The 123,626-nt window shown below is 48.3% G+C and overlaps 2 protein-coding genes across 2 annotated transcripts; both read right to left on the bottom strand.

Moving 5' to 3' along the window:
• Window positions 1-17,898: 17,898 nt before the first annotated feature.
• On the bottom strand, window positions 17,899-23,153 carry LOC142199988 (fucolectin-4-like). The gene is made up of 3 exons (XM_075269932.1): window positions 23,078-23,153; window positions 22,611-22,893; window positions 17,899-18,076 (listed from the first exon to the last, which is right to left on the bottom strand). The coding sequence occupies exons 1-3, from the start codon at window positions 23,151-23,153 to the stop codon at window positions 17,899-17,901; spliced, it is 537 nt and encodes a 178-aa protein (XP_075126033.1).
• A 12,853-nt stretch (window positions 23,154-36,006) lies between these two features.
• Window positions 36,007-81,971, bottom strand: LOC142201104 (uncharacterized). Its single transcript, XM_075271932.1, has 6 exons — window positions 81,896-81,971; window positions 58,586-58,871; window positions 57,231-57,395; window positions 39,075-39,151; window positions 38,664-38,946; window positions 36,007-36,178 (listed from the first exon to the last, which is right to left on the bottom strand). Exons 1-6 carry the CDS (start codon window positions 81,969-81,971, stop codon window positions 36,010-36,012), a joined length of 1,056 nt encoding a protein of 351 aa, XP_075128033.1. The 3' UTR covers window positions 36,007-36,009.
• Between the last annotated feature and the right edge of the window lie 41,655 nt (window positions 81,972-123,626).

The following is a 123,626-nucleotide window of genomic DNA, read 5'->3' as shown; positions in this document are numbered from 1 at the left end:
AGCTGCGCCCTCTCGCCCCACACACAGCTGCGCCCCCTCACCCCACACACAGCTGCGCCCTCTCACCCCACACATAGCTGCGCTCCCTCGCCCCACACATAGCTGCACCCCCTCGCCCCACACACAGCTGCGCCCCCTCACCCCACACACAGCTGCGCCCCCTCACCCCACACACAGCTGCAATCCCTCACCCCACACACAGCTGCAATCCCTCACCCCACACACAGCTGCGCTCCCTCGCCCCACACACAGCTGCGCCCCCTCGCCCCACACATAGCTGCGCTCCCTCGCCCCACACACAGCTGCGCCCCCTCACCCCACACACAGCTGCACCCCCTCGCCCCACACACAGCTGCGCCCCCTCACCCCACACACAGCTGCACCCCCTCACCCCACACACAGCTGCAATCCCTCACCCCACACATAGCTGCGCTCCCTCACCCCACACATAGCTGCGCTCCCTCGCCCCACACACAGCTGCGCCCCCTCACCCCACACATAGCTGCACCCCCTCGCCCCACACACAGCTGCGCCGCCTCGCCCCACACACAGCTGCACCCCCTCACCCCACACACAGCTGCGCCCCCTCACCCCACACATAGCTGCGCTCCCTCGCCCCACACACAGCTGCGCTCCCTCGCCCCACACACAGCTGCGCCCCCTCACCCCACACACAGCTGCGCCCCCTCACCCCACACACAGCTGCACCCCCTCACCCCACACATAGCTGCGCTCCCTCGCCCCACACACAGCTGCGCCCCCTCACCCCACACATAGCTGCACCCCCTCGCCCCACACACAGCTGCGCTCCCTCACCCCACACATAGCTGCGCCCCCTCGCCCCACACACAGCTGCACCCCCTCGCCCCACACACAGCTGCGCCCTCTCGCCCCAAACACAGCTGTGCCCCCTCGCCCCACACACAGCTGCGCCCCCTCACCCCACACACAGCTGCGCCCCCTCACCCCACACATAGCTACGCTCCCTCGCCCCACACACAGCTGCGCCCTCTCGCCCCACACACAGCTGCGCCCTCTCACCCCACACACAGCTGCGCCCCCTCACCCCACACATAGCTACGCTCCCTCGCCCCACACACAGCTGCGCCCCCTCACCCCACACACAGCTGCGCCCCCTCACCCCACACACAGCTGCGCTCCCTCACCCCACACACAGCTGCGCCCCCTCACCCCACACATAGCTGCACTCCCTCGCCCCACACACAGCTGCGCCCCCTCACCCCACACACAGCTGCGCCCCCTCGCCCCACACACAGCTGCGCCCCCTCACCCCACACACAGCTGCGCTCCCTCGCCCCACACATAGCTGCGCCCCCTCGCCCCACACACAGCTGCGCCCTCTCGCCCCACACACAGCTGCGCCCCCTCGCCCCACACATAGCTGCGCCCCCTCGCCCCACACACAGCTGCGCCCCCTCACCCCACACATAGCTGCGCTCCCTCGCCCCACACACAGCTGCGCCTTCTCGCCCCACACACAGCTGCGCCCCCTCACCCCACACACAGCTGCGCTCCCTCGCCCCACACACAGCTGCGCCCCCTCGCCCCACACACAGCTGCGCCCCCTCGCCCCACACATAGCTGCGCCCCCTCGCCCCACACACAGCTGCGCCCCCTCGCCCCACACACAGCTGCGCCCCCTCACCCCACACACAGCTGCGCTCCCTCGCCCCACACACAGCTGCGCCCCCTCACCCCACACACAGCTGCGCCCCCTCGCCCCACACACAGCTGCGCCCCCTCGCCCCACACACAGCTGCGCCCCCTCACCCCACACACAGCTGCGCCCCCTCACCCCACACACAGCTGCACCCCCTCACCCCACACATAGCTGCAATCCCTCACCCCGCACACAGCTGCGCCCCCTCACCCCACACATAGCTGCGCCCCCTCGCCCCACACACAGCTGCACCCCCTCACCCCACACATAGCTGCAATCCCTCACCCCACACACAGCTGCGCCCCCTCACCCCACACACAGCTGCACCCCCTCACCCCACACATAGCTGCAATCCCTCACCCCACACACAGCTGCACCCCCTCACCCCACACACAGCTGCGCCCCCTCACCCCACACATAGCTGCGCCCCCTCGCCCCACACACAGCTGCGCCCCCTCACCCCACACATAGCTGCGCTCCCTCGCCCCACACACAGCTGCGCCCTCTCGCCCCACACACAGCTGCACCCCCTCGCCCCACACACAGCTGCGCCCCCTCACCCCACACATAGCTGCGCTCCCTCGCCCCACACACAGCTGCGCCCCCTCACCCCACACATAGCTGCGCCCCCTCGCCCCACACACAGCTGCGCCCCCTCACCCCACACATAGCTGCGCTCCCTCGCCCCACACACAGCTGCGCCCCCTCACCCCACACACAGCTGCACCCCCTCACCCCACACACAGCTGCGCCCCCTCACCCCACACACAGCTGCGCCCCCTCACCCCACACACAGATGCACCCCCTCACCCCACACACAGCTGCGCTCCCTCGCCCCACACACAGCTGCGCCCCCTCACCCCACACACAGCTGCACCCCCTCACCCCACACACAGCTGCGCCCCCTCACCCCACACATAGCTGCGCCCCCTCACCCCACACACAGCTGCGCTTTCTCGCCCCACACACAGCTGCGCCCCCTCACCCCACACACAGCTGCACCCCCTCACCCCACACACAGCTGCGCCCCCTCACCCCACACATAGCTGCGCTCCCTCGCCCCACACACAGCTGCGCCCCCTCACCCCACACATAGCTGCGCTCCCTCGCCCCACACACAGCTGCGCCCCCTCACCCCACACATAGCTGCACCCCTTCGCCCCACACACAGCTGCGCCCCCTCACCCCACACATAGCTGCGCCCCCTCACCCCACACACAGCTGCGCTTTCTCGCCCCACACACAGCTGCGCCCCCTCACCCCACACACAGCTGCACCCCCTCACCCCACACACAGCTGCGCCCCCTCACCCCACACATAGCTGCGCTCCCTCACCCCACACACAGCTGCGCCCCCTCGCCCCACACACAGCTGCGCCCCCTCACCCCACACACAGCTGCGCCCCCTCACCCCACACACAGCTGCGCCCCCTCGCCCCACACACAGCTGCGCTCCCTCACCCCACACACAGCTGCAATCCCTCACCCCGCACATAGCTGCGCTCCCTCGCCCCACACACAGCTGCGCCCCCTCACCCCACACATAGCTGCACCCCCTCACCCCACACACAGCTGCGCCCCCTCACCCCACACACAGCTGCGCCCTCTCGCCCCACACACAGCTGCGCCCCCTCGCCCCACACACAGCTGCGCCCCCTCACCCCACACACAGCTGCGCCCCCTCACCCCACATATAGCTGCGCTCCCTCGCCCCACACACAGCTGCGCCCCCTCACCCCACACACAGCTGCAATCCCTCACCCCACACACAGCTGCGCCCCCTCACCCCACACACAGCTGCGCTCCCTCGCCCCACACACAGCTGCGCCCCCTCACCCCACACACAGCTGCGCCCCCTCGCCCCACACACAGCTGCGCCCCCTCACCCCACACATAGCTGCGCTCCCTCGCCCCACACACAGCTGCGCCCCCTCACCCCACACACAGCTGCGCCCCCTCGCCCCACACACAGCTGCGCCCCCTCACCCCACACACAGCTGCGCCCCCTCGCCCCACACACAGCTGCACCCCCTCGCCCCACACACAGCTTCGCCCTCTCGCCCCACACACAGCTGCGCCCCCTCGCCCCACACACAGCTGCGCCCCCTCACCCCACACACAGCTGCGCCCCCTCACCCCACACATAGCTGCGCTCCCTCGCCCCACACACAGCTGCGCCCTCTCGCCCCACACACAGCTGCGCCCCCTCACCCCACACACAGCTGTGCCCCCTCACCCCACACACAGCTGCGCCCCCTCGCCCCACACACAGCTGCGCCCCCTCACCCCACACACAGCTGCGCCCCCTCACCCCACACACAGCTGCGCCCCCTCGCCCCACACACAGCTGCGCTCCCTCACCCCACACACAGCTGCAATCCCTCACCCCGCACATAGCTGCGCTCCCTCGCCCCACACACAGCTGCGCCCCCTCACCCCACACATAGCTGCACCCCCTCACCCCACACACAGCTGCGCCCCCTCACCCCACACACAGCTGCGCCCTCTCGCCCCACACACAGCTGCGCCCCCTCGCCCCACACACAGCTGCGCCCCCTCACCCCACACACAGCTGCGCCCCCTCACCCCACACATAGCTGCGCTCCCTCGCCCCACACACAGCTGCGCCCTCTCGCCCCACACACAGCTGCGCCCCCTCGCCCCACACACAGCTGCGCCCCCTCGCCCCACACACAGCTGCGCCCCCTCACCCCACACATAGCTGTGCTCCCTCGCCCCACACACAGCTGCGCCCTCTCGCCCCACACACAGCTGCGTCCCCTCACCCCACACACAGCTGCGCCCCCTCACCCCACACACAGCTGCGCTCCCTCGCCCCACACACAGCTGCGCCCCCTCACCCCACACACAGCTGCAATCCCTCACCCCACACACAGCTGCGCCCCCTCACCCCACACACAGCTGCGCTCCCTCGCCCCACACACAGCTGCGCCCCCTCACCCCACACACAGCTGCGCCCCCTCGCCCCACACACAGCTGCGCCCCCTCACCCCACACATAGCTGCGCTCCCTCGCCCCACACACAGCTGCGCCCCCTCACCCCACACACAGCTGCGCCCCCTCGCCCCACACACAGCTGCGCCCCCTCACCCCACACACAGCTGCGCCCCCTCGCCCCACACACAGCTGCACCCCCTCGCCCCACACACAGCTTCGCCCTCTCGCCCCACACACAGCTGCGCCCCCTCGCCCCACACACAGCTGCGCCCCCTCACCCCACACACAGCTGCGCCCCCTCACCCCACACATAGCTGCGCTCCCTCGCCCCACACACAGCTGCGCCCTCTCGCCCCACACACAGCTGCGCCCCCTCACCCCACACACAGCTGCGCCCCCTCACCCCACACACAGCTGCGCCCCCTCGCCCCACACACAGCTGCGCCCCCTCACCCCACACACAGCTGCGCCCCCTCACCCCACACACAGCTGCGCCCCCTCGCCCCACACACAGCTGCGCTCCCTCACCCCACACACAGCTGCAATCCCTCACCCCGCACATAGCTGCGCTCCCTCGCCCCACACACAGCTGCGCCCCCTCACCCCACACATAGCTGCACCCCCTCACCCCACACACAGCTGCGCCCCCTCACCCCACGCACAGCTGCGCCCTCTCGCCCCACACACAGCTGCGCCCCCTCGCCCCACACACAGCTGCGCCCCCTCACCCCACACACAGCTGCGCCCCCTCACCCCACACATAGCTGCGCTCCCTCGCCCCACACACAGCTGCGCCCTCTCGCCCCACACACAGCTGCGCCCCCTCGCCCCACACACAGTTGCGCCCCCTCGCCCCACACACAGCTGCGCCCCCTCACCCCACACATAGCTGCGCTCCCTCGCCCCACACACAGCTGCGCCCTCTCGCCCCACACACAGCTGCGTCCCCTCACCCCACACACAGCTGCGCCCCCTCACCCCACACACAGCTGCGCTCCCTCGCCCCACACACAGCTGCGCCCCCTCGCCCCACACACAGCTGCGCCCCCTCGCCCCACACATAGCTGCGCCTCCTCGCCCCACACACAGCTGCGCCCCCTCGCCCCACACACAGCTGCGCCCCCTCACCCCACACACAGCTGCGCTCCCTCGCCCCACACACAGCTGCGCCCCCTCACCCCACACACAGCTGCGCCCCCTCACCCCACACCTAGCTGCGCTCCCTCGCCCCACACACAGCTGCGCCCCCTCACCCCACACACAGCTGCACCCCCTCACCCCACACATAGCTGCGCTCCCTCGCCCAACACACAGCTGCGCCCCCTCACCCCACACATAGCTGCACCCCCTCGCCCCACACACAGCTGCACCCCCTCGCCCCACACACAGCTGCGCCCTCTCGCCCCAAACACAGCTGCGCCCCCTCACCCCACACATAGCTGCGCTCCCTCGCCGCACACACAGCTGCGCCCCCTCACCCCACACACAGCTGCGCCCCCTCGCCCCACACACAGCTGCGCCCCCTCACCCCACACACAGCTGCGCCCCCTCACCCCACACACAGCTGCGCTCCCTCACCCCGCACATAGCTGCGCTCCCTCGCCCCACACACAGCTGCGCCCTCTCGCCCCACACACAGCTGCGCTCCCTCGCCCCACACATAGCTGTGCCCCCTCACCCCACACACAGCTGCGCCCCCTCACCCCACACACAGCTGCGCTCCCTCGCCCCACACACAGCTGCGCCCCCTCACCCCACACACAGCTGCGCCCTCTCGCCCCACACACAGCTGCGCCCCCTCACCCCACACACAGCTGTGCCCCCTCACCCCACACACAGCTGCGCCCCCTCGCCCCACACACAGCTGCGCCCCCTCACCCCACACACAGCTGCGCCCTCTCGCCCCACACACAGCTGCGCCCCCTCACCCCACACACAGCTGCGCCCCCTCACCCCACACATAGCTGCGCTCCCTCGCCCCACACACAGCTGCGCCCTCTCGCCCCACACACAGCTGCGCCCCCTCACCCCACACACAGCTGCGCCCCCTCACCCCACACATAGCTGCGCTCCCTCGCCCCACACACAGCTGCGCCCTCTCGCCCCACACACAGCTGCGCCCCCTCACCCCACACATAGCTGCGCTCCCTCGCCCCACACACAGCTGCGCCCCCTCGCCCCACACACAGCTGCGCCCCCTCGCCCCACACATAGCTGCGCCCCCTCGCCCCACACACAGCTGCGCCCCCTCGCCCCACACACAGCTGCGCCCCCTCACCCCACACACAGCTGCGCCCCCTCGCCCCACACACAGCTGCGCCCCCTCGCCCCACACACAGCTGCGCTCCCTCGCCCCACACACAGCTGCGCCCCCTCACCCCGCACATAGCTGCGCTCCCTCGCCCCACACACAGCTGCGCCCCCTCACCCCACACACAGCTGTGCCCCCTCGCCCCACACACAGCTGCGCCCCCTCACCCCACACACAGCTGCGCCCCCTCGCCCCACACACAGCTGCGCCCCCTCACCCCACACATAGCTGCGCTCCCTCGCCCCACACACAGCTGCGCCCCCTCACCCCACACATAGCTGTGCCCCCTCGCCCCACACACAGCTGCGCCCCCTCACCCCACACACAGCTACGCTCCCTCGCCCCACACACAGCTGCGCCCCCTCACCCCACACATAGCTGCGCTCCCTCGCCCCACACACAGCTGCGCCCCCTCGCCCCACACATAGCTGCACCCCCTCGCCCCACACACAGCTGCGTCCCCTCGCCCCACACACAGCTGCGCCCCCTCGCCCCACACACAGCTGCGCCCTCTCGCCCCAAACACAGCTGCGCCCCCTCGCCCCACACACAGCTGCGCCCTCTCGCCCCAAACACAGCTGCTCCCCCCACCCCACACACAGCTGCGCCCCCTCGCCCCACACACAGCTGCGCCCCCTCACCCCACACACAGCTGCAATCCCTCACCCCACACACAGCTGCGCCCCCTCACCCCACACACAGCTGCGCCCCCTCGCCCCACACACAGCTGCAATCCCTCACCCCACACATAGCTGCGCCCCCTCGCCCCACACACAGCTGCGCCCCCTCACCCCACACACAGCTGCGCTCCCTCACCCCACACACAGCTGCGCCCCCTCGCCCCACACATAGCTGCGCTCCCTCGCCCCACACACAGCTGCGCCCCCTCACCCCACACACAGCTGCGCCCCCTCGCCCCACACACAGCTGCGCTCCCTCGCCCCACACACAGCTGCGCCCTCTCGCCCCACACACAGCTGCACCCCCTCGCCCCACACACAGCTGCGCCCCCTCGCCCCACACACAGCTGCGCCCCCTCACCCCACACACAGCTGCGCCCCCTCACCCCACACACAGCTGCGCTCCCTCGCCCCACACATAGCTGCACCCCCTCGCCCCACACACAGCTGCGCCCCCTCACCCCACACACAGCTGCACCCCCTCGCCCCACACACAGCTGCGCCCCCTCGCCCCACACACAGCTGCGCCCCCTCACCCCACACACAGCTGCGCCCCCTCACCCCACACACAGCTGCGCTCCCTCGCCCCACACACAGCTGCGCCCTCTCGCCCCACACACAGCTGCGCCCCCTCGCCCCACACACAGCTGCACCCCCTCACCCCACACACAGCTGCGCCCCCTCACCCCACACATAGCTGCGCTCCCTCGCCCCACACATAGCTGCACCCCCTCACCCCACACACAGCTGCGCCCCCTCACCCCACACATAGCTGCGCTCCCTCGCCCCACACATAGCTGCACCCCCTCGCCCCACACACAGCTGCGCCCCCTCACCCCACACACAGCTGCACCCCCTCACCCCACACACAGCTGCGCCCTCTCGCCCCAAACACAGCTGCGCCCCCTCGCCCCACACACAGCTGCGCCCCCTCACCCCACACACAGCTGCGCCCCCTCACCCCACACACAGCTGCGCCCCCTCGCCCCACACACAGCTGCGCCCCCTCACCCCACACATAGCTGCGCCCCCTCGCCCCACACACAGCTGCGCCCCCTCGCCCCACACACAGCTGCGCCCCCTCACCCCACACATAGCTGCGCCCCCTCGCCCCACACATAGCTGCGCCCCCTCGCTCCACACACAGCTGCGCCCCCTCACCCCACACATAGCTGCGCTCCCTCGCCCCACACACAGCTGCGCCCCCTCACCCCACACACAGCTGCGCCCCCTCGCCCCACACACAGCTGCTCCCCCCCACCCCACACACAGCTGCGCCCCCTCGCCCCACACACAGCTGCGCCCCCTCACCCCACACACAGCTGCAATCCCTCACCCCACACACAGCTGCGCCCCCTCACCCCACACACAGCTGCGCCCCCTCACCCCACACATAGCTGCGCCCCCTCGCCCCACACACAGCTGCAATCCCTCACCCCACACATAGCTGCGCCCCCTCACCCCACACACAGCTGCGCTCCCTCACCCCACACACAGCTGCGCCCCCTCGCCCCACACATAGCTGCGCCCCCTCACCCCACACATAGCTGCGCCCCCTCGCCCCACACACAGCTGCGCCCCCTCACCCCACACACAGCTGCGCCCCCTCACCCCACACACAGCTGCGCCCCCTCACCCCACACACAGCTGCGCCCCCTCGCCCCACACACAGCTGCACCCCCTCACCCCACACACAGCTGCGCTCCCTCACCCCACACACAGCTGCAATCCCTCACCCCACACACAGCTGCGCCCCCTCACCCCACACACAGCTGCGCCCCCTCACCCCACACACAGCTGCGCCCCCTCGCCCCACACACAGCTGCGCCCCCTCACCCCACACACAGCTGCAATCCCTCACCCCACACACAGCTGCTCTCCCTCGCCCCACACACAGCTGCGCCCCCTCGCCCCACACACAGCTGCGCCCCCTCACCCCACACACAGCTGCAATCCCTCACCCCACACACAGCTGCGCCCCCTCACCCCACACACAGCTGCGCCCCCTCACCCCACACACAGCTGCGCCCCCTCACCCCACACACAGCTGCACCCCCTCACCCCACACACAGCTGCGCTCCCTCGCCCCACACACAGCTGCGCCCCCTCACCCCACACACAGCTGCACCCCCTCACCCCACACACAGCTGCGCTCCCTCACCCCACACACAGCTGCAATCCCTCACCCCACACACAGCTGCGCCCCCTCACCCCACACACAGCTGCGCCCCCTCACCCCACACACAGCTGCGCCCCCTCGCCCCACACACAGCTGCGCCCCCTCACCCCACACACAGCTGCAATCCCTCACCCCACACACAGCTGCTCTCCCTCGCCCCACACACAGCTGCGCCCCCTCGCCCCACACACAGCTGCGCCCCCTCACCCCACACACAGCTGCAATCCCTCACCCCACACACAGCTGCGCCCCCTCACCCCACACACAGCTGCGCCCCCTCACCCCACACACAGCTGCGCCCCCTCGCCCCACACACAGCTGCGCCCCCTCACCCCACACACAGCTGCAATCCCTCACCCCACACACAGCTGCGCCCCCTCGCCCCACACACAGCTGCTCTCCCTCGCCCCACACACAGCTGCGCCCCCTCGCCCCACACACAGCTGCGCCCCCTCACCCCACACACAGCTGCGCCCCCTCACCCCACACACAGCTGCGCCCCCTCGCCCCACACATAGCTGCGCTCCCTCACCCCACACATAGCTGCGCTCCCTCGCCCCACACACAGCTGCGCCCCCTCACCCCACGCACAGCTGCACCCCCTCACCCCACACACAGCTGCGCTCCCTCGCCCCACACACAGCTGCGCCCCCTCACCCCACACACAGCTGCGCCCCCTCGCCCCACACATAGCTGCGCTCCCTCACCCCACACACAGCTGCGCCCCCTCACCCCACACACAGCTGCAATCCCTCACCCCACACACAGCTGCACCCCCTCGCCCCACACATAGCTGCGCCCCCTCGCCCCACACACAGCTGCGCCCCCTCGCCCCACACACAGTCTCATAGTAATCTCCAGTAGATTGTACTCTCTACTATTCCTACACAGTCAGAAATGACAACCAATGCCATACATTAGGTAAACATTCAGAATACACACATACAGACACATACACATCTCAACAGAGAAGACAGAAATACTGAGTAAAAAGATCAAATCCGTCTCCTGATCACACAACAGAATTATACACAGCGGACATTACACAGCAGATACGGAGGTGACGTCTAATTCACTTAGTACAGAAACAAAGGAATATATTTCTCTCTCTTTTTATCCCAACCACATACACACAGACATGTTCACAAGATTCTGAAATTGATGACGCCTTATTCAGTTTCTAAGCTTCCATAACAGTTTTATATAATGGGAGACAATCCTAATTTATAGGGGCATGGTTCATCACAAAATAACACAAAGTGTAACAGATTTCACCGTCTAACACAGGCTCAGCATTGATATTAAAGATGGCGCCGGAGCGCTGGGGCTGTGCTGTCCTTCTACGTCCCATTACTGCCTTGTCTACTCTCTTGGACAATCTATCACTCTCTGGGGCACGCTGCTTCGACTGTCTATAACCTTTTGACTATCCATCCTTTATCTACATATTCACATTACTTCATATTTCAACATTCAAAATTCCATCTTTTCATCACCCTACACTTAGGCCACATACTTCACCATCCTGTTTCATGCTTACAGCTACTTTCTGGCACCTCAACAAATGTATATACACAATCTCACAGTATATTCCGGATTATTGGATGGAGGTCTCAAGATTCTGGATTATTGGAATTTGGCTAAAATTTGACTTCTAAGGTCAAGATGTTGCTAAAAACACAGTCTTAACAAGAAAAAAAACTTCTACCGTACCCTACTGCTGGTGCTATATATATATATATATTTGCCAACTACCTTAAGGGGTCGGGTGTGGCTTTAAAGAAGGAAACAACAAATGCTTTAGTAAAATATTCTATGTAGGATCAGTGATTACATAAGAAGATAGTCTGATATTGTACACACTTTCATATGACACCAACATTACATATTAATATTTTTGTGCAATTTTTGAATATTTTCATGGCAACCCTCACCTTCCCAATTACCACAGGTTTAGAACCTCTTAAACTACTGTATATTTGAGGTTGCCTTAAGGACCAACTGCCAGACGTTAAAGTTTTCTTTACCAGATTCCAATCAAAGTTTTACCGCTGTAACACATCACAATATTCTTACACAAGGCATAAAAGTCAAATACTGGCATTGCTACAAACAGCTTACACTATACAATTACAGATTGAACTATATATTCGTAATTTTCCATACATTATACCAGTGATGTTACAATCAATCACTTATAGCTGAAATCTTAGTTCCCCGCCTTGTCTCCTCCTCCACCTTCTTGCTAAGTTCTACCAAAGCATGTACTGTATACTTCTGCTGTAATCCTTTTCTCAAATGAACCTTCCATTTTCTTGTCTAAACTCTACCAAAAGGGTCCATTCAAATAGACGCCATTAGGAATCTATCCTGGTCCGGTTTCTGCTCTGTTTGGCCACATCTGTTCCTTCAGATCTTCTAATAAACTCATATGGGGGCAACCACACATTGGATCCAAAAGCCCCCTTCTTTGGTGGATAGCTAGTCAGCCAAACGATAGTCTGGGTAGTGGCTCGCACTGTGGCCTATTACTCTAAGCCAGACTATCGTATTCCTGGGCAGTGAAAGCACAGTGTCCATTACTCTACGCCAGGAATCCGACTATACTGAATCCCCGATCCTAGGATATCTGGGCAGTGGAAAGCACAGTGTCCATTACTCTACCCAGAAATCTAGGGAGCCAGAATAGCCCAAGGATCGAAACCTATCACAGTTCTCTTAGAAATCTTATAACAGATGTAAAGCGCAAACAGAAGCAGACAAAGGCCTACTATGCAGAAATGCAATACTTTGGAGATCAATACCAGACAGCATCTCCCTTTTTAGGTTCTTCCGACTATATAACAGTCTCGAGAGACATATAAAGCATGCAGCAGACTGACCTTGATCAATGCAGGGACCCAACACAGGAACTCGGATACTAGTTTATGGCAAGTCAAGGGCTTACCTACAGCGCTGTTTTATGTATCCGGGGTCCTGGGTGAATCTCCCAATCGATTGATCCTGGTCAGCCCTTCTATTGGCTACAAGCAATGTCTTTCCTCGAGCCCCACGTTTTAAGGGCGCCATGTTTTTGTAAAAACAAAGCCCGTAAGAAAGTCGCAGAAATGCAGTTTTTCTCCAATTCCACCTCATTCTGAATTGTTTTCCAGCTTCCCAGGACATTGTACAGAATAAGTAATGGCGGCATCAGGAAGAACAATTTGTCCCGCAAATATTAAGACCTCACAGGGCTCTGAGAGCGGAGAAATAAATATGTTATGGGGTTTGGAAGGGAGGGGGGGAGTCAAAAATGAAACGAAAAAAAATGAAACGAAAATTGAAATATGCTGTCAGCGGGAAGGGGTTAACAGCGGGAGGTGTGACAGCGCAGATGTCATGGTCATGGTGGTGAGAAACTCTACTGACTCCTTCAGCTTTCCTAGACTTTTGCAGAGCTGAGGTGGCACCTGATGGTCAGGGGGTATAGGGGGGCTGAGATAGCAACTAACACATGAGTATTATAGACAGTAAGTGGGGCCCAAGAGCCCTAAGTTATGCCTCTGCTGAGGGTGCAGATCACATTCCCCTGGGGTATCACTCCGCCTGGATCACCAAACCTCATCATATACAGGTAAGTAAGGATGGAGATTAGCAGCGAACATGTCAGGTCAGAGGTAAATAACATCCTGAGATAAAGATGGAGAAGATCTCCGATCCCAAGCAGATCACTAAGAGCGGACAAATATCAGTACCGGAAATGGAAGGGTTAAACACGTCACTATACAGGAGTCAGGGGGTGATGGTATATGGCGCCGCTCGGTGGTGGGTGTGTGGAAGTGTTTGTTCTTTGCAGATTATTGACACTTTGATCATTTCTATGTGACCATGATCTATAGGGATCTCCTGGGATCGGCCTCCAGTGATTGAGCAGATTTGGGGTGGTCACCTCTAGTGACCCCTGCACTGTATAGTGCCCCCTCAGTAGCCCCTCACTGTATAATGTATGAGACTATGTAGGTGGTATGTATTTCCACCGATCTCCTATTGTTTAACCAAAATTAATAACAGAAATAGCAGTCATCGATCTCCGTATGTGCCCCCTTATAATACCCCTGTATGTGCCCCCTTATAATGCCCCTGTATGTGCACCCTTATAATACCCCTGTATGTGCCCCCTTATAATGCCCCTGTATGTGCCCCCTTATAATGCCCCTGTATGTGCCCCCTTATAATGCCCCTGTATGTGCCCCCTTATAATGCCCCTGTATGTGCCCCCTTATAATACCCCTGTATGTGCCCCCTTATAATGCCCCTGTATGTTCCCCCTTATAATGCCCCTGTATGTGCCCCCTTATAATGCCCCTGTATGTGCCCCCTTATAATACCCCTGTATGTGCCCCCTTATAATGCCCCTGTATGTGCCCCCTTATAATGCCCCTGTATGTGCCCCCTTATAATGCCCCCTGTATGTGCCCCCTTATAATGCCCCCTGTATGTGCCCCCTTATAATGCCCCTGTATGTGCCCCCTTATAATGCCCCTGTATGTGCATCCCTTATAATGCCCCTGTATGTGCCCCCTTATAATGCCCCCTGTATGTGCCCCCTTATAATGCCCCCTGTATGTGCCCCCTTATAATGCCCCTGTATGTGCCCCCTTATAATTCGCCTGTATGTGCCCCCTTATAATGCCCCTGTATGTGCCCCCTTATAATTCGCCTGTATGTGCCCCCTTATAATGCCCCCTGTATGTGCCCCCTTATAATGCCCCTGTATGTGCCCCCTTATAATGCCCCTGTATGTGCCCCCTTATAATGCCCCTGTATGTGCCCCCTTATAATACCCCTGTATGTGCCCCCTTATAATGCCCCTGTATGTGCCCCCTTATAATGCCCCTGTATGTGCCCCCTTATAATGCCCCCTGTATGTGCCCCCTTATAATGCCCCCTGTATGTGCCCCCTTATAATGCCCCTGTATGTGCCCCCTTATAATGCCCCTGTATGTGCATCCCTTATAATGCCCCTGTATGTGCCCCCTTATAATGCCCCTGTATGTGCCCCCTTATAATGCCCCCTGTATGTGCCCCCTTATAATGCCCCCTGTATGTGCCCCCTTATAATGCCCCTGTATGTGCCCCCTTATAATGCCCCTGTATGTGCATCCCTTATAATGCCCCTGTATGTGCCCCCTTATAATGCCCCCTGTATGTGCCCCCTTATAATGCCCCCTGTATGTGCCCCCTTATAATGCCCCTGTATGTGCCCCCTTATAATTCGCCTGTATGTGCCCCCTTATAATGCCCCTGTATGTGCCCCCTTATAATTCGCCTGTATGTGCCCCCTTATAATGCCCCCTGTATGTGCCCCCTTATAATGCCCCTGTATGTGCCCCCTTATAATGCCCCTGTATGTGCCCCCTTATAATGCCCCCTGTATGTACCCCCTTATAATGCCCCCTGTATGTGCCCCTTATAATGCCCCTGTATGTGCCCCCTTATAATGCCCCTGTATGTGCCCCCTTATAATGCCCCCTGTATGTGCCCCCTTATAATTCCCCCGTATGTGCCCCCTTATAATGCCCTTGTATGTGCCCCCTTATAATACCCCTGTATGTGCCCCCTTATATTGCCCCTGTATGTGCCCCCTTATAATGCCCCTGTATGTGCCCCCTTATAATGCCCCTGTATGTACCCCCTTATAATGCCCCTGTATGTGCCCCCTTATAATGCCCCTGTATGTGCACCCTTATAATGCCCCCTGTATGTACCCCCTTATAATGCCCCCTGTATGTACCCCCTTATAACACTCCCTGTATGTGCCCCCTTATAATGCCCCCTGTATGTACCCCCTTATAATGCCCCTGTATGTGCCCCCTTATAATGCCCCTGTATGTGCCCCCTTATAATGCCCCTGTATGTGCCCCCTTATAATGCCCCTGTATGTGCCCCCTTATAATGCCCCCTGTATGTGCCCCCTTATAATGCCCCTGTATGTGCCCCCTTATAATGCCCCCTGTATGTACCACCTTATAATGCCCCCTGTATGTGCCCCCTTATAATGCCCCTGTATGTGCCCCCTTATAATGCCCCCTGTATGTACCACCTTATAATGCCCCCTGTATGTGCCCCCTTATAATGCCCCTGTATGTGCCCCCTTATAACACTCCCTGTATGTGCCCCCTTATAATGCCCCCCTTAGTGGCCCCTCGCAGTATATACTCCCTTAGTGGCCCCTCGCAGTATATACTCCCTTAGTGGCCCCTCGCAGTATATACTCCCTTAGTGGCCCCTCACAGTATATACTCCCTTAGTGGCCTCTTGCAGTATATACTCCCTTAGTGGCCTCTCACAGTATATACTCCCTTAGTGGCCTCTTGCAGTATATACTCCCTTAGTGGCCTCTTGCAGTATATACTCCCTTAGTGGCCTCTTGCAGTATATACTCCCTTAGCGGCCTCTTGCAGTATATACTCCCTTAGTGGCCTCTTGCAGTATATACTCCCTTAGTGGCCTCTTGCAGTATATACTCCCTTAGCGGCCTCTTGCAGTATATACTACCTTAGCGGCCTCTTGCAGTACATACTCCCTTAGCGGCCTCTTGCAGTATATACTCCCTTAGTGGCCCCTCACAGTATATACTCCCTTAGTGGTCCCTCACAGTATATACTCCCTTAGTGGCCCCTCACAGTATATACTCCCTTAGCGGCCTCTTGCAGTATATACTCCCTTAGTGGCCCCTCACAGTATATACTCCCTTAGCGGCCTCTTGCAGTATATACTCCCTTAGCGGCCTCTTGCAGTATATACTCCCTTAGTGGCCCCTCACAGTATATACTCCCTTAGTGGCCCCTCACAGTATATACTCCCTTAGTGGCCCCTCACAGTATATACTCCCTTAGTGGCCTCTTTCAGTATATACTCCCTTTGTGGCCCCTCACAGTATATATTCCCTTAGTGGCCCCTCACAGTATATACTCCCTTAGTGGCCTCTTGCAGTATATACTCCCTTAGTGGCCCTTCACAGTATATACTCCCTTAGTGGCCCCTCACAGTATATACTCCCTTAGTGGCCCCTCGCAGTATATACTCCCTTAGTGGCCTCTTGCAGTATATACTCCCTTAGTGGCCCTTCACAGTATATACTCCCTTAGTGGCCCCTCACAGTATATATTCCCTTAGTGGCCCCTCACAGTATATACTCCCTTAGTGGCCTCTTGCAGTATATACTCCCTTAGTGGCCCTTCACAGTATATACTCCCTTAGTGGCCCCTCACAGTATATACTACCTTAGTGGCCTCTTGCAGTATATACTCCCTTAGTGGCCTCTTGCAGTATATACTCCCTTAGTGGCCTCTTGCAGTATATTGCCCCCTTAGTGGCCCCTCACAGTATATACTACCTTAGTGGCCTCTTGCAGTATATACTCCCTTAGTGGCCTCTTGCAGTATATACTCCCCCTTAGTGGCCTCTCACAGTATATACTCCCTTAGTGGCCCCTCACAGTATATACTCCCCCTTAGTGGCCTCTTGCAGTATATACTCCCTTAGTGGCCTCTTGCAGTATATACTCCCTTAGTGGCCTCTTGCAGTATGTACTCCCTTAGTGGCCCCTCACAGTATATACTCCTCCCTTAGCGGCCTCTTGCAGTATATACTGCCTTAGTGGCCTCTTGCTGTATATACTCCTCCCTTAGTGGCCTCTTACAGTATATTGCCCCCTCACTGTATGGCGCCTCCGTAGTGATCCCCACACCTAATAATTCCCCTTTTAGTGCCCCATCATCCATAAGATCATTGTGAAGGCCGCCTTAGTTCATCCATTGGGTGTTGGATGGGGTTGAGGTCCGGGCGGGTTACCATACTCCCCCATCCATGTCTTCATGGCCCTGGAGCACTGGAGCACCGCCATACTGGACACAACAGAAGCCCCACACTCTTTATTTCTCATTTATTAGTAGTATTAGATACGTCCAGGTCTGGTGGAGAACAAACCTCAGCCAAGTCTATAGACAATGGAGACCTCCCTATAGGATACAGAGCTGGAGACGCTGAAGAACCGGACATAGGTGAAGGAACATCTCATATCTTCAATTTCTTCTGGAACCCGGCAGCTACCAGCAGACTTTATACTCCTTGGTGTCACCTTCTACCGGATCTCCATAAACCTCGACCTCACACAGCGACAATGGCTCGGCGCGTCCTGGGATGACCACACTGACGTACTGACCCTCCATCCCGTTACAGCAGAATGACAAGGTGAGAGACGAAACATCGGTGACCGCGCCGCACCTGGAGGAGAAATCCAGGAGAACCTTGTAATGGCTGACGGCTCGTTCCTCCATAGATAACGTCATGTAAACAATGTAGAATGTTTGTGTTCGGCTGTTTCCAAAGTCCCATGACTAGCTGAGGAGGGAGGACCCCTTTAAGGCCTAGAGGACAGGTCAGACTTAAAGGGATTGTCCAGGAGAATTCCTTGTTTTCATAGTAGGATGGATGGGGTGCAAGAGGTATAACACAAACCTACCTGACCCTGATGCTGCAATGTCTACAAGGGAGGTCCGGCTGTCCCGCTGTCTTGTTTTTAAAAAATTATCCTGGACAACCCCTTTAAGATGGCCGGCTGCTCCTATCAAAACCATCCAGAGCATCGTAGGCCTAAAACTAACTGTTTTTGCAAATATAAGTAATTAAACATTCTGCAGACCTTTAAAGATTTTCTCTAAATATCTTGTGGTCATGGTCTTGTTGTCAGAAAATCCACCATGATGTCCTTATCGTGTCCAGGATATCTTCTGATACATGTAGTGTCCCTGCCTGATAACCCAGGTACAATAAGAAAATCATGGCTGGGTTCCTGACAAGTCCCAGACCATAGAAAGTATCTGCATTTGTGGTCGGAACCACTGGCAACCGATCAAGATAAAAGACTGTCACTACTAAGAAAGGGAGAGAAAAATCTTTAAAACTTTGCAGAATTGTTAATTACTTATATTTGCAAAAATGTTTAACTTTTAATTATCTACAAAATATAGATACGATTATGTACATGGGAGACCCCTTTAAAGTCCAAGAGAGAACATTAGAGAGAAGCACAAGATGGGACATTGTGGAGGAGGAAGAGAACAAGATGGGACATTGTGGTGAGGAACACAAGATGGGACATTGTGGAGGAACACAAGATGGGACATTGTGGAGGAGGAGCACAAGATGGGACATTGTGGAGGAGCACAAGATGGGACACTGTGGAGGAGGAGCACAAGATGGGACATTGTGGTGAGGAACACAAGATGGGACATTGTGGAGGAACACAAGATGGGACATTGTGGAGGAGGAGCACAAGATGGGACATTGTGGAGGAGCACAAGATGGGACACTGTGGAGGAGGAGCACAAGATGGGACATTGTGGAGGAGGAAGAGAACAAGATGGGACATTGTGGTGAGGAACACAAGATGGGACATTGTGGAGGAACACAAGATGGGACATTGTGGAGGAGGAGCACAAGATGGGACATTGTGGAGGAGCACAAGATGGGACATTGTGGAGGAGGAGCACAAGATGGGACATTGTGGAGGAGCACAACATGGGACATTGTGGAGGAGGAGCACAAGATGGGACATTGTGGAGGAGGAGCACAAGATGGAACATTGTGGAGGAGGAGCACAAGATGGGACATTGTGGAGGAGGAGCACAAGATGGGACATTGTGGAGGAGGAACACAAGATGGGACATTGTGGAGGAGCACAAGATGGGACATTGTGGAGGAGCACAAGATGGGACATTGTGGAGGAGGAGCACAAGATGGGACATTGTGGAGGAGGAGCACAAGATGGGACATTGTGGAGGAGGAGCACAAGATGGGACATTGTGGAGGAGGAGCACGAGATGGGACATTGTGGAGGAGGAGCACGAGATGGGACATTGTGGAGGAGGAGCACAAGATGGGACATTGTGGAGGAGGAGCGCAAGATGGGACATTGTGGAGGAGGAGCGCAAGATGGGACATTGTGGAGGAGCACAAGATGGGACATTGTGGAGGAGCACAAGATGGGACATTGTGGAGGAGCTCAAGATGGGACATTGTGGAGGAGGAACACAAGAAGGAACATTGTGGAGGATGAGCACAAGATGGGACATTGTGGAGGAGGAGCACAAGATGGGACACTGTGGAGGAGGAGCACAAGATGGGACACTGTGGAGGAGGAGCACAAGATGGGACATTGTGGAGGAGGAACACAAGATGGGACATTGTGGAGGAGCACAAGATGGGACATTGTGGAGGAGGAGCACAAGATGGGACATTGTGGAGGAGGAGCGCGAGATGGGACATTGTGGAGGAGGAGCGCGAGATGGGACATTGTGGAGGAGGAGCGCGAGATGGGACATTGTGGAGGAGGAGCGCGAGATGGGACATTGTGGAGGAGGAGCGCGAGATGGGACATTTTGGAGGAGGAGCGCGAGATGGGACATTGTGGAGGAGGAGCGCGAGATGGGACATTGTGGAGGAGGAGCGCAAGATGGGACATTGTGGAGGAGGAGCGCAAGATGGGACATTGTGGAGGAGGAGCGCAAGATGGGACATTGTGGAGGAGCACAAGATGGGACATTGTGGAGGAGCACAAGATGGGACATTGTGGAGGAGGAGCACAAGATGGGACATTGTGGAGGAGGAGCACAAGATGGGACATTGTGGAGGAGGAGCACAAGATGGGACATTGTGGAGGAGGAGCACAAGATGGGACATTGTGGAGGAGGAGCGCAAGATGGGACATTGTAGAGGAGGAGCACAAGATGGGACATTGTGGAGGAGGAGCACGAGATGGGACTTTGTGGAGGAGGAGCACGAGATGGGACATTGTGGAGGAGGAGCGCGAGATGGGACATTGTGGAGGAGGAGCGCAAGATGGGACATTGTGGAGGAGGAGCACAAGATGGGACATTGTGGAGGAGGAGCACAAGATGGGACATTGTGGAGGAGGAGCACAAGATGGGACATTGTGGAGGAGGAGCACAAGATGGGACATTGTGGAGGAGGAGCACAAGATGGGACATTGTGGAGGAGGAGCGCGAGATGGGACATTGTGGAGGAGGAACACGAGATGGGACATTGTGGAGGAGGAGCACGAGATGGGACATTGTGGAGGAGGAGCACGAGATGGGACATTGTGGAGGAGGAGCGCGAGATGGGACATTGTAGAGGAGGAGCGCGAGATGGGACATTATGGAGGAGGAGCGCGAGATGGGACATTGTGGAAGAGGAGCGCGAGATGGGACATTGTGGAGGAGGAGCGCAAGATGGGACATTGTGGAGGAGGAGCGCAAGATGGGACATTGTGGAGGAGGAGCGCAAGATGGGACATTGTGGAGGAGCACAAGATGGGACATTGTGGAGGAGCACAAGATGGGACATTGTGGAGGAGGAGCACAAGATGGGACATTGTGGAGGAGGAGCACAAGATGGGACATTGTGGAGGAGGAGCACAAGATGGGACATTGTGGAGGAGGAGCACAAGATGGGACATTGTGGAGGAGGAGCACAAGATGGGACATTGTGGAGGAGGAGCACAAGATGGGACATTGTGGAGGAGGAGCACAAGATGGGACATTGTGGAGGAGGAGCACGAGATGGGACATTGTGGAGGAGGAACACGAGATGGGACATTGTGGAGGAGGAGCACGAGATGGGACATTGTGGAGGAGGAGCTGCACAAGATGGGACATTGTGGAGGAGGAGCACAAGATGGGACATTGTGGAGGAGGAGCACAAGATGGGACATTGTGGAGGAGGAACACAAGATTGGACATTGTGGAGGAGGAGCACAAGATGGGACATTGTGGAGGAGGAGCTGCACAAGATGGGACATTGTGGAGGAGGAGCACAAGATGGGACATTGTGGAGGAGGAGCACAAGTTGGGACATTGTGGAGGAGCACAAGATGGGACATTGTGGAGGAGCACAAGATGGGACATTGTGGAGGAGGAGCACAAGATGGGACATTGTGGAGGAGGAGCACAAGATGGGACATTGTGGAGGAGGAGCACAAGATGGGACATTGTGGAGGAGGAGCACAAGATGGGACATTGTGGAGGAGGAGCACAAGATGGGACATTGTGGAGGAGGAGCACAAGATGGGACATTGTGGAGGAGGAGCACGAGATGGGACATTGTGGAGGAGGAACACGAGATGGGACATTGTGGAGGAGGAGCACGAGATGGGACATTGTGGAGGAGGAGCTGCACAAGATGGGACATTGTGGAGGAGGAGCACAAGATGGGACATTGTGGAGGAGGAGCACAAGATGGGACATTGTGGAGGAGGAACACAAGATTGGACATTGTGGAGGAGGAGCACAAGATGGGACATTGTGGAGGAGGAGCTGCACAAGATGGGACATTGTGGAGGAGGAGCACAAGATGGGACATTGTGGAGGAGGAGCACAAGTTGGGACATTGTGGAGGAGGAACACAAGATTGGACATTGTGGAGGAGGAGCACAAGATGGGACATTGTGGAGGAGGAGCACAAGATGGGACATTGTGGAGGAGGAGCACAAGATGGGACATTGTGGAGGAGGAGCACAAGATGGGACATTGTGGAGGAGGAGCACAAGATGGAACATTGTGGAGGAGGAGCACAAGATGGGATATTGGGGAGGAAGACAAGATAGTGGAGAAACACAATGAGACAATGTAGAAGAAGTCAGGACATTGTGAAGAAAGAGCAGATGAGGTAGTATGGAGGAACATAATATGGGAGCTTCTAATTGCATTCTAGTGTACAATAAAGAAAAGTGGATTATTGACCTGATAGGAAAACTTACACCGGGTTCTTGTTGTCGGGTGAGTTCCCGATTCGGACCTCGGCTCCCAGCAGTCGCTCCTTACAACAGTCCCCTCGGTTTGTTAGGACAACATTGGATATCTTGTAGATCTGTTTGAGATTCACCTTCCACCAGGGATCTCTTACTGCGGGCGTGTGTGTGCAGTAACCCTTGTGGTAATCTGTGTCTCTGACACCATCTATGGCATTCTTGGCGTATCCCATTACGTAATATTGGAAGTCAGATATCTGGGAGGCTTCTCCATTTCTCGCTATATTTGTAGCTGAGGAGATAAGAAGAGAAGATCCTTCAGTTATAAGAAGCTGAAATGTCCATGGTGGGTTTTTGTCTTACGACAGAACAGATGTAAAGAGGCAGATGTGTTTGTTTAGACTCTGTTCGCACTTGTGTTGGTCACTATTCAGCAGATTTGTAGGAAGAATACTGATACTGAGATCTGATCTCACCTCCAGGTCCAGGAGGACTACACCCCCGAGCCAGGGCCAGAGACCCCAGGAGAGTCAGAGACAACAGAAGATTCATCCTGGAGGAAGAAGAAGATGGAGGAGAAAATGACTGATCCCAAGAAAGTTATAAAATGTCACATACCCCTGATATGAATGATGGAGCCCCCTATAGTCAGTGACTAGTCCCTGCAGTCATATCTGGCCTGTACTCACATGAGGAGTTCCCTGCAGTCTCGGTGACTGGAGCGCTCTCAGAGCTGTCTATTTATATCTTTATGCTCTCCCCTCCCGCTTTGACTCTGGACACACTGTATGGTTTTCCAGGGAATCTACTCCCTGATGTTTACTCTAGACTTATGGAAACAAACAGACGGATCGGACGGCGAGGAGATCAAGAAACAATCAGTAATATCATTTCTTTCTGTGTAAAATGAACAGAATGAAATGAAAAAAAAACCTCAAAAATTTTTTCTGCAAAAATCGCAACATAAGAAAAATCTTCAACCCCCTGTACAAAGCACAACACAAACCACCGCTGACATCACTACTACTAATGCTGTGATGTCACAATATAGGAATAATACACGTATAATGTATACCCTGGTACAAGTCTGTCAGTGGAGAATAAGTTCTACTGCTCAGAGAAGCCAAAAAACTGACCCGACAATCTGGAGCATTACATGTATAGGCCAGAAAAAGAAACTGGCATGAAACTCTACAGTCAATTCTTAGAAATGAAGGCTATTCCATACAAGAAATTGCCAAGAAACTGGCTCCATGGTGCTGTACATTATTATATTAATCCCATGGTGATGTACATTATTATATTAATCCCATGGTGCTCTGTACATTATTATATTAATCCCATGGTGCTCTGTACATTATTATATTAATCCCATGGTGCTCTGTACATTATTATATTAATCCCATGGTGCTCTGTACATTATTATATTAATCCCATGGTGATGTACATTATTATATTAATCCCATGGTGCTCTGTACATTATTATATTAATCCCATGGTGCTCTGTACATTATTATATTAATCCCATGGTGCTCTGTACATTATTATATTAATCCCATGGTGCTCTGTACATTATTATATTAATCCCATGGTGATGTACATTATTATATTAATCCCATGGTGCTCTGCACATTATTATATTAATCCCATGGTGCTCTGCACATTATTATATTAATCCCATGGTGCTGTACATTATTATATTAGTCCCATGGTGCTGTACATTATTATATTAATCCCGTGGTGCTCTGTACATTATTATATTAATCCCGTGGTGCTCTGCACATTATTATATTAATCCCATGGTGCTGTACATTATTATATTAATCCCATGGTGCTCTGTACATTATTATATTAATCCTATGGTGCTGTACATTATTATATTAATCCCATGGTGCTGTACATTATTATATTAATCCCGTGGTGCTCTGTACAATATTATATTAATCCCATGGTGCTGTACATTATTATATTAATCCCATGGTGCTCTGTACATTATTATATTATTCCCATGGTGCTCTGTACGTTATTATATTAATCCCATGGTGCTCTGTACATTATTATATTAATCCCATGGTGCTCTGTACATTATTATATTAATCCCATGGTGCTCTGTACATTATTATATTAATCCCATGGTGCTGTACATTATTATATTAATCCCATGGTGCTGTACATTATTATATTAATCCCATGGTGCTCTGTACATTATCATATTAATCCCATGGTGCTCTGTACATTATTATATTAATCCCATGGTGCTCTGTACATTAATATATTAATCCCATGGTGCTGTACATTATTATATTAATCCCGTGGTGCTCTGCACATTATTATATTAATCCCATGGTGCTGTACATTATTATATTAATTCCATGGTGCTGTACATTATTATATTAATCCCATGGTGCTCTGTACAATATTATATTAATCCCATGGTGCTGTACATTATTATATTAATCCCATGGTGCTGTACATTATTATATTAATCCCATGGTGCTGTACATTATTATATTAATCCCATGGTGCTCTGTACATTATTATATTAATCCCATGGTGCTGTACATTATTATATTAATCCCATGGTGCTCTGTACAATATTATATTAATCCCATGGTGCTCTGTACAATATTATATTAATCCCATGGTGCTGTACATTATTATATTAATCCCATGGTGCTGTATGTTATTATATTAATCCCATGGTGCTCTGTACATTATTATATTAATCCCATGGTGCTCTGTACATTATTATATTAATCCCATGGTGCTGTACATTATTATATTAATCCCATGGTGCTGTACATTATTACAGTGTTGGCCAAAAGTATTGGCCCCCCTGCAATTCTGTCAGATAATACTCGTGTTCTTCCAGATAATAATTACAAACACAAATTATTTGGTATTTTCTTCATTTAATTTGTCTTCAATGGAAAACCACAAAAAGAATTGTCAAAAAGCCAAATTGGATATAATTCCACAGCAAACATAAAAAAGGGGGTGGACAAAAGTATTGGCACTGTTTGAGAAATCATGTCATGCTTCTGTAATTTGTGTAATTACCAGCACCTGTTACTTACCTGAGGCACCTAACAGGTGGTGGCAATAACTAAATCACACTTGCAGCCAGTTGAAATGGATTAAAGTTGACTCCACCTCTGTCCTGTGTCCTTGTGTGACCACATTGAGCATGGAGAAAAGAAAGAAGACCGAAGAACTGTCTGAGGACTTGAGAAGCAAAATTGTGAGGAAGCCTGAGCAATCTCAAGGCTACAAGTCCATCTCCAAAGCCCTGAATGTTCCTGTGTCTACCGTGCGCAGTGTCAGTAAGAAGTGTAAAGCCCATGGCCCTGTGGCTAACCTCCCTAGATGTGGACGGAGAAGAAACATTGACAAGAGATTTCACCGCAAGATTGTGCAGATGGCGGATAAAGAACCGCGACTAACATCCAAACAAGTCCAAGCTGCCCTGCAGTCCGAGGGTACAACAGTGTCACCCCGTACTATCCAGCGTCAGCGTCTGAATGAGAAGGGACTGTATGGTAGGAGACCCAGGAAGACCCCACTTCTTACCCACAGACAGAAGCCAGGCTGGAGTTTGCCAAAACTTACCTGAGAAAGCCAAAACCGTTCTGGAAGAATGTTCTCTGGTCAGAGGAGACAAAAGTAGGAAAAGCATCAACATAGAGATTACAGGAAAAAGAGGCCTTCAAAGAGAAGACGACGCCCCCTACAGTCAGACATGGCGGAGGTGCCTAATGGTTTGGGGTTGCTTTGCTGCCTCTGGCACTGGACTGCTTGACCGTGTGCATGGCATTATGAAGTCTGAAGACGACCAACACATTGTGCAGCATCATGTAGGGCCCAGTGTGAGAAAGCCGGGTCTCCCTCAGAGGTCAGGGCTCTTCCAGCAGGACAAGGACCCAAAACACACTTCAGGTCAGCACTAGAAAATGGTGGTGAGAGAAAGCCCTGGAGACTTGTAAAGTGGCAGCAATGAGTCCAGCCCTGAATCCCATAGAACACCTGTGGGGGAGGGGGAGAGATCTCTTGGTGGCAGTTTGGAGAAGGCCCCCTTCACATCTCAGGGGGGACCGCGAGCAGTTTGCCAAAGAAGAAAGGTCTAAGATTCCAGCAGAGCCTTGTAAGAAACTCATTGCTGGTTAGCGGAAGCGGTTGTGCGCAGTTATTGTGTCTAAAGGTTGTGCGACCAAGTATTAGGCTGAGGGCGCCAATACTTCTGTCCAGACCATGTTTGGAGTTTTCTGTAAAATGATCAATGATGTGACTTTTTTTTCATTCTCTTTTGTGTTTTTTCATTGCAAACAAAATAACTGAAGATATTACCAAAGAGTTTGTGCAGTGTAATCATTATCTGGGGGACAGCGAGGATTATCTGACAGGACTGCAGGGGGCGATACTTATACTGTATATACCCTGTGTCACTTATATACTATAGAAGAGTCTGTGCTGTGTAATCATTATCTGGGAGACACCGAGGATTATCTGACAGGACTGCAGGGGGCGATACTTATACTGTATATACCCTGTGTCACTTATATACTATAGAAGAGTCTGTGCTGTGTAATCATTATCTGGGGACACCGGGGATTATCTGACAGGACTGCAGGGGGCGATACTTATACTGTATATACCCTGTGTCACTTATATACTATAGAAGAGTCTGTGCTGTGTAATCATTATCTGGGAGACACCGAGGATTATCTGACAGGACTGCAGGGGGCGATACTTATACTGTATATACCCTGTGTCACTTATATACTATATAAGAGTCTGTGCTGTGTAATCATTATCTGGGGACAGCGAGGATTATCTGACAGGACTGCAGGGGGCGATACTTATACTGTATATACCCTGTGTCACTTATATACTATATAAGAGTCTGTGCTGTGTAATCATTATCTGGGGACACCGGGGATTATCTGACAGGACTGCAGGGGGCGATACTTATACTGTATATACCCTGTGTCACTTATATACTATATAAGAGTTTGTGCTGTGTAATCATTATCTGGGGGACAGCGAGGATTATCTGACAGGACTGCAGGGGGCGATACTTTTGGCCAACATTGTATGTGGAGAGGACAGGTGAGGATGAGATCAGAGATATATGGAGGGGACAGGTGAGGATGAGGTCAGAGATATATGGAGGGGACAGGTGAGGATGAGGTCAGAGATATATGGAGGTGATAAGTGAGGATGAGGTCAGAGATATATGGAGGGGACAGGTGAGGATGAGGTCAGAGATATATGGAGGGGACAGGTGAGGATGAGGTCAGAGATATATGGAGGGGACAGTTGAGGATGAGGTCAGAGATATATGGAGGGGACAGGTGAGGATGAGGTCAGAGATATATGGAGAGGAAAGGTGAGGATGAGGTCAGAGATATATGGAGGGGACAGGTGAGGATGAGGTCAGAGATATATGGAGGGGACAGGTGAGGTCAGAGATATATGGAGGAGACAGGGGGGATGAGGTCAGAGATATATGGAGGAGACAGGTGAGGATGAGGTCAGAGATATATGGAGAGGATAGGTGAGGATGAGGTCAGAGATATATGGAGGGGACAGGTGAGGATGAGGTCAGAGATATATGGAGGGGACAGGTGAGGTCAGAGATATATGGAGGAGACAGGGGGGATGAGGTCAGAGATATATGGAGGAGACAGGTGAGGATGAGGTCAGAGATATATGGAGAGGATAGGTGAGGATGAGGTCAGAGATATATGGAGAGGACAGGTGAGGATGAGGTCAGAGATATATGGAGGGGACAGGTGAGGATGAGGTCAGAGATATATGGAGAGGACAGGTGAGGAGGTCAGAGATATATGGAGGGGACAGGTGAGGATGAGGTCAGAGATATATGGAGGGGACAGGTGAGGATGAGGTCAGAGATATATGGGGGGGACAGGTGAGGAGGTCAGAGATATATGGAGGGGACAGGTGAGGATGAGGTCAGAGATATGTGGAGAGGACAGGTGAGGAGGTCAGAGATATATGGAGGGGACAGGTGAGGTCAGAGACATATGGAGAGGACAGGTGTGGATGAGGTCAGAGATATATGGAGGGGACAGGTGAGGAGGTCAGAGATATATGGAGGGGAAAGGTGAGGATGAGATCAGAGATATATGGAGGGGACAGGCGTGGATGAGGTCAGAGATATATGGAGGGGACAGGTGAGGTCAGAGATATATGGAGAGGACAGGTGTGGATGAGGTCAGAGATATATGGAGAGGACAGGTGAGGATGAGGTCAGAGATATATGGAAAGGACAGGTGAGGATGAGGTCAGAGATATATGGAGGGGACAGGTGAGGATGAGGTCAGAGATATATGGAGAGGACAGGTGAGGATGAGGTCAGAGATATATGGAGGGGACAGGTGAGGATGAGGTCAGAGATATATGGAGGGGACAGGTGAGGTCAGAGATATATGGAGGGGACAGGTGAGGTCAGAGATATATGGAGAGGACAGGTGAGGATGAGGTCAGAGATATATGGAGGGGACAGGTGAGGTCAGAGATATATGGAGAGGACAGGTGAGGATGAGGTCAGAGATATATGGAGGAGACAGGGGGGATGAGGTCAGAGATATATGGAGGAGACAGGTGAGGATGAGGTCAGAGATATATGGAAAGGATAGGTGAGGATGAGGTCAGAGATATATGGAGAGGACAGGTGAGGATGAGGTCAGAGATATATGGAGGGGACAGGTGAGGATGAGGTCAGAGATATATGGAGAGGACAGGTGAGGATGAGGTCAGAGATATATGGAGGGGACAGGTGAGGAGGTCAGAGATATATGGAGGGGACAGGTGAGGATGAGGTCAGAGATATGTGGAGAGGACAGGTGAGGAGGTCAGAGATATATGGAGGGGACAGTTGAGGTCAGAGACATATGGAGAGGACAGGTGTGGATGAGGTCAGAGATATATGGAGGGGGCAGGTGAGGAGGTCAGAGATATATGGAGGGGACAGGTGAGGATGAGATCAGAGATATATGGAGGGGACAGGTGTGGATGAGGTCAGAGATATATGGAGGGGACAGGTGAGGATGAGATCAGAGATATATGGAGGGGACAGGTGTGGATGAGGTCAGAGATATATGGAGGGGACAGGTGTGGATGAGGTCAGAGATATATGGAGGGGACAGGTGAGGTCAGAGATATATGGAGAGGACAGGTGTGGATGAGGTCAGAGATATATGGAGAGGACAGGTGAGGATGAGGTCAGAGATATATGGAGGGGACAGGTGAGGATGAGATCAGAGATATATGGAGGGGAAAGGTGAGGATGAGGTCAGAGATATATGGAGGGGACAGGTGAGGGTGACGTCAGAGATATATGGAGGGGACAGGTGAGGAGGTCAGAGATATATGGAGGGGACAGGTGAGGATGAGATCAGAGATATATGGAGGGGACAGGTGTGGATGAGGTCAGAGATATATGGAGGGGACAGGTGAGGTCAGAGATATATGGAGAGGACAGGTGAGGATGAGGTCAGAGATATATGGAGGGGACAGGTGAGGTCAGAGATATATGGAGAGGACAGGTGAGGATGAGGTCAGAGATATATGGAGGAGACAGGGGGGATGAGGTCAGAGATATATGGAGGAGACAGGTGAGGATGAGGTCAGAGATATATGGAGAGGATAGGTGAGGATGAGGTCAGAGATATATGGAGAGGACAGGTGAGGATGAGGTCAGAGATATATGGAGGGGACAGGTGAGGATGAGGTCAGAGATATATGGAGAGGACAGGTGAGGATGAGGTCAGAGATATATGGAGGGGACAGGTGAGGAGGTCAGAGATATATGGAGGGGACAGGTGAGGATGAGGTCAGAGATATGTGGAGAGGACAGGTGAGGAGGTCAGAGATATATGGAGGGGACAGTTGAGGTCAGAGACATATGGAGAGGACAGGTGTGGATGAGGTCAGAGATATATGGAGGGGGCAGGTGAGGAGGTCAGAGATATATGGAGGGGACAGGTGAGGATGAGATCAGAGATATATGGAGGGGACAGGTGTGGATGAGGTCAGAGATATATGGAGGGGACAGGTGAGGATGAGATCAGAGATATATGGAGGGGACAGGTGTGGATGAGGTCAGAGATATATGGAGGGGACAGGTGTGGATGAGGTCAGAGATATATGGAGGGGACAGGTGAGGTCAGAGATATATGGAGAGGACAGGTGTGGATGAGGTCAGAGATATATGGAGAGGACAGGTGAGGATGAGGTCAGAGATATATGGAGGGGACAGGTGAGGATGAGATCAGAGATATATGGAGGGGAAAGGTGAGGATGAGGTCAGAGATATATGGAGGGGACAGGTGAGGGTGACGTCAGAGATATATGGAGGGGACAGGTGAGGAGGTCAGAGATATATGGAGGGGACAGGTGAGGATGAGATCAGAGATATATGGAGGGGACAGGTGTGGATGAGGTCAGAGATATATGGAGGGGACAGGTGAGGATGAGATCAGAGATATATGGAAGGGACAGGTGTGGATGAGGTCAGAGATATATGGAGGGGACAGGTGTGGATGAGGTCAGAGATATATGGAGGGGACAGGTGAGGTCAGAGATATATGGAGAGGACAGGTGTGGATGAGGTCAGAGATATATGGAGAGGACAGGTGAGGATGAGGTCAGAGATATATGGAGGCGACAGGTGAGGATGAGGTCAGAGATATATGGAGGGGACAGGTGAGGATGAGGTCAGAGATATATGGAGGGGACAGTTGAGGATGAGGTCAGAGATATATGGAGGGGACAGGTGAGGATGAGGTCAGAGATATATGGAAAGGAAAGGTGAGGATGAGGTCAGAGATATATGGAGGGGACAGGTGAGGTCAGAGATATATGGAGGAGACAGGGGGGATGAGGTCAGAGATATATGGAGGAGACAGGTGAGGATGAGGTCAGAGATATATGGAGAGGACAGGTGAGGTCAGAGATATATGGAGAGGGCAGGTGAGGATGAGGTCAGAGATATATGGAGAGGACAGGTGAGGATGAGGTCAGAGATATATGGAGAGGACAGGTGAGGAGGTCAGAGATATATGGAGGGGACAGGTGAGGATGAGGTCAAAGATATATGGAGGGGACAGGTGAGGAGGTCAGAGATATATGGAGGGGACAGGTGAGGATGAGGTCAGAGATATGTGGAGAGGACAGGTGAGGAGGTCAGAGATATATGGAGGGGACAGGTGAGGTCAGAAACATATGGAGAGGACAGGTGTGGATGAGGTCAGAGATATATGGAGGGGACAGGTGAGGAGGTCAGAGATATATGGAGGGGAAAGGTGAGGATGAGATCAGAGATATATGGAGGGGACAGGCGTGGATGAGGTCAGAGATATATGGAGGGGACAGGTGAGGTCAGAGATATATGGAGAGGACAGGTGTGGATGAGGTCAGAGATATATGGAGAGGACAGGTGAGGATGAGGTCAGAGATATATGGAAAGGACAGGTGAGGATGAGGTCAGAGATATATGGAGGGGACAGGTGTGGATGAGGTCAGAGATATATGGAGAGGACAGGTGAGGATGAGGTCAGAGATATATGGAGGGGACAGGTGAGGATGAGGTCAGAGATATATGGAGGGGACAGGTGAGGTCAGAGATATATGGAGGGGACAGGTGAGGTCAGAGATATATGGAGAGGACAGATGAGGATGAGGTCAGAGATATATGGAGGGGACAGGTGAGGTCAGAGATATATGGAGAGGACAGGTGAGGATGAGGTCAGAGATATATGGAGGAGACAGGGGGGATGAGGTCAGAGATATATGGAGGAGACAGGTGAGGATGAGGTCAGAGATATATGGAGAGGATAGGTGAGGATGAGGTCAGAGATATATGGAGAGGACAGGTGAGGATGAGGTCAGAGATATATGGAGGGGACAGGTGAGGATGAGGTCAGAGATATATGGAGAGGACAGGTGAGGATGAGGTCAGAGATATATGGAGGGGACAGGTGAGGAGGTCAGAGATATATGGAGGGGACAGGTGAGGATGAGGTCAGAGAAATATGGAGAGGACAGGTGAGGATGAGGTCAGAGATATGTGGAGAGGACAGGTGAGGAGGTCAGAGATATATGGAGGGGACAGTTGAGGTCAGAGATATATGGAGGGGACAGTTGAGGTCAGAGACATATGGAGAGGACAGGTGTGGATGAGGTCAGAGATATATGGAGGGGACAGGTGAGGAGGTCAGAGATATATGGAGAGGACAGGTGTGGATGAGATCAGAGATATATGGAGGGGACAGGTGTGGATGAGGTCAGAGATATATGGAGGGGACAGGTGTGGATGAGATCAGAGATATATGGAGGGGACAGGTGAGGTCAGAGATATATGGAGGGGACAGGTGAGGAGGTCAGAGATATATGGAGGGGACAGGTGTGGATGAGGTCAGAGATATATGGAGAGGACAGGTGAGGATGAGGTCAGAGATATATGGAGGCGACAGGTGAGGATGAGGTCAGAGATATATGGAGGGGACAGGTGAGGAGGTCAGAGATATATGGAGGGGACAGGTGAGGATGAGATCAGAGATATATGGAGGGGAAAGGTGAGGATGAGGTCAGAGATATATGGAGGAGACAGGTGAGGGTGACGTCAGAGATATATGGAGGGGACAGGTGAGGTCAGAGATATATGGAGGGGAAAGGTGTGGATGAGGTGAGAGATATATGGAGATGACAGGTGAGGATGAGGTCAGAGATATATGGAGGGGACAGGTGAGGTCAGAGATATATGGAGAGGACAGGTATGGGTGACTTTGTATGTCCGTGTTGTATATACACCAGTATATCTATTAGACCTTTCCAATCCTTTCTTGATAAGTTCAGGTACCTGCTGTCCACCCTCCGGCCCCAGGGCCGCACCCTACGAGAATCCAGCGACTATTCAGTAAATAAGTGCAGGGTCAATATCTCGTGAGGTTCTGTGTGCGGAGGGTTTTGTGGTTTCATAGAAGTAAGTCTCTGTGTGTTTCTCGCCCTCAGTGATATTTATTTGTCATCAGGGAGTGAGATCGCTCTTATGTATATCCGGGGTCAGTAACCGCAGAGAGCCCAATATACAGGGAGCCCGGAGTCCCCGACCATCCTGACCGCATAGACCACACTCTCATATTCACCATGACACTTATGGGGTTTATGTGTTGTGTAGTTGTTAGGGCTTTGCAGGGGCCTAGATATTGGGGGTTTAGAGGGTCCGATCACTCGCAGTCCTGTAGACTCAGGTGGTCTTTCCAATATCAGAAGACAACAGATTATTGATAGAACATGTTATATAGGGGCCCTGTGATAGATTTTGCATTGGGGCCCGAGGCTTCACTTACACCTCTGTAGTTGTGTGCGTATATCCTTTACCCCCGGACAGAGAATGGGAGAGAAAACCCAAGAACCAACCGGATCTGCCTCATATTGTCCCGTAATATAACACTAAACCTCTGGGCTACACTAAAAAGACCAACCCATAACCACGAGTGTCGCCCACCACCCTTATTAATACACTATATGGCGTGACACAGGTGCAGCCCCATCCAAATGATTTATTTCAGTGACACCCATTGCAAACAAGGTCTTACAATCGGACACCGGCCATCCCCATAAACAAACACTACTAGTATCACGGGTCACACTGGGTGACGGTAAACTTGGCCCCGTCAGGACGCCTCTGGTGATACAAGTCTGATTTCAATCATCTCGGTCTCTTGTATTATTGTGGAGTAGAAATATCTGGAAGTAACAAAACCTCAGCTGTGACGCAGGATGTAACGTGCGGGTTGTCTTAGGCTGCATTCACATGCACTGAATTTGGTGTGGAAGCTTCCCACCTTCCATTGACTTCAATGGTTCCTTTTTTCTGCTAAGAGTTTATGTAACTGTACTTCCTCCGAGCACCTTTAGGGGCACTATTCTTCTTCCTCTTATGAATTTGCTGAATGATTTGCATATTAGCTGTGAGACGCCATGTAGTGAGCGCCCTCTAGTGTCAGCTGCAGGAGAATACACTTTATATTGTCGTCCTACAGATGAGTGATCACATAACCCAAGCGTTACTAATATTTACCGAAAATGTTACAAGTACCCCATCCTGCCCGAGACCCCAATTTACCCCGGCACCATGCTTAATATAGGATAATACTATATTATTAATGCTAAAGCACTTTAGACCTCCAGGGATATTATATGGTATATACAGTATATCTATAACCATCATGTGTAACATATAGCAATGTATAAAGTGACCCAGCCATTGTATTTAGGTAAATGGATAGTGCAGGTGAATAGAAGAAACTTTCTATTATATCTTATTACAGAAATCTGTTTCCTTCTCCACCTATCAGGCTCAGTTTGTTCTTACATAGAAGTCTACGGAGAGGGGAGGGGGAGGAGACTGCTGGATAAGACACACAACTCACTGCAGCTTCTGTACTCGACATTCAAAGGACTGAAAGAGGGGAAAAATGTTCAAATATGTTTATAATAAATTCCACCATCAGACCCGCCCACTTCCAGTTTGGCTCCACCCATATCCCATCCATATCCCTTTGTGTCCCCACAGAGTATAATGTCCATATAGTGGCCCTGACACAATATACTGTCCCCTTGAAATACTTATTGTATATTGTCCCCAAATTATAATATCCTCCACATTATAATGTCTCCTGCATACGCCCCCATCTGGACATTCCCTCCAACAATCTCCTCTCCATAGACTTCTGTGTGTGTGAGCTGATAGGATACAGACTCTATATAGACAAACAGACAAGAAGGAGGAGATAAGTCTAAAACATGGAGAAGGAAACAGACCTTCTTATAGTCACACGTATTAGAAGAAGAGAGTGGAGTTGCACTTCTTGCACTTGGTTTTTCCCTTCTTCACCCTAAACCCCCCTATATATCAGTCACTGTAGACCACCAGATGCACGGCTAGCACCATCCACTGTAACATGTATGATGTCATCTATGTGAATAGATGGAAAAGTTGTCGTCTTTGAGGACAATTACACATCTAGAAACTCCTCAACCCAATCCAAGTAGCAATTGCCCCCCAAAGGAAGAACCTCCAATGGGGCGGCCGGAGTAACACCCGAGACCTCCGAGACCTCAAGAGGCAGAACAAGAAACCTGCACCCCGAACCAAATCGTGGAAATGATCACTGAGGAGATTATAGACGATTCTGTAGGTTCTTGTCCTAAAATAAAGATGTCTTGGTTGAAAACAAGAGAGACATTTATTGATGCATCAGTGGAGAAGATTGGAGGCTCCTTCCAACATCAAACAAGTAAATGAAAGCCTCCCCTAGAATACGGAGCTGGAGATGGAGGAACTGTCCGAAACGTGAGATCTGATGCTTGGACTTGGCGGCTACCAGCAGGCTTTATGGTTCTCTGTGACCTCTTGTCCATAGACCTCGACCTCACATAGTGTCATGTACTCGGAGCGCCCCGGGGTCACCACACTGACGTACTGACCCACCATCCCATTACAGCAGAACGTCAAGGTGGCATCTGCAGGATTTGTGATCTTACCACACCTGGAGGAGAAATAAGAAATAAACTTGTGATGACCGACTGTTCGTTCCACCATATTCACCACGTTCAGGTCAAATATCAAAGATCAGAGTGAAGAGACATGAAACCGTCCTGCAACTTCTAGATCTAATGGGACCAATGAGAAGGACAAAGTGGGTGAGGGATGTGAATGGCGTCATTGTAGAATTGATTAAACCCATCGTGTGACCTGCACCCCATATAATAAAACTAAGGGGGGCAAATTATAGTCACAGAATCAGCCCCCAAAGATTCAGGAGGGCAAATAGTAATCCTGGCTCCATCACTCAGGAGACGTCCGTCAGGCTGTCCATAGACGAGGTGAGAACTGACAGCCAGATACATGACAGAGGGGTCACATGTGCTGTGGGCCAGTAAGATTACCAATATTTATAGCCAAGGATAGTCAGACCTCGGCCAATACAGTAGGGTGAAAAATATATCGTAATGTCACATTTATACCCTGGAGATCAAGAGAAGAATATGTGAAGACCATCACAAGAAACGTGAGGGACATTGAGAAGCTCAAAGCTTAAGACAGAACAATGAGACATTGTGGAGGAACGCACAAGAGGAGATTGTGGAGGAAGACATTATGGAACACACTGGGGGGTCACAAGAAGGGTCATTATGGGGGGTCACAAGATGGGGTATCATGGAGGAACATAACATAGGATATTGTGGAAGAATGAGCAAATTGTCAAGGAACATTTACTTCGGTACCTGGATGGGAAGGCATTAATTAACCAGAGCCAGCACGGCTTTATGAGCAATAAATCTTGTCAGACTAACCTGATTTCCTTCTACAACAAAATCACTGAATGGTTGGACCAAGGGAATGCCGTGGACATAGTATATCTTGACTTCAGTAAGGCATTTGATAAAGTATCACATAACCTTCTTATTGAAAAAATGATTAAGTATGGCTTTGACAAAAAATCAGTTCGGTGGATTCACAACTGGCTTAATGATCGGGCACAACGAGTAATACTAAATGGCTACACATCCAACTGGAAGAACGTCAAAAGCGGGGTGCCGCAGGGCTCTGTTCTGGGCCCAGTACTGTTTAATATCTTTATAAATGATCTGGACGATGGAATTATTGGGGAACTCATTTGCAGATGATACGAAGATAGGAGGAATAGCCAACACTAGAGAGGAGAGAGAGTGTATTCAAAAGGACTTAGACACACTGGAACAATGGGCGGAGGCCAACAAAATGGTATTAACAGGGACAAATGCAAAGTTCTACATCTGGGTAACAGAAATGTAAAAAACATATATAGTATGGGAGGAATAGAACTAAGTGATAGCATAGGGGATAAGGACTTGGGCATAATAGTAGATCACAAATTCAACATGAGCCAACAGTGCGGTGCTGCTGCAAAAAAGGCGAATAAAATTCTGGGATGTATTAAGACAAGCATTGAATCTAGATGAAGAGAGGTCATTATTCCGCTGTACTCTTCCCTGGTCAGACCACACCTGGAATACTGTGTACAGTTCTGGGCGCCTCAATTCAAGAAAGACATCGATATATTGGAGCAAGTCCAGAGAAGAGCAACCAAAATGGTGGAAGGTCTGCAAACCATGTCCTATGAGGAGCGGCTAAAAGAACTGGGATTGTTTAGTTTGCAGAAGAGAAGGCTGAGGGGAGATTTAATAGCAGTCTACAAATATCTGAAAGGTAGTCACAGTGCAGAGGGATCTCCCCTATTCTCATTAGCACAAGGAAGTACAAGAAGCAATGGGATGAAACTAAAGGGAAAGAGATACAGATTAGACATTAGGAAAAACTTTCTGACAGTGAGGGGAGTGAGAGAGTGGAATAGGCTGCCACGGGAGGTGGTGGGCGCTCCATCAATGGAAATCTGCAAGCGGAATCTGGAGAAACATATAGCTGGGATGATTTAGGAAAACCTGCACTTGCAGGGGGTTGGACCCGATGGCCCTTGAGGTCCCTTCCAACTCTACCATAAGATAAGATAAGATAAGATAAGAAGACAAGGTAGAACGTACTGGAAGATCACTAGATGTGGCATTGTGGAGGAACACAAGAGGGGACATTCTGGAGGATTATAAGAAAGGGCATCCTAGAAGATCACATGTAAAAAGTATGGAGTAACATAAGATGGGACATTGTGGAGGAGCATGTGATGGGACATTGGCAACTCACACAAGATGGGACATTCTAGAGGATCACAAGAAGGAACCTTGTGGAGGAACACAAGATGGGACATTGTGAGGGAACACAAAATGGGGCATCAAGTAGGATCATAAAATGAGGCATTGCGGAAGAGCACAAGACAGTGAATCCTTGAGGATCGCAAGCGGAAACTTTGTAGATTAGTATAAGATGAGCAGGATGTGGAGGAGCATAAGATGGGAGATTATGGAGGAGCATAATATGGGACATTATGGGACATTGTGCTAAAACAAAATTTCGGTTATATGATCAGAACATCTTACACTGGGTTGTTGTTGTCGGGGGAGTTCCCAATTCGGATCTCGGCTCCCATCAGCATGTCCTTACAACAGTCCCGTCTGGTTGTGATGACAACATTTGATATCTTGTAGATCTTTTTCAGGTTCAGCTTCCACCAAGGATCTTCTTCCTTTTCAGTGAGGATACAGGAGCCCCCCCTGAATTCGGGGTTTTTGTTACCATCTATGGCATTTTTAGCATGCCCCTTGATCCTGTAGATATAGTCAGATATCTGCGAGGCTTCTCCATTTCTTGCTATATTTATGGCTGAGGAGACAAGAACAGAGAGCTGAGACATGAGGCCGACTGTCCACCATTGGCAATCAGGTTGGATCCACTGCAACAATGGAATAGAAGTGGAGACTATATCTGTAGGGCAAGTGATCTGATCTCACCTCCAGGTCCAGGAGGACGACACCCCAGAACCAGGGCCAGAGACCCCAGGAGAGTCAGAGACGACAGAAGGTTCATCCTGGAGGAAGGAGAAGATGGAGGAGAGAATGACTGATCCCAATAAGATGCTTTAGTGGCATAATTCATGGTGGGCGACAGATTAACATGAGTGAGAACATAAAGCGCCATTACACAGAAATACTGAGAAACCCTATAAATACCCTAAACATGAGTATGGATTAACAGAGTAATGAACATACGGGAGCTGATGGCGGCGTCAACCCCTCAATATCAAGTCTAGGTCAACCGGCCGTGGTAATAAAGACCTACATGAAAGGAGCCTGACCGGCTAAACCCCGGGATATACAGGGCTACCGTCTCCCCCATGTTATATAGTGTCCAACCTCATACAGCTATAGAGTGACCACTCAGGACAGATAAGGGTAACGAATAGAGATGAGCGAATAAGATTCGAAACTGCAGTTTTGAATACCTTGCTCCATAGGAATGAATGGGAGCGGCCCGCGCCAGCTTTCGGCGCTTAACCCCTTGCTGTTCGCCCGCTTACATTCATTCCTATGGGAGCGAGGTATTCGAATCAACTCTAGTAACAACTAATGGATGTTATTAGAGTTGAGCGAGTACTGTTCGGAACAGCACGCTCACAGCACGCTCCCATAGAAATGAATGGAAGCGGCCGGCACGCGGGGGGTTAAGCGGCTGGCCGCTGGCAAAGTCTGCGTGCCAGGTGCTTCCATTCATTTTTATGGGAGCGTGCTGTTCGGATCGGCTGATCCGAACAGTGTTCGCTTATCTCTAGATGTTATAAATTCTTATCATGAGTCTCTCGTCTACTGAATATCTCAAGATCATCAGGAGATAGTAAATAACGAGATAAATAAGGAGAATTGCACGTAAAACCACATATCCTTAATGGTAGATCCCGATACCTGTAACATGGCTCTGGGGGTCATGACCTCTAGGAGGGGTCTAATGAATAAACTTAACACATAAATACGTCAAATAATGAAAAACACAAATCCCTCCTCCATCCTTAGAACACAATTACTATGAAGCCCATACACATGAGGTATCTCTGAGTCCGAAACCGCCCGGTCTACAAAATTATACTAATATCATTTTCTGCCCGGCCCCTTAAGCCCCCTCTTCCGGAACCCTATGTTCCCTCCCGGGGTCTCCTCTTGCCGCTTCCTGGGGTGGTCCACATCCGCAGACGTTCGTCTGGGTTCCCTTTTCGGTTCTGCGTCCTCTCCTCCTCCTCTGAGTCAGCTGCAGGCTGATTGTCCAGATTTTACCCTCTCCTGGTTGGAGTATCATCAACTGACCGACTTCTGGCGTAAGTTCTCGCTGCAGCCCCTCCTTTCCTCTCCCCCCACTGCTTTGGAGGCCTTATTGGCGTGACCTGAGACTCCCTCCCATGTCCTCTCCCTTCTCTATGACATCCTTTTGAAGGCTGCGACTCCTGGACTCCCCCCCTATGTGCGTTCATGGGAAACCGACTTAGGCGCCCACGTTCCTGCTGCTGATTGGGACCGATGCTTCCTCCTGTCTCATAAACTACCCCTGCCTTGTAGTGCACAAGAGAAGAACTTGAAGATTCTGTCCCGTTGGTACCGATGCCCGACCCTGCTGCATAAGTTTTATCCTGCGGTCTCTGACCTCTGTTGGCGTTGTGGAACTGCGGAAGGCACCTTTTTTCATGTCTGGTGGGAATGTGGCTTAATCCAACCCTTCTGGTCCTCGGTGTTCGCTTTGTACGAGAAAGTCTCTGGCTGTTCCCTGTCCCCATCCCCTCAGTTAGCCCTCCTTTCCGTTATCCCAGGTAAATTGTCGAAGGTGAAAGGCGATATCCTGCGTCACTTTCTCACGGCCGCCAGAGCTGTTAACCCCCGCCATTGGCGCAGTCCTGCACCTCCTTCCCTTGTGGAATGGCTTCATGAGTTCCTCCATATTCGTAGAATGGAGAGCCTGGTCGCGAGGGATTCACCCGATTCTTCCAGGTTCAAAGATCTCTGGCGGCCGTGGGTGGTGTCCCAGGAGACCTCGGATTTCTCCTCCCAGTTTGATTGACCGCCCTGTCCCCCCAGTGCACCTCTTTCCATCCCTTCTGTGTTCGAAGTTTGTCTTGTCTCTCCCCCCCCCCCCCCCCTGCAGTCTAGTTTGTCTCTTTTGTGTTGTTTGTTCTCACATTCAGTTTCATCAGTTTGGGGCTGTGCCCCTACAGTTTTATATGTTCTTATTTAGGTTCCCAGCTTGTTTATCCTCTAGTTGGGGGTCTCCCCCTCGATTTGTATTCTATTGTATGGTCCTGTATGGCTGTCTTCCTTGGGAACCTAGGGCCTGTGGCCCTGTCACTCTGCATTTGGAGTATGTTCTTTGTTTTGTTTTTTCTATTATTGTTCTTGTTTTGCTTAACTCCTCGAAAACTCAATAAAAACCTGATTACACCTAAAATCATTTTCCCATATAGAGAACTCCATAGAGGGGACAAAGAGAATCTAAAGTGACAAATGGCTGTTATATAGCTGTGTCACCAAAATGTAATACAATGTGATCAAAGTGATAGACGTTCCCCAAAAAGGAATAATTAACAAATACCCCCACCCCCCATACACAGAAATATAAAAAAAAATTATGGGTGTCAGAGTAAAGAAAAATAAAAAAATTTGCAAAGTTTTAGATTTTTATTAATGGGATAAATTGTAAATAAAACTGTAAATGTGGTGTCCTGGAACAGGCCTGAAACATAGAATATAGGTGGAGTATAGAATGTAGGTGATATATAGGATATAGGTAATATATAGGATATACCTGCAGATGATGACATTCTGGCTAAAGAGTTAACACTGTAAAAAAGAAGCCCATAGGAAGGTCGAAAAAATGCAATTTTTCTCCGATTGCACCCCATTCTGATTTTTTTTTCAACTTTTTAGTACATTGTACAGAAAAATAAATTGAAGAATCATGAAGAACAATTTGCACTGCAAACAATAACCCCTAATATGTCTCTGAGAATGAAAAAAGTTAAGATATATATAAAATTATAGGGTTTGCAATACGGTCATAAAAAAACTCCCAAAAAAGTCACCAGCAGGAAAGTCTTAAACTAGTAAGTAGTGCAATAGTAAAAAAAAATAGTAATAGATTGTATTCCCCTGTCCTACAGTCGGCCTCTCCTCTCCTGACATGGCTGATAACAGATAGTAATAGATTGTATTCTCCTGTCCTACAGTCGGCCTCTCCTCTCCTGACATGGCTGATAACAGATAGTAATAGATTGTATTCCCCTGTCCTACAGTCGGCCTCTCCTCTCCTGACATGGCTGATAACAGATAGTAATAGATTGTATTCCCCTGTCCTACAGTCGGCCTCTCCTCTCCGGACATGGCTGATAACAGATAGTAATAGATTGAATTCCCCTGTCCTACAGTCGGCCTCTCCTGACATGGCAGATAACAGATAGTAATAGATTGTATTCTCCTGTCCTACAGTCGGCCTCTCCTCTCCTGACATGGCTGATAACAGATAGTAATAGATTGTATTCTCCTGTCCTACAGTCGGCCTCCCCTCTCCTGACATGGCTGATAACAGATAGTAATAGATTGTATTCCCCTGTCCTACAGTCGGCCTCTCCTCTCCTGACATGGCTGATAACAGATAGTAATAGATTGTATTCTCCTGTCCTACAGTCGGCCTCTCCTCTCCTGACATGGCTGATAACAGATAGTAATAGATTGTATTCCCCTGTCCTACAGTTGGCCTCTCCTCTCCTGACATGGCTGATAACAGATAGTAATAGATTGTATTCCCCTGTCCTACAGTCGGCCTCTCCTCTCCGGACATGGCTGATAACAGATAGTAATAGATTGAATTCCCCTGTCCTACAGTCGGCCTCTCCTGACATGACTGATAACAGATAGTAATAGATTGTATTCCCCTGTCCTACAGTCGGCCTCTCCTCTCCGGACATGGCTGATAACAGATAGTAATAGATTGTATTCCCCTGTCCTACAATCAGCCTCTCCCCTCCTGACATGGCTGATAACAGATAGTAATAGATTGTATTCCCCTGTCCTACAGTCAGCCTCTCCCCTCCTGACATGGCTGATAACAGATAGTAATAGATTGTATTCCCCTGTCCTACAGTCGGCCTCTCCTCTCCTGACATGGCTGATAACAGATGGTAATAGATTGTATTCCCCCGTCCTACAGTCGGCCTCTCCTGACATGGCTGATAACAGATAGTAATAGATTGTATTCCCCTGTCCTACAGTCGGCCTCTCCTCTCCGGATATGGCTGATAACAGATAGTAATAGATTGTATTCCCCTGTCCTACAGTCAGCCTCTCCCCTCCTGACATGGCTGATAACAGATAGTAATAGATTATATTCCCCTGTCCTACAGTCGGCCTCTCCTCTCCTGACATGGCTGATAAAAGATGGTAATAGATTGTATTCTCCTGTCCTACAGTTGGCCTCTCCTCTCCTGACATGGCTGATAACAGATAGTAATAGATTGTATTCCCCTGTCCTACAGTCGGCCTCTCCTGACATGACTGATAACAGATAGTAATAGATTGTATTCCCCTGTCCTACAGTCGGCCTCTCCTCTCCGGACATGGCTGATAACAGATAGTAATAGATTGTATTCCCCTGTCCTACAGTCGGCCTCTCCTCTCCTGACATGGCTGATAACAGATAGTAATAGATTGTATCCCCCTGTCCTACAGTCGGCCTCTCCTCTCCTGACATGGCTGATAACAAATAGTAATAGATTGTATTCCCCTGTCCTACAGTCGGCCTCTCCTCTCCTGACATGGCTGATAACAGATAGTAATAGATTGTATTCCCCTGTCCTACAGTCGGCCTCTCCTCTCCTGACATGGCTGATAACAGATAGCAATAGATTGTATTCCCCTGTCCTACAGTCGGCCTCTCCTGACATGACTGATAACAGATAGTAATTGATTGTATTCTCCTGTCCTACAGTCGGCCTCTCCCCTCCTGATATGGCTGATAACAGATAGTAATAGATTGTATTCTCCTGTCCTACAGTCGACCTCTCCTCTCCTGACATGACTGATAACAGATAGTAATAGATTGTATTCTCCTGTCCTACAGTCGGCCTCTCCTCTCCTGACATGGCTGATAACAGATAGTAATAGATTGTATTCTCCTGTCCTACAGTCGGCCTCTCCTCTCCTGATATGGCTGATAACAGATAGTAATAGATTGTATTCCCCTGTCCTACAGTCGGCCTCTCCTCTCCGGACATGGCTGATAACAGATAGTAATAGATTGTATTTCCCTGTCCTACAGTCGGCCTCTCCTCTCCTGACATGGCTGATAACAGATAGTAATAGATTGTATTCTCCTGTCCTACAGTCTGCCTCTCCTCTCCTGATATGGCTGATAACAGATAGTAATAGATTGTATTCCACTGTTCTACAGTCGGCCTCTCCTCTCCTGACATGGCTGATAACAGATAGTAATAGATTGTATTCCCCTGTCCTACAGTCGGCCTCTCCTCTCCTGACATGGCTGATAACAGATAGTAATAGATTGTATTCTCCTGTCCTACAGTCGGCCTCTCCTCTCCTGACATGGCTCATAACAGATAGTAATAGATTGTATTCCCCTGTCCTACAGTCGGCTTCTCCCCTCCTGACTTGGCTGATAACAGATAGTAATAGATTGTATTCCCCTGTCCTACAGTCGGCCTCTCCTCTCCTGACATGGCTGATAACAGATAGTAATAGATTGTATTCCCCTGTCCTACAGTCGGCCTCTCCTCTCCTGACATGGCTGATAACAGATAGAAATAGATTGTATTCCCCTGTCCTACAGTCGGCCTCTCCTGACATGACTGATAACAGATAGTAATAGATTGTATTCCCCTGTCCTACAGTCGGCCTCTCCTCTCCTGACATGGCTGATAACAGATAGTAATAGATTGTATTCCCCTGTCCTACAGTCGGCCTCTCCCCTCCTGACATGGCTGATAACAGATAGTAATAGATTGTATTCCCCTGTCCTACAGTCGGCCTCTCCTGACATGACTGATAACAGATAGTAATAGATTGTATTCCCCTGTCCTACAGTCGGCCTCTCCTCTCCGGACATGGCTGATAACAGATAGTAATAGATTGTATTCCCCTGTCCTACAGTCGACCTCTCCTCTCCTGACATGGCTGATAAGAGGTAGTAATAGATTGTATCTCCCTGTCCTACAGTCGGCCTCTCCTCTCCTGACATGGCTGATAACAGATAGTAATAGATTGTATTCCCCTGTCCTACAGTCGGCCTCTCCTCTCCTGACATGGCTGATAACAGATAGTAATAGATTGTATTCTCCTGTCCTACAGTTGGCCTCTCCTCTCCTGACATGGCTGATAACAGATAGTAATAGATTGTATTCCCCTGTCCTACAGTCGGCCTCTCCTGACATGGCTGATAACAGATAGTAATATATTGTATTCCCCTGTCCTACAGTCGGCCTCTCCCCTCCTGATATGGCTGATAACAGATAGTAATAGATTGTATTCCCCTGTCCTACAGTCGGCCTCTCCTGACATGACTGATAACAGATAGTAATGGATTGTATCCTCCTGTCCTACAGTCGGCCTCTCCCCTCCTGATATGGCTGATAACAGATAGTAATAGATTGTATTCTCCTGTCCTACAGTCGGCCTCTCCTGACATGACTGATAACAGATAGTAATGGATTGTATTCTCCTGTCCTACAGTCGGCCTCTCCCCTCCTGATATGGCTGATAACAGATAGTAATAGATTGTATTCTCCTGTCCTACAGTCGGCCTCTCCTCTCCTGACATGGCTGATAACAGATAGTAATAGATTGTATTCTCCTGTCCTACAGTCAGCCTCTCCTCTCCTGACATGGCTGATAACAGATAGTAATAGATTGTATTCTCCTGTCCTACAGTCGGCCTCTCCTCTCCTGACATGGCTGATAACAGATAGTAATAGATTGTATTCTCCTGTCCTACAGTCGGCTTCTCCCCTCCTGACATGGCTGATAACAGATAGTAATAGATTGTATTCCCCTGTCCTACAGTCGGCCTCTCCTGACATGACTGATAACAGATAGTAATAGATTGTATTCTCCTGTCCTACAGTCGGCCTCTCCTCTCCTGACATGGCTGATAACAGATAGTAATAGATTGTATTCCCCTGTCCTACAGTCGGCCACTCCTCTCCTGACATGGCTGATAACAGATAGTAATAGATTGTATTCCCCTGTCCTACAGTCGGCCTCTCCTCTCCTGACATGGCTTATAACAGATAGTAATAGATTGTATTCTCCTGTCCTACAGTCGGCCTCTCCTCTCCTGACATGGCTGATAACAGATAGTAATAGATTGTATTCTCCTGTCCTACAGTCGGCCTCTCCTCTCCTGACATGGCTGATAACAGATAGTAATAGATTGTATTCCCCTGTCCTACAGTCGGTCTCTCCTCTCCTGACATGGCTTATAACAGATAGTAATGGATTGTATTCTCCTGTCCTACAGTCGGCCTCTCCCCTCCTGATATGGCTGATAACAGATAGTAATAGATTGTATTCTCCTGTCCTACAGTCGGCCTCTCCTCTCCTGACATGGCTGATAACAGATAGTAATAGATTGTATTCTCCTGTCCTACAGTCGGCCTCTCCTGACATGACTGATAACAGATAGTAATAGATTGTATTCTCCTGTCCTACAGTCGGCCTCTCCTCTCCTGACATGGCTGATAACAGATAGTAATAGATTGTATTCCCCTGTCCTACAGTCGGCCTCTCCTCTCCTGACATGGCTGATAACAGATAGTAATAGATTGTATTCCCCTGTCCTACAGTCAGCCTCTCCTCTCCTGACATGGCTGATAACAGATAGTAATAGATTGTATTCCCCTGTCCTACAGTCGGCCTCTCCTCTCCTGACATGGCTGATAACAGATAGTAATAGATTGTATTCCCCTGTCCTACAGTCAGCCTCTCCTCTCCTGACATGGCTGATAACAGATAGTAATAGATTGTATTCCTCTGTCCTACAGTCGGCCTCTCCTGACATGGCTGATAACAGATAGTAATAGATTGTATTCCCCTGTCCTACAGTCGGCCTCTCCTCTCCTGACATGGCTGATAACAGATAGTAATAGATTGTATTCCCCTGTCCTACAGTCGGCCTCTCCTCTCCTGACATGGCTGATAACAGATAGTAATAGATTGTATTCCCCTGTCCCACAGTCGGCCTCTCCTCTCCTGACATGGCTGATAACATATAGTAATAGATTGTATTCCTCTGTCCTACAGTCGGCCTCTCCTGACATGACTGATAACAGATAGTAATAGATTGTATTCTCCTGTCCTACAGTCGGCCTCTCCTGACATGGCTGATAACAGATAGTAATAGATTGTATTCTCCTGTCCTACAGTCGGCCTCTCCTCTCCTGACATGGCTGATAACAGATAGTAATAGATTGTATTCCCCTGTCCTACAGTCGGCCTCTCCTCTCCTGACATGGCTGATAACATATAGTAATAGATTGTATTCCTCTGTCCTACAGTCGGCCTCTCCTGACATGACTGATAACAGATAGTAATAGATTGTATTCTGCTGTCCCACAGTCGGCCTCTCCTGACATGGCTGATAACAGATAGTAATAGATTGTATTCTCCTGTCCTACAGTCGGCCTCTCCTCTCCTGACATGGCTGATAACAGATAGTAATAGATTGTATTCCCCTGTCCTACAGTCGGCCTCTCCTCTCCTGACATGGCTGATAACAGATAGTAATAGATTGTATTCCCCTGTCCTACAGTCGGCCTCCCCTCTCCTGACATGGCTGATAACAGATAGTAATAGATTGTATTCCCCTGTCCTACAGTCGGCCTCTGCTCTCCTGACATGGCTGATAACAGATAGTAATAGATTGTATTCCCCTGTCCTACAGTCGGCCTCTCCTCTCCTGACATGGCTGATAACAGATAGTAATAGATTGTATTCCCCTGTCCTACAGTCGGCCTCCCCTCTCCTGACATGGCTGATAACAGATAGTAATAGATTGTATTCCCCTGTCCTACAGTCGGCCTCTGCTCTCCTGACAGGGCTGATAACAGATAGTAATAGATTGTATTCCCCTGTCCTACAGTCGGCCTCTCCTCTCCTGACATGGCTGATAACAGATAGTAATAGATTGTATTCCCCTGTCCCACAGTCGGCCTCTCCTGACATGGCTGATAACAGATAGTAATAGATTGTATTCCCCTGTCCTACAGTCGGCCTCTCCTCTCCTGACATGGCTGATAACAGATAGTAATAGAATGTACTCACATGAGACGTTTCCTGCGGTCTCGCTGACTGCAGTGGTCTCGGTGCAGTTATTTATACCTATCTACACTCCAGTCTCTCCTCCCACTCTGACTCTGTACACACTCTGTGGTTTTCCATGGAATATAGATAATATATAAATGTAATCAGACTGGATTAGTTACTGTGATCATAATATCAAGAGATCAAATTGTAAACACACTCCAGGATCCACATTATACTCATGTAATCATATATGTATTATATACAGTACTAGCCTCGGCCTGCGGCTTCAGCAATTAGCAAATTGCTGCTGTCGATGGTTTGCCTGCTCCGGCGTTTCGACAGCTGTCAAGCTGGCAAGTCGCTGAACGCTTACTTCATGCTGTGCCCGTTATTGTTCCAGCATCTCAGCAGCTCGCTGGGATGCCATATAATGAGAGTGTTGTTGGCGACGATGATCCCCCTGAGCTCCACTTGAGGAGAACTCTGTGACTTCTGGCTCCTTCATAGCTCTCGGTGTTTGCAACAAATTAGATGTTCTTTTTCCCGCCATTTTTAATATTAGCAAACTGACAATGTGGAGGAAAGGGGTTTCCCCTCCAGTGTGTCAGTACTGCCTGGAGCAGATCAGATAATATGCAGATGCTTGTACACAATGGATGGAGGGTTATCTGAGTGTTACATAGAGAGATAACAGACCTGGGAGCTGAGATAAGCGGCTGCAGGAGCAGTGTAATATAGTATGTGACCATAAATCCAGAACAGTAGTGAAGCCATGTCATTTACCAGGATACAAAGTAGCCGATGTGTTACTGCAGGTTACAGAGAATCTATGGGGCAAATCTCATCCAAATCCACTCTGTGGTTTCTGTGATTGAGGAGCAAACATCCAAACTGTCACATGTATAATATTAGTAGGATTGTACAGTCACTGTACGGTGATAAATACACTATGTATTATAGATATATATAGTCCTAGGAGTCCTGACAGTGTCATACACTATGTATTATAGATATATATAGTCCTAGGAGCCCTGACAGTGTCATACACTATGTATTATAGATATATATAGTCCTAGGAGCCCTGACAGTGTCATACACTATGTATTATAGATATATATAGTCCTAGGAGTCCTGACAGTGTCATACACTATGTATTATAGATATATATAGTCCTAGGAGCCCTGACAGTGTCATACACTATGTATTATAGATATATATAGTCCTAGGAGCCCTGACAGTGTCATACACTATGTATTATAGATATATATAGTCCTAGGAGCCCTGACAGTATCATACACTATGTATTATAGATATATAGTCCCAGGAGCCCTGACAGTGTCATACACTATGTATTATAGATATATATAGTCCTAGGAGTCCTGACAGTATCATACACTATGTATTATAGATATATAGTCCCAGGAGCCCTGACAGTGTCATACACTATGTATTATAGATATATATAGTCCTAGGAGCCCTGACAGTGTCATACACTATGTATTATAGATATATATAGTCCTAGGAGTCCTGACAGTGTCATACACTATGTATTATAGATATATATAGTCCTAGAGTCCACATATTGGTCTTCTGTATCATTACCTGGATTATTCCTTGGGGGATTCTGACCTTGATCTGCTCATTATTTCCTTGGTAAGTTTATAGATTTGTCATTCTAGCCCAGGTACGAGTCCCGGATTCCCCTTTTACTACATCATGTGACCAGTGTCCTATTGTGGACTCCGTCATATACACCAAGTAATTTTCCGCCTTCTTCTTAATCAGCTCTTTACAATTGTCTTAGAGTAAACATTTCCTCTGAAGTTCTGGGGAAGGAGACTATATACATATTGTGTAATCTCTGTATAGTGATATCTTCTAGAGCTTTCTCTGCAGTCGGGCAGGGAACACTTTTATTTATCCTCAGAAATAATTTCTTAGTTAATGGACGACTTCCCTGAGACGTTAGTATTGGATTTGCTGCAGTGCCTGAAAAATAAGTCTTAGCTCTTTTTTCTTAAGAAAATCCTTGTATGAGGCACTATCTTATTTATTAAATCAACAGAGCGAGGAAGGACTGAGCAGCCTGACAATATTATTCCAAAAACCAGGACACACAAGGTCACACCAGTACTACAACTGTCCATACTAAGGCACAGTCTGTATCCAAAAGCCACCCCCGAGGAGGTCACACTGGGGTGCAGCCACAACATCTAGTCCTCAGCCATAAACAAGGACTATTCTTTCTCCAGGTTCCCTCAGGATAGTGGTCCTTACAAGGAGACCTGACCTGAGCCCAAACAATCCTGACTCCATGTCAGATAGGACAACATGGGACAATGCACCTCAGTACAGACAACACAAGAGATACAAATAGCGCAGGAAATAATCGGGATATTACACAACACACCATCACGACCTCTCCCCTCTTATAATATGTGAGCTGGTCATGTGACGTCACCGACTTACAACATGACCTAACATGTTATAATAAGCTAAGAACAGTCCATCGTACAATTATATCCTGGTCAAAGGGCAACAAAGAAATGTCATCACCCGATACAAAGAAGAGAAGTCTTAGTTGGGCTTCAGATAGACAACAAAAGTCTCCAGTTATTGGCCAGACTTAGATGTCCCACTCAAGAGGTTTCCAGGGTCTTTGCATTTCCGTGGTCAGGAGCTTTCTAGGACCTGCAAACCAGTCCACAGTTCTTTAGGGACTCAGCACTGTCCATACAAACTCTTTGCCCCAGTATATCCCCCACAGTATATCACATAGTATAGGTCTGCTATTTGACCCATTAGGTGTCAAAGATCACCACAGGTGGAACAGTCCCTGCCGACATCGATAGTAGATCCAGAGGAGATAGAGGCAGAAAACAAAGACATAGAAGGTGGAGGAGACCTGGTAATGGGTCCATGATCCCTCCGCTCAGAAGCTCACAGCGAATCTACACCAGGGTCTTCTCCTCCATCTTAAACTTACTCTTTAAATGTTGCTTTATCCACCTCACGCTCAAGTACCCTCCATCACTACCCTCATCCGTGTAGGAAGACCATACACCCAAATATCCATTGCCGACTGCGACCTCATCATGGCTGGTGGACCACACAAGGTCTTCAGGCGTTGACAGTCCTGGGCTGGTGTGAATCCAGGAGGTCCTTCACTATGTGAGGCACTAACGTGGTCATCCATCACTGGTGGGTCTGTCTCTTCCTCCTTAACCCCAGCTTGGCTTTCAGAATTGGCACTTCCACCTAAACTAGGGGTTTAGGTGGCTGAGTGGCCCACACATCTCCTGCCTCTGGGTCACCCATAAGATTTGGTTCTGCAGATTCGCTGACCTCTATGGAGTGTGTCTCCTCCAACACTGAGTTAGGTTCAGAGTATTCGCTCCCCTCTGCATCATCCACAACATCATCACACTCAGACAGGTGAGGATGAGGTCAGAGATATATGGAGAGGACAGGAGAGGATGAGGTCAGAGATATATGGAGGGGACAGGTGAGGATGAGGTCAGAGATATATGGAGGGGACAGGTGAGGATGAGGTCAGAGATATATGGAGGAGACAGGTGAGGATGAGGTCAGAGATATATGGAGGGGACAGGTGAGGATGAGGTCAGAGATATATGGAGGGGACAGGTGAGGATGAGGTCAGAGATATATGGAGAGGACAGGTGAGGATGAGGTCAGAGATATATGGAGGGGACAGGTGAGGTCAGAGATATATGGAGGGGACAGGTGAGGATGAGGTCAGAGATATATGGAGGGGACAGGTGAGGATGAAGTCAGAGATATATGGAGGGGACAGGTGTGGATGAGGTCAGAGATATATGGAGGGGACAGGTGAGGATGAGGTCAGAGATATATGGAGGGGACAGGTGAGGATGAGGTCAGAGATATATGGAGGGGACAGGTGAGGATGAGGTCAGAGATATATGGAGGGGACAGGTGTGGATGAGGTCAGAGATATATGGAGGGGACAGGTGAGGATGAGGTCAGTGATACATGGAGAGGACAGGTGAGGATGAGGTCAGAGGTATATAGAGGGGACAGGTGAGGATGAGGTCTGAGATATATGGAGGGGACAGGTGAGGATGAGGTCAGAGATATATGGAGGGGACAGGTGTGGATGAGGTCTGAGATATATGGAGAGGACAGGTGAGGATGAGGTCTGAGATATATGGAGGGGACAGGTGAGGATGAGGTTAGAGATATATGGAGGGGACAGGTGAGGATGAGGTCAGAGATATATGGAGGAGACAGGTGAGGATGAGGTCAGAGATATATGGAGGGGACAGGTGAGGATGAGGTCAGAGATATATGGAGGGGACAGGTGTGGGTGAGATCAGATATATATGGAGGGGACAGGTGTGGATGAGGTCAGAGATATATGGAGGGGACAGGTGAGGATGAGGTCAGAGATATATGGAGGGGACAGGTGAGGATGAGGTTAGAGATATATGGAGGGGACAGGTGAGGATGAGGTCAGAGATATATGGAGAGGACAGGTGAGGATGAGGTCTGAGATATATGGAGGGGACAGGTGAGGATGAGGTTAGAGATATATGGAGGGGACAGGTGAGGATGAGGTCAGAGATATATGGAGGAGACAGGTGAGGATGAGGTCAGAGATATATGGAAGGGACAGGTGAGGATGAGGTCAGAGATATATGGAGGGGACAGGTGTGGGTGAGATCAGATATATATGGAGGGGACAGGTGTGGATGAGGTCAGAGATATATGGAGGGGACAGGTGAGGATGAGGTCAGAGATATATGGAGGGGACAGGTGAGGATGAGGTTAGAGATATATGGAGGGGACAGGTGAGGATGAGGTCAGAGATATATGGAGAGGACAGGTGAGGATGAGGTCTGAGATATATGGAGGGGACAGGTGAGGATGAGGTTAGAGATATATGGAGGGGACAGGTGAGGATGAGGTCAGAGATATATGGAGGAGACAGGTGAGGATGAGGTCAGAGATATATGGAAGGGACAGGTGAGGATGAGGTCAGAGATATATGGAGGGGACAGGTGTGGGTGAGATCAGATATATATGGAGGGGACAGGTGTGGATGAGGTCAGAGATATATGGAGAGGACAGGTAAGGATGAGGTCAGAGATATATGGAGGAGACAGGTGAGGATGAGGTCAGAGATATATGGAGAGGACAGGTGAGGATGAGGTCAGAGATATATGGAGGGGACAGGTGAGGATGAGGTCAGAGATATATGGAGGGGACAGGTGTGGATGAGGTCAGAGATATATGGAGGGGACAGGTGAGGATGAGGTCAGAGATATATGGAGAGGACAGGTGAGGATGAGGTCAGAGATATATGGAGGGGACAGGTGAGGATGAGGTCAGAGATATATATGGAGGGGACAGGTGAGGATGAGGTCAGAGATATATGGAGGGGACAGGTGTGGATGAGGTCAGAGATATATGGAGGGGACAGGTGAGGATGAGGTCAGAGATACATGGAGAGGACAGGTGAGGATGAGGTCAGAGGTATATAGAGGGGAAAGGTGAGGATGAGGTCTGAGATATATGGAGGGGACAGGTGAGGATGAGGTCAGAGATATATGGAGGGGACAGGTGTGGATGAGGTCTGAGATATATGGAGAGGACAGGTGAGGATGAGGTCCTAGATATATGGAGGGGACAGGTGAGGATGAGGTTAGAGATATATGGAGGGGACAGGTGAGGATGAGGTCAGAGATATATGGAGAGGACAGGTGAGGATGAGGTCTGAGATATATGGAGGGGACAGGTGAGGATGAGGTTAGAGATATATGGAGGGGACAGGTGAGGATGAGGTCAGAGATATATGGAGGAGACAGGTGAGGATGAGGTCAGAGATATATGGAGGGGACAGGTGAGGATGAGGTCAGAGATATATGGAGGGGACAGGTGTGGGTGAGATCAGATATATATGGAGGGGACAGGTGTGGATGAGGTCAGAGATATATGGAGGGGACAGGTGAGGATGAGGTCAGAGATATATGGAGGGGACAGGTGAGGATGAGGTTAGAGATATATGGAGGGGACAGGTGAGGATGAGGTCAGAGATATATGGAGAGAACAGGTGAGGATGAGGTCTGAGATATATGGAGGGGACAGGTGAGGATGAGGTTAGAGCTATATGGAGGGGACAGGTGAGGATGAGGTCAGAGATATATGGAGGAGACAGGTGAGGATGAGGTCAGAGATATATGGAGGGGACAGGTGAGGATGAGGTCAGAGATATATGGAGGGGACAGGTGTGGGTGAGATCAGATATATATGGAGGGGACAGGTGTGGATGAGGTCAGAGATATATGGAGGGGACAGGTGAGGATGAGGTCAGAGATATATGGAGGGGACAGGTGTGGGTGAGATCAGATATATATGGAGGGGACAGGTGTGGATGAGGTCAGAGATATATGGAGGGGACAGGTGAGGATGAGGTCAGAGATATATGGAGAGGACAGGTGAGGATGAGGTCAGAGATATATGGAGAGGACAGGTGAGGATGAGGTCAGAGATATATGGAGGGGACAGGTGAGGATGAGGTCAGAGATATATGGAGGGGACAGGTGTGGATGAGGTCAGAGATATATGGAGGGGACAGGTGAGGATGAGGTCAGAGATATATGGAGAGGACAGGTGAGGATGAGGTCAGAGATATATGGAGGAGACAGGTGAGGATGAGGTCAGAGATATATGGAGAGGACAGGTGAGGAGGTCAGAGATATATGGAGGGGACAGGTGAGGATGAGGTCAGAGATATATGGAGGGGACAGGTGTGGATGAGGTCAGAGATATATGGAGGGGACAGGTGAGGTCAGAGATATATGGAGGGGACAGGTGAGGAGGTCAGAGATATATGGAGAGGACAGGTGAGGATGAGGTCAGAGATATATGGAGGGGACAGGTGTGGGTGAGATCAGATATATATGGAGGGGACAGGTGTGGATGAGGTCAGAGATATATGGAGAGGACAGGTGTGGGTGAGATCAGATATATATGGAGGGGACAGGTGTGGATGAGGTCAGAGATATATGGAGGGGACAGGTGAGGATGAGGTCAGAGATATATGGAGGGGACAGGTGAGGATGAGGTCAGAGATATATGGAGGGTGCAGGTGAGGATGAGGTCAGAGATATATGGAGGGGACAGGTGAGGATGAGGTCAGAGATATATGGAGGTAACAGGTGAGGATGAGGTCAGAGATATATGGAGAGGACAGGTGTGGATGAGGTCAGAGATATATGGAGGGGACAGGTGTGGATGAGGTCAGAGATATATGGAGGGGACAGGTGAGGTCAGAGATATATGGAGGGGACAGGTGAGGAGGTCAGAGATATATGGAGAGGACAGGTGAGGTCAGAGATATATGGAGAGGACAGGTGAGGATGAGGTCAGAGATATATGGAGGAGAAAGGTGAGGATGAGGTCAGAGATATATGGAGGAGACAAGTGTGGATGAGTTAATGTTGGCATTATCCTTCAAAGTCCAAGGTTCGGGCCGTCTTCCGGCCATTGTTCCCTAGAGGTTTTCTCCACAGGGCTTTTTCCTCTCCTGCGGGCTGTAAGATGATTGTTCATGAGTTTAGTTCATATTTTTTGGTATTTGCCTGAACAGTTAGTTTTTGAGTTATTTGTTCCTGGCATTGGCAATACCTGTGGAAATAAATAAATTGAAATAGGGGGCAACACGTTGGCTCAGTGGTTAGCACTGCAGCCTTGTAGCGCTGTAGTCCTGGGTTTGAATCCTGCCAGGAACAACATCTGCAAGGAGTTTGTAGGTTCTCCCTGGGTTTGCGTGGATTTCCTCTCATACTACAAAGACAGACTTATTCTTTATTCTTATGGTAGAGTTGGAAGGGACCTCAAGGGCCATCGGGTCCAACCCCCTGCGAGTGCAGGTTTTCCTAAATCATTCCAGCTATATGTTTATCCAGATTCCGCTTGAAGATTTCCATTGATGGAGCGCCCACCACCTCCCGTGGCAGCCTATTCCACTCTCTCACTCTCCTCACTGTCAGAAAGTTTTTCCTAATGTCTAATCTGTATCTCTTTCCCTTTAGTTTCATCCCATTGCTTCTTGTACTTCCTTGTGCTAATGAGAATAGGGGAGATCCCTCTGCACTGTGACTACCTTTCAGATATTTGTAGACTGCTATTAAATCTCCCCTCAGCCTTCTCTTCTGCAAACTAAACAATCCCAGTTCTTTTAGCCGCTCCTCATAGGACATGGTTTGCAGACCTTCCACCATTTTGGTTGCTCTTCTCTGGACTTGCTCCAATATATCGATGTCTTTCTTGAATTGAGGCGCCCAGAACTGTACACAGTATTCCAGGTGTGGTCTGACCAGGGAAGAGGACAGCGGAATAATGACCTCTCTTCATCTAGATTCAATGCTTGTCTTAATACATCCCAGAATTTTATTAGCCTTTTTTGCAGCAGCACCGCACTGTTGGCTCATGTTGAATTTGTGATCTACTATTATGCCCAAGTCCTTTTCCCCTATGCTATCACTTAGTTCTGATAGGAAATAAAAAAAAAAACAGTACATTGTCATCCCTATATTATATATCCCTATATCATATATCCCTATATGGGGCTCACAATCTACTATTTAAGAAAAAATAAATAAATTGAAATAATAGTAAGTAAAACATTATTTTATTTCTTTGAGTTTAATAAAGCTGTGGCCAATATTTCCTGTAGTTTGGGTGGTTTTAGGAAGCAGTGAGGGATATCCCATATCCAAAAGTCATGGCATTACATAAACTAGGACATGATTTAATAGACTTTTATTTTTCAGCTACCAGCAGACTTTAGTAACCTCAGGGACTGGTTCTCCATAAACCTCGACCTCGCACAGTGTCAGGTACTCGGGGCGTCCTGGGATGACCACACTGACGTACTGACCCTCCATCCCGTTACAGCAGAATGGCAAGGTGAGAGACGAAACATCGGTGACCCTTCCGCACCTGGAGGAGAAATACAGAAAAATCCTGACTGCTCGTTCCTCCATATTCTGAGAGATCTGCAAAGTTGAGCAGGCGGTGAGCAACCCATCTGGTCTCCAATCCTCTGACTCCCAAACTGTTCTCCTGTCCTCTGTCCCCCAACTGCCTCCAATTGTTCTCCTATCCTATTCCTCTAAGCTGTTCTCCGTGTCCACTGCCAAACCCAACTGTTCTCCTCTCTTCTGCCCTCTAAGTTGGTCTCCTGTCCTCTACCACCCCCAGTTGGTCTCGTGTCCTCTTCCCCCGACTGCTCTCCTGTCCTCTGCCCCCATAACTGTTCCCCTGTCCTATACCCTCCAGCTGTTCTCCTGTCCTCTTCCTTTTTTACTACCTTGTTGTTCTCCTGTCCGGTGCCCCCAGCTGTTCTCCTGACTCTTGGCTATTTTCCTGCCCTCTTCTCTAGCTATACTCGTGTCCTCAGTTCCAAACAGTTCACCTGTCCTCCAGCTTTTCTCCTGTCCCTCAGTTATTCTCTTGTCCTCTGCCACCCAGCTGCCTACCCCCTGGCTATTTTTCTGCCCACTTGTTCCAGTGTTCTCTTGTCCTAAGCAGTTCACCTGTCCCCCAGTTGGTCTCCTGTCTGGAGTTTGTATGGAGATCAGCATGGAGTTTGTATGTTCTCCTTGTCTTTGTGTGGCTGTCCTTTGGGTGCACCATAGATGTATTGAAAGGAAACTTAGATTGTAAACCCTACTTGGGACAGTGTTAACCATATCTGTAAGGGGGAGTTCACACTACCATTGTCAATGTCTGTTGTGGTTTTCCATAATATATGACAGCAACGGATATAAAATGTCACAAAGAAAGGTCACAGACTGATTCTGTCTCCATTCCCATTGGCGCTAATGTAAACAACATGGTGGAAGTTATCTCTGGTCATGATTGTTTACATTTGTAATGGATGATTAAGTTGTACATGCAGAAAGATAGAAGAACTATAGAAGCGTCCATCATGTTATTTACATCAGTGTCAATAGGAATGGAGGCAGAATCATGTGACCGTTCTCTGCAGCAGTTTAATGTCCGATGCTGTCATTCTATTAGATCAGACTGTAAGAAGGTAAAAGTGACCATTGATGGTATTATATGGAGAGGGGGCTCTGAGGACTGGAGGACCCCAGGAGACAAATGTCACAGTCTATAGAACTTACACTGGGTTATTGTTGTCAGGGGAGTTCCCAATTCGGACCTCGGCTCCCAGCAGTCGCTCCTTACAACAGTCCCCTCGGTTTGTTAGGACAACGTTGGATATCTTGTAGATCTGCTTCAGGTTCACCTGCCACCATGGAGAGAGGTCTCCCTTAGTATGAGTGCAGGAGCCCTTCATGTAATTGGAGTTTTTTTCACCATTTATGGCCAATTTGGCAATTCCCTTGTTTGATTCTGAATGAAAATTGGATATCTGAGAGGCTTCTCCATTTCTTGCTATCTCTATGGCTGAAAAAATATGAAAGAGAGAACTGTCACTTATATGAAGATGAAATGGAAGGACATTATTATCCCTCCTCCATTATTATCCCTCCTCCATTATTATCCTCCTCCATTATTATCCCTCCTCCATTATTATCCCTCCTCCATTATTATCCCTCCTCCATTATTATTAGAGATGAGCGAACACCGTTCGATTGAAAAGGTATTCGATCGAATATCAGGCCGTTCGAGGTATTCGTTTCCAGTCAAATACCACGCGGCAAACGCAGTAAAAGTCCATATCCCCTCTCACCTTCCCTGGCGCGTTTTTTGCACCAATAACTGTGTAGGGGAGGTGGTACAGGAACTACGACAACATAAGCATTGCAAAAAAATTTATAAGAATAGCCAGCGCCATCTTTGTGACAGTTGCGGTGAGAGATACGGAGAGAAAGATATCTGCTGAGGGCTAGAGAGGATTAGCTTCTAGTAGGCAGGGAAGAACTAAAGAAGAAAACCAACAGCTCTTCTCAGAGCTATACACTACAGGGAGAGGAGTCCAGCTTTCCATGGGGTGTCCCCCCAAAACAGGAATACAGAGCAATTCAGTCCAGTTCTATACGCTCAACCCAGCTTTCCTCAGTGTATAGACCATTAAAATGCATAAGGCTTGCGCAAAGGGACGAGGACGGGGGAGTGGAAATGCAGATGGGGAGCAAGGTTGCGGTCAACCAACAGCGTCTACTGCGCCTACAGCTCTGTGGCAGCAAGCATTACGCTTCTCCACAGTCCCCGGCTTGATGGCCACATTAAGTAAGGTGCAGGCCCGAGCACCAGGAAGAGGTGTTACAATGGCTGGCGGACAATGCTTCCAGCACATTCTCCACCAGCCAGTCAGCCTCTACCTCAACTCCTCCTCCTATCCAACAGACTGCTCCTCCTTCCTCACAACATGCCCAATCTTCCCAGCAACCTAATCCCATTTTACCGGAATTCATGAAATATCTAGACTCCAATGTCATCGGACTCCAATTTACATACTCACATAATGTTACCAAAATTTCATTTTTAGATGTGTGGCTAGAAGGTGACCCTAATACATGTCTAATTAACACTAGTGTGTATAGAAAAAACATGGCAGGTAACACACTCTTATTGGCTAGTAGTCATCCCCCAAACCACACACTACAATCCATCCCAGTGGGTGAATTGATACGCACTATACATACATGTTCAAATGAAGTTTTATATGAGGAACATAAAAAGATTACGTTAGATAGACTACATAGCAGAGGATACCTGAAATGGTCATGGAAACGGGCAGAAAACATAGTTGACTCCATACCCAGGGAAGATCTACTTAAAGAAAAAACATCTAAAAAATCCAGAAAAGGACATAGAAAATGAAATACTCTGCAGCGTCCTATAGTCTTCTCCACCCCATTTAGTAACCAATTCAAGGCCATTAAAAATATCATATATGGTAATATCCCAATACTTATGCAGGATCCAATTACCAAACAGATCAAATTGTAGCTAGAAGGGGATGTACCATAGGAGACAAGGTGTCACACAGCTTATATGTCAGGGATATACCCATATCAGATACATGGCGGAGTGTTAGAGGTTTCCACAAATGTGGTCTTAACCGGTGCAACATGTGCAAATATGCATATAAAGCTAAAACATTCACAGATTCAGATCAAAGTAGAACATACACCATCAAAGAGTTCATGAATTGCAACAGTCATCCTATCGTACACATGGTTGAATGTCAAACATGTAATCTCAGATATGTAGGACTAGCTGTTACCCGCGACTTGGTCTGCGGTGATTGTAGCAGTGGGTATATACAGGCGCGGGTAAGGTTTTCGTACTGTGTATAAGGTCTGGGATATGAAATGTAACTTTGTATCTTGTTTTTTCTGTAATTCAGAGAATACGTGAGACTTTTGTGTTGCAGTTACTTTGTATTTGAGCTGCTATATATACGGTGTTGTGAGAAACTTTACATAGTGACTTTGGGACAGAAGTATTTGAAGTTAACCCTTTCCCGCCGATGGCATTTTTTGATTTTCGTTTTTTGTTTTTGACTCCCCTCCTTCTAAACCCCATAACTTTTTTATTTCTCCGCTCCCAGAGCCATACGAGGTCTTAATTTTTGCGGGACAAATTTTTCTTCATGATGCCGCCATTATTTATTCTATATAATGTACTGGGAAGCAGGGAAAACATTCAGAATGGGGTGGATTTGAAGAAAAAATGCATTTCTGCGACTTTCTTACAGGCTTTGGTTTTACGGCGTTCACTGTGCAACCAAATTGACATGTCCCCTGTATTCTGTGTTTCGTTACGATTCCAGGGATAACAAATTTATATGGTTTTATTTACATTTTGACCCCTTAAAAAAATCCAAAACTGTGTTAAAAATTTTTTTTTTGAAAAGTCGCCATATTCTGACAGCCGTAACTTTTTTATACGTCAGTGTACGGGGATGTATAGGGCGTCTTTTCTTGCGGGGCCGGGTGTACTTTGTAGTTCTACCATTTTCGGGAAATGTTATTGCTTTGATCACTTTTTATTCAAATTTTTATCAGAATCAAAACAGTGAAAAAACGGCGGTTTGGCACTTTTGACCATTTTTCCCGCTACGGCGTTTACCGAACAGGAAAAATATTTGTATATCTTTGTAGAGCGGGCGATTTCGGACGTGGGGATACCTAACATGTATGTGTTTCACAGTTTTTAACTACTTTTATATGTGTTCTAGGGAAAGGGGGGTGATTTGAATTTTTTATCCTTTTTATTTGTTTTTATATATTTTTTTACTTTTTTTAAACTTTTTTTTTTGCATTTATTAGACCGCCTAGGGGTATTGACATGGGTGGGCGGTGTCGCGGATTGTCAGAGCGGTGGGGGTCGGCAAACATGGCTGCTCCGGAGCGTTAAAGAGCGCCTCCTGGAGTATCGGTAAGGTGAGGGGCAAAGTGGTAACGTATCTGTATATGAGATTGTGTGGGGTTAGGGGCGAGGCTGTAGAGGGTAATAGGAATTTTGTGGCTTGCTATAGTCCAAAGTGTGTGAGATTGCAGAGATGGTGATGTGAGTTTGGGTTTTGTGGGGGTCCTGGGAAAAACGTATGTGCGCTATTGTGACGAAAAGTAGCCTATTGCGCAATGGGGTGTATTAACTATGTTTGTGGAAACTTTCAGCCAAATCGGTCCAGCGGGTTTTGCGTGATTGAGGAACAAACATCCGAACATCCAAACACACAAACCCACAAACTTTCACATTTATAATATTAATAGGATGTTCCATATGAAACATCAAGACTCGTATTTCGGAACACATAACTGATAGTACCAAGCAAGCAGAGAATATTTCTAACTTATCTCGCCACTTTTCCGTAATACATAATAACGTTGATTCTCTGAAATTTTATGCAATAGAACGTGTAAATATGCCTTGGGGAAGGAACATCGTTCCGAAACGCGTAGCAGAGGGCTATACGCCCTGTCTCAGCCATATCCCCATAGGAACATGAAGAAGGTTTTATAAAGCATGATTAATAAAGATTGAAGATTTGATTCATCCTCGGTCTTGTGGATGTTGGATTTTTACGTCTCTTCTGGTTCAAAGCTGTGACTTACTGGGTTAAGTCCACCGGTTCCGTGCACCACAAGCTCCACGTCGGATATCACATAAAGGGGTGAGCTGAATATTCCTATTGTTTTTATGCACACGAGAAATACAGCGCTACCCACCCCCGTACACAAGCCTTAAATGGCCACATCTCCAAACTCCTGGCCCAGGAGATGTTGCCGTTCCGGCTTGTGGAAACTCAGGCCTTCCGTGACCTGATGGCAAGTGCAGCACCTCGCTATGCCGTCCCTAGCCATCACTATTTCTCCCGCTGTGCCGTCCCCGCCATGCACCAGCACGTGTCACGCAACACGTTCCATGCCTGGCCCACGTTTTCAATTTAGTGGTGCAACGGTTTTTACCAGAGCTACTGGTGACAGTGCAGCGCTTATGCGCACCCTTTGGCAAGTCCACAGTAGCCGCTGCTAGCCTCCGAGGCCTCCAGCAACGCCTCCATCTGCCAGAACACTGGCTGATGTGCGACGTCCCCATCCGCTGGAACTCGACGTACCACATGTTGAGCAGGGTGTGTGAGCAGCAGAGACCCTTGATGGAGTACCATGTCCAAAACCCAAGGGTTCCTCAGAGTCAGCTCCCGCATGAGTGGCCATGGATGGCAGACTTATGCAAGATCTTGCGTGTCTTTGAGGAGTCAACCATGAGGGTCAGCTGTGACAACGCAATTGTGAGTGTAACAATCCCGCTCCTGTGTGTGATGTGTTATCTAACACACCAAAGCCCCTCTATTACCCCACTATCACAGCCTAACAACTACACACTATACACACTCACTACAACCTCTATCAAAGTGGGGGGAAATACCAGGAAACCTTCTTTACTCTCCAAATGGAGGGACACAAACCCCAATGTAAGCTCCACAAACATTACCAAGCCCCCCTTTATATCACGTTCCCCATGACAAGCACAGATGGAATAGACAATGGGAAATCCTTCAGTCCCCCCCCTGACCTGTCATTGTGGATGTGTGTGATGTGGGGAGACCTTCCAAAATTTGTTATGTCAGTCCAGGTAGCTGCAACGGGGCTAAGGGATAGCAGTAGGGAATCTCGCCCTGCACTACTCCCACTAGCTATCCCGGTCCCTGCCTCACGGGTGTGGGTCGGCTGTACTCAGGCTAAGCCTGACCCCGACAGCTCCTCTCTCACTGATTCCGTAGGCCTAGAGGGAAGTGGGAGAAGGAATGCCCTATAAGATCTCTAGGGACTGGAGACTAAAGGGGGTCACCCCTAACGAACAAGTGAAGCTGCTACTGACAGGGACTGACAAGGGTGTGCGCTGACTAACAACACAAGCAGCACACAGGAAAAATGTGGGAAAGGATTCCCCCAAACCAATATGGGAAGGAACCGTACACTAGGAAACAAACACAGGGAAACTGAGTAGAAATCAAAGGATAAGGCAATTCACTCACACAGTCAATTATACACAGAGGGAGGATTGGTGAACACAGAAGGGAAAACACACAAACCAACTCGTTCACCCAAACCTCCCAAAAATCAACCACGGAACTTCCTCTATCCCAGAACACCACCTACTCCTCCTGCTAAGGCCTAGCTCTGTAAAAGCGACACTCAGCACAGAACCATGGGAGGCATGGGTTTATATACAGAGTAGAGACCACTCCTCCCAGGTGCAAATGGGAGGACAGACTAATCAACCAGGAGATAAAGCTGCCTACCATCAGTGCGCGCGTGCAAGTCAGAAGGTGTGCACCAATACCCACGACAGGACAACCCCGCAGCGCCAGGATGCCACCCCAGACACTGCGCAGCCAAAAACTCCCCAGGTAAGAAAAATAGAAATTAAAGAACCTAAATACTCCTAACAAAATTCACTTTTATGGCCCTTAACATGAGCCCGTACAAATGAAGTTCCAGGCCCTTAAGCTGAGCCCCAGCAGAGATTGGGGCCCTTCAGGTGACTTCAGCCTCTACCTGCAGAGATTGAGGCCCTTTGGGTGAGTAGAGCCTTGCACCAGCAGAGTGTTAGCCCCGGTGGTTCCAGAACCATCCCTCTCATTGTGTTGGATTGATGCAGTGGATGGGACTGAGGACCAGACATTGACCTTGATTGTGATTGGGAAATTGATAACATTTTAGCACCAAGTCCTGGGGGTAACTTTTATTTAGAGGACCACAAAGGGGGAGAAATGGCTGCAACCACTACTAGCGGTAATGGTCCTCTAATATCGGACTCTACATGACCTCTACAGGGTTTAGACAGCCCTAGACTGTATAAGGAAAGGGCTTTGGACTCATTGGCTGGTTTCTTATTCTATTTTCAAAATATTGGTGACTTTTTTTAGTATTAGTCCATAAAAAGGGGGCACATAGGCGGGTCACTCACCTTCTACCAGGACGCATGGTGAGAGGAACAGGACCTGCAAATGGCGGACTCTTTGGAGCAACTGATCCAGGAGAGGGTGGCCAGCCAGGGCCCTGGCTGGTTGCTTAGCCTCCTTCAGCGGTCATGCGAATCGGGGGCCAGCGGATCGGTTTCCAGGGCGGCCGGGCGGCCGCTGAGGGTATCTCGCCCTCCATCTCGGCTGAGTCCCAGCCCGCCGGCGCGCGGGGGTGTCGGCGCTGCAAGGCAGAGAAGGGAGGCCGGGGTTCGTGGTCGGCAGTCAGCCTCTGGCAGCGGCAGCACAGGTGAGCGTTCCAGGAGACCTTCGATGCGTGCCCGGGGGAGGGTGGGGGGTGGGGGAGGGTCCCCAGCTTTGCCTCTGCGTGCCTCCTCTGATGCTAATATGGCCGCCGCCACGCGGCCTGAAGCAACGGTCGCTGCCGCGGCTGCTGTGGGTGGTGCTTCCCCTCTGCTCTTTGATGACGCGCCGCCGGGGGGCGTGCCCCTGGCGCGCGTCGCTGAAGCGGCCGGAAGTGACGGGGCGGAAGGGGCGGGGCTCAGCGCTTCTCTCGCCGGAGCTGCTGGAGACGCAGCTCCGGCTGCTTTCTCTGCCACAGCTGCTGCCGCAGGCTCCTCGGGCGGCGGTATGGATCCTCCTCGTCCGGCGGTCTATGCTCCTACAGTTCAGGTGGGTGTGTGCGGCGCAGGTCATGAGGGCGGGGCCTCCGGGGTCGGCGGGGGGCGGGCCTACATGATGCTGCGGCCGACGGTGCGGTGGGGGTGGCATTAGGGGAGGGTCCCGCAGGTCACAGGGGTCAAGGGGTCACCCGAGGGGTTCGGTCGGCCCTCCTTCACAGCGGGGCGTCTGCGGGTGTAGGGGACTGGGTGCGGGAGGGCAGGGGCTCGCGTCATCGCTCTAACATTTCGCCTTTCTCTGAGTCTTCATCAGAAGACGACAGGTACCGCCACGGAAGTGGGCGTCACTTGGATGCATCGCGAAGACACAGCAGCCGGAGGAGTTCTCGTAGTCGCAGGAGCCGTACAAGACATCGCACCCCGCGCAGTCGTTCGTCCTCCAGGTCAAGGCGGAGCTACAGTCATTCAGACCGAAGGCTGCGGGACGGGTCGCATCGTGCCTCTTCGCATCGGGAGAGTCGTCGGGGTTCTGCAGTGGACGGCCGTCCGGAGAGGGCTACATCTTCTTCGGCTGGACTACGACATCAAGACGCACAGCCTCTACCGACCGCTCCTGTCCAGGCTCCTCTTCCGGTCCATCCGGGGCCGCAACCTGGTGAGTACGCCTGCCGCACGGCTTGGGCACCTCACACCACGACACCCACACCGACACTTGCACCTGGCCAGGATCTTTCATCCTTCATTAGGCAGTTGTTAGAGGTTTCAGGTAGTCCTCAGGTTAGGGCGGACCCGGTGTCCGCCGCTGCACCCGGGGGGGCTGCTCCTGCCCCGGTCGCGGACTTAGCATCGAGTTGCATGCTCCGGGACACTATGTTCTGCGGAGTCACTCCGCTGGGGACACACGTCCCAGCGGAACTTAGGGATAAGATTGTCAAGGGAGAGTTCATAGACATCTGGTCCTTGTTGTCGGCAGTGTTAGGAGTATTTTGTGTCGTGGGTATTGGTGCACACCTTCTGACTTGCTCGCACGCACTGTTGGTAGGCAGCTTGATTTCCTGGTTGATTAGTCTGTCCTCCCATTTGCACCTGGGAGGAGTGGTCTCTACTCTGTATATAAACCCATGCCTCCCATGGTTCTGTGCTGAGTGTCGCTTTTACAGAGCTAGGCCTTAGCAGGTGGAGTAGGTGGTTATCTTGGATAGAGGAAGTTCCGTGGTTGGTTTTTGGGAGGTTTTGGGTGAACAAGTTGGTTTGTGTGTTTTCCCTTCTGTGTTCACCAATCCTCCCTCTGTGTATAATTGACTGTGTGAGTGAATTGCCTTATCCTTTGATTTCTACTCAGTTTCCCTGTGTTTGTTTCCTAGTGTAAGGTTCCTTCCCATATTGGTTTGGGGAATTCCTTTCCTACATGTTTCCTGTGTGCTGCTTGTGTTGTTAGTCAGCGCACACCCTTGTCAGTCCCTGTCAGTAGCAGCTTCACTTGTTCGTTAGGGGTGACCCCCTTTAGTCTCCAGTCCCTAGAGGTCTTATAGGGCATTCCTTCTCCCACTTCCCTCTAGGCCTACGGTGTCAGTGAGAGAGGAGCTGTCGGGGTCAGGTTTAGCCTGAGAACAGCCGACCTACACCCGTGAGGCAGGGACCGGGTTAGCTAGTGGGAGTAGTGCAGGGCGAGATTCCCTACTGCAATCCCTTAGCCCCGTTGCAGCTACCTGGACTGACATAACAGTACACTCAGCCGGTAAAAAAAAAAAAAAAAAAAAAAGGGTTCGTTTGCATTATGACGGACCTGAAACAGTTGTACCAGGCGGTGCAGCAGATCTCCACTGAGATGGAGGGGATCAAGCTACGAATGGATGCCATCCAAGCTTCTGGCGTATCTCAAGTACAGCAGTTGGCTCAACACACAGCCTCTCAGGTGGAGGGCATACAGAGGCAGGTGAGTAGCGCCCCTGTGGGTCGGCCTCTGGAGCCAAAAGTCAGCTTACCTGAACCCTTCCGAGGTAAGAGGTCAGATTTTTTCCGATTTCAAAAGGACTGTCTTTTGTATTTCCGGCTACGGCCGTTTTCCTCCGGTTCTGAGGTACAGAGAGTTGGGATTATTATTACTTTATTGAGAGATGATCCCCTCATCTGGGCACATTCGTTACCAGCCAACTCAGCTTGCTTACTAACTGTAGAGGCGTTTTTCTCCACAATGGGGTTACTGTATGACGACCCAGACAGGGTACGCACGGCTGAGTATAACCTACGACGTGTGGTGCAAGGGGATCACGCTATAGAGAAATATTGCACAGAGTTTCGTAGGTGGGCAGCAGAAGTACACTGGAATGACCCCGCTCTACTTAGTCAGTTTGAGACAGGAACCACGTCTCGGACCAGGTTAAAGATCATCTAGTTTCTCACCCTGTTCCTGGAGATCTAGATGAGGCCATGCAGCTGGCAATTAGAGTTGGACGGCGCCTCCGGGAGCGTGGAGACAAGAGTCCTGGGGGGCTTAGCCCTCCTCAATTCTCCGTTTTTAGAGAGGACCCGGGGGACCAACCCATGCAGATTGGGGCCACTGTGCGAAGTGCTAGACCCAAGAGTGAAGGGTCCCGCACAGTACGCTGTTTTGTGTGTGGAGGAATGGGACATTTAGCAAGGGTATGCCCCTCCAGAGAATGGTTCGCCAAGGAGGGTAATAACCCCAGGTCTATTGAGAGTAAGGGGAGAAAACCTACTAAGGAGGGAGGTGTGCATATTTCCTGTACTCAGACTGCCGGGTTGACCCTTGATGGATGGGTAAATGGGCAGAAGTGCCGGATTTTGGTTGATTGTGGTTCGGCAGTCAACCTTATTGACTCAGAGTTTTGCGAGCAACTAAGGGTGAGTCCTTTGGTCTTGAAGTCTCAGATACCGGTGTGGGCTATTGATAAGACCCCTCTACAGCAATCTGTCATCTCCAAACAGGTGGAGGGTCTGGAGTTTATTGTGGGTGGCCACAGGGAAGAGATTGACTTGTTCTTGTTGTCTAAATTACCAGCACAAGTAGTGTTGGGGTGGCCCTGGCTGAAGCAGCATAACCCTATTATCAACTGGGAGACCGAGACAGTAGTTTCTTGGGGGCAGGGGTGTAATGGTCGATGTCTGCCCATATCCGTGATGTCTTTGTCTATAGACAATTTGCCTCAAGAAATATGTGAGTTCAGGGAGGTCTTTGAGGAAAGGGCAGCCAAGACATTACCACCACATCGCACCTATGATTGCTCGATTAAATTTATACCTAATGCTGTGCTACCCAAGACAAGGTTGTACAATCTCACTATTCCGGAGAGGGAGGCGCTCAAAGAGTATATTGAGGGGAGTCTAGAGGTGGGGCATATTCGCCCATCTAAGTCCCCAGTAGCAGTGGGGTTTTTCTTTGTTAAGAAGAAAGATGGAGGGTTGCGCCCTTGTTTGGATTTTAGGGAGATTAATAAAATCACGGTGCGGAATCCCTATCCCATCCCGTTGATCTCGGATCTTTTCAGCCAGATTACGGGAGCTCGCTGGTTTAGTAAAATAGATTTACGTGGGGCGTATAACTTGCTGAGAATCAAGAAGGGGGATGAGTGGAAAACAGCGTTTAACACACCCCTAGGACACTTTGAGAATCTGGTGATGCCTTTCGGTCTAACCAATGCGCCTGCGTTTTTTCAGAATTTTATTAATGATGTACTAAGTGCCGTCATAGGGAGGGGGGTTGTGGTCTATCTGGACGATATACTCATTTACACCCCGGATTTGGAGACTCATTGGGAGAGAGTGAGAGAGGTTTTAAATCTCCTGAGGGTTAACCAATTAAGTGCTAAGCTGGAGAAATGTGTGTTCGCGGTCAATAAATTATGTTTCCTTGGCTATATCCTATCGGACAAGGGGTTCGAGATGGATCCTGAGAAGGTCAGGGCAGTCTTGGAGTGGCCGCGACCTGAGAACCTAAAGGCGGTCCAACGGTTCTTGGGATTCTCCAACTATTATCGCCAGTTTATTAAGGGATTTTCTGAGGTTGTGAAACCCATCTCGGACTTGACTAAGAAGGGGGCTGACTGTGCTAAGTGGTCGCCAGAGGCGCTAGCCGCGTTTGAAGAATTGAAGAAGCGATTCTCCTCCGCTCCCATTTTGAGACAGCCGGATGAGAGGTTGGCCTTCCGAGTGGAGGTGGATGCCTCCTCGGTGGGGGTGGGTGCAGTACTTTCTCAGGAGTTCGAGGAGGGTACGCATCCCTGTGCCTTCTTTTCTAAGAAATTCTCTGCCTCTGAACGGAATTATGACATCGGAGATAGAGAACTACTAGCAATAAAACTAGCGTTCGAACATTGGCGTCATTTCCTGGAGGGGGCCAGAAGGCCAGTCCAGGTATTTACCGATCACAAGAATTTGGTTTATCTTGGGTCGGCGAAGAGATTAAATGCACGGCAGGCCAGATGGGCTCTATTTTTTGCGCGGTTCCATTTTACCGTGACTTATGTGCCGGGTTCAAAGAATGTTAAGGCTGATGCTTTATCCCGGTATATGTCGACTGAGGAGGAACGAGAGGCGCCGGCCACTATTCTTGGGGATGGAGTGGTGGTAGCAGTATTGGGCACAAAATTGGAGAAAGCCTTGATCGAAGCGCAACACGCTGCACCTTCCAAGATACCTAGAAACAAGCTGTTTGTCCCAACTACTCTCCGACAAAGTCTACTGAGGGAGTGTCACGAGTCGGTTCTTGCTGGTCACCCGGGGGTTTCAGAGACCATGAGATTGGTGTCTAGGAATTTTTGGTGGCCAGGGTGGAGTAAGGATGTCTTGCAGTTTGTTCAAAATTGTTCGGTCTGTGCAAGAGCCAAGGCGTCGCTTACCCGTCCCCACGGTCTTCTACATCCGTTAGAACCTCCTAAGGCACCTTGGACTCATCTGTCTATGGATTTCATCACGGGCCTTCCAGTGTCTAAGGGTTTCACGGTCATTTGGGTAGTCGTTGACCGCTTCACGAAAATGTGCCATTTGATCCCGTTTTCCAGGCTGCCATGTGCCAAGACACTATCAGGGTCATTTATTAAAGAAATTGTAAGGTTGCATGGTCTTCCTGAGGAGATCGTTTCGGACAGGGGTCCGCAATTTGTGGCTAAATTCTGGCGGGCTTTTTGCAGCAGGTTGGGAGTTACACTGTCGTTTTCCTCCGGGTTTCACCCGGAGTCTAACGGGCAAACAGAGAGGAAGAATCAGGATGTGGAACAGTTTTTGAGGTGTTTTGTTCGAGAGAATCAGAATAATTGGGCTGACTTTCTTCCCCTGGCAGAATTTTCCTTAAACAACCATGATTCCAACGCCACAGGTACCACACCTTTTTTTTGCTCCGGTGGTAGACATCCTGTTTTCGGAGTATTTTCTTCCATTTCGTCCCCAGTTCCGGAGGAGGAGCTATTTTCTAAAAAGCTGCAAGGGGTATGGTCCCGTATCCGAGAGAATCTGGTGCGGGCGTCGCACCAGGCTAAGGTCCAGGCGGATAGGAAGAGAGGGGAGTTGCAGTTCTTCCCTGGTGAGATGGTTTGGTTGTCCACCAAGAATATCAGGTTGAAGGTTCCTAGCAAGAAGCTGAGTCCCAGGTTTGTGGGTCCTTTTAAGATCATCAAGATGGTAAATGAAGTGGCGGCGCAGCTGCAACTACCTAAAAGGTGGAAGATAAACCGGGTGTTTCATGTCTCCTTGTTAAAGAAGGCCAAGAAGGGAACGTCTCCAGTTAAAGTTCCACCAGTTTCTGAGTCCGGGGAGTATGAGATATCCCGAGTTCTGGATAGCAAATATGTTCGGGGGAAGCTACGGTATCTGGTGGCATGGAAGGGATACGGTCCTGAAGATAATTCTTGGGTTCTGGAGTCGGATATGTCAGCCCCCAGACTCGTGGAGAAATTCCACAAGGAGTTCCCGAAGAAGGATGCTCCTAGGGAATCCGGAGTCTTCTCCTTGAGGGGAGGATCCTGTTAGGAGTATTTTGTGTCGTGAGTATTGGTGCACACCTTCTGACTTGCTCGCACGCACTGTTGGTAGGCAGCTTGATTTCCTGGTTCATTAGTCTGTCCTCCCATTTGCACCTGGGAGGAGTGGTCTCTACTCTGTATTTAAACCCATGCCTCCCATGGTTCTGTGCTGAGTGTCGCTTTTACAGAGCTAGGCCTTAGCAGGAGGAGTAGGTGGTTATCTTGGATAGAGGAAGTTCCGTGGTTGGTTTTTGGGAGGTTTTGGGTGAACAAGTTGGTTTGTGTGTTTTCCCTTCTGTGTTCACCAATCCTCCCTCCGTGTATAATTGACTGTGTGAGTGAATTGCCTTATCCTTTGATTTCTACTCAGTTTCCCTGTGTTTGTTTCCTAGTGTACGGTTCCTTCCCATATTGGTTTGGGGAATTCCTTTCCTACATGTTTCCTGTGTGCTGCTTGTGTTGTTAGTCAGCGCACACCCTTGTCAGTCCCTGTCAGTAGCAGCTTCACTTGTTCGTTAGGGGTGACCCCCTTTAGTCTCCAGTCCCTAGAGGTCTTATAGGGCATTCCTTCTCCCACTTCCCTCTAGGCCTACGGTGTCAGTGAGAGAGGAGCTGTCGGGGTCAGGTTTAGCCTGAGAACAGCCGACCTACACCCGTGAGGCAGGGACCGGGTTAGCTAGTGGGAGTAGTGCAGGGCGAGATTCCCTACTGCAATCCCTTAGCCCCGTTGCAGCTACCTGGACTGACATAACAGGCAGACCATATTGCCGTCGATAAGGAGCGGACTTTTGAAAAAGGTTCGGAACGTAAGCAGAGAGTGGCGAAAACTTTTGGCAACTGGTTACAGGCCTTCGCCACTCTTGCTTATATTACGTGTCAGGCTTCCCCGGTGAAGGGCCCTGAGCTCTTCATTTATATGGATACAGTTTACAGCGCGTATAAATTGCATGGGGGTTCGGCCTGGTGGCGGTACGATGAGGAGTACCGTCGCCGCCTGGCCCTGACCCCCTCCGTCGGTTGGGCCTCTAAGGCTACCGATGTTTGGATCCAGCTGATCCTTTCCCAACGCCCCCAGCGGCCTTTTCAGTCAGGTGCCGCCGGTGCGGGGCAGCAGCCCGCAGCGACGGCACAGCGTCTGAGTGGAACCTGCTGGCTCTACAATGAGGGCCACTGCAGATTTCACTCTTCCTGCCGCTTCAAACACGAGTGTTCGATCTGTGGCAGGTCGCACTCTGCCTTGCGCTGCTTCCGCCGTAACCGGCAAGGCGGCAAGCTGGGTGCTGCCGGCACCACAGAGAACGCCGGTGAACGTGCGGCTGCTGGAACAGTGGCTCGCCCTCTACCCCAGGAGGCGGGAGGCAAGCCTGCTTCTTGAGGGTTTCTCCGACGGTTTTTATATTCCCCACGCCCCTTCTTCGGTTATGTTTCTTTCCCCTAATTTAAAGTCTGTCAGGGATAATGAGGAGATGGCGTGGGAGAAGGTCATGAAGGAGGTGACGTTGGGCCGGATGGCCGGCCCCTTTTCCGATCCCCCGCTGTTGAATTTACGGGTCTCCCCCTTGGGCTTGGTGCCCAAAAAGGAGGCGGGCAAATTCCGGCTCATTCATCACCTCTCTTACCCTCCTGGGTCATCAGTTAACGACGGCATTTCGAAGGAGGATGCGGCAGTGTCGTACACCTCTTTCGACAGGGCTGTTTTTCTGGTTGGTAGGGCTGGTCCGGGTGCTCTGTTGGCTAAGTCCGACATTGAGTCGGCTTTCCGGCTGCTTCCGGTGCACCCCGACTGTTTCCACTTGTTAGGTTGTAGGGTTAAGGACAGTTTTTTCGTCGACATGTGCTTGCCTATGGGATGCTCTATTTCATGCTATTATTTCGAGCTTTTTAGCTCCTTTTTGGAGTGGTCTTTGCGTTATGAATCGGGCATCCCATCAGTTTTGCACGATTTCTTGTTTGTTGGTCCGGGAGGGTCGCCTGTTTGCGCGTATTTGTTAGCTACCTTTAGGTCCTTGATGTCCCGGCTGGGCGTTCCCCTTTCTGCCAAGAAAACGGAGGGCCCGTGTACGCGGCTGTCCTTTCTCGGTATCGAGATAGACTCGGTCGACATGGTGTTTAGGCTCCCGCCTGACAAGCTCGACCGTCTGCTGGGTATGATTGGGGATTTCCTTCTCGCCAAAAAAGTTACGTTGCACCAGATGCAGTGTCTCCTCGGCCTGCTGACATTTGCATGCCGGGTTCTGCCCATGGGGCGCGCCTTTTGTCGCCGGCTGTCGCTGGCTACGAAGGATGTGCTCCACCCCGACCATTTTATTCGCATTACGCGTACACTGAAGGAGGATTTGTGTGTTTGGAGCGTTTTTCTTTCTCAGTTTAACGGTCGGGCTGTTTGTCAGCAGGAGGAGGTTACAAATGCAGAGCTTTCTTTGTTTACGGACGCGGCTGGGGGCGACGGTTTCGCGGCTGTCTTCGGGGATGAGTGGTGCAGGGGGTCTTGGCCTCCGCAGTGGGTTGAATCGGGCTTGGTTAAGAACATGGCCTTGTTGGAATTTTTCCCGATTGTGGCCGCGATAGAGCTTTGGGGTGATGGGATGTCCAATCGTAGGATAGTTTTTTGGTGTGATAACCTTTCGGTAGTGCAGGTTATAAATAGTCAGTCTTCTTCCTCACCTCCGGTGCTGGCGCTGCTTCGGCATTTAGTTCTGGTTTGTTTGCAGCGTAACATTTGGTTTAAAGCTCGCCATGTGCCTGGGGTGCGGAATAGGATTGCTGATGCTTTGTCTCGCTCACGTTTTCAGGTCTTCCGTGCCCTGCATCCGTCGGCAAAGACAGAGGGTTGGAGTTGCCCCGATTCCTTGTGGAGCCTGGTAGGGAACAGCTGCTAGAGCTCATTTGGGGGTCGGTATCTGCGTCTACGTGGAAGAGCCACCACAGTGCCTGGGTCCTTTGGTTGTCCGTGTCTGGCGGTTCAGCACCCGCGGACGCTCAGATGTTGTTAGATGTTTCTTTGGAATTTTTAGTCAAACTGAGGAGCCAGGGGCTGTCTTATTGCGCGGTTGTTAAAAGGTTAGCTGGGGTTGCATTTATGCTCAAGTTGTTTGGTCGTTTGGATGTTAAAAAACACTTTGCTATCCGACAGGTTTTGAAGGGATGGAGGAAGGAGAAGTGTGGGGGGGATCGGCGGCGGCCGGTCTCGTTTAGCTTGTTAACTCACTTGTTTGGGGTTCTGGAGGTCGTGTGTCTGGATGGTTTCGAGTTGGTTTTGCTGAGGCCCTCCGTATTGGGGAGTTAGTCAGTCCCAGTAAAACTAGGCCCGGGGGTTTGGGCGCGGGTGATGTGGTTGTTTCCGATGCAGAGGTTAAAATTTGTCTTCGCCGCTCGAAAACGGACGTTTTCGGGCGGGGTACTTGGATTACCATTGGACGCACGGGGTCTGAGTTTTGCCCCGTGGTTTTGATTCGGGATTATTGTGCTAGGCGTCCCGCAGGGGACGTCCTTTTATTGCATGAATCTGGTTCGCCTCTCACTCGTTTCCAATTCCTGTCTGTTTTTTGTGCATGTTTAGTTGCTGTGGGGCTGGAGCCTCGGGACTTCGGCACCCATTCCTTCCGCATCGGAGCCGCCACGACGGCCGATGCTTGTGGTTTGGGCGATGAGGCGGTAAAACGCTTGGGGCGCTGGAGATCCGATTGCTTCCGGTCTTACATTCGGCCCGACCTGATGACTCCCTAAGCCTCGGCGTTCGCTGAGTGCGATGGGGTGCTGATCTGGGCCTTTATGTCTTTTTCTTGCATTTTTCTTCTATGTCTTGTGCCTTTGTTTTTCTGTGTTTTCTCTATAGAGGCTGTTCCGGTAGTGGTGTGGCTCATAGGCCACTCTTTCCTGTATTGGGCGGAGAGGAGAGCGGCGGTTCGGCTTGGGGGTCTACATTTCGGCCTGGACGGAGTGGACGTTCGTTGGAGAGGTTGTCGAGGTCTGCAGTGGAGGCAGGTTCTGCCCGAAATAGTGGCCGCGAGCCGTTTGACGGCAGGTCCTGCAGTTATTGTAGTCCATGCCGGAGGTAATGATCTGGGTCATGTGAAGCTAGCCGAACTCATTACCATGGTAAAGCAGGATCTCCGCCGAGTATATGACTTTTTCGGTAAGGTGGTCCTGGTGTGGTCGGAGGTTGTGCCTCGCCTTTGTTGGAGAGGCGCGCGAGACGTCGCCGCGATTGATAGGGCTCGGCGGGTTCTGAACATCCGGGTTTCCAAATTTGTTAGGTCTTTGGGTGGGGTAACCATACGGCACTTGGATTTGGAGGGTAATAACGAGAAGTTGTTAATGAGGGACGGAGTGCATCTCAACCCCATAGGGTCTGATATTTTTCTCTCTGGGCTGCAAGATGGGCTTGAGAGGGCCCTGGTTCTTTTGGGTGGGGGGGCCAACAGGCAGGTGTAGGGAGGGAGCGGTACACTGCCTGTTGTGTGGCGGGGGTGTCCATGCCCAATTTGAAGTATGGTAACCTACATGCTCGCTGGATCGCAGTGGAGCATTCAGGGCGAATTAAGAAGACAGGAAGAAGAAGAGCCGGAGGCGGGCATGGACGGTTTATCTTTTGTTTCTCGTTTTGAGGTTTTTATTTACCTTTGTTATCAGGTATAAATAAAGCTGTGGCCTACCCCACTTATACCACACTTAAGTTTCTGATGGTCTTTATTGTTAGTGAATAGTCACCAAAAGAGGGGTGTTATACACAGAGATGGGTCCAATGAGTCCTGATCAGGTGTTAATTGTCCAAACAACATGCTCCAGTACTTTACATGTAGATCAGAAACCACTTTCCCTTCTGACACCAGAGTTAACCAAGCTTCACCATCATCATCCTGCTGAGATGGAGCCACTAAAGGAAACCTTGCCTTCCAAGGCCTGTCCTGGAGCTGCGACTGAGCCAAATGCAAACACAGAGTCCTTTGGAACTGAACAAAATTCACCAGCAGTGTTTTTGGCCCTTAGGGTGAGTTCACATGGAGTAAACTGGGTAAACTGGCGTGTATGTTGGCGTGTAATTTTACACGTGTAAAATAAGTCTCCCATTGACTTCAATGACATTTTTTTACACGTGTAAAAAAACCACGTCAAAATACATGTGTAAAATGTCATTGAAGTCAATGGGAGTCTTATTTTACACGTGTAAAATTACACGCCAACATACACGCCAGTTTACTCTGTGTGAACAACCCTTTAGGGTTCCACTTAACGCGTGGACAAGTGCATGCGGCCAGGGATGCTACATCTCAATCACGGCACACTGGCTGAATGTAGTTGAGGCTGGGACCAGGTCGCAAACTGTGGCGGCCTGCCTTGTCTCCCCACCCAATATTCCTGGCAGGAGTGCTGAAACACCACCCTCCTCCTCCTTCACCATTAAATCGACCCCAGCTACGAGTTGGAAACGCTGCAGCACTGGTGTGGAGAGACGTCAGCAGGCTGTGCTGAAGCTCATCAGCTTGGGGGACAGACAGCACACTGCCTCCGAGGTCAGGGATGCCATCCTCGATGAGATGGCAATGTGGTTTTCACCGCTGCACCTGGGCCCAGGTATTTTGTCATGTGTGATAATGGCCGGAACCTGGTAGCGGCTCTGGAGCTTGCCAGCCTCCAACACGGCCCATGCCTGGTGCACGTTTTCAACTTATTGGTGCAACGGTCTTTAAAAACGTACCACAAGGTTCTCGAGCTACTGGTGAAAGTGCGGTGCTTGTGCTCCCACTTTGGCAGGTCTACAGTAGACATTGCTAGCCTCAATACACTCCAGCAACGCCTACATCTGCCTGAAGCACCGGCTGTTGTGCGAGGTCACCACACGCTGAAACCCTAGATACCGTCTGTTGAGCAGGGTGTGTGAGCAGCAGAGATCTTTGATGGAGTTCCATCTACAAAACCCAAGGGTTCCTCAGAGTCAGCTCCCGAAGTTTCTGCACCATGAGTTTCCATGGGTGGCAGACTTATGTGAAATCCCATCCCATCCTTTCCACTTGACAAGAAACATTAGCATGCGCTCATCACAATTCCTGATATGGCAGCTGTGTTAAGCAGGGTGCAGGGTACAACACAGACCAGGCCCGAGCACCAGGAACAGGTGTTACAATGGCTAGCGGATAATGCTTCCAGCTGCTTTTCCAGCAGCCGGTCAGCCACTACCTGCAGTCGTGTTCATACCCAAGAGTCTGCCCCTCCTTCCTCCCAACATGCCCAATCTTCCCAACAGAGTCATCCCACCCTTGCCCCCTCCCAGGATCTCTTTTCGGGTCTTTTTACTGTCTCTCCCTCTGTTGAGCCACTTTCTGAATCACAGGAGCTACCAGACGACTTTTTGTGTCCTGAGGCTCAAATAGTGAAGCATCCACCATTTCCTACCAATTTTGTGGTTGTGGACCCACAACCGGCGTTTCTGGGCCTCGGTGATGATGACAAGACACAGTTGCCATCAGGGCAAGCTGTGGTTATGTGCAGTTTGCAGTAAGGTGAGAGTGAGCAATTGGAAGAGGAGTTGGTGGACGACGAGGCCACCGACCCGAAATGGACAGGGGTGATGTCTAGCGTGAAAAGCAGGGTAGATGTGGAGGCAAGCACAGCAGAGAAAAAGGTGGCTAGAGGCAGAGGCATGGACAGGGGTGATGTCTAGGGGGGAAAGCAGTGTAGATGTGGAGGCAAGCTAATCATGAAAAAATGTGGTTATAAGCAGAGGCATGGACAGGGGTGATGTCTAGGGGGGAAAGCAGTGTACATATGGATGCAAGCGCAGCAGCAAAAAATGTGGCTAGAGGCAGAGGCATGTCCAGAGGCAGCAAGGCCAAAGATTTTCCGTGTCCTAGCCACTCGCGCAAAACTCACCCATGTTGGCAGACTTATGCGAGATCTCTTCGTGTCTTTGAGGAGTCCACCAAGAGGGTCAGCTGTGACGACACACTCGTGAGCGTCACAATCCCGCTCCTGTGTGTGATGCGAGAATCCCTCCTCGCCATCAGGGATAACGCATTGTACGCTGAGGAGTCAGGCATAGGTGCTGAAACATCCTAGCAGGATAGTCATGGCAGACTCCTGTCCGCTTCACAGCGTATATTGTTGGAGGAAGAGGAGGATAACGAAGTGGCAGATGATTTCATTGTCACACAAGAGGCTAGTGGCACCCCCTGGCCAAACTACTGCCACTGAGGGGCCTAGTGTCACCAGGAGGGACAAGTATAGGCTCATGTTGCGGGAGTACCTGGCCAACCACAGCCCTGTCCTCTCCGATCCCTCTGCGCCCTACACTTAGTGGGTCTACAAATTAGATTTGTGGCTGGAACTTGCGCTATACGCCTTGGAGGTCCTTCCCTGCCCTGCCACCAGCGTGCTATCGGAAAGGGTCTTCAGCGCAGCCGGTGGCATCATCACCGATAAGCACAGCCGGCTGTCAGCTTACAGTGCTGACCGGCTGACTTTCATCAAAATGAACAGCCAATGGATAGACCCATCATTTGCATGACAAATTTAGTGCGGTTTGCACACTTTACAAGTCTAAACTGAGTAGGGGCTCTGAAAAGAGCAACCTTACCACCTCTTGCGTGCGCTGTCATTTGGAAGGCAAGCCCTGGGCTCAGTGGGAGAGAACAAATGCAGGACAATCGTCGCCCAGCGTTGCCGACACTGCCACTTCCACCGTTTACACCAGCCTGGACACCTACACATCTGTCTCTGACAGTTTGGGGAAAGCCTCTTTGAAAGCCTACTCCTGCACTGCTACCTCAACCACAGCTGTGACCTGTACATGCTTCAGCACTGGGGTGTGGAGATGTCAACAGGACGTGCTGAAGCTGATCAGCTTGACCAACAGAAAACACACTTCCCCCGAGGTCAGGGATGCCATCCTGGCTGAGATGGCAATGTGTTTTTCCCTGCTACACCTGGGGCCTGGCATTTTTGCGCCTGTGATAATGGCTGGAACCTGGTAGCAGATCTGGAGCTTGCCAGACTCAAACACGGTCCACACATGACCCACGTTTTCAAATTGTTGGTGCAATGGTTCTTTGAAACCTACACCATTGTGCCTGATATACAGGTCAAAGTGCGGCCATTTTCGTAAGTGAGAACTAGCCTCTGCTAGGCAGAAAACATTCAGAGCACACTCCTCTCATCTTCGCACCGTTGGCTGGCGGAGGAAGAAGAGGGGGATGGAGTGGCATCTGATGTCCCTGTCCCACACGAGGCTAGAGGGTGCACTGCAGTGCATCCCATTGCTTCACCACAAATGGTGTGAAGGGGAGTGGAAAATGGAGGAAATGAAGAGTGACCCTTACAGTTGGGGCCAGCAAAGGCATGCCAAGTAACACACTGGCACACATGGCTGACTTCATGTTGAGTTGCTTTTCAAGAGACAAACGCATACTTCACATCATGGAGAGCAAACAATACTGGATTGAACAAAAAATTGGAATGAGCTGATCCCTGTTACGGATAGCCCTCAGCAGCACCTCTGTCCCTACGTCTACAAGCCGCAAAATGACACAAATATGGCGGCGGCCGTTCTTATAAATCGGAGGTCACATGTTTTCGGCAGCCAATGGGTTTTATCAAATTTTTTTCACTGCCTCCATTGTCGTAGTTCCCGTCCCACCTCCCCTGCACAGTTATCGGTGCAAAAAACGCGCCAGAGAAGTTGGGAGGGGATACAGATTTTTACTGATTTTGCAGTAAATCGAATACCTTGAAAGGCCTGATACAGAGCAATTTGATCGAATGGTGTTCGCTCATCTCTAATTATTATCATCCTCCATTATTACCCTCCATCTCAGTAACAACCAAGGGACTATAATACCGAACAACCGCTCTAACCACTGACATTCACTGAAATAATAGCCTCATTATTGGGTGTTCTGTATCCAGGTCCAGGTGACTGGTGGTTTGATGGATCCATCACTGTATATATATACACTCACCGGCCACTTTATTAGGTACACCATGCTAGTAACGGGTTGGACCCCCTTTTGCCTTCAGAACTGCCTCAATTCTTCGTGGCATAGATACAACAAGGTGCTGGAAGCATTCCTCAGAGATTTTGGTCCATATTGACATGATGGCATCACACAGTTGCAGTCGCAGATTTGTCGGCTGCACATCCATGATGCGAATCTCCCGTTCCACCACATCCCAAAGATGCTCCTCTATTGGATTGAGATCTGGTGACTGTGGAGGCCATTGGAGTCCAGTGAACTCATTGTCATGTTCAAGAAACCAGTCTGAGATGATTCCAGCTTTATGACATGGCATTGCATTATCCTGCTGAAAGTAGCCATCAGATGTTGGGTACATTGTGGTCATAAAGGGATGGACATGGTCAGCAACAATACTCAGGTAGGCTTTGGCGTTGCAATGATGCTCAATTGGTACCAAGGGGCCCAAAGAGTGCCAAGAAAATATTCCCCACACCATGACACCACCACCACCAGCCTGAACCGTTACCGATACAAGGCAGGATGGATCCATGCTTTCATGTTGTTGACGCCAAATTCTGACCCTACCATCCGAATGTCGCAGCAGAAATCGAGACTCATCAGACCAGGCAACGTTTTTCCAATCTTCAATTGTCCAATTTCGATGAGCTTGTGCAAATTGTAGCCTCAGTTTCCTGTTCTTAGCTGAAAGGAGTGGCACCCGGTGTGGTCTTCTGCTGCTGTAGCCCATCTGTAGCCTCAAAGTTGGACGTACTGTGCGGCGTTCAGAGATGCTCTTCTGGCTACCTTGGTTGTAACGGGTGGCTATTTGAGTCACTGTTGCCTTTCTATCAGCTCGAACCAGTCTGGCCATTCTCCTCTGACCTCTGGCATCAACAACGCATTTCCGCCCCCCACAGAACTGCCGCTCACTGGATGTTTTTTCTTTTTCGGACCATTCTCTGTAAACCCTAGAGATGGTTGTGCGTGAAAATCCCAGTAGATCAGCAGTTTCTGAAATACTCAGACCAGCCCTTCTGCCACCAACAACCATGCCACGTTCAAAGGCACTCAAATCACCTTTCTTCCCCAGACTGATGCTCGGTTTGAACTGCAGGAGATTGTCTTGACCGTGTCTACATGCCTAAATGCACTGAGTTGCCGCCATGTGATTGGCTGATTAGAAATTAAGTGTTAACGAGCAGTTGGACAGGTGTACCTAATAAAGTGGCCGGTGAGTGTATATACACTATGTACTATACTATACTATACTATATACATTGTATGCTGTGACAACATAACACCACCATACAGATAGCAGCACTATGTAATCTCATCATATAGTTCTAAAATTCTTGTTGTGTGCAGGTTGGAGGAGACCCCAGTAGAGGACGGTGCAGGTTATCTCACCTCTCTGTCCATGTTATAATCCTGCCTGTGTGATACAGATATATTACCGCACTGTGTGTAGATCTGATCTCACCTCCAGGTCCAGGAGGACTACACCCCCGAGCCAGGGCCAGAGATCCCAACAGTATCAGAGACGACAGAAGATTCATCCTGAAGGAAGAAGAAGAAGGTGGTAAAGAATATTACTAAATGTAATGAGAACTCAGAGACTGAGGAGAAATGTAGAAAATCATTTGTTTTCATGTCCCTGAGTTATTCTCCAGTCACTACCAGAGCTGCATTACTACACTTGCAACATCCCAGAGGGCTCCTGGTTTCAGTGTTTGTCTACTGTGCTTCAGATAGTAATAGGCAGATAACAGATAGTAATAGATTGTATCCCCCTGTCCTACAGTCGGCCTCTCCTGACATGGCTGATAACAGATAGTAATAGATTGTATTCCCCTGTCCTACAGTCGGCCTCTCCTGACATGGCTGATAACAGATAGTAATAGATTGTATTCCCCTGTCCTACAGTCGGCCTCTCCTCTCCTGACATGGCTGATAACAGATAGTAATAGATTGTATTCACCTGTCCTACAGTCGGCCTCTCCTCTCCTGACATGGCTGATAACAGATAGTAATAGATTGTATTCCCCTGTCCTACAGTCGGCCTCTCCTCTCCTGACATGGCTGATAACAGATAGTAATAGATTTTTATTCACCTGTCCTACAGTCGGCCTCTCCTCTCGTGACATGGCTGATAACAGATAGTAATAGATTGTATTCACCTGTCCTACAGTCGGCCTCTCCTCTCCTGACATGGCTGATAACAGATAGTAATAGATTGTATTCCCCTGTCCTACAGTCGGCCTCTCCTCTCCTGACATGGCTGATAACAGATAGTAATAGATTGTATTCCCGTGACCTACAGTCGGCCTCTCCCCTCCTGCCATGGCTGATAACAGATAGTAATAGATTGTATTCCCCTGTCCTACAGTCGGCCTCTCCTCTCCTGACATGGCTGATAACAGATAGTAATAGATTGTATTCTCCTGTCCTACAGTCGGCCTCTCCTGACATGGTTGATAACAGATAGTAATAGATTGTATTCTCCTGTCCTACAGTCGGCCTCTCCTCTCCTGACATGGCTGATAACAGATAGTAATAGATTGTATTCTCCTGTCCTACAGTCGGCCTCTCCTCTCCTGACATGACTGATAACAGATAGTAATAGATTGTATTCCCCTGTCCTACAGTCGGCCTCTCCTGACATGGCTGATAACAGATAGTAATAGATTGTATTCCCCTGTCCTACAGTCGGCCTCTCCTCTCCTGACATGGCTGATAACAGATAGTAATAGATTGTATTCCCCTGTCCTACAGTCGGCCTCTCCTCTCCTGATATGGCTGATAACAGATAGTAATAGATTGTATTCCCCTGTCCTACAGTCGGCCTCTCCTCTCCTGACATGGCTGATAACAGATAGTAATAGATTGTATTCTCCTGTCCTACAGTCGGCCTCTCCTGACATGGTTGATAACAGATAGTAATAGATTGTATTCTCCTGTCCTACAGTCGGCCTCTCCTCTCCTGACATGGCTGATAACAGATAGTAATAGATTGTATTCCCCTGTCCTACAGTCGGCCTCTCCTCTCCTGACATGGCTGATAACAGATAGTAATAGATTGTATTCCCGTGACCTACAGTCGGCCTCTCCCCTCCTGCCATGGCTGATAACAGATAGTAATAGATTGTATTCCCCTGTCCTACAGTCGGCCTCTCCTCTCCTGACATGGCTGATAACAGATAGTAATAGATTGTATTCCCGTGTCCTACAGTCGGCCTCTCCTCTCCTCTCCTCCCCTGACATGGCTGATAACAGATAGTAATAGATTGTATTCCCCTGTCCTACAGTCGGCCTCTCCTCTCCTGACATGGCTGATAACAAATAGTAATAGATTGTATTCCCCTGTCCTACAGTCGGCCTCTCCTCTCCTGACATGGCTGATAACAGATAGTAATAGATTGTATTCCCTCTGTCCTACAGTCAGCCTCTCCTCTCCTGACATGGCTGATAACAGATAGTAATAGATTGTATTCTCCTGTCCTACAGTCGGCCTCTCCTCTCCTGACATGGCCGATAACAGATGGTAATAGATTGTATTCTCCTGTCCTACAGTCGGCCTCTCCTGACATGGCTGATAACAGATAGTAATAGATTGTATTCCCCTGACCTACAGTCAGCCTCTCCTCTCCTGACATGGCTGATAACAGATAGTAATAGATTGTATTCCCCTGTCCTACAGTCGGCCTCTCCTCTCCTGACATGGCTGATAACAGATAGTAATAGATTGTATTCCCGTGTCCTACAGTCGGCCTCTCCTGACATGGCTGATAACAGATAGTAATAGATTGTATTCCCGTGTCCTACAGTCGGCCTCTCCTCTCCTCTCCTCCCCTGACATGGCTGATAACAGATAGTAATAGATTGTATTCCCCTGTCCTACAGTCGGCCTCTCCTCTCCTGACATGGCTGATAACAAATAGTAATAGATTGTATTCCCCTGTCCTACAGTCGGCCTCTCCTCTCCTGACATGGCTGATAACAGATAGTAATAGATTGTATTCCCTCTGTCCTACAGTCAGCCTCTCCTCTCCTGACATGGCTGATAACAGATAGTAATAGATTGTATTCTCCTGTCCTACAGTCGGCCTCTCCTCTCCTGACATGGCCGATAACAGATGGTAATAGATTGTATTCTCCTGTCCTACAGTCGGCCTCTCCTGACATGGCTGATAACAGATAGTAATAGATTGTATTCCCCTGACCTACAGTCGGCCTCTCCTCTCCTGACATGGCTGATAACAGATAGTAATAGATTGTATTCTCCTGTCCTACAGTCGGCCTCTCCTCTCCTGACATGGCCGATAACAGATGGTAATAGATTGTATTCCCCTGTCCTACAGTCGGCCTCTCCTGACATGGCTGATAACAGATAGTAATAGATTGTATTCCCCTGTCCTACAGTTGGCCTCTCCCCTCCTGATATGGCTGATAACAGATAGTAATAGATTGTATTCTCCTGTCCTACAGTCGGCCTCTCCTCTCCTGACATGGCTGATAACAGATAGTAATAGATTGTATTCCCCTGTCCTACAGTCGGCCTCTCCTCTCCTGACATGGCTGATAACAGATAGTAATAGATTGTATTCCCCTGTCCTACAGTCGGCCTCTCCTCTCCTGACATGGCTGATAACAGATAGTAATAGATTGTACTCACATGAGAAGTTTCCTGCAGTCTCATTGACTAGAGTGGTCTTGGCGCTGTCTATTTATACGTTATTACACTCTGGTCTCTCCTGTTCTGACTCTGTACACATCCTGTGGTTTTCAGGGGAATTAACGCCCTGAGCTGAGGTTTTTCTCACAATGTATACAACTAAACAGACTGGATCACTTACTGTGATAATACCAGGTGATAAGAACTTGTCAACAACATCCAGGGATCTACATCATACTCACATTATCTTATAGGTATTATACAGTACATATAACAGTCACTGTATAGATATATAGTCCTAGGAGCCCTGACAGTGTCATACACTATGTATTATAGATATATATAGTCCTAGGAGCCCTGACAGTGTCATACACTATGTATTATAGATATATATAGTCCTAGGAGCCCTGACAGTGTCATACACTATGTATTATAGATATATACAGTTAGGGCCAGAAATATTTGGACAGTGACACAATTTTCGTGAGTTGGGCTCTGCATGCCACCACATTGGTTTTGCAATGAAACCTCTACAACAGAATTCCAGTGCAGATTGTAACGTTTAATTTGAAGGGTTGAACAAAAATATCTGATAGAAAATGTAGGAATTGTAGACATTTCTTTACAAACACTCCACATTTTAGGAGCTCAAAAGTAATTGGACAAATAAACATAACACAAACAAAATATTTTTATTTTCAATATTTTGTTGTGAATCCTTTGGAGGCAATCACTGCCTTAAGTCTGGAACCCATGGACATCACCAAACGCTGGGTTTCCTCCTTCTTAATGCTTTGCCAGGCCTTTACAGCCGCAGCCTTCAGGTCTTGCTTGTTTGTGGGTCTTTCCGCCTTAAGTCTGGATTTGAGCAAGTGAAATGCATGCTCAATTGGGGTAAGATCTGGTGATTGACTTGGCCATTGCAGAATGTTCCACTTTTTTGCACTCATGAACTCCTGGGTAGCTTTGGCTGTATGCTTGGGGTCATTGTCCATCTGTACTATGAAGCGCCGTCCGGTCAACTTGGCTGAATCTGGGCTGAATCTGGGCTGAAAGTATATCCCGGTACACTTCAGAATTCATCCGGCTACTCTTGTCTGCTGTTATGTCATCAATAAACACAAGTGACCCAGTGCCGCCATTGAAAGCCATGCATGCCCATGCCATCACGTTGCCTCCACCATGTTTTACAGAGGATGTGCTGTGCCTTGGATCATGTGCCGTTCCCTTTCTTCTCCAAACTTTTTTCTTCCCATCATTCTGGTACAGGTTGGTCTTTGTCTCATCTGTCCATAGAATACTTTTCCAGAACTGAGCTGGCTTCTTGAGGTGTTTTCCAGCAAATGTAACTCTGGCCTGTCTATTTTTGGAATTGATGAATGGTTTGCATCTAGATGTGAACCCTTTGTATTTACTTTCATGGAGTCTTCTCTTTACTGTTGACTTAGAGACAGATACACCTACTTCACTGAGAGTGTTCTGGACTTCAGTTGATGTTGTGAACGGGTTCTTCTTGACCAAAGAAAGTATGCGGCGATCATCCACCACTGTTGTTATCCGTGGACGCCCAGGCCTTTTTGAGTTCCCAAGCTCACCAGTAGAGATGAGCGAACACTAAAATGTTCGAGGTTCGAAATTCGATTCGAACAGCCGCTCACTGTTCGTGTGTTCGAACGGGTTTCGAACCCCATTATAGTCTATGGGGAACAGATACTCGTTAAGGGGGAAACCCAAATCCGTGTCTGGAGGGTCACCAAGTCCACTATGACACCCCAGGAAATGATGCCAACACCTCTGGAATGACACTGGGACAGCAGGGGAAGCATGCCTGGGGGCATCTAACACACCAAAGACCCTCTATTACCCCAACATCACTGCCTAACAACTACACACTTTCCACATTCAAAAAAACCTCTATCAAAGTGGGAAAATACCTGGAAACCTTCTTTACTCCCCAAATGGATGGACACAAACCCCAATTTAAGCTCAACAAACAGTAACAACCACCCCTTTAAATCACGTTCCCCATGACAACCACAAATGGAATAGGCAATGGGAATTCCAAAAGCCCTCACCCTTAACTGTCATTTTGAGTGTGTGTGTGTGTGTGTGTGTGTGTGTGTGTGTGTGTGTGTGTGTGTGTGTGTGTGATGTGGTAAGACCTTCCAAAATTCACTTTTCTAGCCCTTAACATGAGCCCTTCCAAACAAAGTTACATGACCTTAAGCTGAGCTACCAGCAGAGATTGAGGCCCTTGGCATGAGTAGAGCCTTGCACCAGCAGTGTTTTTGGCACTTAGGGTGAGTTGAGCCTTGTACCAGCGTGTGTCCCTTAACATCAGGCGGGCCCTAAGTTCTGCGCTTTGCACAAAAGTTCCACATTAACTAGGCTGAATGGTACAAAGATTAGTAGGCCCGAGAACCAGGAACAGGTCTTGCAATGGCTGTCGGATAACGCTTAAAGCACATTGTCCACCAGCCAGTCAGCCTCTACCTCCTCTTACCCAACAGTCTTGTCCTCCTTCCACCCAAAATTCCCAATCTTCTCAGAACAATAACCCCAACTGTCCCTGCTCCCCAGAGCTGTTCTCCCTTCCTTTGACTGTACCGCAACCTGCCCCTCCATTTCGCGATTCCACGGACCTAACAGACGAGTATCTGTGTCCAGATGCTCAAACACTAGAGTCTCCTCCATTCCATCTCCGGTCGATTTGGTGGCGGATGACCAGCAACCCACCCTCATCGACGACGATGAGACGCAGTTGCTGTCAGGGCATCCAGTTGACATGCGCATTGTGCAGGAGGAGGAGGCGAGACAGTAGTTGGAAGAGGAGGTGGTGGACGACGAGGACACCGACCCCACCTGGACAAGGCAGATGTCAAGCTGGGAAAGTAGTGTGGATGTTGAGGCAGGTGCAGCACCAAAAAGGGTAGCTAGAGGCAGAGACATGTCCAGAGGCAGAGGTCAGCTGCTTTGCCGAAGCCAGGCCAGACCCGGAATGTCCGAAGATGTTCCCTTTTGTACCCAGCCCAGAAAAACTCCCCCATCGAGGGCACGTTTCTTGAAGGTGTAGAGTTTTTTCAAGGAATGCGCCGAGGACAGATATAGTGTCGTCTACACAATTTGCCTCTCGAAATCGAGTAGGGGCCCTGAGAAGAGCAACCTGTCCACCACTTCAATGCACCGTCATTTGGAATCCAAGCAATGGAATCAGTGGCAGGCAGCAACGGCAGGACAAACGTCGCCCGCCGTTCATGCCACTGCCTCTGCTCACAGTGCTGGCGATGCACTCCAGAGGATGAGCCAGGACATCACTTCATCTGCCTCCGCCACTTTGTTGACTTCTCCCTCATCCTCCCCTGTTTCTGTCTTATCTCCTTCTCCTGCACCATCAAAGGCACCATCAGGCGCTTCTTTACAACAACCCACCATCTCTCAGACATTGGAGCGCCGGCAGAAATACACCGCTAACCACCCACCCACGCAAGCCTAGAACGCCAACATCGCTAAACTGCTGGCCCAGGAGAGGTTGGCGTTCCGGCTTGTTGAAACTCCCGCCTTCCCGGACCTGATGGCAACTGTGGCACCTCACTATGCCGTCCCTAGCCGTCTCAACTTCTCCCGGTGTGGCGTCCCCGCCTTGCACCAGCACGTGTCACTCAACATCAGGTGGGCCCTTAGTTCCGCGCTTTGCTGCAAGGTCCACTTGACCACCGACACTTGGACAAGCGCCTGTGGTCAGGGATGCTGCAGTGCTTATCTTTAATGACAGGCAGGGTGAATGTGGTGGAGTCTGTTCCCCGGGTGCAAACTGGGGTGGCCTATCTCCTCTCCCAGGCCAAAATTCATGGCAGGAGTAGACTGAAACCCTACGACGCTGCAACCTCCACCACAGCTACTAGCGGCAAACGCTAAAACACTGGTGTGGGGAGACGTCAGCAGGCGGTGCTGAAGCTCATCAGCTTGGGGGACAGACAGCACAGTGCCTCCGAGGTCAGGGATGCCATCCTGGCTGAGATGGCATTTTTTTTTCCCTGCTACACCTGGGGCCTGGCATTTTTACGCCTGTGATAATGGCTGGAACCTGGTAGCGGCTCTGGAGCTTGCCAGCCTCCAACACGTTCCATGTTTGGCCCACGTCTAACCTAGTGGTGCAAAGTTTTTTAAAAACATACCCAAATGTACCGAAGCTACTGTTGAAAATGCGGCGCTTGTGCGCCCACTTTTGCAAGTGCACAGGAGTCGCTGCTAGCCTAAAAACACTCTAGCAAGGCCTACATCTGTCCAAACACAGGCTGTTGTCCGTCATTCACACACGCTGAAACCCTACAATACCATATCTTGAGCAGGGTGTGTGAGCTGCACAGACCTTTGATGGAGTTCCATCTACAAAACCCAAGGGTTCCTCAAAGTCAGCAACCAAAGTTTCTGCACCATGAGTTTCCAGGGGTGGCAGAGTTATGGCTAGGGGAAGAGGCATGGATAGGGATGATGTCTAGGGGCAAGAGCAGTGTGGATGTGGAGGCAAGCTAAGCAGGAAAAACTGGGGGTACAAGCTAAGGCATGGACTGGGGTGATGTCTAGGGGCAAAAGCAGTGTGGATGTGGAGGCAAGCTAAGCAGGAAAAACTGGGGATACAAGCTAAGGCATGGACTGGGGTGATGTCTAGGGGCAAAAGCAGTGTGGATGTGGAGGCAAGCTAAGCAGGAAAAACTGGGGGTACAAGCTAAGGCATGGACTGGGGTGATGTCTAGGGGCAAAAGCAGTGTGGATGTGGAGGCAAGCTAAGCAGGAAAAACTGGGGGTACAAGCTAAGGCATGGACTGGGGTGATGTCTAGGGGCAAAAGCAGTGTGGATGTGGAGGCAAGCTAAGCAGGAAAAACTGGGGGTACAAGCTAAGGCATGGACTGGGGTGATGTCTAGGGGCAAAAGCAGTGTGGATGTGGAGGCAAGCTAAGCAGGAAAAACTGGGGGTACAAGCTAAGACATGGACTGGGGTGATGTCTAGGGGCAAAAGCAGTGTGGATGTGGAGGCAAGCAAAGCAGGGAAAATGGTGGCTAGAGGCAAAGGGATGTCCATAGGCAGCAAGGGCAAAGATGCAAAACTCTCCCGTTTCAAGAATTTTCCTGACTTGTTTCCCCACAAAACATTCCTGGGAGGAGGGCTGAAACACCACCCTCCTCCTCCTCCGCTGTTAGATTTACCCCAGCTACGAGCTGAAAACGCTGCAACACTGGTGTGGGGAGATGTCAGCAGGCTGTGCTGAAGCTCATCAGCTTGGGAGACGGACAGCACACTGCCTCTGAGGTCAGGGATGCCATCCTGGATGAGATGGCAATTTGTTTATCCCCGCTGCCCCTGGGGCCAGGTTTTTTAGCTTGTTGGAGGGCTCTGGAGCTTGCCAGCCTCCAACACGTTCCATGCCTGGCCCACATGTTCAATGTAGTGGTGCAATGATTTTTAAAAACATACCCCAAATTAGCTGAGCTAAGGGTGAAAGTGCGGCACTTGGACACCCACTTTCCCAAGTCTACAGTACCTGGAGCTAGCCGCAATACACTCCAGCAAGGCCTACATCTGCCTGAAGCACCTACTGTTGTGCGAGGTCACCACACGCTCTAACCCTAGATACCGTATGTTCAGCAGGGTGTGTGAGCAGCAGAGACCTTTGATGGAGTACCAGCTACAAAACCCAAGGGTTCCTCAGAGTCAGCTCCCTCACTTTCTGCACCATGAGTTTCCATGGGTGGCAGACTTATGGCTAGAGGCACAGGCATGGATAGGGGTGATGTGTAGGGGCAAAAGCAGTGTGGATGTGGAGGCAAGCTAAGCAGCAAAAACTGGGGGTACAAGCAGCCGGTGACATCATCACTGACAAGCACAGCTGTCTGTCAGCTGACAGGCTGACTTTCACCAAAATGAACAGACAATGGATAGACTCATCATATACATGTCAGTTACATGACAAATTTAGTGCAATTTGCAAGTCCAAGATGGTTTGGAGATCTGCGGAGAGGAATCTCACCACCTCTTGCGGGTGCCATCATTTGGAAGGCAAGCCCTGGGCTCAGTGGGTGAGAGCAAGCGCAGGATAATCGTCGTTTGGCCTGGCGGCCACTGCCTCTTCCACTGTTGACAGGGCTGGCGCTGCAGTCCAGACCAGGAGCCAGGACACCTCCACATCTGCCTCTGACACTTTGGGGAGTTCACCCTTATCCTCACCTTTTCCTGCCATTTCTCTTTTTGCCCGCGCCATCATGCGCCTCTTCCCAGCAACTCCCCATCTCCCAAGCCTTTCATTTCATGCTAAAGTACAGCGCAACCCACCCACATGCCCAAGGCTTCAACGGCCTCATCTCAAGAAATCTGGCCCAGGAGATGTTGGAATCCCGGCTGGGGGACACTCTGCCCTTTTTGGGCAGAGTGTCTACTGCGCCACCGCACTGTGCCGTCCACACCAGCACTTTCCCCCAAACATGAGGCGGTCCCTAAATTCAGCGCTTAGCCCTAAAGTTCCATGTGACCAGTTACGAATGGACAAGTGCATGCGGACAGGGACGCTACCTTTCAATTTGGGCACAGTGGTTGAATGTAGTTGAGGCGTGGACCGGGTCGCAAAATGTGGTGGCCTGACTTGTCTCCCCACACAACATTCCTGGGAGGAGGGCTGAAACACCACCCTCCTCCGCTGTTAAATTGACCCCAGCTACGAGCTGGAAACGCTGCAACACTGGTGTGGGGAGACGTCAGCGGGCCGTGCTGAAGCTCATCAGCTTGGGGGCCAGACAGCACACTGCCTACAAAGTGAGTCATGCCATCCTCGATGAGACGGCAATGTGGTTTTTGCCACTGCACCTGGGCCCAGGCATGTTGTCATGTGTGATAATGGCCGTAACCTGGGATTGGCTCTGTAGCTTGGCAGCCTGCAACATATTCCATGCCTGGGCCACGTTTTTAACTCATTGCTGCTAATCTTTTGAAAAAGGTACCCCAATGTTCCTGAGCTACTGGTGAAAGTGTGGCGCTTGTGCGGATAGTTTTTAAAGTGTATAGTTGCCGCTGCTAGCCTCTATGCACTCCTACAACGCCTGTACCTGCTGGAACAACGGCTGTTGTGCGACGTCTCCACACTGCTGGCACTAAACATATCATGTGTTGAGCAGAGTGTGTGAGCAGCACAGACCTTTGATGTAGTTCCAACTCCAAAACCCTCGGGTTCGTCAAAGTCAACTCCCTCAGTTGCTCAACCATGAGTGGCCATGGGTGGCAGACTTATGTGAAATCCCATCCCATCCATTGCACTGGACACGAAACATTAGCATGCGCTCAGCACAACTTCGGATATGGCAGATGCGTTAAGCAGGGTGCAGGGTACAACACAGACCAGGCCCGAGCACCAGGAACAGGTGTTAGAAATACTGCAGCATCTGCCATTTCCTTCCAATTTTGGGGTTTTGGACCCGCCACCGACTTGTCTGGACCTAAGTGGGGATCATGAGACACAGTTGCCATCAAGGCAAGCTGTGGTCATGTGCGGTTTGCAGTAAGGGGGCAGTGCGCAATTGGAAGAGGAGTTGGTGGATGACGAGGCCACCGACCCCACATGGACAGGGGTGATGTCTAGGGGCTAAAGCAGTGTAGATGTAGAGGGAAGCTAAATCAACAAAAAACCTGGGTAGAAGCAAAGGCATAAACTGGGGTGATGTTTAGGGGTGAAAGCAGAGTAGATGTGGAGGGAAGCTAAGCAGCAAAAACAGTGGGTAGAAGCAAAGGCATGCAAAACTCTACCCTGTTGGAAGACTTATTCCTAGGTCTGGAACACGTTAATGGCCCCCCTGGACAAATTACTGCCACTCAGGGGCCTAGTGTCACCAGGAGGGACAAGTATAGGCGCATGTTGTGGGAGTACCTGGCCGACACCAGCTCTGTCCTCTCCGATCCCTCTGTGCTCTACAGCCTAAACTTATTTTCTCATCTTTTTTTCTGAACTGCACATCTCTTGCCTGCTTCCTTTGGGATCTTAGAAATGGTGGTCCACTTCCACAGATGGTAACTTCAATAGACAGTGTAACGGGAGTAGCTGAGGGATCGCTGTCTTAACCACTTTTTGGCACAAAATTAACTTCCAAAGCCAAATATGGTGCAAGTATATGATGCAAGGACACCTACACACCTATCTCTGACACATTGGGGAGTTCACCCTCATGCGCCCTTTTGGCCTGCACCATCATGCGCCTCTTCCCAGCCACTCCACATTTCCCAAGCTTTTCATTGCAGGCAGAAGTACAATACAACCCACCCCCATGCCCAAGCCTGTAACAGCCTCATCGATAAACTGCTGGCCCTGGAGATGTTGGTGTTTGTTTATGCTTCTGGAGACCCAGGCCTTCCGTCAGCAGATGGCAGCTGGGGCACCTCCCTATGCTGGGCCTAGCCGTTACTACTTCTCTTGGTGTGCTGTCTCTGCCTTGCGCCTGCATGTGTCCCATAACATCAGTCGGGCCCAGAGCTCTGCGCTTTGCTGCAAGGTCCACTTGACCACCGACACATGGACAAGCGCCTGTGGTCAGGGATGCTGCAGTGCTTATCTTTAATGACAGGCAGGGTGAATGTGGTGGAGTCTGTTCCCCGGGTGCAAACTGGGGTGGCCTATCTCCTCTCCCAGGCCAAAATTCATGGCAGGAGTAGACTGAAACCCTACGAAGCTGCAACCTCCACCCCAGCTACTAGCGGAAAACACTGTAACACTGGCATGGGGAGATGTCAGTAGGCCGTGCTGAAACTGATCAGCTTGGGGGACAGACAGCACAGTGCCTCCGAGGTCAGGGATGCCATCCTGGCTGAGATGGCATTTTTTTTTCCCTGCTACACCTGGGGCCTGGCATTTTTGCGCCTGTGATAATGGCTGGAACCTGGTAGCAGATCTGGAGCTTGCCAGACTCAAACACGGTCCACGCATGGCCCACGTTTTCCAACTTGTTGGTGCCATGTTTCTTTGAAACCTACACCATTGTGCCTGATATACAGGTCAAAGTGGGGCCATTTTCGTAAGTGAGAACTAGCCTCTGCTAGGCAGAAAACATTCAGAGCACACTCCTCTCATCTTCGCACCGTTGGCTGGCGGAGGAAGACGAGGGGGTTGGAGTGGCATCTGATGTCCCTATCCCACACGAGGCTAGAGGGTGCACTTCAGTGCATCCCATTGCTTCACCACAAATGGTGTGAAGGGGAGTGGAAAATGGAGGAAATGGAGAGTGACCCTTACAGTTGGGGCCAGCAAAGGCATGCCAAGTAACACACTGGCACACATGGCTGACTTCATCTTGGGTTGCTTTTCAACACATATTTCACATCATGAAGAACAAATAATACTGGATTTTTTTCAAGCCTCGAACCCCGGTCTAGGTCTAATGTCTGTTCCTTTCTTATATTAGGGGAGAGGGAAAAAAAATTACTTCAGTGATACGTTTAGCGTACATAGACTGACTATTAATGTGTATCCCACTTAGTGTTGTTAGGGTTACACACCGTCACAACCTGGCTAAAGCTTCTATAGCTGTTAATAAAGTCAACATAACTTTACGGTATCCAAAAAGACAGCTGGTACCGACAGAGAGCAAGACAAATGTCACCCAAAGCTGTGAGCTCTGAACACCCACAGTGACTTTGGCGTCATCATCATTATAAGGGAGCGGGTGGTAATAAATAACTTGGCAGTGCCTAAAACCCAAAAAGCTTATACAACTATATTTACATTAAGATACACAAATGAAACTTTTCAGTAGCATGTCATGAGACAAGCTGATAAGCTCTTCCTTTGTGCAGTGCTATTTGAAAGTTAAACGCTGCCTTTATTTTAATTCTGGAGAAGGTGCAGACATTAGATTTAGAACATGTTGTCTTCATTGTCCAAATCCTCTATATAGGTAACGTGTTTTTCGGGCCGAGCTGTCTGGGAACGAGCTGGTGCAGCACTGACAACCTGGGTGAATATGGCAAGAGCCTGAGATGTAGGGTGAATGAATCCCCAAATTATTTGTGGAATTCCCAGTCAGACAATGGCACTGTATACCAGTATTAAAAATTGTGGGTGCACATAACCCCCATATATTATTTGAATTCCCAGTGAGACAATGGCACTGTATACCAGTAGTAAAAATTGTGGGTGCACATAACCCCCATATATTCTTTGAATTCCCAGTCAGACAATGGCACTGTATAGCAGTAGCAAAAATTGTGGGTGCACGTCACCCCAATATATTCTTTGAATTCCCAGTCAGACAATGGCACTGTATACCAGTAGTAAAAATTGTGGGTGCACATAACCCCCATATATTCTTTGAATTCCCAGTCAGACAATGGCACTGTATACCAGTATTAAAAATTGTGGGTGCACATAACCCCCATATATTCTTTGAATTCCCAGTCAGACAATGGCACTATATACCAGTATTAAAAATTGTGGGTGCACATAACCCCCATATATTCTTTGAATTCCCAGTCAGACAATGGCACTGTATACCAGTATTAAAAATTGTGGGTGCACATAACCCCCATATATTCTTTGAATTCCCAGTGAGACAATGGAACTGTATAGCAGTAGCAAAAATTGTGGGTGCACGTAACCCCAATATATTCTTTGAATTCCCAGTCAGACAATGGCACTGTATACCAGTATTAAAAATTGTGGGTGCACATAACCCCCATATATTCTTTGAATTCCCAGTGAGACAATGGCACTGTATAGCAGTAGCAAAAATTGTGGGTGCACGTCACCCCAATATATTCTTTGAATTCCCAGTCAGACAATGGCACTTTATACCAGTAGTAAAAATTGTGGGTGCACATAACCCCCATATATTCTTTGAATTCCCAGTCAGACAATGGCACTGTATACCAGTAGTAAAAATTGTGGGTGCACATAACCCCCATATATTCTTTGAATTCCCAGTCAGACAATGGCACTATATGGCAGTATTAAAAATTGTGGGTGCACATAACCCCCATATATTCTTTGAATTCCCAGTGAGACAATGGCACTGTATAGCAGTAGCAAAAATTGTGGGTGCACGTCACCCCAATATATTCTTTGAATTCCCAGTCAGACAATGGCACTGTATACCAGTAGCAAACATTGTGGGTGTATATAGCCCCAATTCTATTGCTAGGGGACTTGCAGGGTATTTCTGAGGTGAAGGTGGGGGGGCACACCGTTGGAACGGGGATTTGGGGTGTATATATGGGGTATACGGGAATACACTGTCAGTGTGTTCCATTCAGGATCCTGGGAAAGCTGGGTTGCGGCGATTGAGCCCGTCAGTGCCACGTTACACTGACAAGCTTCTCCCTGGAATTGAAGTTATATGTAAGCCCAATATATTCTTTGAATTCCCAGTCAGACAATGGCACTATATGGCAGTAGCAAAAATAGTGGGTGTATATAGCCCCAATCCTATTGCTAGGGGACTTGCAGGGTATTTCTGGGGTGAAGGTGGGGGGGCACACCGTTGGAACGGGTATCGGGGGTATATATCGGGTATACGGGAATACACTGACAGTGTATTCCATTCAGGATCCTGGGAAAGCTGGGTTGCGGCGATTGAGCCCGTCAGTGCCACGTTACACTGACAAGCTTCTCCCTGGAATTTAGCTCTTATAAGAGCTGTTGGTTGTCTTCTCCTTCCTATCCTAGCCTGTCCCTGCCTACCCAGAATCTAAGCCCTAGCTAGCTGGGCGGAAACCTCCGTCCTCGGTGAATTACAAGCTCAGAATGACGCGAAGCTGGGCGGCGCTGTTCTTTTAAATTAGAGGTCACATGTTTTCGGCAGCCAATGGGTTTTGCCTACTTTTTTCAACGTCACCGGTGTCGTAGTTCCTGTCCCACCTACCCTGCGCTGTTATTGGAGCAAAAAAGGCGCCAGGGAAGGTGGGAGGGGAATCGAGTAATGGCGAACTTTACCACGCGGTGTTCGATTCGATTCGAACATGCCGAACAGCCTAATATCCGATCGAACATGAGTTCCATAGAACACTGTTCGCTCATCTCTACTCACCAGTCAATTCCTTTTTTCTTAGAATGTACCCGACTGTTGATTTTGCTACTCCAAGCATGTCTGCTATCTCTCTGATGGATTTTTTCTTTTTTTTCAGCCTCAGGATGTTCTGCTTCACCTCAATTGAGAGTTCCTTTGACCGCATGTTGTCTGGTCACAGCAACAGCTTCCAAATGCAAAACCACACACCTGGAATCAACCCCAGACCTTTTAACTACTTCATTGATTACAGGTTTACAAGGGAGACGCCTTCAGAGTTAATTGCAGCCCTTAGAGTCCATTGTCCAATTACTTTTGGTCCCTTGAAAAAGAGGAGGCTATACATTACAGAGCTATGATTCCTAAACCCTTTCTCCGATTTGGATGTGGAAACTCTCATATTGCAGCTGGGAGAGTGCACTTTCAGCCCATATTATATATATAATTGTATTTCTGAACATGTTTTAGTAAACAGCTAAAATAACAAAACTTGTGTCACTGTCCAAATATTTCTGGCCCTAACTGTATATAGTCCTAGGAGCCCTGACAGTGTCATACACTATGTATTATAGATATATATAGTCCTAGGAGTCCTGACAGTGTCATAAACTATGTATTATAGATATATATAGTCCTAGGAGTCCTGACAGTGTCATACACTATGTATTATAGATATATATAGTCCTAGGAGTCCTGATAGTGTCATACACTATGTATTATAGATATATATAGTCCTAGGAGCCCTGACAGTGTCATACACTATGTATTATAGATATATATATATAGTCCTAGGAGCCCTGACAGTGTCATACACTATGTATTATAGATATATATATAGTCCTAGGAGCCCTGACAGTGTCATATACTATGTATTATAGATATATACTCCTAGGAGCCCTGACAGTGTCATACACTATGTATTATAGATATATAGTCCTAGCAGCCCTGACGGTGTCATACACTATGTATTATAGATATATATAGTCCTAGGAGCCCTGACGGTGTCATACACTATGTATTATAGATATATATAGTCCTAGGAGCCCTGACGGTGTCATACACTATGTATTATAGATATATATATAGTCCTAGGAGCCCTGACAGTGTCATACACTATGTATTATAGATATATATAGTCCTAGGAGCCCTGACAGTGTCATACACTATGTATTATAGATATATATAGTCCTAGGAGCCCTGACAGTGTCATACACTATGTATTATAGATATATATAGTCCTAGGAGCCCTGACAGTGTCATACACTATGTATTATAGATATATATAGTCCTAGGAGCCCTGACAGTGTCATACACTATGTATTATAGATATATATAGTCCTAGGAGCCCTGACAGTGTCATACACTATGTATTATAGATATATATAGTCCTAGGAGCCCTGACGGTGTCATACACTATGTATTATAGATATATATAGTCCTAGGAGTCCTGACGGTGTCATACACTATGTATTATAGATATATATAGTCCTAGGAGTCCTGACGGTGTAATACACTATGTATTATAGATATATATATAGTCCTAGGAGCCCTGACGGTGTCATACACTATGTATTATAGATATATATAGTCCTAGGAGCCCTGACGGTGTCATACACTATGTATTATAGATATATATAGTCCTAGGAGCCCTGACGGTGTCATACACTATGTATTATAGATATATATAGTCCTAGGAGTCCTGACAGTGTCATACACTATGTATTATAGATATATATAGTCCTAGGAGTCCTGATAGTGTCATACACTATGTATTATAGATATATATAGTCCTAGGAGCCCTGACAGAGTCATACACTATGTATTATAGATATATATAGTCCTTGGAGCCCTGACAGTGTCATACACTATGTATTATAGATATATATAGTCCTAGGAGTCCTGACAGTGTCATACACTATGTATTATAGATATATATAGTCCTTGGAGCCCTGACAGTGTCATACACTATGTATTATAGATATATATAGTCCTAGGAGCCCTGACAGTGTCATACACTATGTATTATAGATATATATAGTCCTAGGAGCCCTGACAGTGTCATACACTATGTATTATAGATATATATAGTCCTAGGAGCCCTGGCAGTGTCATACACTATGTATTATAGATATATATAGTCCTAGGAGTCCTGGCAGTGTCATACACTATGTAATATATATATATATATATATATATATATATATATATATATATATATATATAGTCCTAGGAGCCCTGACAGTGTCATACATTATGTATTATAGATATATATAGTCCTAGGAGCCCTGGCGGTGTCATACACTATGTATTATAGATATATATAGTCCTAGGAGTCCTGGCGGTGTCATACACTATGTATTATAGATATATATAGTCCTAGGAGTCCTGGCGGTGTCATACACTATGTATTATAGATATATATAGTCCTAGGAGCCCTGACGGTGTCATACACTATGTATTATAGATATATATAGTCCTAGGAGCCCTGACGGTGTCATACACTATGTATTATAGATATATATAGTCCTAGGAGCCCTGACGGTGTCATACACTATGTATTATAGATATATATAGTCCTAGGAGTCCTGACGGTGTCATACACTATGTATTATAGATATATATAGTCCTAGGAGTCCTGACGGTGTCATACACTATGTATTATAGATATATATATAGTCCTAGGAGCCCTGACGGTGTCATACACTATGTATTATAGATATATATAGTCCTAGGAGCCCTGACGGTGTCATACACTATGTATTATAGATATATATAGTCCTAGGAGCCCTGACGGTGTCATACACTATGTATTATAGATATATATAGTCCTAGGAGTCCTGACGGTGTCATACACTATGTATTATGGATATATATAGTCCTAGGAGTCCTGACGGTGTCATACACTATGTATTATAGATATATATAGTCCTAGGAGCCCTGACGGTGTCATACACTATGTATTATAGATATATATAGTCCTAGGAGCCCTGACGGTGTCATACACTATGTATTATAGATATATATAGTCCTAGGAGCCCTGACGGTGTCATACACTATGTATTATAGATATATATAGTCCTAGGAGTCCTGACAGTGTCATACACTATGTATTATGGATATATATAGTCCTAGGAGCCCTGACAGTATCATACACTATGTATTATAGATATATATAGTCCTTGGAGCCCTGACAGTGTCATACACTATGTATTATAGATATATATAGTCCTAGGAGTCCTGACAGTGTCATACACTATGTATTATAGATATATATAGTCCTTGGAGCCCTGACAGTGTCATACACTATGTATTATAGATATATATAGTCCTAGGAGCCCTGACAGTGTCATACACTATGTATTATAGATATATATAGTCCTAGGAGCCCTGACAGTGTCATACATTATGTATTATAGATATATATAGTCCTAGGAGCCCTGGCAGTGTCATACACTATGTATTATAGATATATATAGTCCTAGGAGTCCTGGCAGTGTCATACACTATGTATTATAGATATATATAGTCCTAGGAGTCCTGGCAGTGTCATACACTATGTATTATAGATATATATAGTCCTAGGAGCCCTGACAGTGTCATACACTATGTATTATAGATATATATAGTTCTAGGAGCCCTGACAGTGTCATACACTATGTATTATAGATATATATATATAGTCCTAGGAGCCCTGACAGTGTCATACACTATGTATTATAGATATATATATAGTCCTAGGAGCCCTGACAGTGTCATACACTATGTATTATAGATATATATATATATATATAGTCCTAGGAGCCCTGACAGTGTCATACACTATGTATTATAGATATATATATAGTCCTAGGAGCCCTGACAGTGTCATACACTATGTATTATAGATATATATATAGTCCTAGGAGCCCTGACAGTGTCATACACTATGTATTATAGATATATATAGTCCTAGGAGCCCTGACAGTGTCATACACTATGTATTATAGATATGTAGTCCTAGGAGCCCTGACAGTGTCATACACTATGTATTATAGATATATATAGTCCTAGGAGCCCTGACGGTGTCATACACTATGTATTATAGATATATATAGTCCTAGGAGCCCTGACGGTGTCATACACTATGTATTATAGATATATATAGTCCTCGGAGCCCTGACGGTGTCATACACTATGTATTATAGATATATATAGTCCTAGGAGCCCTGACAGTGTCATACACTATGTATTATAGATATATATATAGTCCTAGGAGTCCTGACAGTGTCATACACTATGTATTATAGATATATATAGTCCTAGGAGCCCTGACAGTGTCATACACTATGTATTATAGATATATATAGTCCTAGGAGTCCTGACAGTGTCATACACTATGTATTATAGATATATATAGTCCTAGGAGCCCTGACAGTGTCATACACTATGTATTATAGATATATATAGTCCTAGGAGCCCTGACAGTGTCATACACTATGTATTATAGATATATATAGTCCTAGGAGCCCTGACAGTGTCATACACTATGTATTATAGATATATATAGTCCTAGGAGCCCATACATTGACACGAGTCCTCTCTTAGGTTCTCCTTAGTCTGGGGCTTCTTATGGCTTTTATCAATAGTGTGTAGATTACATCATTTCCGTATACTCATTGCCCGCTCCTTGTGTCCTCAGTATTTCCAGCTCTTCTCTTGGCTGTTGTGTTTATGGTCTGTATATAATGTCGTCTGCCAATAGGGTTGCGCGAATCTTGAGATTTCAGGATCAGTTTTAAAATCCGATTTTCGGTAATTTTCCAGCCGATCCCGATCATTCAGCCCTATCTGCCAGTTACAGGAGAGTCTTCTCTAGTCCTCATGGCTCTGCACAGCTTGGTCCTTCCTATCACTATCAGTATTATTCCATGGGGGGGGGATGGATAAGGGTCTCAATCTGCTCCGTCATATTCGCCATTCTCATTGTCTTGTTTGGTTCCAGGTCTCTTATTCCATCCCACGGTTTCCCTGTGACCGCTGTCCCATCAGGATCCACATCAGAATCACTTTATTACTTTCTCAGGGTCAGTAATTCCAGAGAAGTGCTGGTGCAGGAGGTGTTTGTGTTCTGCACATACGGTGTAATCTCTGTATATAGATGGATATACTTCAGGGCTTTCTCTCTGAGCAGGTTCCAGCGGTTTATTTGCAGTCAGGGAGGGGAAGGTTCTTATTTATTGTCAGGTGTTACTTCTCAGATAGTGGAGGAATCACCTGAGACAGAAACTTTACAGATAGAAATAGTAACCTGCTGATAACATTGTCCTGATGAATAGAATACTACACTGCTACATCAACTGACACAATGTGCATAAAACATCACAGCGAGGAAGGGGAGGCCTAATGCATATAAACAACTCTACAAGTGACCAATGAAACCTTCTGACATTGTATAGATCACTACATAAGAGTCAGCACCCGCTGAATATCACAGAACCTCCTCACATAATCTGTAATGGGACACGGATGTTTAATGTAGAGCAAGATCCAGCAGGAATGTCTATGGCAGGAGTCCTCTAAGATCATGGACATTAACTGTCTATAGAGTCTCTCAATCCACCCCCACATTTACCCCCACACACACAAGATGGATCCACATTTACCCCCACACATGAGACAGCTCCACATTTACCCCACATACAAGATGTCTTCACATTTACCCCACACACATGAGACGTCTTCACATTTACCCCACACACATGAGACGTCTTCACATTTACCCCCCCCCACTTATGAGATGGTTCCTCATTTACCCCACACACATGAGACAGCTCCACATTTACTGCCCCACACAAGACATCTCCACATTTACCCCCCCACATATGAGACGTCTTCACATTTACCCCCACATACGAGATGTCTTCACATTTACCCCACACACATGAGACGTCTCCACATTTACCCCCACACATACATGAGACATCTGCACATTTACCCCCCACACACATGAGACGTCTCCACATTTACCCCCACACATACATGAGACATCTGCACATTTACCCCACACACACATGAGACGTCTCCACATTTACCCCACATATGAGACGTCTCCACATTTACCCCACATATGAGACGTCTCCACATTTACCCCCACACATACATGAGACATCTGCACATTTACCCCACATACATGAGACGTCTCCACATTTACCCCACACACACAAGACGTCTCCACATTTACCCCCACATATGAGACGTCTCCACATTTACCTACACACACATGAGACGTCTCCACATTTTACATTCTGGAGGTTGCGCTATTTCTTGCTTTGGTTGGTTTTATTGATCATGTGATATATTTGGAATGAATTATTACGGGTTATGTCTTCGCCCCGCTGTGCGGATATTCTGACATTTCCTGGTTTTCAGGACACTCCATTATTTGCCCCTCATCCTACTCTTCTCATAACTAATATTACTCAGATTTAATCCGCAGCGTTAGAAATAGCGAATACTCCGCGGTCATTTACCAGATTGTGTCAGTCACAGAGTACTCAGCCGTTCCTGACAACCTCTTTACACCCCATAGAGAGGCCGTACATGTTTTATATCAGGGGGGCAAGTGCCGGACATTGTCTGATCTGATGTATACTGACTGAGGCCTTGTTCACACGTTCAGGGTTTAGTCAGAGGTTATGAATAGGGTTGAACGATCGTGTTCCGAACACGGTCTTTCACAGTGGGATCGAGATCGGTACTATTTCCCACAATGCTTTGCTTAGCCTTCAACTGAGTATATACAGTAGTGTATACTGAGTATGAAGGCTCCGCTGCGGTTCCATAGGAATGAATGGAAGCAGCCGGCACACAGCCTTAATCCCCTGCGCGCTGGCTGCCTCCATTTATTCTAATGGGAGACTAAACTAACATCTCTAGTAGCTACTTACCTCCAGAGATGGCTGCTCCAGTGCCAGCGAAGCAAAGAAGAAGGAAGGACCGCGCACCGGAGCAGCCATCTCTGCAGTTAAGTGGACACCAGGGGGGACTAAGTAGCCAGAGGATTAAAAAAAAATCCTCTGGCTACTTAGTGATTCACTACACAGTGTGGATTCTAACAATTAAAGCGTTCAATTGTTAGATTCCATGCTGTATAGTGAATAGGATTGCTTTTAAAATCCGATCTCCGATTAATAAAAAAATCCCATTGACTTGCATTGGGATCGAGATCGGGTTCGAATGAAAATCGGAAATCGGATTTTAAAATCGATCCTGAAAAGTCAAGATCGGCTCAACCCTAGATATGAACCCAAACCAGGAAACTACACAAAGATCAGGTACAATGGAAAGATCTGCTCCTGCCCTGAAACACTGAGCATGTGAATAAGGCCTAATGAGAAGCTCTAATCACTGCCAGCAGGGGGCTCCAGGGTTCCATACATTGGTTTAAAGTGAGCAAACTCCCCACATTGTCACTCTGGATCAAAGTAATGTTGTCTCTTCTTTATCAGCCAGAAGACAACAAGAAAGTAAATCGGGTTTCATGTCTTGTTCTAGGACCTATAACTCCTGAGTGTCTCCTGTATATTACCAGGTCGTCTTCTTATTCCAGGACCTATACGTACCTAGACGTACTTCCTGGCGCCGCCTTGTGTGTGGCTGCCTGATACAGAGCTCCAAGCTGGGAGTGACCTTTATCTTTCCTTTTTCACTCTTTTTCTCTGTATCTTCAAGAATCCTGTAACCAAGCAAACTAGCACTATGAATTAGCAACTATAAATCGAATGGAAGACCCTGTGGAGTTTTTTGTTCCTTTTGTTTCTATTGTTAAGCATGGACAATGACTCAAGACCTGCAGACCTGCACATGTGCCTGTTACCATCCCCCCAGGAGCTAAGGACAGCATGCGGCATGGAGGAGAGACCTGCATGGAAGTGTGGACTTCTTCTTTCAAGGAGATGATTTTTGGAGTCTATTGCTGATGTGTGAAGATGCTACAGCTGACTGGGATTTCTTTCTATTACTGTGGACACGTGAGACTCTGTTACAATCTGGGAGCCATCACCCACCTACCCCTGGAGTTATGGAAGCTTGGCAAGAGAGCAGCACCATGTATACCTGGATGGCTTCAGACCTCTCTGGGCAGTAGAACACAGTGGTAAGAAGAAAGGAGGAGGAGGAGGAGGAGGGCTTGTGATGGAGGACATTTGGGGCATTTTTTGTGGTTAATGGACAATAGCGCTGATGCAAGATACCGAACTATCAGCTGTGAGCAGGAGATCTCACCACCTACCAGAGGAACTGCCACATGTTATCATGATAGCTACCTATGTCCCCCACCTCTGCAAAAAAACGTTTCTGCCTGTTATATCTACATGCTGTGACTCCCCTCCTCGTGTCCTCCAACCACGGTCGGCTGTATTATTAACATCACTTCACACAGAGAACTATATGATCCTGCAGTGTGTCTGTGTTTCTTTCTTTTTAGTTGCTCTGATTCCTAGGATTTCTCTATCTGCCATGAGCTTGTATGTGTTTTCTCTCTTGTTATATACTACTGTACCATCTATGAAACTGTATCACTGAATGTACCCATTGTGGGACTATTAAAGGATTATCTCTTATCTCTCTCTCTCTTATAACTCCTGAGTACCTCCTGTATATTACCAGGGTCGCCTTCTTATTCCAGGACCTATAACTCCTGAGTACCTCCTGTATATTACCAGGGTCGCCTTCTTATTCCAGGACCTATAACTATTACATATTTTCAGTGATGATATTAAAACTTATATTTTATCTAAGCCATTTAATACACAGACATTCTAGGACATTTTTTCCCATGTGAAGTAATGATAAATGTTAATAAAATATTTTAACGCATTGAATTAGAACTTCAATAAAACACAACATAAATTGTCCTTATTCCCAATAGTTTCTTTGTAACACATTAGAGATGAGCGAACACTAAAATGTTCGAGGTTCAAAATTCGATTCGAACAGCCGCTCAATGTTCGTGTGTTCGAACGGGTTTCGAACCCCATTATAGTCTATGGGGAACAGATACTCGTTAAGGGGGAAACCCAAATCCGTGTCTGGAGGGTCACCAAGTCCACTATGACACCCCAGGAAATGATGCCAACACCTCTGGAATGACACTGGGACAGCAGGGGAAGCATGTCTGGGGGCATCTAACACACCAAAGACCTTCTATTACCCCAACATCACTGCCTAACAACTACACACTTTACACACTCAATACCACCTCTCTGACAGTAGGAAAACACCTTGAAACATGTGTATTTGGCACTTGCAGTGAGGAGAGCTTGTCACCAGCAGTGAATTTGGCCCTTGTAGTAAGTTGAGGTTGGCACCAACATTTGTTTTGAAAATCAGGGTGGATTGAGCCTCTAACCAGCAGAGTTTGGGCAAATTCATGGTGGAGGGAGCCTCTAAAAACCCCAGTTTGGACCAATTCATGGTGGAGGGAGCCTCTAAAAACCCCAGTTTGGACCAATTCATGGTGGAGGGAGCCTCTAAAAACCCCAGTTTGGACCAATTCATGATAGAGGGAGCCTCTAAACAGCCCAGTTTGGGCAAATTCATGGTGGAGGGAGCCTCTAAAACCCCCCAGTTTGGACCAATTCATGGTGGAGGGAGCCTCTAAACAGCCCAGTTTGGACCAATTCATGGTGGAGGGAGCCTCTAAACAGCCCAGTTTGGGCAAATTCATGGTGGAGGGAGCCTCTAAACAGCCCAGTTTGGGCAAATTCATGGTGGAGGGAGCCTCTAAAAACCCCAGTTTGGACCAATTCATGGTGGAGGGAGCCTCTAAAAACCCCAGTTTGGACCAATTCATGGTGGAGGGAGCCTCTAAAAACCCCAGTTTGGACCAATTCATGATGGAGGGAGCCTCTAAACAGCCCAGTTTGGGCAAATTCATGGTGGAGGGAGCCTCTAAAACCCCCCAGTTTGGACCAATTCATGGTGGAGGGAGCCTCTAAAAACCCCAGTTTGGACCAATTCATGGTGGAGGGAGCCTCTAAACAGCCCAGTTTGGACCAATTCATGGTGGAGGGAGCCTCTAAAAACCCCAGTTTGGACCAATTCATGGTGGAGGGAGCCTCTAAACAGCCCAGTTTGGACCAATTCATGGTGGAGGGAGCCTCAAACCAGCAGAGTTGGTGGAAATCAGGGTGGAGGGAGCCTCTAACCAGCAGAGTTGGTGGAAATCAGGGTGGAGGGAGCCTAGTATTAGCAGAATTGTGCAACGCTTATGGTGGATGAGTATGAGGATGCGGAGGAATTGAAGAGGTTGAGTACAGACATGGAGTTTCATGTTGGGGTGCTTTACACAGGTGGGCACAAAAATGAAGGCTCTATCCAGTGGTGGTTCATTTTTATCAAAGTGAGCCGGTCGGCACTCTCAGCTGACAGACGGGTGCGCTTGTCAGTGATGATGCCACCGGCTGCACTGAGCACCCTCTCAGATAGGACGCTGGCGGCAGGACAGGACAGCACCTCCAAGGCATATAGGGCAAGTTCAAGCCACAGGTCCAACTTCGACACCCAATACGTGTAGGGCGCAGAGGGGTCGGAGAGGACAGGGCTGTGGTCGGAAAGGTATTCCCGCAACATGCGCCTATACTTCTCACGCCTGGTGACACTAGGACCCTCCGTGGCGGCACTTTGGCGAGGGGGTGCCATCAAGGTGTCCCAGACCTTAGACAGTGTGCCCCTCGTTTGTGTGGACCGGTGAGAACTTGGTCGCCTACTGGAGGAACTGCCCTCCCTGCTGCCAACGTCACATGCTGGAAACATCTCCATCATATTCTGCACCAATTGCCTGTGGCAAGCATTGATGCGATTGGCCCTCCCCTCTACCGGAATAAAAGACGAGATGTTGTTTTTATACCGGGGGTCAAGGATAGCAAAGATCCAGTACTGGTTGTCCTCCATGATTTTGACAATACGCTTGTCGGTTGTAAAGCACCCCAACATGAACTCAGCCATGTCTGCCACAGTGTTAGTTGGCATGACTCCTCTGGCCCCACCGGAAAGTTCAATCTCCATTTCCTCCTCATCCTCCATGTCTACCCATCCGCGCTGCAACAATGGGACGATTCGAAGTTGCCCGGAAGCCTCCTGTATCACCATCACATCATCGGACAACTCTTCTTCCTCCTCCTCCTCCTCCTCCTCCTCCATTAAACGCGATGAAGCGGACAGATGTGTGGACCTACTCTCCAGCTGTGACGGATCGGATGCTATCCCTAACTCCTCTGTGTGATCTGAGTTATCCCTGATGTCAATCAGGGATTCTCTCAGAACACACAAGAGCGGGATTGTAAGGCTCACCATCGCATCCTCAGAGCTCACCCTCCTTGTGGACTCCTCAAACACCCGTAGGATGTCACAAAGGTCTCTCATCCATGGCCACTCATGGATGTGAAACTGAGGCAGCTGACTTTGTGGCACCCTAGGGTTTTGTAGCTGGTATTCCATCAAAGGTCTCTGCTGCTCAACCACTCTATTCAACATCTGAAACGTTGAGTTCCAGCGTGTGGGGACGTCGCACAAAAGCCGGTGTTGTGGCACATGCAGGCGTTGCTGGAGAGATTTTAAGCTAGCAGCGGCTACTGTCGACTTGCGAAAGTGGGCGCACATGTGCCGCACTTTCACCAGTAGCTCTGGAACATTGGGGTAGCTCTTTAGGAAACGTTGCACCACTAGGTTGAAGACGTGGGCCAGGCATGGAACATGTTGGAGTCCGGCAAGCTCCAGAGCTGCTACCAGGTTCCGGCCGTTATCACAAACGACCATGCCTGGGCCCAGGTGCAGCGGCTCAAACCATATTGCTGTCTCATCGAGGAGGGCATCCCTCACCTCGGAGGCAGTGTGCTGTCTGTCCCCCAAGCTGATCAGCTTCAGCACAGCCTGCTGACGTCTACCAACGCCAGTGCTGCAACGTTTCCAACTCGTAGCTGGGGTCAATCTAACAGCGGAGGAGGAGGCGGTGGCGGAGGAGGAGGCGGTGGCGGAGGAGGAGGCGGTAGAGGAGGAGGAGGAGGGGGGTGTTCTTCTCGTGTCCCTGCCAGGAATGTTAGGCGGGGAGACGAGGTACACCGGGCCAGTTTGGGAAGCAGTCCCAGCCTCAACTACATTCACCCAGTGTGCCGTCAGTGAAATGTAGCGTCCCTGTCCGCATGCACTTGTCCACGCGTCGGTGGTCAAGTGGACCTTTGTGCAAAGCGCGGAACTAAGGGCCCGCCTGATGTTGAGTGACACGTGCTGGTGCAAGGCGGGGACGGCACACCGGGAGAAGTAGTGACGGCTAGGGACGGCATAGCGAGGTGCCGCAGTTGCCATCAGGTCCAGGAAGGCGGGAGTTTCAACAAGCCGGAACGCCAACATCTCCTGGGCCAGCAGTTTAGCGATGTTGGCGTTCAAGGCTTGCGCGTGTGGGTGGTTAGCAGTGTATTTCTGCCGCCGCTCCAATGTCTGAGAGATGGTGGGTTGTTGTAAAGAAGCGCCTGATGGTGCCTTTGATGGTGCAGGAGAAGGAGATAAGACAGGAACAGGGGAGGATGAGGGAGAAGTCAACAAAGTGGCGGAGGCAGATGAAGTGGTGTCCTGGCTCGTCCTCTGGAGTGCATCGCCAGCACAGTCAGCAGTGGCAGTGGCAGAGGCAGAGGCAGTGGCAGAGGCAGTGGCAGTGGCGTGAACGGCAGGCGGCCTTTGTCCTGCCGTTGCTGCCTGCCACTGATTCCAGTGCTTGGATTCCAAATGACGGCGCATTGAAGTGGTGGACAGGTTGCTCTTCTCAGAGCCCCTAATCAATTTTGAGAGGCAAATTGTGCAGACAACACTATATCTGTCCTCGGCGCATTCCTTGAAAAAACTCCACACCTTCGAGAAACGTGCCCTCGAGGTGGGAGTTTTTCGGGGCTGGGTACGAACTGGAACATCTTGGGAGATTCCGGGTGTGGCCTGGCTTCGCCTAAGCTGCTGACCTCTGCCTCTGCCTCTAGCTACCCTTTTTGGTGCTGCACCTGCCTCAACATCCACACTACTTTCCCCGCTTGACATCCCCCCTGTCCAGGTCGGGTCAGTGTCCTCATCATCCACCACTTCCTCTTCCAACTCCTGTCTCATCTCCTCCTCCCGCACAATGTGCCGGTCAACTGGATGCCCTGACGGCAACTGCGTCACATCATCGTCGATGAGGGTGGGTTGCTGGTCATCCACCACCAAATCGAACGGAGATGGAGGAGACTCTAGTGTTTGAGCATCTGGACACAGATGCTCCTCTGTTAGGTTCGTGGAATCGTGACGTGGAGAGGCAGGTTGAGGGACAATGAAAGGAGCGGAGAACAGCTCTGGGGAGCAGGGACAGTTGGGGTTATTGTTCTGTGAAGCTTGGGAATTTTGGGAGGAAGGAAGACAAGACTGTTGGGTAATAGGAGGAGAGGAGGCAGAGTCTGACTGGCTGCTGGACAATGTGCTGTAAGCGTTCTCTGACAGCCATTGCAAGACCTGTTCCTGGTTCTCGGGCCTACTAAGGTTTGTACCCTGCAGTTTAGTTAATGTGGCAAGCAACCCTGGCACTGTGGAGTGGCGCAATGCTTGCTGCCCCACAGGAGTAGGCACGGGACGCCCTGTGGCTTCACTGCTACCTTGCTCCCCAGAACCATTCCCCCGACCTCGCCCACGGCCTCGTCCACGTCCCTTTCCGGGAGCCTTGCGCATTTTGAATTCCCAGTTAGAAATTGGCACTATATACCAGTAGCAAAAATTGTGGGTGCACGTAACCCCAATATATTCTTTGAATTACCAGTCAGAAACTGGCACTATATGGCAGTAGTAAAAATTGTGGGTGCACGTAACCCCAATATATTCTTTGAAGTACCAGTCAGAAACTGGCACTATATGGCAGTAGCAAGAAATGAGGGTATTTATAACCCCAATATATTCTTTGAATTCCCAGTCAGACAATGGCACTGTATACCAGTAGCAAAAATAGTAGGTGTATATAGCCCCAATTCTATTGCTAGGGGACTTGCAGGGTATTTCTGGGGTGAAGGTGGGGGGGCACACCATTGGAACGGGTATCGGGGGTATATATCGGGTATACGGGAATACACTGTCAGTGTATTCCATTCAGGATCTGCGGAAAGCTGGGTTGCGGCGATTGAGCCCGTCAGTGCCACGTTACACTGACAAGCTTCTCCCTGGAATTTAGCTCTTACAAGAGCTGTTGGTTGTCTTCTCCTTCCTATCCTAGCCTGTCCCTGCCTACCCAGAATCTAAGCCCTAGCTAACTGGACGGAAACCTCCGTCCTCGGTGAATTGCAAGCTCAGAATGACGCGAACCTGGGCGGCGCTGTTCTTTTAAATTAGAGGTCACATGTTTTCGGCAGCCAATGGGTTTTGCCTACTTTTCTCAACGTCACCGGTGTCGTAGTTCCTGTCCCACCTACCCTGCGCTGTTATTGGAGCAAAAAAGGCGCCAGGGAAGGTGGGAGGGGAATCGAGTAATGGCGCACTTTACCACGCGGTGTTCGATTCGATTCGAACATGCCGAACAGCCTAATATCCGATCGAACATGAGTTCCATAGAACACTGTTCGCTCATCTCTATAACACATAAATAATAATAATAATAAAAATAATAATGCTAATAGTGGCGATACTACTAATAAAGAGAAATATTACTGTTACTATTATTATGAATCTCATTATTAGTATTATTACTATTATTATTATTATTATTGCTATTGGTAGTAATAATAATAATAGTAATAATAATAATAACAATAAATTAATAAAAATATTAAATAATAATACTAAATAATAATAATCAATAATAATAATAATAATAATAATAATAATAATAATAATAATATAATAATAAATTAATACTAAATAATAATAATAATAATAATAATAATAATAAATTAATACTAAATAATAATAATAATAATAATAATAATAATAATAATAATACACTATCACATTTGATATTGTTGTTTTCAATGACATATAAAAATTGTACGTTATTTAATCTGCAAGGCATAAAAAATAAAATACAACATAATTGCTGTCAGTGACCGAGCAGTGCCCTCAGCGTTCTCTGGACATATTTCCTGGTTCCTTACCAGGGACCGCTAGGTCACACCTCCCAACCGCTCCAGATTCAGCGGGACAGTCCTGGATTCCAGGTGCTGTCCTGAGATTCGGCTGTAGAATAGAGCGGTGAGGCTGCTCCCGTCTGAACCGTCTGCTCCCTACTTCATCATTCCTCCTTTGTGTGCTTCAGGAGGCGCAGCGTGATGACGTCACTCACATCGCACCGGTAGCAGGCCCGGGAAGGACGGAGAGGAGAGCAGCAATGTTTCTTTATGTTTGTTTGGTACCCGGATGACATAATACTTTGGGGGAAGCTGCAGCTGCATTTCCACTCTAAGCTAAACACCCCCCTTTTTCTCCACCTAACTTACTTACCTAGATCGTTCATGTGACCGTCCCAGGCACATTTTCAGTTTCCAGTGACGTTCCGTTTCCCTGTTTCCGTCACCTATACTAACCCCCCACCCCATCATACTTACCTCGCTTCCTGTCCAGATCTTCTGGGCACAGGACATGGTTTCTTTCTGAGGGGTCAGATCCTCCTCAGGTAAGTGTAATGGGTGGGGAGGTGAGTTGGGTTAGTTGGGAAGGTCTAGTAGTGGGCAAGCTAGCTAGGGGAACAAGGAGGGGGTGTGAGAGAGGGAGGGAGGAGGAAGGAGAGAGAGAGAGGAGGGGAAGGGAGTGAGAAAGAGGGGGGAAGGGAGTAAGAGAGGGAGGGGAGGGAGTGAGAGAGGGAGGGGAAGGGAGTAAGAGAGGGAGGGGTAGGGAATGAAAGGTTGAGAGGAAGGGAGTGAGAGAGGGAGGGGAGAGAGGGAGGGGAGGGAAGAAGAAGGAGAGAGAGAGGAGGGGGAGGGAGTGAGAGAGGGAGGGGAGGGATGTCATCTCTGTGTCTCCTCTCTGTGACATCATCTCTGTGACGTCATCTCTGTGTCTCCTCTTTGTAACATCATCTCTGTGACATCATCTCTGTGTCTCCTCTCTGTGACATCATCTCTGTGTCTCCTCTCTGTGACATCATCTCTGTGACTCCTCTCTGTGACGTCATCTCTGTGTCTCCTCCCTGTGACGTCATCCTGTGTCTCCTCTCTGTGACATCATCTCTGTGTCTCCTCTCTGTGACATCATCTCTGTGTCTCCTCTCTGTGACGTCATCTCTGTGTCTCCTCTCTATGACGTCATCTCTATGTCTCCTCTCTGTGACGTCATCTCTGTGTCTCCTCTCTGTGACGTCATCTCTGTGTCTCCTTTCTATGACGTCATCTCTGTGACGCCATCTCTGTGTCTCCTCTCTGTGTCTCCTCTCTGTGACGTCATCTTTGTGACTCCTCTCTGTGACATCATCTCTGTGTCTGCTCTCTGTGATGTCATCTGTGTCTCTTCTCTGTGACGTCATCTCTGTGCCTCCTCTCTGTGATGTCATCTCTGTGTCTCCTCTCTGACGTCATCTCTGTATCTCCTCTCTGTGACGTCATCTCTGTGATGTCATCTCTGTGTCGCCTCTCTGTGACGTCATCTCTGTGTCTCCTCTCTGTGACGTCATCTCTGTGTCTCCTCTCTGTGACGTCATCTCTGTGTCTCCTCTCTGTGACGTCATCTCTGTGTCTCCTCTCTGTGACGTCATCTCTGTGTCTCCTCTCTGTGACATCATCTCTGTGACTCCTCTCTGTGACATTATCTCTGTGATGTCATCTCTGTGTCTCCTCTCTGTGACGTCATCTCTGTGTCTCCTCTCTGTGACGTCATCTCTGTGTCTCCTCTCTGTGACATCATCTCTGTGACTCCTCTCTGTGACATCATCTCTGTGACTCCTCTCTGTGACATCATCTCTGTGATGTCATCTCTGTGTCTCCTCTCTGTGACGTCATCTCTGTGTCTCCTCTCTGTGACGTCATCTCTGTGCTTTCTCTCTGTGACATCCTGTGAGGATAGCCACACTACATGATATATGTCAGTGATCGTAGACACAGACCTTTATAAACAGATATGAGTGAGTATAGCCGGGATACATGATATATGTCAGTGAATGTAGACACAGTCCTGTATATATAGAGCTGGAATAGCCTTGAATATAAGACTTTTTTGTATTTTTATTTTAATATAAGTTTTTGTATTTTGTAGCTGTATAAAACCTAGCAGTCTGGGTGGAGAAAAGGTTTATACAATGGAGAAGAACCTGCAGTGAAGATCTGATGGCGGCTACCAGCAGACTTTATACTCCTTTATGACCTGGTCTCCATAAACCTCGACCTCACACAGAAACAGGAATTCTGAGCGTCCTGGGATGACCACACTGACGTACTGACCCTCCATCCCGTTACAGCAGAATGACAAGGTGAGAGATTATATCCTCCTCTATAATATTACACTATATCCCCCTCTATAATATTACACTATATCCCCCTCTATAATATTACACTATATCCTCCTCTGTGATATTACACTATATCCCCCTCTATAATATTACACTATATCCTCCTCTGTGATATTACACTATATCCTCCTCTATAATATTACACTATATCCCCCTCTATAATATTACACTATATCCTCCTCTATAATATTACACTATATCCCCCTCTATAATATTACACTATATCCCCCTCTATAATATTACACTATATCCCCCTCTATAATATTACACTATATCCTCCTCTATAATATTACACTATATCCTCCTCTATAATATTATACTATATCCCCCTCTATAATATTACACTATATCCTCCTCTGTGATATTACACTATATCCTCCTCTATAATATTACACTATATCCTCCTCTGTGATATTACACTATATCCCCCTCTATAATATTACACTATATCCTCCTCTGTGATATTACACTATATCCTCCTCTGTGATATTGCACTATATCCTCCTCTATAATATTACACTATATCCTCCTCTATAATATTACACTATATCCTCCTCTGTGATATTACACTATATCCTCCTCTATAATATTACACTATATCCTCCTCTATAATATTACACTATATCCTCCTCTATAATATTACACTATATCCTCCTCTGTGATATTACACTATATCCTCCTCTATAATATTACACTATATCCCCCTCTATAATATTACACTATATCCCCCTCTATAATATTACACTATATCCTCCTCTATAACATTACACTATATCCTCCTCTATAATATTACACTATATCCCCCTCTATAATATTACACTATATCCTCCTCTATAATATTACACTTTATCCTCCTCTGTGATATTACACTATATCCTCCTCTATAATATTACACTATATCCCCCTCTATAATATTACACTATATCCTCCTCTGTGATATTACACTATATCCTCCTCTGTGATATTACACTATATCCACCTCTATAATATTACACTATATCCTCCTCTGTGATATTACACTATATCCCCCTCTATAATATTGCACTATATCCTCCTCTGTGATATTACACTATATCCTCCTCTGTGATATTACACTATATCCTCCTCCATAATATTACACTATATCCTCCTCTGTGATATTACACTATATCCTCCTCTGTGATATTACACTATATCCTCCTCTATAATATTACACTATATCCCCCTCTATAATATTGCACTATATCCTCCTCTGTGATATTACACTATATCCTCCTCTGTGATATTACACTATATCCTCCTCTGTGATATTACACTATATCCCCCTCTATAATATTACACTATATCCTCCTCTATAATATTACACTATATCCCCCTCTATAATATTACAGTATATCCTCCTCTATAATATTACACTATATCCTCCTCTGTGATATTACACTATATCCCCCTCTATAATATTACACTATATCCTCCTCTATAATATTATACTATATCCCCCTCTATAATATTACACTATATCCTCCTCTGTGATATTACACTATATCCTCCTCTGTGATATTACACTATATCCCCCTCTATAATATTGCACTATATCCTCCTCTGTGATATTACACTATATCCTCCTCTGTGATATTACACTATATCCTCCTCTGTGATATTACACTATATCCTCCTCTATAATATTACACTATATCCCCCTCTATAATATTACACTATATCCCCCTCTATAATATTACACTATATCCTCCTCTATAATATTATACTATATCCCCCTCTATAATATTACACTATATCCTCCTCTGTGATATTACACTATATCCTCCTCTATAATATTACACTATATCATCCTCTGTGATATTACACTATATCCCCCTCTATAATATTACACTATATCCTCCTCTGTGATATTACACTATATCCTCCTCTATAATATTACACTATATCCTCCTCTGTGATATTACACTATATCCCCCTCTATAATATTATACTATATCCCCCTCTATAATATTACACTATATCCTCCTCTGTGATATTACACTATATCCTCCTCTATAATATTACACTATATCCTCCTCTGTGATATTGCACTATATCATCCTCTATAATATTACACTATATCCTCCTCTGTGATATTACACTATATCCTCCTCTATAATATTACACTATATCCTCCTCTATAATATTACACTATATCCTCCTCTGTGATATTACACTATATCCTCCTCTATAATATTACACTATATCCCCCTCTATAATATTACACTATATCCCCCTCTATAATATTACACTATATCCTCCTCTATAACATTACACTATATCCTCCTCTATAATATTACACTATATCCCCCTCTATAATATTACACTATATCCTCCTCTATAATATTACACTATATCCCCCTCTATAATATTACACTATATCCTCCTCTATAATATTACACTATATCCTCCTCTATAATATTACACTATATCCCCCTCTATAATATTACACTATATCCCCCTCTATAATATTACACTATATCCCCCTCTATAATATTACACTATATCCTCCTCTGTGATATTACACTATATCCTCCTCTATAATATTACACTATATCCCCCTCTATAATATTACACTATATCCCCCTCTATAATATTACACTATATCCTCCTCTATAACATTACACTATATCCCCCTCTATAATATTACACGATATCCTCCTCTATAATATTACACTATATCCTCCTCTGTGATATTACACTATATCCCCCTCTATAATATTACACTATATCCTCCTCTATAATATTATACTATATCCCCCTCTATAATATTACACTATATCCTCCTCTGTGATATTACACTATATCCTCCTCTGTGATATTACACTATATCCCCCTCTATAATATTGCACTATATCCTCCTCTGTGATATTACACTATATCCTCCTCTGTGATATTACACTATATCCTCCTCTGTGATATTACACTATATCCTCCTCTATAATATTACACTATATCCCCCTCTATAATATTACACTATATCCCCCTCTATAATATTACACTATATCCTCCTCTATAATATTATACTATATCCCCCTCTATAATATTACACTATATCCTCCTCTGTGATATTACACTATATCCTCCTCTATAATATTACACTATATCATCCTCTGTGATATTACACTATATCCCCCTCTATAATAATTACACTATATCCTCCTCTGTGATATTACACTATATCCTCCTCTATAATATTACACTATATCCTCCTCTGTGATATTGCACTATATCCTCCTCTATAATATTACACTATATCCTCCTCTGTGATATTACACTATATCCTCCTCTATAATATTACACTATATCCTCCTCTATAATATTACACTATATCCTCCTCTGTGATATTACACTATATCCTCCTCTATAATATTACACTATATCCCCCTCTATAATATTACACTATATCCCCCTCTATAATATTACACTATATCCTCCTCTATAACATTACACTATATCCTCCTCTATAATATTACACTATATCCTCCTCTATAATATTACACTACATCCTCCTCTATAATATTACACTATATCCTCCTCTATAATATTACACTATATCCCCCTCTATAATATTACACTATATCCCCCTCTATAATATTACACTATATCCCCCTCTATAATATTACACTATATCCTCCTCTGTGATATTACACTATATCCTCCTCTATAATATTACACTATATCCCCCTCTATAATATTACACTATATCCTCCTCTATAATATTACACTATATCCTCCTCTATAACATTACACTATATCCCCCTCTATAATATTACACGATATCCCCCTCTATAATATTACACTATATCCCCTCTATAATATTACACTATATCCTCCTCTGTGATATTACACTATATCCTCCTCTGTGATATTACACTATATCCACCTCTATAATATTACACTATATCCTCCTCTGTGATATTACACTATATCCCCCTCTATAATATTGCACTATATCCTCCTCTGTGATATTACACTATATCCCCCTCTATAATATTGCACTATATCCTCCTCTGTGGTATCACACTATATCCTCCTCCGTGATATTACACTATATCCTCCTCTATAATATTACACTATATCCCCCTCTATAATATTATACTATATCCCCCTCTATAATATTACACTATATCCTCCTCTGTGATATTACACTATATCCTCCTCTATAATATTACACTATATCCTCCTCTGTGATATTACACTATATCCCCCTCTATAATATTACACTATATCCTCCTCTGTGATATTACACTATATCCTCCTCTATAATATTACACTATATCCCTGTCTATAATATTACACTATATCCTCCTCTATAATATTATACTATATCCCCCTCTATAATATTACACTATATCCTCCTCTGTGATATTACACTATATCCTCCTCTATAATATTACACTATATCCTCCTCTATAATATTACACTATATCCCCCTCTATAATATTACACTGTATCCCCCTCTATAATATTACACTATATCCTCCTCTATAATATTATACTATATCCCCCCTCTATAATATTACACTATATCCTCCTCTGTGATATTACACTATATCCTCCTCTATAATATTACACTATATCATCCTCTGTGATATTACACTATATCCCCCTCTATAATATTACACTATATCCTCCTCTGTGATATTACACTATATCCTCCTCTATAATATTACACTATATCCCCCTCTATATTACACTATATCCCCCTCTATAATATTACACTATATCCTCCTCTGTGGTATTACACTATATCCTCCTCTGTGATATTACACTATATCCCCCTCTATAATATTACACTATATCCTCCTCTGTGATATTACACTATATCCTCCTCTATAATATTACACTATATCCTCCTCTGTGATATTACACTATATCCCCCTCTATAATATTACACTATATCCTCCTCTGTGATATTACACTATATCCTCCTCTATAATATTACACTATATCCTCCTCTATAATATTACACTATATCCCCCTCTATAATATTACACTATATCCTCCTCTGTGATATTACACTATATCCTCCTCTGTGATATTGCACTATATCCTCCTCTATAATATTACACTATATCCTCCTCTGTGATATTACACTATATCCTCCTCTGTGATATTGCACTATATCCTCCTCTATAATATTACACTATATCCTCCTCTGTGATATTGCACTATATCCTCCTCTATAATATTACACTATATCCTCCTCTGTGATATTACACTATATCCTCCTCTATAATATTACACTATATCCTCCTCTGTGATATTACACTATATCCCCCTCTATAATATTACACTATATCCTCCTCTGTGATATTACACTATATCCTCCTCTATAATATTACACTATATCCTCCTCTATAATATTACACTATATCCCCCTCTATAATATTACACTATATCCTCCTCTGTGATATTACACTATATCCTCCTCTGTGATATTGCACTATATCCTCCTCTATAATATTACACTATATCCTCCTCTGTGATATTACACTATATCCTCCTCTATAATATTACACTATATCCTCCTCTATAATATTACACCATATCCCCCTCTATATTACACTATATCCCCCTCTATAATATTACACTATATCCTCCTCTGTGATATTACACTATATCCTCCTCTGTGATATTACACTATATCCTCCTCTATAATATTACACTATATCCTCCTCTATAATATTACACTATATCCCCCTCTATAATATTACACTATATCCTCCTCTGTGATATTACACTATATCCTCCTCTATAATATTACACTATATCCCCCTCTATATTACACTATATCCCCCTCTATAATATTACACTATATCCTCCTCTGTGGTATTACACTATATCCTCCTCTGTGATATTACACTATATCCCCCTCTATAATATTACACTATATCCTCCTCTGTGATATTACACTATATCCTCCTCTATAATATTACACTATATCCTCCTCTGTGATATTACACTATATCCCCCTCTATAATATTACACTATATCCTCCTCTGTGATATTACACTATATCCTCCTCTATAATATTACACTATATCCTCCTCTATAATATTACACTATATCCCCCTCTATAATATTACACTATATCCTCCTCTGTGATATTACACTATATCCTCCTCTGTGATATTGCACTATATCCTCCTCTATAATATTACACTATATCCTCCTCTGTGATATTACACTATATCCTCCTCTGTGATATTGCACTATATCCTCCTCTATAATATTACACTATATCCTCCTCTGTGATATTGCACTATATCCTCCTCTATAATATTACACTATATCCTCCTCTGTGATATTACACTATATCCTCCTCTATAATATTACACTATATCCTCCTCTGTGATATTACACTATATCCCCCTCTATAATATTACACTATATCCTCCTCTGTGATATTACACTATATCCTCCTCTATAATATTACACTATATCCTCCTCTATAATATTACACTATATCCCCCTCTATAATATTACACTATATCCTCCTCTGTGATATTACACTATATCCTCCTCTGTGATATTGCACTATATCCTCCTCTATAATATTACACTATATCCTCCTCTGTGATATTACACTATATCCTCCTCTATAATATTACACTATATCCTCCTCTATAATATTACACTATATCCCCCTCTATATTACACTATATCCCCCTCTATAATATTACACTATATCCTCCTCTGTGATATTACACTATATCCTCCTCTGTGATATTACACTATATCCTCCTCTATAATATTACACTATATCCTCCTCTATAATATTACACTATATCCCCCTCTATAATATTACACTATATCCTCCTCTGTGATATTACACTATATCCTCCTCTATAATATTACACTATATCCTCCTCTATAATATTACACTATATCCCCCTCTATAATATTACACTATATCCTCCTCTATAATATTACACTATATCCCCCTCTATAATATTACACTATATCCTCCTCTGTGATATTACACTATATCCCCCTCTATAATATTACACTATATCCTCCTCTATAATATTACACTATATCCTCCTCTATAATATTACACTATATCCTCCTCTGTGATATTACACTATATCCTCCTCTGTGATATTACACTATATCCTCCTCTATAATATTACACTATATCCTCCTCTATAATATTACACTATATCCTCCTCTATAATATTACACTATATCCTCCCCTGTGATATTACACTATATCCTCCTCTATAATATTACACTATATCCTCCTCTATAATATTACACTATATCCTCCTCTGTTATATTACACTATATCAGTGATGGTGAACCTTTAAGAGGACGTGTGCCCAAACTGCAACCCAAAGCCCACTAAATTATCGTGGAGTGCCAGCGCAGCAATTTAACCTTAATACTGTGCAGATGCACAATTGTGGATAGTTGTAGAGCACAAATTACAGTCGTGTGAATGGGGCTTTATAGAGCTTTCAATAATACAAACATACAAAAATCAAATAATACAAATAATACAAAAATCTCTGAGACAACGTTTTGTATCCTTCCCCTGAACAACTATGTGGAACAATCTTTGTTTTCAGATCATTTGAGAGCGGGCTGTCCATGCTCGGCGACCATCAAACTTAACTGAACTTGAATTGTTTTGTAGAAAGAAATGGTCCAAAATCCCTTTATCCAGGATCCAGGAACTGATTAAAAGCTACAGGAAGCGACTAGAGGCTGTTATCTTTGCAAAAGGAGGCTCTACTAAATATTAATGTCACTTTTCTGTTTAGGTGCCCATATTTTTGCACCGGTCAAATTTTGGTTTAATGCATATTGCACATTCTCTGTTAGTACAATAAACCTCATTTCAATCCTGAAATATTACTGTGTCCATCAGTTATTAGATATATCAAACTGAAATGGCTGCTGCAAATACCAAAATATTTAGAACTAAAAATGATTAAGATTAATAGGGGTGCCCAAACTTTTTCATAGGACTGTAAATAGTGAGGAGATTATATGCTCCGCAGCACCACAGTAGCCCCCCCCCAGTGTTATATGCTCTACAGTAGGTACCCCACACAGTATTATATGCTCCTCAGTACGCTCCCTCCCACACACAGTATTATATGCTCCTCAGTACATATCCCCTCAGTATTATATGCTCATTAGTATCATATACACATTCCCACACAGTCACACACAACCACACACACAGCCACACACTCTCATACTCACCCATGAAAAGTTGCCGGCGTCCACCTCCTTTTCACTGCGGACGCTGATGACGTCATCGTGCCCGCGTCAGGGCAGAGGTCAAACTCTGCAGTCAGTGTAGGCCACCGTTACGCGATCCGCGGCCTACACTGACGGCTTTCTGCTGTATGTACATTTGCACATACAACTGAAGGCCGCAATTGCTCATCAATGGGGAATCCTGTACTAGATCCCTCTCTGTGATATTATATCCTCCTGTCAGGAACGATTCCTCATTAACCCATGCTTATACTGATATATTATCATTGAGATATTCCAGGATAGCATCTCTTAGAAACACTTCAAATAATTTTCCCACAACAGAGGTTTTACTTGCTTGCCTATGGTTTCCTGACTCACTTTTAGGGCTAGTTCACACGTAGGCAAAGGGGCGGATTTTGACAGCGGATTTCGCTTCAAAATCCGCCCCTTTACAATGGTGGTCTATGTAGACCACCGGGCTTTTTTTTCCCACTAGCGGCGGGCTGCCGCTAGCGGAGAAAAGCAACGACCTGCCCTTTCTTCAGGCGGAAGCCGCGCCTCTCTCGGTGTCAAAACCCGCGCGGGCAGTTCACGTGTGAACTGACCCTTAAGCCACTTTTTGAATATTGGCCCCACATGATTGGCATCATGTTTAGTTTAAATCATCACCAATTTTTCAGCCCCTGTAATGTTCCTGCCACTAGGTATCTCCCTTCTAGCTATTTTGCAGTTTACTCCCTGTTACTAGGGAAGTTCTGTCCATAGATACATTAAAAGCAAAACAGATAGGAGGG

This window comes from Leptodactylus fuscus, chromosome 4 (genome assembly GCF_031893055.1).
Source record: "Leptodactylus fuscus isolate aLepFus1 chromosome 4, aLepFus1.hap2, whole genome shotgun sequence".
Taxonomy (NCBI): domain Eukaryota; kingdom Metazoa; phylum Chordata; class Amphibia; order Anura; family Leptodactylidae; genus Leptodactylus; species Leptodactylus fuscus.
The sequence above is the reverse complement of the archived record's forward strand: the minus strand, read 5'-3'. Positions and strand labels throughout refer to the sequence as shown.

Bases quoted from the DNA above. Each gene is read 5' to 3' on its own strand.
- LOC142199988 (XM_075269932.1), bottom strand. From the start codon at position 23,153: ATGAATCTTCTGTTGTCTCTGACTCTCCTGGGGTCTCTGGCCCTGGCT. The intron at 22,894-23,077 runs GTGAGATCAGAT...TTATCTCCTCAG, and splicing joins TAGTCCTCCTGGACCTGGAG to CTACAAATATAGCGAGAAAT. The intron at 18,077-22,610 runs GTAAGTTTTCCT...TTTCTCCTCCAG, and splicing joins CCCGACAACAAGAACCCGGT to GTGCGGCGCGGTCACCGATG.
- LOC142201104 (XM_075271932.1), bottom strand. From the start codon at position 81,971: ATGAATCTTCTGTCGTCTCTGATACTGTTGGGATCTCTGGCCCTGGCT. The intron at 58,872-81,895 runs GTGAGATCAGAT...ATATTTTTTCAG, and splicing joins TAGTCCTCCTGGACCTGGAG to CCATAGAGATAGCAAGAAAT. The intron at 57,396-58,585 runs GTAAGTTCTATA...TTTCTCCTCCAG, and splicing joins CCTGACAACAATAACCCAGT to GTGCGGAAGGGTCACCGATG.